At 42.2% G+C, this 115,000-nt stretch overlaps 2 protein-coding genes across 2 annotated transcripts; both read right to left on the reverse strand.

The window, feature by feature from the left end:
- Positions 1 to 22,751: 22,751 nt before the first annotated feature.
- On the reverse strand, positions 22,752 to 28,518 carry LOC307227866 (SKI family transcriptional corepressor 1 homolog-B-like; the record flags this gene model as incomplete). The annotated part of the gene is made up of 7 exons (XM_079997310.1): positions 22,752 to 22,969; positions 24,270 to 24,344; positions 24,796 to 24,870; positions 25,889 to 25,951; positions 26,152 to 26,238; positions 26,409 to 26,493; positions 26,848 to 28,518. The coding sequence occupies 7 exons, from the start codon at positions 28,516 to 28,518 to the stop codon at positions 22,752 to 22,754; spliced, it is 2,274 nt and encodes a 757-aa protein (XP_079853436.1).
- Positions 28,519 to 35,492: 6,974 nt separating this feature from the next.
- map2k5 (mitogen-activated protein kinase kinase 5) lies at positions 35,493 to 100,211 on the reverse strand. Its single transcript, XM_079997071.1, has 22 exons — positions 100,013 to 100,211; positions 99,471 to 99,519; positions 98,111 to 98,178; positions 93,479 to 93,548; positions 92,678 to 92,718; positions 90,780 to 90,841; positions 90,618 to 90,666; positions 88,584 to 88,648; positions 78,508 to 78,547; positions 77,768 to 77,836; positions 76,583 to 76,664; positions 75,200 to 75,261; positions 73,436 to 73,484; positions 73,263 to 73,336; positions 72,106 to 72,156; positions 71,897 to 71,968; positions 69,969 to 69,998; positions 63,251 to 63,277; positions 62,878 to 62,910; positions 51,569 to 51,630; positions 50,214 to 50,259; positions 35,493 to 38,444 (listed from the first exon to the last, which is right to left on the reverse strand). The coding sequence occupies exons 1-22, from the start codon at positions 100,142 to 100,144 to the stop codon at positions 38,334 to 38,336; spliced, it is 1,344 nt and encodes a 447-aa protein (XP_079853197.1). The 5' UTR covers positions 100,145 to 100,211; the 3' UTR covers positions 35,493 to 38,333.
- Between the last annotated feature and the right edge of the window lie 14,789 nt (positions 100,212 to 115,000).

A 115,000-nucleotide genomic window follows, 5' to 3' on the forward strand; every position in this document is an offset into this window, starting at 1 on the left:
ACAGCGCTGCTTTATGAAATTCACTTTGGCTGCCTTTCACCTCTTGCGTGTTCCCAATCAGTTAATTCTTAATGGGAAAGGCAGACCCTGCCACCACCAAAGGAAACGGAATATAGAGGAGCACATGCATAACGCAAATACAGTGGGGCAAAAAAGTATTTAGTCAGCCACCAATTGTGCAAGTTCTCCCACTTAAAAAGATGAGAGAGGCCTGTAATTTTCATCATAGGTACACTTCGACTAAGAGACAGAATGGTGGGAAAGAATCCAGGAAATCACATTGTAGGATTTTTAATGAATTAATTGGTAAATTCCTCGGTAAAATAAGAATTTGGTCACCTACAAACAAGCAAGATTTCTGACTTTCACAGACCTGTAACTTTTTCTTTAAGAGGCTCCTCTGTCCTCCACTCGTTACCTGTATTAATGGCACCTGTTTGAAGTCGTTATCAGTATAAAAGACACCTGTCCACAACCTCAAACAGTCACACTCCAAACTCCACTATGGCCAAGACCAAAGAGCTGTCAAAGGAAAAGAAACCAGAAACAAAATTGTAGACCTGCACCAGGCTGGGAAGACTGAATCTGCAATAGGTAAGCAGCTTGTTGTGAAGAAATCAACTGTGGGAGCAATTATTCGAAAATGGAAGACATACAAGACCACTGATAATCTCCCTCGATCTGGGGCTCCACGCAAGATCTCACCCTGTGGGGTCAAAATGATCACAAGAATGGTGAGCAAACATCCCAGAACCACACGGGGGGACCTAGTGAATGACCTGCAGAGAGCTGGGACCAAAGTAACAAAGGCTACTTTTTACCATCAGTAACACACTACGCCGCCAGGGACTCAAATCCTGCAGTGCCAGACGTGTCCCCCTGCTTAAGCCAGTACATGTCCAGGCCCGTCTGAAGTTTGCTAGAGAGCATTTGGAGGATCCAGAAGAGGATTGGGAGAATGTCATTTGGTCAGATGAAACCAAAATAGAACTTTTTGGTAAAAACTCAACTTGTCGTGTTTGGAGGAGAAAGAAAGCTGAGTTGCATCCAAAGAACACCATACCTACTGTGAAGCATGGGGGTGGAAACATCATGCTTTGGGGCTGTTTTAATGCAAAGGGACCAGGACGACTGATCCGTGTAAAGGAAAGAATGAATGGGGCCATGTATCGTGAGATTTTGAGTGAAAACCTCCTTCCATCAGCAAGGGCATTGAAGATGAAACGTGGCTGGGTCTTTCAGCATGACAATGATCCCAAACACACTGCCCGGGCAACGAAGGAGTGGCTTCGTAAGAAGCATTTCAAGGTCCTAGAGTGGCCTAGCCAGTCTCCAGATCTCAACCCCATAGAAAATCTTTGGAGTGAGTTGAAAGTCTGTGTTGCCCAGCGACAGCCCCAAAACACCACTGCTCTAGAGAAGATCTGCATGGAGGAATGGGCCAAAATACCAGCAACAGTGTGTGAAAACCTTGTGAAGACTTACAGAAAACGTTTGACCTCTGTCATTGCAAACAAAGTGTATATAACAAAGCATTGAGATGAACTTTTGTTATTGACCAAATACTTATTTTCCACCATAATTTGCAAATAAATTCTTTAAAAATCAGACAATGTGATTTTCTGGATATTTTTTTTCTTATTTTGTCTCTCATAGTTGATCTTCATCTTTTTAAGTGGGAGAACTTGCACAATTGGTGGCTGACTAAATACTTTTTTGCCCCACTGTACATTGAATGGTTGTTTCTTTAGTCCCTTTCCCACTTGCACTGAAAGCCATAAATCCACTGGCAATGTTCCATATTGGTGTCAGGGGCGCAAATTACAGGTGGGGCAGGGGAAACCTGACCCCCCCTACTTGGGAAAAAACAATGTGTTGTCCCCCTCAATAATAATATATGATGAACAGTCGGGGGCACGGAGAGGGAGCGATCGGGGCACAATTTGCACACCTGTTTCCCTCTCAAAAGGTATGCCAATGATGCGCAGGCCAGCGATGGGGGGCCACAATAGGCGCGGCAAAACAGTATGGGGCCAATTAAAAGAGCTATTGTGCGGCTTTTGCCACCGCTGAACCGGCGCAAATAAGAGAAGGCAAGCATCTAATTCATAAACTAAAACGGTGAAATGCACAGCTAAAGACGCAGCCACACAAATAGTGTCTTGGTGCGCCAGTGCTATTTCCGTTCATACAATTTGGGCATGCATTTGGTGCAAAATTGGCCCCTTTTCCATGCAAATGACCCTTTTTGCAAATAGCGTCCAATTCATAAACACTGGTCCTAATAGCAACACGCAGTTAGAGCAAAATAATTACCTTCTGCAGAGACCTGATGGTAGCTATGCAAGACCAAACAAAAAAAGACAAAAAAAAAGCAGCGCTGCATGATCGTCTTCAGAGAGCATACCCAGACTTTCCAGTAATCTGTAAATAATATTTTGACATTATCATTATAACTCTAATTACTGTCACTGCAACTTGTTGAAGCTGTGAATAATGTTTTGTACAAATAAGGTGTTACAAACGCTGACAAAAACGGTTCCATGATTCCTTTTAAACTTAAAAGATATCGAAAAAAACAAGTAAAAGCTATAGTGACAAGGTCAAAATTGGCATTGAACCACACATGGCATCGAATCATTAGAACCATGGACAGATCCGCAGGCCAAGGTCTTTCCTGTGCAGCGACCCGAGGAACCCTAAACCTTTGAAGTCGAGCAAAATATGTTAAAATAACTGTCATAATTTTTACATTGTAATATTAAAATTCAGTGAATTTCATGAGTAAAATCTAAAATATATACACATTTCAACAGTGTGGGAAGAATACGTTTTAGTAAAGATTTACTCATACTATTTAAATGTTTTATAGTCACTGCACATGAAGCTAAAAATACTAAGTAAAACTTATTACCACCCCAAGGGGTCTCCCTGTGCATAGGGTGTGGGGGACCACGGGGTCACAATTTCCTCGCTGGACAATTTCCATTATTTTCAAATCCCCCATCGGGATTTGGCATAGCACCAGCGCAGCCACTCTAAGGATTTCCTTACAATTTTACCTTTTCATTAATCACTTTAAATCAAAATAAATACTGTTCGTCAATTATTTAAAGTTCAATGTTTATTTAACACTGAGAACTCGTTATTGTGGCCCCCCCCCACTTCTCGAACCAAAGTTACACTCTTGATTGGCGTCATGTGGGAAAAAGAGCCCGTGTCTATGTTCCGTAAATTTCCCCACTCTCCACCTTGTATCATTTCCAGGAAAATTCTGATACGACTGTGAATGGAAGTGTGTGGAAATGGATGCAGTAACAAGCACATAAGGTAAGGGTAGAGCCAAATTCAAATTCCAGAAAAGGACAAATGATGGGTTTTACAAAGTCTTTTAGTTTTCTGGAAAAAAAAAACATCCAGATAAACCGGCGAGCGCAGTCCGTGGCGCTCGCTGCAAAGACGGAAAACTGAAACACGTCTATGGAGACAGGTCTTTATGTTCTCAAATTGTATTTGTTTTCTTCTTAAAAATCGCCGCTCAGACCCTTAACCGGTCTTTAAGAGTTAGGGGTGCGGTTTATGAAGAGAAGCCGGGTGGGACAGTGTAAGAAGACCACAGGACATTTAACATGTAAGCTGCTAACATAGTTAAAGTTATAAGTACATTGGATAAAAGCCCCAGCTCATCATTGCATTAATGAACAAAACATGGTACCAGGAGTGAAACTACAGTGAGGTGAATTGTGATAAGCGACACGGATTCTTTAAAGCCACCGGAGAGTTTGAAACTGATGGGGAATGTCGACAGCAATTGGCACACTGTTAAGCTGCATAAGCACGACACCAAAACGATCAGGTAAGAAGTGAAAGTCCACAAGGTTTATTCCAGAAAACAGGCAGGTGTCAAAAGAAGGAGATCAGTCAGAGAAGGCAAGCCTATTCGGCAGGGAACAGCCAGAGAATCAGCATCCAGGTAAACAGAAGCGGCTGTCCTCAAGCGGCTTGAGTCGAGGGACGTGGAAGGTGGGATGGATGAGAGAGACCAGGGCAGACGCAGACAAACTTCTGCCAGGGTGATGATCTTGGATATGGGGAAAGGCCCTACGACGCTTTCTGGACTGAGCCCGGAGGGGTAAGTCCCGCGCAGAGAGCCAGACCTTCCGTCTCAGAGTGAAAGCGTTGGCCGGGGTGCGGCGAAGGTTGGCTGATCTCTGATAGCGGTCGGAGGTGCGGAGTAGAGTCGCACGGGCCAGCCGCCAGGTACGCTGACAGCACCGGATGAAGGCTTGAACAGATGGGACACTGGCCTCGCGTTCTTGCTCAGGAAACAGAGGAGGCTGATATCCCCGGGAACACTGGAATGGGGAGAGGCTAGTTGGAGAGCTGGACAAGGTGCTCCTCCTCTCCTGGCACAATTGGGCCTTACAGCACTCTGGACTAGCCCTCCTTCTAAAGGGTAAGATATTTATGAACTAAACAGGATTCTAAAAATACTCAGGCTAGTTGTCTCAAGAAGATTTGCCAAGCTGCTAACTGTCTACATCCCAAAGCCTCCCCTGTTTCAGCTTCGGCTATATACCATAAGCAACCTACAATAGGATACAACTCAAAAGCCACTCCAGCTAATGACAGCGCTTTTCTAATCGAGAATTTATTTAGAGGCAAGTTAACTTTTTCCACAAGGAGAAAATTTTAATGAGAGGCTAGACTAACCATTTTGATCCTATCATGCACAGTTTAAAAACTTTTTACAGTAAACAAGCAGGATTATCAATACTTAAGTGACTGTGTTCTGTTCTCAAAAATACTATAAAGCTGTTACTCTAAATGCAGGTATAATCTTTATTTTTGCATAAGCGTTACAGAAATTTTTGATTACAATTAATCAAAATCATACAGAGGGGTTAGAATAAGAATAAAACATAAGAACAGGAAAAGCAAAATAGAACTGAAAATAATAATAGTCAACTAATAATGACGAAAAAAATACTCTTTTCCTCTCCCTGGCGGTCTGACTCAATCTAATTTAGCGAGAACGTACTGAGTCCTGGCCAAGGACGCTCCATTCCTTTATCAGCTTCTGTTGGCAACGTTCCCAGGATAGTCTGTTATCTCCATCCAGAGTAGACAGGGTTCGGCACGTGACCCCGCTGTACAGCTCCATCGATATCACAGCCGGTCATAGCAGGTGACCGTACAGTCCCTCTGTGGAGTCACCCCACAGACTATCACCAAAATATTTCCAGAACCTAACAGCCTCCAAGCTGGGGGATTCGATCCCCATCCATCTACTGAGCCAAATGCCCGATAAATGCAGCAGGTCAGTTGCTTTTATATGGCTCTATTCATGTTTCCTCCCTTGGACCACCCCTCAGAGACTTAAACCTCTCCACCTATCAAGAAGTCCTTCCTCAGCTCATTTATGGGCATAGGAAATGACTCCGAAATTAGTTATTTCTGAGTCGACCATAAAATGGCTGGCTATGTTACAGACATTACAACTTGACATTACATGTAATTAATTGCATTACATACAAAATTACTTTGTTCACTCTTTCCCCCACAAATCAGTTAACGCAATACAGCTAACGGTTTCATCGTTATCATTTCAACCATGAAATGACATTTCTAACCATCAGATTATTATGTACATAGGTCATAACCATTATCTCATTATTTTTCAACTGTCATGGGCATATTCTACCGAGAACAGTTGTCTGGACCATGAGGTCGGATTCTGTGAAACTATACAGAAATTTGTGCGGTGCCGCAGTGCGGTTTCCATCTCCTGGTTCATCCTCTCAATCTGGGCATTGGACTGGGGGTGGAAACCTGAAGAGAGACTGACTGTGGCCCTCAGCAGACCGGAAAACTCAGTCCAGGAACGAAAAGTGAATTGAGGCCGCCTATCCCCTGATAGGGAGGCAGTGCACTCTAAACATTGGATTTGACATGACTTCGGCCGTTTCTCTGGCTGTGGGCAATTTAGGCAGTGGAATAAAGTGAGCAGCCTTGGAGAATCTATCTACCACAGTGAGGATAGTAGTGTAACCTTCCGATGCGGAGAGCTCAGTGACGAAGTCTAGAGAGATGTGGGACCACGGACGCCTGGGAATGGGCAGAGGCTGGAGGAGACAAGCTTGGGCTTGACGGGAGTTCTTGTTCTGTGAGCATACAAGCCACACACTCCTGGGTGTCCCGATCCATAGATTCACACCGGAAATGTTGTCAGAGAAGGGAGAGAGTCCTGGCTACTCCAGGATAGCAAGCTAACCAGGAGGAGTGTCCCCACTGCAGAACCCGAGAGCCTATATTGGCTGGCACAAAAAGGAAAGTGCTGGGAGATGGGTGGTTAGAATGAGAGTCTTTTACGTTCTGCTCCACCTCCCAGGTAGCCACACCTACTATGCAGGATCAGGGCAGAATCTCCTCTGGCTGTGAAGGATGACTGTGGTAGTGGGGATGGTGTGGTTTGAGCAGCCACACCTGTCCTGGGTCTAGGTAATTGGGGCCCAGGTTCAGTGTGGCTGCATACCTGTTGCTCGTTGGTTGGTCTAACAAGCGGCAGGTAAAACCACCATCCACACACGCACACTCAGGATAGGAGCCATTGTCATGACACGTGTCCATCTGCTCCTGGGCTTATTTCAGATAGCCCACTCTCTTCAATAAACTGTGTGTCTGAAACCCCATAGTCTGTGTCTCCCTGCCATAGAGCCCTGAAAACAGCAATTGAGTGGTGTGTCGTAGGCGAGACTGCCACAATGACCCTCAGCTTGGTGACGTGAAAAAAGGCATTGGGTTTGGTGTTCTTTGATCCCAGGCAGTATGAAAGGGAAAAATCTAACCGATTAAAAAAACAGCGCAAACCTGGCCTGTCTGTGACTCTGGCTGACCGCATGTACTCTAGTTTCTTGTGGTCAGTCCAGATAATGAAGGCTCCACTCCCGCCAACCAGTGCCTCCACTCCTCCAACGCCATCTTGACTGCCAACAGCTCCCAGTTCCCAATGTCATAAACTTGTGAGAGAAGATGGCACAGGGGTGAAGTTTATGGTCGACAGCAGCTTTCTGGGAGAGTACGGGCCCTAAGTCCAAATCGAAGCATCCACCTCCACCACAAACAGATGGTAGGGATCAGGCAGGTTGTGAATGGGTAAGTAGGTGAACTGTCTTTGTCCTTGTCCACTGCAGGTGACCAGAGGAAAGGAGAACTTGGGGAGGTCAAATCATTTTGGCAAGCCAGCCAGGAGGTGGCGATCACCGCAGACCATCGTCTGACCCACGACTCGGCGAGTCAACAGGGCCCTAGGAACTAGGTGAGCAGAGCCATTTTTGGAAAAATCTGTATTAGCGTTGACTCTCTGAGACGTGGTAGGCAGTTGTGTGTTCACTCCTCTTAAAGAATCAAAAGTAATTTTGGCCATGTTTGTGAGTGAAAACTATGATATAGAGCGAGAAATATCACGCTAAATAAAAGCGCCGCGGTCCAAAACAGCCACAGTGGGCTGATAATTATAAAAGTTGTTATAAGGCATAAGACCACGGTGGGTCACAATTGGACATATAGTAACGATAAAAGTTAAATAGAGTTGCAATTCTTAAACTGGCCACGCTGGGGCAATAATCTGGTGATATAGTCAAGTGTGTGATATAGTCTGGCACCAGCTGCGGTTGGGCAGACAAAGGGCTCGGTTGTGATCGTCCCAGTGAATGGGCTGCAGTCTGGGAAAAGATCTTGGTTGTCAAGCTGCGGTTTGAAATATAAATTGTGTGTACAGGCTGCGGTTCGGATTTGTGATAACTTTGTCATCAAGCTGCGATTTGAAAGATGTGTGTGTGAACTGCGGTCCGGATTTGAGTTAACTTTGTCATCAAGCTGCGGTTTCAAAACTGTGTGTGCGAACTGCGGTCCGGATTTGTGTTCAATTAGTTATAATAAATGTTGTTGTGAAATTGTGTATTTAAAAAAATGTCTAAGGATTGCTATTGAGAGGAGTATAATGGCAATCGAGAAGTGGATGAGATACGGACTATTAGCACTCACAGAGAGCTATAGGAGGAAGTGAATGGCTAGAGGGGATCCTTGTACAAGTAAAAACCAGCATCTGTCTGCCTCTTTATTAAAACCACCGACTGACAAACTACAGATTAAAGCGACCTTTTAATTTCTGCAACATAATCTGGCGTCACGGAACAGGATCAGCTGTGTCCAGGGGGACCATCGACGACAGCGCCGGCATAGACTAAAACCCTCGTTTGGAGGATCATCCTTCTGTGGGACTCCGGGGCGCCTCCTCGATCTATGTTCCTGAGAGCGGGGTAAGACAGCTGTTGTGCGAAAATTTTCAATTCAGGATTTATTTTATTATCCAAATACCGACGGATTTTCCTGAAGTGAAGACATGGGTTGTCTTATTCTCAAAATTTTAACCGAGGTATAGAAGAAATCTGGAAATATAGTGACGACTATGTTTACTTCTATTAAGACCGTAAAGTACGTGAAATTAAATGTGGTTTCCACAGTTTTATTGAGAACGTAAAGTACGTGAAATAGAATTTGATTTATCTATTGAGATGGTAAATAAGTACATGAAATAGATTTAAAAAAAAAGGGAGAATAAGGAAACACCAATTACACAAAATAAAACCCCAGGTTAAAAGGCAAACATGAAAAAGAATAAATAAATAAATAAATAATAATAAAATAAATAAAATAATTTGAAGTAGCCTTGAAAGCTACAGGAATTGTGAAATCGCCCTCACGGGTCCAATAGCACCATGGGTACCAGAAAAAAGTTAAGCACTACAGAAGGATCAACAAGTTAGAGAATCGAAGGAATGATACAAATGTATGAATGGACAGAGAGACAGGGATCAGGGGAAGAGACAGTGCCTAGAAAAGGGACAAAGAAAGCAGAAAGCATCAGCACCATCACCGTATAATGCTGATCAATGTACTTCTTTGTATCCTCTGTTACCGGAAAAAATACTGGATCTGGACCTGGACTCCCATCCTCCTGTATGGCGTCAGCCTCCAAATCCACCCAACCTCGTCCTTAACGACGGGCCTAACATCATCAACGGAGAGATACCAGTGGTCAACTCGTGAGCGACGACGACGACGGAGCCGCCGCCCACACATACGGCCACCTCCTCCTCCACCCAACCCGCCTAAAAACGGCAAGAAAAGAATCACCATGAACTTCAGGAAAAACAAAAAAGAAGGCCGAGGAGGTCGCCGAGGCCGAGGAGGTCCCAACATAGGCTGCAACATCTGCTATCGCTGCAGCCAGGCAGGACACTGGGCACGCGACTGTTCAATGCAGCGACAGAGACGACCACAGGCCAACTGGGGTCAAACAGGGGAATCTGGACACTATCAGAGTTGACGCCGGGAGGAGGGGACCCCAGGGAATGACCCAAGCCATGGCTCTGCACGCCCAGATCAGGTGACACATACACATACACACACAAATGTGAATATTGTGAATCACACTTACACCCGATGATAAAAGTAATGAAGAAATACACACGCCCGTGTATAAGAATGTCGTTGTTGAGTTCCCAACCCTTGATTTACATATAGGAAGTCACAAATTAACCTTTCTCGTTGATTCGGGAGCCTCACGCTCGCTAATATCCTCCACCGAAACACCTGTTAAACCTTTGTCCACTAAAACATGTACCGTCACCCAGCTGTAGCAATATTAGAAAATAATGACAGTACACTACACTACTCATCTTTGGTGCAAAGGCTCAGAGACAGAAAATTGCAGCTCATTTTCGTTCTCTGTCCCTGGAGCGCAAGAATGAAGCCAGAAATCTGGGTGTAATCATAGACGGCGGTCTAAATTGTAAGAGCCATATCAATCACATCACAAAATCAGCCTTCTACCATCTAAAATAAAAATATGATAAAAAAAAAACAAAAAAACATTTCAAAATGAAGAGGCTCCCTGTCAAAAGCAGACTCTGAAGAATTGATCCATGCATTCATAACGAGTAGATTGGACTACTGTCTTCTTTTTCTTTCGGCTGCTCCCATTAGGGGTCGCCACAGCGGACCATCTGCCTCTTATACCTTCTGTTCTGAGCATCTTCCTCCCTCAAAGGAGTAGTTCTCATAGTACTGTAATGGCCTAAAAAAAAAATGTGTGAACACATCACACCCGTTCTTAGATCATTGAGATCTTCGATCTCTACATCCCTATTAAAACTAGGATTGAATTTAATTTGATTCTGCTACTTGTTTATAAAGCTATAAATGGCCTTGCACCTCAGTATATAAAAAAAGATGCTCATTATACACGAACCAGCAAGAACTCTCAGGTCCACAGTCCACAGTCTTTTAACTATCCCTCGTACCAACTCAAATGCAGGGGAGGCTGTCTTATCTATGCCCAAAATAAATGGAACACCCTGCCTGAGGACCCAAGAGAGGCCCCCAAAGTGAACACTTTTAAAAGCAGGTTAAAAACCTTGCTGTTCACTACAGTCTATGACTGACTTCTGTATGTGTGTGTTCTCTATGTTGTGAGATTTGTGTGTATGCTCTGTATGCTGTGAGATCTGTTTATTTTGCACTGACTGTTCTTATGATTGCACAGACATTTGATATATTCTCTTTGATTGCATTTCTTTGTAAAGCGCATTGTGTTGCCCTGGTATGAAATGCGCTTTATAGATAAGGTGTGACTTGACTTGACATGACACATCGTTGTTACACCAACCATATTTGCATCTTTATTTTGTCATAATTTATAGTATTTCATAACGTTGTATCTTTTATTAATTTCTTTATCTTACATGTTTCCTTGCTGCTCCGGAGCCATCTTGCACGCACTGATGGAGGCCTGCAATCTTCTGATTCAAAGACATACATCCCTGCCGGCTCTCCACCTAATAAAGACTCTTAATGACTGAGAAGGGTTGGCGTAAGTACATACGAGCTTCTCCAGTAACTTCATCCAAGCACTATTTAATGGTGGATACCAATAACACATGCAGGGCCATTTAGTGACTGTGGTATCGAGAAGTGCGGCGTTCTGTTGTGCTGTGTGTTAGAATGCGCGTGTTGTATGATTCATTGTTGTGTTTGTGTGTAAGCGGAATATGTGAGTATGAAGTTTGTTGTATGGTCTGAACCGCCGACCATCGTCTGACCCACGACTAGGCCAGCCAACAGGGCCCATGGAAACGAAGGTGGGCAGAGCCATTTTGAAAATCTGTATTAGTGTTGACTGTCCGGGATGTGGTAATACTTTGGTAGTTGTAGGATGTGTGTTTCCTCCTCGTGTGCACTGCATTTTGTGCAGCATTATTGCTGAAATTAATGTTGTTTGACAGCTGTTTGGATAAAGATGATGGAAATATTATTGTATTGTGAGGGAAAAAGAACGACATGGAAAAGTGGATGAGAAATGAGAACAGCTAGAGGGTTGGAGTGTACTGAGAGAGGTTTCTGGAAGAAATTATAATAGCGACGACAATAGCACTAATTATTGACTGATACCCATATATAACCACGACTGAACCCAACTGACCCCAACGGAACCAACGGACCCAACTGAACCACCAGAACTGTCTCCCCTGCTCACCAACATCCCTGCCAACCTGTGGACAAAATGACACCAAGGGCATCAGCGCTGCATCCACCAAGGAAGCCAACACCACTGCTAAAAGCTAAGTACTCACACCCAGTGATTACACCCAGCAGAAACCATGAGCCAGCAAAGCACATGGCCCCCATTTAACCCTTAAAACTACTCTGCAGGGTCAGAGGGACCCCAGTATTCATACTAATCACAACATTATTAATAGGCTCCCAATACTGTGGCATTATGCTCAACCACTAAAAGATAATGGGGTCCTCAAACCTATGACCCCACAACCAATGGAGTACACATGGCCACATCCCTATACGTCTGGGACTGCATGATACACTGCACCCATGTCAACTGAAAAATAACACAATCTGTAAACACCCCCGGTGTCTATGTAGATGCCTTCAGAGTTCCAAGGGGGGTCCCTTCACAAATTCAAGGCACAAAACCAAATTTCAGGTGGATTTGCCTCTATACTTTGTCCCTGGTGAACAATTGACAAAAAAGTTGATTGGGTGAACTACATCTATTATAACCAACAACGCTTTGCCAATTACACGTTTCAATTGTTTGAGGCCTTCAGTGAGCAGCTAGACGCAACTTCCCGAGTGGCCTGGCAAAATCGTTTGGCCCTAGACATGATCCTAGCCGAACAGCAAGGCGTATGTGCTATATTTGGTGTGAAATGTTGTATGTGCTCCCTAACAACACGGCCCCAGATGGAAAATTCACCGTTGCATTGACCAAACTTCAAAACCTCAGGAAAGAGATAAAGGACAATGCCGGCCATGGGCAGCGGAATACTGCCTGGCTGGAGAAAATGTTCAGCAAATGGGGAGTCCTACTATCCAAAGCCAGTGTTATAATGCTCGTTATTTGTTTCATTCTGATGTTCATTGGATGTTTTGTGGTTTTGGGATGTGTTTTTCATTTTGATATGCATTTCTACATTTCGTTGTTACTCGTTTTGTTCTGCGTTTCTTTGAAGCCTCTTTTATTCAGTACCTTATGTGGAGATGTTCAATCTCCAAGGGGGGGGTGTGATGGTGAGTCTCAGAATGGTTGAACAAAGAACCCCTTCATAGAGCTTGTTAGGAGCTTCGAACATCTGGAATCGGCAAAGATAAAAATATGCTCTTATCATAAGAGCCTCTACCCTCTCGCTATGCACATTTACTCGCCCTTTAGAATATATTACCAGCTTTCTCCGAGGATCGGGACTCTCTTGATGAACAGACTCCTGTGTACATGTATGTGGCGGACCAAGGGGCGTGGTCAAGCACCGGCTGCAGACGACAGCATGGTTCCCTTTCCCGCAGCCGCCAAGCTGCCTCGAATCGGCCTAATCAGTGCCTGCGTCGCGCTGATTGGTCCGACTTGTGTGTGTGTGTGTGTATATATATATATATATATATATATACATACACACACACACACACACACACACACACACACGACCCACTGCAGCCAAACCTGTCATTTAGCGCATTTCTAAAATCGCCAGGAGCAGCCAAATAAGTTGAAAAAACCTTTCTTGAAGGAAAATGAGATTTTTCCAGATTTGTGTTCCCTTGTGTTTTTTTTATCTCACAACTGAGTTTGATTTCTAAATAGTAGAAAAATTTTAAACCGTGGAGTTAAATATTCCGGTGAGATTCAATGGGGAAACGCAGTTCACTTACCGAGACGCTGAACAGCGCTGAACAACGCCGATCGATCGTTTCCTTTAAAGCGAGCGTCCAGGTGAAGATCATTCCTCCATATTCCATGTGATGTGAAGTTACAATGTGAAACCGTTTTGATAGAGTTCAACCTTTAAATCGTACAACTTTTATACACACACACACACGGAGTCATTGTTGTGGAGGGGGCGCGTCACAGACGTCACTTCCGTAAACAAGTCGAGGATCCGGTTTCACTTATCTGTGAAAACCCTGTGCTGTTATGGATTAAAGTACGTGGTGGGGTCACATATGTGGTGGATGGGATGGCTTGAGCAGCCACACCTGATGCTCGTTGGTTGGGCTAAGCATAGGAGCCCTGTCATGACATGTTCCATCTGCGACTGGGTAATTACACCTAGCCTCACCTCTACAACAAACTGACGTTAACAACCCCCCATCGTCTGTGCCAGAGGTCCCTGAAAACGCTACTTGGTGGCGAAGCTGCCACAATATACATATATTCCCACTCCTATTTGTCTCAAATCGGGGTGGGAATCGCCTTGGACCTCACAATACCATGCAGAGTTTTCGCAACGAACAGTTGTGGGGACTCCCTGAGGGGAACTAGGACCTGGGGGAGCTCCCCGAGAACTACACACTGGCACTAGTGACGCGGTTGTAGGAGCTAAATAAGTTGCTCAAAACAGAGTTCAAAGTCCTCAGAACTATGAAAAAGTTCCTGCGGTGCAAAAACGCACGATATGCGGAGTTTCGCGATACATTAAGTATTGTGATTATATTTTTTGCGATATTTCACATTTATTGTATGTAAAATAAAACACCTGTTAAGCAGTGTTTTCATTAGTTTCATTCAATTAAATACATCTACAATTAAAAAAAGAAAAAAGTAATTAATTCTTTCAAACCATTCGTCCTTGAAAAACAGAGATGTATTATTGATTCTATTAGATTTACAGAACATATGTTCCATTCCAAAGCATGTATATTTTTCATTAAACACACGCAAGATTATCCAGTACAGTACGTGATTTGCGTTAGGTTTTGAACCACTGCTTCCCCCGGTGGACAGATAAAGCATTGCAAATGTTTTTTCCACAAATGCAGCCTGGGGGCGGATTGGTATTTAAACAGAGGGAGTATCGAGGGAACGAGCTGCAGGGAGGGAAAACCAGGTGAAGGGGAAGGAGTGACTGCCAGGCAAAAGGGAGCGGGAGGATCTGAAATGACATGGGCGTTAGTGACATGGCATGAGGAAGCAATCAGACGAAAGGAAACCACAAAAACAAATGAGTGTACTGAATGAAATGATAAAAACCTAGAAATCAGGAAGGATTCATGACACAGCGGTTCCAACTGTACACCACAGCCATGGGACTGGAAACAAACACCACCCAAATGTGAGCAGAAAAAACTTGAGACAGCGTGTTCCCAGATAAAACTGCAAGTGTCAGAGAACCAGCTACGAGATTTATTTGATTAATCTTCATCGCTATGCCCAGGACGGAAAACTGATTTGCATCCCTACAGTGGCATAGGTTTAGTTTGAACATAGGGCGCACATTAAGTGGGGGGTCTGGGGGTCGTCCCCCAGGTAATTTTGAGCGTCAAACACTTCATTTCCTGGATTCTGGTGAATTTTTAGGTACAAATTTGTGCCTTTTCTGCATCAATTTATGGTGGAAAATGTCTTTATTTCAGTACAGGAAAGCTTCTTTCAAAATAACACTACACTGTGTGCCTGACTGCACAGCACGAATCGTGTGTGACGGTGCGGACACACAGCACCACTGACAAGTTGTGATCGCTGTCACAGTGATCATGTAATTTTGGAACCCACTTCTACTAATCAGCATCAGGGGCAGGTAGGCTACCTACAGCAAATGATCAATAGCTAGAATGTTTTTCGAAAAATTGGCACGCCGGCCTATCAGTTCATCAAGTACTAACCACTATTTGAAGGGGTCACGGCGAGTCTTGCGCTCCGCAAAGTCATCCACAGCGCGCCCGTTGTAGCATTGTAGCATGGCTAACCCACTCAGTCTATCCTGACCCATTTTGCTCCTCAGATAGGTTTTAATTTATTTGAGTTTGCAGAATGCGCGCTCGGCAGTCGCAACGGTGACGAGAGGAGTCACAAACTGTTGACAAGTTTTGGCAGTTGTTCATGACGCAACGCAGCATGTATAACCCGGCATCCATATGGAGGCGATTCACTCATACGTCTGCATGTTGTTATAATAACTGTGAGCTTGCAAATTCAACAACTATGCACTCATGCAATGCAACATTTGAAAATTATTTAATGGTTTTATTTGAGTCATGACTCAAATTGTGGTCAGTTTACTACCAACAATAGTTCCTATGTGACTTGGGTGGTATGTATACAGTTGAGTGCACCGATTGAAGGTATGGTAATGCTTTAAAGGCAACATTGTATCAGTGCTCTAACTGACCCCCTTCCCCACAGACAACTTCCTCAAACTTCTACAGAAGATTGCAGTGCTGGAAACTAAAATTCCCCAGTAAGAAGGGAACTATGTGGGAACAACGCCATTTCACCACAGACTCCAATCAGTGGACAGGATAATGCTAACACAGAGCTAATTTGCGCCAACAAGATGACCAAGAAACAGGAGGGCTGTGTACTGGTTAATAAATCTCCTCCTGGGACCCTCTCGATGCTAAGCCTCAGAGTAAATCATTACGCTGGGAAATGAGAGGACGACTAACAGGCAGAGCCCAGCGCCCTGAGATCTGCGATGCGAGCGGCTGGCCTGCATTATCATCCAGGCCAGGCCTCTTCAATCCCTGTCCTTGGTAGAGGACTCAACCGTGGACAGCTGCGAAAGGGAGAACTAGCCAAAAAACTCCCCATCAACTAAGTGTGCAACTGGAGAACAGATTTGCTCCACTGTTGCAGGACCCTGGATCTCCGTCTGACGACGTGGATAACCTCTCTCTCCCTCTTCGCACAGGGAGGTCGGAGTAAGTCAGAAAGTAAACTACAGGGAAAGCTAACGACTTTGGCCCCAAACTCTGATTCTGGGCGACTTTGCTGTAAAAGATGGAAGAAGCATGTGCAGTGAGAACACCGCAATACTCCGCTTTCCCAAAGATATGGTCTCTGACATGACAGAAAGCATATCGTGGCTGCACATCCGACGGTGAGAACCGTCATCGTGCACATGGGCACCAATGATGTCGAGAAACAACACTCTGAAGTACTGAAACGAGGCTTCATTGATCCGCTGAACACAGTCAGCTCCTTGAACGCTGAGGTGTTTATCCGCGGCCCCTCTACCACCGATCACAAGAGGAGTTGAGAGATTCAGCAGATTGTTGGCACTGCATTCAGCGCAATTTATTGCCAATTTCAACTTTTTCTGGTAGCGCAGACATCTTTTTAAGGCAGAAGGACTTTGCCTTGACAACTCAGAAGGAAAACTTTTTTTTTTTAAATCTCGAACCCACTTTTACTTCATGCGTAATCCATCCGTTCGCTCGACCAAGGACAAGAGACAAGAGGAATCCAATCAAGACGACATAACACAGCGTGGAAACTTTGAACGTGAGCCACCTAGAGCTCACCTTGGAGGTCACTGACCAGTTGAAAGGGTCGGTCACTGGGACCGAACGAAACCCCCCCCGGGCAGTTTCCCCTTCCTTTGCCCACGTTCTTTCCTCTACGCGCCCCCTCGGCGTCCACCTCCACCGTTGGTGCAACCGTCACGCGTTACGACGCCCACTACCTCCCCCCACTCCGCGACGCCATCAGAATCATCCTCCGCACCCCCACCCCCCCCATTCTGACAAAAGCACAGCACGTCCAGTTATTTGTTTACAAAATAAAGCAGAGCTCTAACCGATATCTGCTATAATAGATATCACTGAAAACACCAGCGAAACATTTGTTCAGGCTTTCTCTTCCACAGCCGCCCTCTCTGTGGTCTCAAGTCAATGCGCTTGTAGATCATTTCAATTCAAAAATGACAAATGTTATTGATGCCATTGCACCCGCTCAGGTGAAGGAGCTCTCTGGTAAGAAAAGATGTCCATGGAGAAATGCCACGCCGGTAAGAATAGTAAAAAAAAAAAGAAAAAAAAAAAAAGAGTGTCAAAAAGCTGAACGCAGGTGGCGAAAAGCAAATCTTCACGTTCATTATGACATCTATAAAGGGGGCGTTCGCATTTACAATTTGAAATGGAGAAATGCGAGGCGCCCCTTCTTCCCTGACATCATCGCCAAAAACAATTATAATGCACGAGGCCTTGGTCGCTGCCGTCGACGGGCTCACAAACCCTCCCGCGTCGGTAGCCTCTGAACTTCTATCCACCGGGGCACGGCAAGGAATTTGCCTCCTTCTTCACCGGCAAAATTCGGAAAATTGGACATGTGGTCAGTACCGCCGTATCAGGTACAGGATACAGTATGTGCCGTCCCTGTGTCCACTAAAAATCAATTCCAATACCATGACACAATTTGATCGGATCAACCATAACAACGTGGACGACATTATACAACATCTGAAATCTTCCTCCTGCTGCCTTGATATTCTGCCAACAGGCTTTTTCAAAAATGTTTTAAATTGCGCGGCTACAAATTGTCAACACGTCTTTTCTCCCACGTTTCTCCCCACAGGCCCTGAAGGCAGCCGTCATCAAGCCGCTCTGAAGAAATAACAACCTCGACACCTCACTAATGAACAATTGTAGGCCTATATCAGACCTCCCGTTTTGAAGTAAAATCATTAAAAAAGCTGTTTTTCAACAGTTGAACCAATTCTGGGGCACTACGCCACTGTTTTGATGTCTTCCAGTCAGGATTTTGACCACACCACAGCACTGAGACCGCTCTTGTCAAGGTCTTCAATGACGTCCATCTAAACACAGACGGTGGCAGAATTTCCGTCTTAGTATCACTGGATGTCAGTGCTGCATTTGACACGGTTGACGACAACATATTATTAGACTGACTGGAAAACTGGGTGGGACTTTCTGGCACAGTACTAAACTGGTTTAAATCCTACTGAAAGGACAGGGACTACTTTGTGTCTGTGGGCAATCACACATCTGAGCGGGGGAAAAAAAGGATGTGCGGAGTTCCCCAAGGCTCCATTCTGGGGCCTCTTTCTGTTTAACATCTACATGCTCCCACTGGCTCAGATTATGGAAAACAACAAAATATGTCACGATGATTACGCAGACGACACACAAATCTACATAAGCATATCACCAGGGGACTATGGTCCAATACGATCACTGAGCAAGTGCATTGAACAAATCAACGACCGGGTGAACCAGACTTTTCTCTAATTAAACAAACCAAAACTGAAGTTATTGTTTTTGGAGCCAAGGAAGAACAACTAAAAGTCAGAGCTCAGCTTCAATCAGTGATGTTAAAAAGCACAAACCAAGCCAGGATTCTGGTGTCGTCATTGGATTCAGACCTAAATTTCAACAGCCACATGAAAACAATTACAAAGTCAGCCTTCTGTCACCTTAAGAACATATCAAGGACTAAAGGACTTGCGTCTCAGCAGAATTTGGAAAAACTTGTCGGTACACTCATCCTTAGTAGACTACACTGCTGTTACGGTGTTTTTACTGGTCTTCCTAAAAGATCAATCAGCTGCAGTTGGTTCAGAATGCTGCTGCTCGAGTGCTCACTAAGACCAAGAAAGTGGATCATATCACTCCAGTTGTCAGATCTTTACACTGGCTTCCTGCCGGTCAAAGAATTGATTTCAAAATACCACTTTTGGCTTATAAAGCCCTGGATGGTTTAGGGCCAAAATACATTTCTGATCTTCTGCTACGTTATGAACCACCCAGACCTCTCAGGTCGTCTGGGACAGCTCTGCTTTCTGTCCCCGGAGTCAAAGCTAAACATGGAGAAGCATGGTTCAGTTTTTATGCACCACGTATCTGGAACAAATTCCCAGGAATCTGCAACTCTCACCTCTTATAAATCAAGGCTGAAGACTTTTATGTGTGCCTTTGCCTTTTTCTAAATCAAATATACATTTCTTGCACTGCACTGCCACTATTTACTTCCTTTTATGCATTCCATTGCTTCACTTTATAATGTGTTCTTCCCTTCGCAATGTGTTTCTTTTGCACCACACATTCTATGTACTCTCTTTTTAATTGTATGCACTCTATGAATTCTATTTTATAACTTTATGCATTCTATGTCCTTTCATAATGTGTTTCTTGAGACTTCAAGTCTTAATTATTTTTATGTTTTATGTAAAGCACTTTGAATTGCCTTGTTGTTGAAATGTGCTATACAAATAAACTTACCTTGCCTTGCCTGACAACTGCAGAGGATGTTCAACGCCATGTGAACATGGTGTCTGCTGTGCTTCCTGTATCGGACAAATAGCTGAAGAAACAAGCAAAAGACACAGATCCGCAACCTATCACTCAGGACATTAAAATGGACGGCCTGTACATTCCTGTCCACTGCTCTCCCACATCAGAGGTGAACCGAGTGTCGCTGACCGACTGTGGCCGAAGCCAAACAGAACTGTCATTCCACGAGAATCGAGGCAGGACGAGAGAAATGCAAAAGGACGGCGAGAGACAGTCTTATGGCCTGGAATCAACAAAGACGCGAAAAGCAGATGTGAAACACGGCAGAAACACAGGAACAAGCAAACAAAAGAGCCTATGACGATAGCCAGTGTGCCAACAACGCCGTGGCATAAGGTAGGAATGCACTTGTTTCATCTAAAGGGTAAAGACCATCTAGCGGTCACTTGACTATTACTCAAACTTCCCTGAAAGGGCATCGCTCTCAAACACTTCGTCAACCTGTCTCACAACACACGGCAAAATCTATCGACGCCGGACACACGGCACACCAAACACAGCGGGGAGAGACAACAGACCATGTTTCCGACAGCGGAGTGTGGCAGGAACTTGCAGAACAGTGCGACTTCAGGCACGTGACATCTGTCCCTGCCCGCCTCTCGAGTGCGGACCGCCACCTGCCGGGCCGCCGATGAATCGAAAACACGACGTCTCGAAACTGCCGGAACAAAAGCCACAACAACAGAAGATGAGGAAGGAGGCGGGACGTCTATGACATACAGTGACGACTGTCGAGCAACAACGCTGCCAGGACGGATGGAAGACAAAAAGCGACTGTTCTTTAAGAAGTAGCTCCACGGTCATTCACTACGAGGACGCAGGAAGGACGGATCCTCGACGCAGCCTTCTAAAAACACAAGGGACTGCTTGGTGACCCTCACAGCTCTCCACCTCCAATGGCCTGCAACACACACACACACACACACACACACACACTCCAGGTGACCATGTGGTAAGAAGAAAAACCTTAAAGGCTGAACTTGTGATGAAGCGACTGTTAAAAAAACAAGAAAAACGTAAGAATGTGTGGATATTATGTTTCGATTAATGTTTAGGTTAATGTTCTTACAGACAAATAAATAAAAAATATAAAAATAAACCGATTATGATGGTTATTAGATTAAGTACATGAGAAGGGTGCGTTGCAATGATATTCTTTAAAAAAGAAATAGTTAAGATAAATGACACCTGTTATTTGTTTGTCAACTTTTACAGTATTTGCCTCAAAGGAAGGGGATGTGAGGATGAGGTGGTATTACACCTTTGACCACAGGGTGTCAGTAGCAGTTGCTCATTAGAACTGACGACTATATGTTTGTTATGAACGGAAGTGTAAGAAGCATAAGGGAAGAAGGCCACAGGACGTACAACCTGCTAACATGGCCAATAAAGTTATAAGTGCATTGGCTAAGAGACCGACTTTATCATTGCGACAACAAACCAAATAACGGATTACCACTTTAAAAAAGTGTGGATCTTAATGAACAACATCAACCTATATCCACAATGTGTGTTATTCAGTCAGATTGTTTTCAGTTTATTACAAAATGCATGTATCATGTTAGGGCAGGGCTTTGCTCCCCCTCAGAAAAAGAAATCACTTTCACTTGGCACTACTGTCATGATGGGAGTATCTGTCTCACTACGGAGTACCGAGGGAGACAGAAGCAGAAAGCCCTGCAATCAATATCTATTAGTCCTCCCATCAGACGAATTAGATTTCACTATTAGGTCAGCTGGCTCCTGACCCAATGTCAAACATCATAAGTCGAATGGCCATGTCATGAACCAATGCAGCTGTCTAATGGAAGAGATCACGTTTGCCTCCCATGTTAGACAATGGAAACATTATCCTGTCCCGCCATGTGTTATGGCCTGCACTGACCGCAAGGGGTCGGTATGAAACTTAAAAACAACAGTCAATACAGGAGGTGGCTTCGAAAGTTTAATAATATCAACATGGGGACAGGTGAACCACATAAATCAGAATAACTTGTGGGTAAAAAGCATACGTGAGGAAATAAAACAAAGCAAAGACATAAAACGCTACTTTAAAGATATCTCGTCGGGGTGTCCTTTGCAACACTGAAAATAAAAAAACAAAACAATGCCATGCAACGATCACGAGGTCGGGCACGTTTGGTGTCTGTGAGCGTGGTACCATGACGTAACAGTTCAGCAAGAAAATGCATGTGAAAGCTCTGCATGGAAATGACGTGCCACAAAAAATAAATATATATATATATATATATAAACAGACTGACACAACCTGGGCCTTCTTTGTGCCGCACACATTTAGAAATGGCTCAATATATTTGTTTTGTCATTGACTACAAACTGTACACCGCAGAAAGTGAATGCGTCGCTTGAATGACACACACACCTTTGTGTAAGAAAATCTGCCTGGTTTTTTTATTTTCATTTTTTGGGTCTTTTCCGAGACCTGAAGGGATGTTTATCGCGTGGATAAGTGCTTGTCATGATGATAATGATAAAAAAAAAACAAAAAAACATTTTGATAAAAATAAATAAGTAAATAAATGAATTTAAATAAAATTAAATAAGGCATCCTAATAGCTCTTACATTTGAATGGATGTTATAATTTGGTATCGGGTTACAGCAGTGGTCAGATTCATAAGCTTTGTCCATTTAAAGTGCTTAATGTAAAAAAAAAAAACTAAAAGAAAAAACGTACAACGTTGCACACAATCTAAGCAATAAATCAAATAGGAGACGTCAGGATACAGATATAAAATTTAAAAAAAAATATATGTGTAAAACGAGAAACATGGACAACGACAAACAAAAGCTATATGAGATACATATTGACTTATCACAATTGTACAAGTCATTTCACATCATCACATTATATATACTGTATTTATTTATATAGTCTTTTTTTTTTTGTATTGTTTCATAATAGCTGGAGAGCAAGTCGTTGGTTTGGGGGCAGATCTGGGGAAAGCTCTGCAGCTCCAAAAATTAAAAATTTAAAAAAAAAAAAAAAAAATAAAGAACTCTTGCGCTGTACGTTTAATGTTGGTGTTGACATCCCAGCACTGGAGTTTCAGACGAGCGCTCGCTTTTAAGTGCTCCAATCAATGGTGTGTCCGAAGGTGGGCAGTCCTTGGGTCACGGGTGGGAGACGGACAAAGATGAACTCCTGGGGCGGGACCCTGGTCTTGGTGGTCTTGCAGGGCGCCGGGCCGGGCCCCGGTCCCGGTCCCGGCCCTAGTCCTCCCAGGGCGGCAGCAGGGGGGGCCTGAAGCTGCAGGCTCCGGTACAGAGGCGGGGGGTCAGCATCTTACAGGGGAAATGGTGAAGGGCATCGTGAGCTTCTAGGGCAGAGTGGGCGCCGTCAATCAGAAAACACGTGGCCACGTTTTATGTCTTTATTTTATTTTATTTTTTATTTTTTTAAACTTGGTCGCGCTTGAGAATAACTGTGAACAATGAGTTCATGCTGGATGGGATAACAACAACGGATTTGATTTGACACCAGAAATATTTGTCACCGAGGAGCACATCATAAGTGATAACGTCAGGATGATCAGGATGGACTGTTTATGTCTTGATTTTTTTTTTCCATAATCAACTTCAACTAGTACTGCTTATTTTATTAAATTATACAAATGAATTGCTTTATAGACACAAATTGTGTGAAATTTAGCAGTAACTGTATTACTAACAATGTACTCCTTGAATCCAAATATTAGATGAAGGTAAAGTATTCATTATTGTTGTCTAATCTATCATTGAATAAAAGCTTGTGAGCCATTCTGTTTCAACAAATGCGTCATCATGCATGAATTGAATCGAAGTATTCCACTTTCTACATTTAATTCGGCACCATATACTTTTTAAATGCTTGAACTTACTTATCCTACACTGCTCGATATTATTAGTAGTTTTTTTTTAAGTAGCACTTGCATATTAAGGAAGGGCAATGAGGACCTTTTACTCTTGTTTGGGCCTATATATGTGTTAAATTACCTTTTAGCTTCTGTTGTATTGCATAGCGAGCCTTTCTCTCTTGGTCCAACTCGCTGCACAATGTGTCTAGCAAAGTATAAATAAAGACAAAATGGAAAGGAAAAGCAGAGATGAGCCACCACATCACACTGGTCAGGTTTTCATGAGGCTGTTTACATGTGTGGACTCTGTGGACTTGAACTTACTTAAAACTACTGTGATGCTGTAACATTACACCAATCCTTTAAAGGCTGCCATTATTTGTTGTCTACTGCATGTAACTGATACAGCGCGACATAATGGGCTGTCTATCCAATTTTCCAGAGCATGGTTTGGGAGAAAATACCCTGTGCAAACAAAACTGTTAGGTTTCACCCCCCCCCCCCCCCTACTCAAACGCAGGGTAGAATATAACGCACAATTGCCAATACTTTAATATGCAAGTGTCACTTTTATCAAGAGAACTAAAAAAAAAAAAAGTGTAATCTGTCTTTCTTTTGTATGGTATTATGGTTGTCTTACCATTGCTATTGTCTTATAATTGTGCATATGGTTAAAAAAAAAAAAAAAAAAAAGGTGGACATTCAGTTATAAAAACGTTATTGACTGGAAACCTCTTCTTGAGACCCACCTCGAACAATCTGCAGCTGCTGGACCATCTCCTCTCTGTAGGACAGCTCCCGCTTCATTTGGTCCTGGAAATTATCTGGAGAGCGGTCGAGGACGCAGATTGGGGAGGGGGGGGGGGGGGGGGGTAGAAAGAAATTAGAAAAGAAAATCCGGTTGGAAACATCACACCTCGTTGAAATGAGATCAGATTAAATATTCACAGTGCATTTTTTTTTTTTTTTTTTTTGCAAAATGCGTCCGCAAACGCATTGTTTATACAGAATTAAACATTAATATATGTGCATTGAAATTACCCATTCAGGACTCATTATTAATGCGTAATTATGCTTGAAGTAAACAAAACGTACACACACACACACACACATATATATATATATATATTTTATTATAATTATTATTTTTTTAAATTGTATATAAATGTTATGGGTTTCAGAATTTACGACTGGATAGAGCTGGGTCCATTCAGAGTGAATGCCATATCGTGTTATCGATCTGTGTTTATTCGTCCAGACTTACATTTGTCCTACCTTTCAAATGTTGAAATTCTCGCTCCAGCTTTTTCCTGAGCTCCACTTGCTCCACCAGCTGCTTCTGGAGTTCCTCTGCAAAAAAACAAACAAACAAACAAACAAACAAACAAACAAACAAATAAATAAATAAAATGCAAAATAAATAAATAAATAAATAAGAAGAATAAGTAAAAGAAAACCAACAAACAAATCAAAATCAAAATAAAACAAAACAAACTAAACGAGGGGTCTCTCCGTCATTCCCGACGCTATTACCTCGGGTCCAACGAGAGACATTTTCATCTGCGCCGAGCAAAATTTAAATATCCATCCAAACACCACCCCCCACCCAAACAACCCCACCCACCCCCCACCCCCCGCGAAAGCCCTTTCTCAACCGGCACCAACTCATTGGTTTCAGTGGCGCAGCGCCGCAGTAATTGCTTCGCATCGCCCGAAGCCCGAACACTAATAGAGGAGCGCTTTGGTTTTTCCAAGCGCTGTAAAATAATTAGCTGCAAGCCCCGGGGTGAGAGAGGGGGAAAATATTAATAGCCTCTAAACGATTTTTGTGTTGCCATATTAAGTGAAACTCGTGTCTCTTGATGAAGTGGTTAACAACTAGAAGACTCGGGGCCTACAACGTGTAAATGTGACCGTCGTCTTTAACAAGAGGCCGTGGAAAGCTGGAAAGAAATCAAGCTCCGTTTTGTTATTTGTTGAAATTGCGGTTGAAGGTGGATATTGCAATGATTTTTGTTTCTATGAAATATGAAAGATGACTGGGTGGGTATTGAACCTCCACCAAGGCATGTTTCGTTTCTTTAAAGACAATGATAACAATATAGTACAATACGTTATGGACATGAATATCATTTATATCATATATTCCAATTCAATAATAAAATAACATGTATAAAACGAACACATAAAAAATATTTGAAAATGTGCACTCGGCCTCGGAAATAATAATTGACTCATCAATTAACACCAACTAATGCTCCAAGGCTGCCAAACGTAGACTCTGGACAGCAAAAGTGTTGGTAAAAATGAAGGGAACGGTATTGTCCACTGTAACTGACACTCTCTTTGTTCCCCGTGTCCTCCTCACCTTTAGCCATGCTTTCAATGTCCTTTCCGTGCACGGTGCCGTCAGCAGGCGGAGCTCCCTGGGCTGCACAGTTCAAACATGTTTTAAATTCACATTCGATGTTATTGTTGTTATGCAGGACAGCGTCCACCGCAGAAGTGCTCGGTAATAATACTTAAAAAAAAAAAATATATATATATATACATTTATAAATTAATGAAAAAAAGGGAGGGGTCGGCTGAATCAGAAAATGACGCGCGGGACACTGACACACACGGACGCACCTTGTCTGTTTTTCTGCTCCTGATAGGCTCTCAAAACGTGCTCCGCGGGCGTTCGTTGGCTGTGTGTATCGGGGACCTGATGAAGACCTGTGTCAAGTACAATTGAAAGTTAAAAAATAAAATTAGATGAGTAGAACGTTTCAATTCACACCGAGGCATATAACAAAGTACAATAAATAAACAATAACAATAATAATAATAATAATTATAACAATAACAATAACAATTATAATAATAACAATAATAATAATAATTACCATCAGAGTCGCTGCTCAGATGTTTGGATTCAAACGACGGATTGTCCTTCATAACGTCGTGTCCATCTTTTCCATTGACGTACACCTGCGAAATTAACCCGACAATTATGTGTAATAAGAGCCCCAATTACACGCAATTTTGCGGGCAATCCTCTTGCCGGGTAGGCCCGCGTTTTCGAATCCCAACAAGACTCCTTCAGATAATGAAACATGTCTGTGAGACCTGTAATTTATTTATATTGTTTAAAGGCTCCTCTTTCACGTTCATTCAATTCGGTTCCGTTATTGAGTGAAAGAGCCACCTCCGTAGGCCTAAAATAATAACTAATGGGCCTTGTTGTCATTTTACTGCGGTGAAGCAAGTACATGACAAGATTATTATGCTTATAATTTATTTACTGGACAATAAGAAGGTCACATTTCTTGAGGAGCATCTTACTTCTTGGAGGGGTGACGCGCTTCGCCTCTCCTCATCAGAGGACCCCGAATGTGGGTCTTCCGCTGATGGGGGTCTTGGACTCGAGGTGGCTTCATGGTGTCCCTCTGGCTCCGGGTGGCCCTGGTCCCGGACAGGAGAGCTCCGGAGGTCCCCCGTGGAGTCTTCATCCTCGGGGCCCCGGTTCGTCTCCACGTCCACATCCACGTCGGGGTCCTCCAGGCTGTCCCTGTCCGGAGACGCCGACCTGTAACTGGAGCTCTCGCTGATGAAGTCCGGGGACAGGTATCCGGAGCGCACCGCGCTATACGCGTCTCGGTTGCCATAGAGCTTGGCGATGGTCTCCGCGTCTTTCACCACCGGCCTGAAGGCCGAGATGTAGCTGACCTTCCGCTGGGTGGAGTGACCTCCGTCGGAGCGGGTCTCATCCCCGGACTTGTCCTCGTCGTTCCTGGCGGAGTGGGTGCTGGGGCAGCGCTCCGTGTCGTGGAAGGTGTCCTTGGGTGTGCCGGTGCACCGGTCGCTTGGGTCCCCGCCCTCCAGCTCCGCGGGGGGTTTGATGGGCGGCTGCTGGTAGGGCGGCATGGGCAGGCCGCTGGCTGCGGGCCAGAACATTGGGAAGGTGGGGTAGATGCTGTCCTTCGCGCCGGGCCAGAAGACACCCGAGACGTTGGCTTTGTTCGACTCGGTCACCCCGTCGTCCTTCTTTTGACACAAGCCGAACCCGGGGAAGCCGTACGGGTGAGGGAAGAGGGGTGGGGGGATCTTCTGGAGCATCCCAAAGCCCTTGCTGGGCACCGGGATGACCGGGTAGTTCCGGGGGACGCTCGCCAAACTCAGGCCGTTGCTTCTGTCCTCGTCGCAACGCAGAGTCTTGTGAGGGATCTCCGGGGAACTTCTTTGGGCGATGTTGGAGGGGGCCTGTGATTTTATGGAGGACATCTCCGAGCTACCCATAGGCAGTATCCTTTTTCGACTCCCCCCGTTGAACATGGCTTTGACGTCCTCCCAGGCGTGGTTGATCTCCTCCGAAGAGCCCTTGTCCGTCAGTTTCAAGTGTCGCCTCCACGAGTTGAAGTTCGCTGCGTCCGGCTGCGTGTACTTGGAATCGGGCGTGCGGTGGGAATGGAAGATGAATTTATTGGGGGAGAAATACATGCTGCAGAAGCTGCACTTGATGCACTTGGCCCTGGAGCTGTTGTATCGGGCGGGTATGAAGTTGCCCCTGCTGCCCCACGCGCACTCGTGGGAGACGTCGAACGCGAAGTTCTCCGGCAGCTTCGGGGGGTTGTGTGCGCCCAGGAAGGACTTGCACAGCCGCTCGGCCTCCCGCTTGGTGATCATGCCGCAGCGCCTGGAGGAGATGGGCATCGCTCCGGCGCGCCTCAGGATCTCCAGCTGGACGGGCGTGCACTGCACGCAGGTGATGCCGAGGGCGACGCGCCGGTTGTGGATCTCGTTGTAGCTGTAGTTCTTCAGCAGCGTGTTGGAGATCTGGGCCAGGCAGAGCCTCTCGTGGCCATCGATGACCAGGGACACGATGGGCACCCCGTACAGAGAGGCCTCGCTGACGTGGTTGGGCTTGGGGCTGGAGAAGCTCTGCACGTCCTGCTTCAGAGTCGGGGAAGAGCTGCTGTCTCGTCCCGCTGGTAGCTGGCTGGGGATTGAGTCCATTCCTGGAAGTCTGTGGATATAGGTGCAAAGTGTAATACATATAAGTGTGTATATATATATATATATATATATATATATATATATATATATATATATATATATATATATATATATATATATATATATATATATATATGAATGATACCCTACGATTTTACAAAGTTACAACCCCAAATTATTTTAATAACAGACACTAGAAATGAGGTCGAATAATAAATTAGGCGCAACTAACGACAACATTATACAGATACACACACACACACACACACACACACATATATATATATATCCATATACATATACATATATATATTTATATATATATATATATATATATATATATATATTTATATATATATATATATATGTGTGTGTGTGTGTGTGTGTGATAATCTTTTTATTGTTATGATAACAACAAAATCATTATTACAATAATAATAATAATAATAATAATTATTATTATTATTATTATTATTATTATTATAAAAAAATATATATCTGAAGACATCCAAGTAGGCTAAACATAGTGACCATTTTATATTAAGTGTGTTGAACGAAATACCACCATTTCTTCTTTTGTATAAATCGAATTGAACCAGTTTTAAACTCCTTGTGTTAACAGCAATCTATTGGATGTGGGCTGTCTCCTCGCCAGGATGATCCGTATCCCTGCTTGGATGGGACCTTAAAATCGGCTCAGTAGTTTTGGAGACTTCTTAAGATGAATTAAGAACCTTACACGCACAGAACAGAAGGGAAAAGCACCCTGAGCTGCAGACCAATGCGCTTATCAAGGAAGAAAACAACCACTAAGCCTCTTTGCTGGTAATTACACAGCTTCAACTGTGTGTCTCTGCGTTGTTAATAAAAGACCTGCGCTATATATAATTAAAGCTTCTACAAAGATTACGGTCGGTGCTTTACATGAAATTAGGTTCAACGCGGCTTATCTGACTTCCACTCGCATATTTACATCGTGCGCCTTTATTTTGTAGCTGTAGTGACACAATATCGGCCTGTTTCCACGAAACAACCGCCTTGATTAATAAGGTGTATGACTAACAAATCATGAAAGGCCGAAAATCTGTATAATTAAATACAATTAAATAATTGAATGAAATATGTTTTTTAATGTTAAAATCAAAATGACCTGATGAATTAAAATGAAATTTAACATTTTCGTTAAAAAAAAAAAAAAAAAAAGAATCACCATACCTTTCTCTTTCTCCCCCCAAAAAAAGGACGATATTCCAAGATTTTACGAGGCGAGTTTCATAAAATATAAAAATCAAAATTGAAGGAAAACAAAAAAAAAAAAAAACCCCACAGCGAGTAGTTAAAACAATAAACTAAATCAACCCGGGATCCAGTGCCAAATAAACGCAGGTGCATAGGCTCGCGGTAGAATCTCTCGAAACCTAAAACGTCTCTTGGTTCCTCAGCGCCCACGCAGGACCTCCATCCTCCACGGCAGTCTGAGGCTGAATGGCAGACGGCGTCCACATGGCAGATCTGTGCCTCCTCCTGTCTGGGGAGGAAGAGGAGGAAGGAGAGGCTCTTCCTCAGAGTGACCGCTGCGTTAAAGAGCAGGGCACTCCCACTTACTAACCATCCCTGCCTTTGACCGCCCTGTGTCCGGGAGCAAAAGTGACATTTTAGCGCGTTAAGAAAAACGTCCTCCCACCAACACTGTAAGAGGAAAAAAAAAAAAATATGAAACACATTTCTAATGCCTATTATTTCAATCGGGATAATTATATTATAGGGTTATAAGTGAAGCATAACAACATACATAAAAAATAAGCAAATAATAAACTGCTATTACTACTACTGCTAATAATAATAATAATAATAATAATAATTAATAACAATAATAAAAAATAAAACTTATATATACAATTTAAATAAATGAAAGCTATGAAAGCACTATATTGGGCATATAGAGGATACTTAAATGAATGAACACTCAACGAGAGGATATTATAGCAGGCTTTCGGGGCGCACCAAAATGATAGAGAAAATGTTTCCTTTATCAAGTTACACCGCCATCTGTTAAGTTTCTCGTGGACACGCAAATCAATTTCCAGGCCTCCGCGACGCGACTTGAGGGTTTTTCTTTACTTTTTTTTTTTTTCTCCCCCCCCCCCCCTTCGCCTTTGTGTGCGCGTTGAATAATTCGACACGTTTTTAAAAGCCCACACTGTGCGTTTCCCTTTCACACTCCGCAATGAAAACAGACTGCAATGAATCAAAAGACGAGCTGATAATGTGCCCCGGGCAAAGACTGTCAATTGCCACCCACACCCCCGACGTACGCTCACACGCCTGTGCGCGCACAGACGCGCTCGCAAACGCGCACGCTAGACACACACACAATGATCTCACCGTCAACTTATCTCTTAATGTTTGGAAAAAAAAAAAAAAATGTTTTAGGCCTCAGTGAAGTTAAAGTGTGAGTGGCTGAACAGCAATAAGGGATTCGAACCCAATCGGTGACGTTGAAGACAGTGTTGATTAACTATTCATGACCAGATCGATGACCACTATCAATAGCCAATGCCCCGAACACGCTGTTCGTGGGTAAATGCTGTCATTTGAAGGATCGCTTTGTTCATTCAGTGTTTATGCGTGTCATTACCTGGACGTCTGACGTGGTCGGAATCGAGTAAAGAAAGATTGGGCAGCGCCTGTTATTTAATTTGTGGAGAATTTGGAGAGGAATCGGACGGGCTCTAAATGGATACGAGCACGGTTTCGATTTGGATGATTAGATAATAATTTAGCATATGCGAGAAATATGTGTTTTAAGAAACTCGACAAAAAGAAAAAAAAAAAAAAAAAAAGCTGCAAAAAAAAAAATACATGAATGAAACCGAAGCGTCATAAAAACAACACAATCGCCCAAAAATATATCCCGATGAATAGAAAGCTTATAGACCCGGTCTGAACGGGGGGGAAAAAAACACTTGGAAAAATAAGAGCTGTAAATTAAAGGTGAACGATGAACTTAATCGATTCTGTTTTGTTATTTTGAAAATGAGATATGAACGGCGCGCGCGGCTTGTAGCTGAAGCCCGCCGCGCGCGGCAGGTCCCCGCCCCCCCCCCCCCGCGTCGAGCGCTCTGCCACGCGCACGCGCGCACCTGTCCGGCGCGGCGGCTCGCGCCACCCGCTCCACCCTCCACCCTCCACCCGCTCCACCCTCCACCCGCTCCACCCTCCACCCGCTCCACCCTCCACCCTCCACCCGCTCCACCCTCCACCCTCCACCCTCCACCCGCTCCACCCTCCACCCGCTCCACCCTCCCTGCAATATTGATGGGGGGGGGGGGGGGGGTCAGCGCCTCGCCACACCCGATACGCGGGCGCCGCTCTCCCGTTTCACAAGCCCGAGAAGAGGCTTTCCTCCAGCCCGACAATAATTACAATTTTACACTGTAATTATTCCGCTCCTCTTAATTATTTAGACCGCCGACTGAATGCGCGCCATTGTCACCGCTCCATTCCCGGGGAAACGCGAGCCGCACGCGGCACGCACCGCGCCTCCCGTCAAGAGGCGGGACCCGCCGCACACGGCACGAGTCTTTCAATGAGACGTTTGAGCGGTGATCTCAGGCCAGCTCTTCACCAGGCGATGGACGCACATCGCCGAGGCCCCTCTTCCTTTCCTTCTCCTTCCACGGAGTTCATTTTCCGGGGCAGCGCCGCGCAGGACAGCTGGAAACAACCCCCATTCCAGGGAATGTTTCAATTATCCAACAGAAACAAATAACGGCGCGGAGGCCTTCGAGGGCAGAGGTCAACGTTCGGTGAAGTTTATTAAAAACGCTTAAAAGGGCCTGAGCGAGCCCCGGGGCTGGGGGGGGGGGGGCGTGGAACACGGATCGAACCAAACTGAGCGACAACCGTCAGGACGTTTGGAGTTGGTATGCATTACAGTTTTCTTTTTCAAAAGCAATCAGCGGTGACAGCGTCTGAAGGCTTTTTTTTTTTTTTGCTTTCTTTCCTTCCAAGCAGCTCCCGGCAACTTGCATCCTATTATGTTTTATGGAACATAAATCAAACCTGCCCAAATTGGGGACGCGTTTAATGACAGCGGCAAATGGGAGACCCAAAATGTCTTATAATTAACAGTTGTATCAGCACCCTATAAAACCGTGACCCCAATAAATCCCGTTTTAGAGACCGATCAATCGTCGTGGGCGATGGGGCCTATTGATCCCGCGCCGCCTCCCCCTCCCGCTCGTACCCTTTCCGTTTCCCCGAGAAAGGAGCCCGTTTCGATTTGCCACTTTTTTGTTTTATCGAGGAAAGATGGCCACGACGAGAGGGGACCCGGGCCCCGGCTCCGAAATTAAACGGTGACATTTTAATTACCGGACATTGATAGAGGGATGTGGATAATGGCCGGGGTACGGGGCCAGGGCGCTCATCAGGCTGGACGGCCCCAAAAAGGTCACCCGATAAAATAGAAAACAAAACAAACAATAGAAAACAACACAATGGGCCGGCAGGAGCGTCCCCCCGCTGCCAAGTGGGAATAAGATGTATGATGTGATAAGGGATTAAGACGCATCTCTGGACAACACGTCAATACCTCCCTGGATGAGCCCCAAAGATGGCATTATGTTTCTGTAGGTCATATTAAGTACAGCAATATATCATTTGATTAGTGTGATTTTCCTGCCACTGTGAATGTGATATATACTGTATACCTTAAAATATCATTGATATCATTAAAAAAAATACAGCAGTTTGAAACGAGGGCTCACTGTATAAAATGCATTAACATCAATTATAGAAAATAAATATAAATATATAGTATATCACGCAGCAACAAAAAAAATTAATATTGATATTGCTGATTTTATTATTATTATTATTATTTTATTTTTTTCAAAGGCAGGCGAAACTAAAATACTGCCTCAACCAGAGGCCTAAGTGGCGACATAACTATCACTTATTACAATATTATGATAAATGAAGGACGTTTGAATGCTCAGCTAAGCGAAAGCAACACTGACCGGGGTCGGTCCAACCCAGACACGGGTGTTCTCCGTCCACCAATATTATAATTATGTTATCAACGACCGTGGAAAGACGGCAAATGATTCAGTGCGGCCCGAGTGTGCGACGCAGGCGTCCAAGGTCTTCAGGGTCTAATACGACATGTTAGACGGATGCCATTGTAGGGATGGTTAAAGATGATCTGGTATGTATTCCATCCAGTCATTCAATATCGTATGCATGTGGAAGCTGGACTCAGTCATGCACTTCACACCCAACGACTGCTCCTTTAATAAGTTGTGTTTCCAGCAGCTTATTGTGTCCTATGTATAATCATAATATAATATATATTGGTCTTAACGCTTTTATGATACCCATAGGTTGTTGGCATACATGTATTTTCTGAGCAGAAATAGCTACTCGAGGAGATTTGTTTTATGCGCCCGAATCTAACAAATACCGAAAACCACAAATTATCCTGGTGCATGGGTGTGTCTGTTTAACATACCTGTCCCAAAAGACCGGCGGGTCGGGGCTTTTCTGTGCAGAGAAAGGAACAAATAACAGTTAAGTGGGACACCTGCACTGTCAGTGAAGGTCAGCGCTGACACAGGGGTAGAGTCTTCCACGTACACAGGCTGGAAAGGGTAAATACAGCCAGGCCACCACACCACGCTGGGTATTAAATGACATTGGGGCTTTAAAATCACATTATTTCAGCACTTTTAGCTCTTTCCCGCTCGCTGACAGATGGTATTACACGCAATTAAATATAGCGCTCCGTGACATGCTCCACTTTTCTGTGTGAGCAGCACAGTTCCTGAAAACTCTTCGTGGCTCTGTGTAATGAAGACTCATTATCGACGTGAGGTATTTTGAATAATAATGGAATTGTATAGTGAGCTACACTGAGGGAAATACTGCAGAAAAGTAATGGTGTCTTTCAAAGTGGCTACAGTACGTTATTCATCATGCTTTGGGGGGGGGGGGGATCACCTTTCTGTCCCTCATGTAAAGGCTGGCAAACAAATATAAATTCAAATATGCAGCAGAAAAAGGCATATACTGTATGTATGTATATATTATATATATATATATATTTATGCACATATATACACACACTCACATATATATATATATATATATATGTATATATATATATATATATATATATACATATATATATATATGTGTATGCATATTAGTCCGAGGTACGTGTCTACCCAGAACTAGCAACAATGATAATTTGACTTAACTCTCCAGTAAACTTTGTCAGAGGTTAGTGTGATTGCCCATCATGACCAATACAAAACATTTCAACCTGTGAGTGGGATGGCATGGCTTGATTTGTAAGTTACTTTGTGAAGTTTGCTCTTCTAGTGTGTTAAAAAAAAAAAAAAAAAAAGGTCAAATAAATCGGGCTTTCGAGCGTCAAACGACTGCTGCATCTCTTCATGATAGTCACGGTTCACTTAAGTTCCTCCAAACGAAGTCCTTCTTACCCCCTGCAAGCTGAAATGGACGGAATGCATTTGGCAAAAAAAATTTTTTTTGTCCAGTTTCACTTTTTCCGTAAGTTGTTTTCATGTAACTGATGTAATGATGATCGAGAAAGACCCCTGCACAAAGCGAGCCTAAGTTACACAATGTGTTGAACCTTCGAGTGGCGCATGTGTCAGCTTTGGTATAATTAACAAATTCCCTGTAGTTTGCTCGCAAATTGGATGAGGTATGAGGACAAGTATTTGAATTGTTTCACTTCAGGGCACTTGGACACTTACCACTACATGGACAACTACAAATAAAGATTTGGTTGTGGGATTGTATAAAAAAAAAAAAAAAAAAAAAAATCAGTAAAAAAAAAAAATAAAAAATAAAAAATAAAAAAAAAAGAGCCAAAAGCTTAATATTCAAGTCGTAGAATGTGGTTGGTAAAACCTGGGAAATATAATGTCAAATGGGCAATAACCAGTAAAGCAGTTTAATGACAAAACAAAACAGTACATATAACATGAGTTATTTGCCATGAAGAATAACAGCTTTTGAAGAATAATGAATGATGTTTTTTTTATTCCTCTAACAGCGTTTTACATTATTACAAAACAAGCAGACTTAAAGGGAAGTGGGCAGAAGCCTCACAAGAACCCAACACATTAAATCAAATGATGTGACATATTGTGAAAATAATATATTTATCATCCCATACTTTCGGAAGTTCTACTGACCCCCCCGAATCCGATATTGAAAACATTGTTTGAAGTGCTTCCTAGCATTGATGTAACAGAACATAAATTAAAGTGGAAGGAGGAGCATCGTTGACAGGCGGCTGCAATTTTCTCGAAAATCCATTTCTGGATCGACAAATAATAAACGACACAAGTTTGGAATTAGCTATAATTTAGTCTATAATGAAATTCAATTCTGAGTAACATTCTTTGTGTTGAAGCTCACATTCTCTGTTGGAGAAAATTGAGGCAACCACTTGGAGGCGATGTGATGACTTTCCCCTTTATTGTAGCTTAGTTATGGTTTAATCCACATCTTACAAGACAAACACACCTATTGGAAATTTAGCATTTTTCCCCAAACCAGAGGAATTTCCTTTTTTGGGGAGTAGGGTTTAATGACACAGGGAAATAATTAATTTTAAAATCTATTTGGCATATTTCTAATGCATAACTGACACTAAGTGAAGAAGCAAGTTAAATGCATCTCCAGTTGGTGAACAATGTTTGGTGCATGGTAGCTAATAAGACATTGCATTTACAGTTATTTATATATATATAGGAGCAACTCATACCCTAGAGACTACTGCAGATTCACACAATTTGTCCCCATCTTTTTTTTTTTTTTGTTTGTTTTTATTGCACTTAAGCCCTGCACATTTCACCAGTTGCCACCGCTAATGAAACCTCTGGGTCATGAGGGTGATGTGAAAACTGAGAACCTGTTGAGCAAATTAGGTCAATCTCGGCTTTTACCCTTATTCACATTACCTACAAGTCTCAGCCTGTATCTAAGACCATTATGACATTTATAACCATCAACCTCTGGCTTGTCAATACTACCTTTGTTGTCAATAAAACGACCTATGGTATTTATATAACTATATATGGTTCTGTATAAAACATAGTAATTTAACTTGCATTCGCCTTTTATTAGCCATAAGTAGTAATAATAACCTTAGAAATGACTGGGAACATTCTTTCACTCATTGCCTTTCATTCTTGGCTGAAATACTTAAGTAACAATCTCATAAAGTGTCCATTTGTTTATTAAAGTGTTATCCTTAACCCATATCATCAGTTGCTTCATTGAATGGTACGGCCGGTGACGCCTCGTGGAAGTGTATATGCCCCCTCGGATTATTACAGGAATGGCGGAAATTTGGAATGAAGGCATTTTCCCAGAATCGCGTGGTCTCACCAATTTTTTTTTTTTTTTTCCTGGACAACTGTTAGAAGGACGCTGAATCAATCAGTTCAATGGAATTAACAGTAAAGTGGCAGCAGAAAGCTTCAGCTCTGGGAAAGTATGGATAATAACTGTCACCAACGCTGTCCTTGCTGATGCACGGCGACAGCTGTCGGGGACTGTATATTTACAGGGCAGAGCTCGGTGTTGCTCCCTGTGCAGCCCCCTTTAATAGCAATAACTCCAGCAACCTAATGCAGCGTTCACATTTGGGCATGAAGTCTGTGTGAGAGGACGACAGTAAGCACGGCAGGACGGGAAGTGACGTAAATATCGAAAGAAATCAAGATTAAGCCCGCACACTCACATGCTCCGACCCACCATCGAGTGGACCTTCGTCCAGGTCACACCGTTAGCGCTATAAAAAGAAAATGCAACCACACAACTTACAAAAGAGCAAAAAAAAAAAAAAAAAAAAAAGGTGATTTTGTCAATCAGTATTTTGTGTAAATGCTGTTTATATCACCTTTCCGCGACGTAAGACTGCACCCCAAGATATTTATTTATGAATTAAATTTCATATTAATATGCATCATGTCCGTTGCATATTCTGTTTACAGAGGTGGAAACATTGCCAAACCGCAAGCAGGTGTGTGCCCTGTGTGATATTCATTTTTCAGGGTTTGAGAGATCAGGCCCAGCAGGAGAGCACGTCTATTTCAGAACTTAAAGGCGATATAACAGAGCTTGATTATGATGGATATTCTACAAATATATTTGGGGAAAAAAAGGCACCTTGTCCTCCTTGCTTCTACCAAAACTATCCGCCTCTCAGAATTTTGGCGAGCTGTTTTTTTTTTTTTTTTTACCATTCGAGGAGACAACTTTCTGAAATTCCGCCTTGAATGTGAATGAAGCATTAGTTTGACGAGGTCAGACATGACTTTAAGAAACACTTCAAAAACAGGCCCAAAAACAGATTATACACAGGCAATAATATTCACGGAAGAGCTGCCAGCTGGAGGCAAAAGAAGGTTGTTTAGAATACAGCTCTGAAACAGAGCATTTAAATGTAAAGCTATTTTATATATTTTGTATGTGGGTATCTATAGCATCTATACATATTTATTAACTCAGATCCTTTAAATCAGATCTATAACCAATAATCAGATTTTTAATAATCTGAATAACTGTGGCAGATGGACAGGAACGAGTGTGTCAACAAAGGGCCCATCTTATCCCAGTTAAAATGACAAAGTGAAGTCTTACTGTAAGTGTCCAGGTCCATTTATGACTATATATGTTTTGGCCATCCACATAAAGTCAGTGGGACAGTGGCGCGACCCTTAAACACTCCAGGATTTGGTGGAAGGTGAGCATCTTGGGGAGGGGGATTACATGTGTTCATGGTCCTGCTTAGTTCTCCTCTCCTCCAGACAGCAGCACACCCACATTGACACCACTTCTGCGTTGCCGTCATTAAACTGCACGATGAATGGATGTTCCTATAAAAAAAAAATAATAATAATTAAGATCATCACACAATAACGCCGTAATGTTTGTACTCAGCTAATTTAAATGTTTCACTCGAGAAGTTAACTTCATTCCTTGGCAAAGATGACATATGGTCTGAAAATAATTCACGCATTATGAGATTGGCGATAAAACTGAGCACCTTATACCACCCAAATAACCTGCCTGCCTATAAATATAAATAATTTACGTCTGAAGACAGGTTCTAATATCAGGTTGCTGTAACGGTTAATACTGTGTAATTGATATGGCCATTAAACTTCTGGGAAAGTTTTGGTTCTTAGTTCCATTTAAATTCTGCAAAATTGCTTGCCTAAAGCGAATGGTTTTGAAACAGGCACTTTGAGAACAAAGTCATTTGAGAGTGAAATCTTTGCAACATAAATTAGGTAGACATTCTTTTAATCACCACTCAGTTTGCACTGATGGATACAACAGTTATTCCTCGTGTTTGTGTGTGTAGTTATCCTAATTTTAACATGAATCATAATTTGGTGAATTATTAGCTTTTTCCATTAGAACCATATACAGCTAATCAATTGTCTAAACTGATTGGACACATGAGGTACACCTAACTAGTACCATATAAGACCCTATTTAGCTTGCCTGATCAGCCTGAATTCTTCTTGACAAATAATCCAAAAGGTTGCTGGAAAGGTTGCTCCCTTAGGGATTTCTCTCTATGCCGACTTGATAGCGTCGCGCAGTTACTGCAGATTTCCCCGCCAGACAATCATTCCGTGCACCCCCCGTTCCACCTCATCCCAACGTTGTATCATTGGGCTGAGTTCTGCCGACGGTTCAGGGCACTGGGGTAAACTGAAGTCACTGACCGTTACCAGAGCCAGCCTGAGGTGATGCATGCTTTGTGACATGGTGCATTATCCTGTTGGATCTTTCCATTTGAAAAAAGGACAGACTACGGCCATAAAGGGGTCACGTGGTCAGAAACGACGCTTCAGTCTGCTGTGGCTTTCAGATGATGTTAGATTGGTATTAAGGACCACAAGGTGTGCTAAGAAAACACCCCCCACCCACAAGCAGACTGTAGTATCTACACAATGCGGAGATGGATCAAGAGGGATCCGTAGTTTCGTGCTATATAGGCCAAGTTCTCAGGCTACAACAGCTAACACCTGTATGTTTCAAAGAAATAAAGACTTCTCAAACCAGTTAACCTTTTTCCAACCTTCAATTGACCAGTTCTGTTGCTCATGTTTGGATTTTTGTCTATACGTTTAGTCTTTCTGTTCTTACCTGGCAGAACTAGACCCAGGCATCATAAACATCTTCTGCTGTAGCCTATCTGTTTGGAGGTTCAACTTTGCAGGGTCTGATACCCCATGCCCACTGCACCAAAAACCTGGTAACACCCGCTAACATTCGGCATTTGTCATCGGTGGGAAAGGAAAAACCTGGGTTTCAGTCCCGGGTCAGATGACCCTGCAATAGATACGGGTTTTGATCGGCTCTGATGTGAACAGGACACCCGGGTCGACCCGTTCATTTTGGCCTCTTTACCTGCGTGATGCGACGCGCGTTAAAGTTCCGTACATTGGCGCATAAATAGACAGGAATATCCATGTATCATTCCATCATTATATATCCCATTAAGAATCCAAAACCAAAATCAGAAGTTACTTTTTTCCCGCTTGGGGCACCATGAAATGGTGTGAATGTGGGGACCGCACCATCAGTGGCACAGCAGAGAACCCCACGCTTCCCGCCAGCCTCGGAGTCACACCAGCATCGCCTCCAGCGATGGGGTGTCCCTGGCACCCCATCGCTGAGGGACCGGTGCGCGCACCGGCAGCATGGATACTCCATGCTGCTTCCACTGTAGTGTTTGGTCGTTCATGAATGATCAATTCTTTTGAACGGCTCAAAATACTTAATTTCCCCAAGTTTTACAGTTTTATGTCGTTGTTTGTTTAAGTTGCTGTCTCCTCTACTGTTTTGTTCCCAATCACACTGGAACCATGACACGCCCTTTTTCCGACGCGTTCGTGACGTCGACGGCATTTCTGCTGGCGATGGGAAAGGTGTCAATCACCTATAATTCTGGTGTGAAAAATGGTATGAGATGCCATCCTGCAAAGCACTGTAAAGAGCGGTTATCTAAATATTGCCATTCTCCTCTGACCTCCCTCATCCAGGTATTTTTAACCACACCGCTGCTGCTGATCAGGCTGTTTTTGTTTATTGCGCCATTCTCTGTAAACCCAACACTGTAGTGTGTGAAAATGCTACCTAGCTATCCTACCTAACAATCACACCAAGATCAGAGTGTATCTCGCCCATTTCAAAGCTCAGTTTAACGACAAATTAACCTGGCCACCATTTTGTACCGTACTGACTCGCAGCCAAGTGATTGCCTGTTTGGAGGAAGCCTTTTGTGTTGACGAGCAGGTGCAGCCAATTCAGTGGTCGGCGAGTGTCTCATAACTTCCTAGAAAGTGAAGTAAAAGGATTTGATGTTTTTTAAGGCGGTCGGAGTGGAGGGAGAGTGTGAATTCAGAACCCTTTCACAGGTGCCATAAAAAGTGCCATATTTTAAAGTGCTGGTGAAGGAAGAAAAGGAGTCTCCGGTTAAAGAGAACCAGTGAAGTAAGGGGAGCGGTGAGGACTAAAAGGGTGGGCGGTATGAGAATTTTGAGAATCGATAAAATGGGAGACACAATTGGTCCTTCAATGGATAATAACTTTTCCGGTTTGCAAGAGCCAAGAAAGTCTTTCACCGACCTAAGAGATTGGCAAAGAACCATTTGGAAAGAATTAAAAGCATTTACAATTGAGTTAAATTGAGAATTGTAAAAGTGGTAAAATCCACCCTGACATTCTTATTCTTGACGGTACCCGTTTGTGACAATTTCAAGCCGAGCTACATAAAGTGTACACCGTGTGCCTTCAAGAGAGACGTCGAATGACATGTCAATGACAAGGGTCCCAATACACAACCTCATCCCTGAGCGTACGCTCCACTCTTGACCCGGCTCCCAAAGGTCAAGGATCGGAGGTCAAGAGTGAAAGTGCGAGAGGCTGTAAATGAGACATGCCAAACTGAGAGTGACCCATGAATTCCATTTGTCGCATCTCGAGGTACAATTAGATAAACAACACTGCGCCCGGCCTGTGTAAATGGACTTGTCAGTACTGATTTGGATGATGCCACTTCTTTGAGATGAAGAACCACCCGGGTAGGAGACTGTTAACAGGAGGCTCAGCCCTAACTACAAAATTAAGTAGGAGAAGAGGACATCAAGGACAAAGACATTTTCCGAACGGTAGAGAAATGGGGAATAAATTAAATTCGATGAAAGCCAGCAAGGGCATACGTGGGGGGTGGTCCGGTTGTGGTGGGGGGTGGGGCATATCAAGTCACGCAATAATTTATAATACTTTGATATTAGATATTGTAGCTACATATAAATACAAACTCTGCATAGCTACAGTATTCTATATCCTGCTTGGAAAATCATTTGCTGACAGATAAGCCAAATGTATGTTGTCAATATATACAACATCAAGCATACATATTTAGCTTCAGCTGAATGACATTCTTTTGCGGGATCATTTAATCAGACCCTGTAGCAATGGCCAAATGTGTAGCGTACACGACAAAATTAGGTGGAAAGTAGGACAGAAGTGTCCACTATAAATTATCCTAAGGTGCTTCTTGTCCGTGCGCTGCCAGGCAGGCAACTATGTACTGTGACATGGTTAATACTGTATGGTGATTTGCCAAGGTTAAACTTTTTATAAATCATTTTACAAATGATTCGTGCAACAGAAACGCGGGTGTGTCGAGTAACGCTACTGTATAAACGTGATTTCTACCTCCATGTCATACTTGATAAACCAAAATGATTTGATCAAACACGAGGGGGTCAATAAACCACTACAAACCTACACTGTGGCAGGATTTGACTTGCAGCGGTGACCATTTTTTTGTGATTAGCCAACTGTAGCTTACGCTGTATTTAGAGGATGCTAATACATTGCAGCGTGCTCTAATCCTGTCCAGACTGTGGAAACTGTGAAGGACTGTGGGGAAGACCATCAATCCTAGTGTCCTTCTAACAGGCAGCTGGGCTTAACACAGTCTGAGGTTAATTACTCTCATATTAGTGAGCGCGTGGATGTGTGTATGTGTGTCAGGACGAGAGGGGTAGGGAGGAAGCTCCTGGGTGCCTCTATGTTCTGGATACCCATCTCATCAATCATCCCCCCTTGCCTCTACAGAGGTGGTGGTGGAGGGCGACAAGGGGCCAGAGGAGTCCAGAGTGATGTCTTTAATATCCAGCTCTGCACCTCCGCTCCAGAAACTAACCCTGACAGACAATACACATCTGATGGCATCTGACCTGGTTAAGAGTGCACGGCTTTGGTTTGTCTGATCACTTGACACACGTTAAGCCTATGCGACCACACCGCACACGCGCGCGCACACGCACACGCACACACACACACACACACACACACACACACACACACACACACACACAATCTTCAGAATGTACACAAACACAAAACAAGCATAATTCTCAAATGATTAAACAAACATCTGATACCTAGTCATCTAGGTGACCTCCCCCCGCAGACTCCAAGGAAAGTTGCCAGGAATTAATAGTGTACTGGTTAGGTCACTTAAAGGTACTCTGGCTTCAGGTTACTTCCATGTGTGGGTAAAGGTGAGGAGGGGGAGGGTCTCGTACTTAAAAGTACTGCTACATTAATCACCGTCTGGCCACATCAGAATGGGATAATCACCTGAATCCAGCGCTCAAATAAAAAAAGGCTCAAAACCCAGGGGAAATTCCACCTAACTCTTTAATTGTTTGGAGCTTTTGATGGGTCTTTTTAATCGAAGATTAATTTGTGATTTTAAATAACTCTACATATGATTAATAACCTCAGAAGAAATTAAAAGGACTTTGAGGCAATTACAACAAGAGACTGGTCATCACCTCATTAGAGAAAATGTTGGAAGGTTTCTCTGCCTGCGTGTGGGAGGAGAGTGAGGCAAAGAAAGATCTAGACAAAGAGAGAGAGAGAGAGAGAGAGAGAGAGAGAGAGAGTTGGTGAGAGAGAAGGTGAAGAGGTAGGCAGCAAAACTCGGTCTTAAACAGATTTGCATGTTAATCACCAGCTCCCCCTGGAAACCATCCTTGGCCGCTGTCAGGAGGCATGTGTGTGTGCGTGTGAGTTTGAACTTCAGCCAGTCTTATTGCATGGGAAATAAATGGAACTTTCTGAAAGTCACGCAGCTGTTTTTTTTTTGTTTTTTTTTTAAGAAATGTGACATCGCAACTACTTTTCCAACTATACAATTCATTGCCGGACTTCTTGCACTGAAAGACCGAAAAAGTGCAAAAAGCATCAAGACATGAAAGCAGCACTAGTCCAAGGTCTTTAATCCATAGAGCAGGTGTACGGATGTCCTCTCATACTGAGGACTAATAACAATGGACATTTTTTCTGCTGCACCTTAACCTCCTTCCCGCATGGGGGAAGAGGTTAATGGCAATTTGGCAATTTTATGGCCCCTTGGCAGACTAAGTTTTGGCTTTAAGGACGGGGCTTTATTTGTTTATGGAAACCTTGAATAAGGAAACGGAGTACAATAAAATACATGTGAAATAAAATGCAAACCATAGAAATAGGTTTTAGAGGTTATAACACCTGAAAGTGGGGAGACAAAAAATCCTGGTGTCCCCCTCTTTCCGGCGCCCATGTGACACAGAGATCGACGCTCCAGATAACTGTCCGCTGTTATCAAGCTCCCATCTGTATTGCGCACGTCCATTGTCTGTGTACTGTTGCTGCGAGGGGACGTGTGTGTGTCTGTGTGTGTGTGTGTGTGTGTGTGTGTGTGTGTGTGTGTGTGTGTGTGTGTGGTGTAGGGAAGAGGGGGGAGTTGTGAGACTGAGTAACAGTCAAACAGAGAGGGGGGGGGGTTCCTTTGTGAGAGACCGTGGGACTCATCTGGCACCTCTGGGGCAGGAGGGGGCTTAGGGGTGTGTGTAGTGTGTGCATATGATTAGAAGAAGGGCATGGTGTGGGGGCGGTGGGGGGCACATTGACAAAGGTGCTAAAAGGATGTGCTGAAGGCCGCCGGATGGGGAATAGGGGACCAAAGGGGAGAGTTAAAATGTCCATCAAATCACAATCAAAAAATGGTGGGGGGGGCGGGGGGGGGGGTAAGTGCACGTGGACACACACACACACACACACACACCGCACACACACACACACACACACACACACACACACCGCACACACACACACACACACACACGGACAAACACAGACATGTTCTTCTGTGCAGGCATGGACACAAACACACAGTACATTATTGAGCTGTAATGGTGTCCAATTCAAAAGTTACTAAATTTAAACAAGTATGTTCCCTCAAAAATAAACTGACTTGCTCAGACATGATCTATGGACAGGAATGGCTTCATACCTAAGATCCCTGACAAAGCGACTAGCCAGAATCAGAGTAGGGAACCTCAACCGGCGCGGGTCACTGGCCGGCGGCTGCAGCTCCGGTCCTGGGAACGGGCCAATGGAAAGTCTCCCGTGCCGACCGACTGACGTCACATTAGCTTATGATGACAGGATAGGGTGTCCGCGATCAAAGATGCATCAGAAGTACGGTGAGAGAAAAACACACCATCACTTTCCTATGATCACCGTGTCACTCTTTTCAAGAGGAGAGAAGACTGGCATGGATGAGAAGAAGAGCGGCAGATGGTTTGTCAATAATACCCGACTGATACCGTAGTGATTGACAGCTGTCATGAGTCACAGCTGTAATCCATCTAAGACCAGATCGCTGCTTTGCATAGAAATAGAGCGATAGTAATATAGTACAGTGGTACCTCGACTTACGACTGTAATTCGTTCTATAAGAACGGTCGTATGTTAAAACAGTCGAAGCAATTTTTCCCATATAAATTATGAAAGCATGAAGGGTGAAAATAAACAAAATACACAGCACAAACACAGTAAATATGAAAAAAATATCGATAAGCCACGAACTACGCGCACACACCATGTAGGTCTCCGCTGACTGACTGCTGACTGGCCGCCGACGCGCCAACTGCAAATTTCCACGGCCGTATCTTGGAGCAGTCGGTCGCAAATCAATACAAATTTTCGCGACTATCGCTACTCGTATCTTGGATTAGTCGTAAGTCGAAGTACCAGGAGGTAGAGTGGGTTGTCCAGTAATCAGAGGGTTGCTGGTTCGATCCCCGTTCCTCCTGGCAGCACGTCGAAGTGTCCTTGAGCAAGACACTGAACCCTAAAGTGCTCTCGATGAGCTGGTGTGCACCTTGAATGTATGAATGTGAGGCGTAAAGTGCTTTGAGCGGTTGCAAGACTGGAAAAGCGCTATATAAAATGCAGTCCATTTAAATGACCTATTTTAAATAGTAAAAAATACCCTTTCAATTATTTTGAATAATTGTAAAACATTTCTCTATTGTACAACGTTTAGTCATATTTGAAATGGTATCGAATGCGTCCACGCTACTTTCTTCCCTCTGAACTTGATGCCAGCGCTACAACACAATCCAAGCCCCAAACGGGCCTAAAAAGTGGCATTTTGGCATTGCAGGTACCGGTTACATCAGGCGCAGAAGGCTGCTCTAGTGTCATCCCGTTTGCTTCCCCTCAGTAATTAAACGTATTAACATTATTAACAAAACATTCACCGTAAGTGCTTGTAACCCTTATTGTGTCAAGCTTCAGAGACGGAACCTATCAACAGAAGACATGTAATCAAATAGTCATTTGGGATTGTGGCAGCCCTGAAAGCGCGTCTAAAAAGGATCAGACCATGTCGACAATAATGGCTTCAATAAAAGCCGTACCAATGATTAGGGGAACCGTACGCAGAAACCTGATGTGCTAACCAGTGGGATGGCGTGTGTGTGTGCGTGTGTGTGTTTGTGTGTCAGGGTGGTAAGCTCGTAAAATAACTTCATTTGCCCGACGCCTACGTGAGTGTGTTTCCCAGCATTGCTATTCGGGAGTAGGGATGAACAGCAAAGATAAAAACCATCAGCGAACGGTGGCAATTTAAGAGCTGCAAAGGGAGAGCAGAAGATCCAGCTGCGTCTAGGTGCATTACCATACAGATAGAATAGGTACAGACTTTTAATATGTACGCAGAGGGCTGGGAGAACAGTTGGGTGGAGAGAGAGAGAGAGTGAGAGAGAAAGAGAGACGGAGAGAGAGAGAGAGAGAGCGACAGACAAAGAGTAAGAAGGGAAGGGAAAGACAATCAAGAGTCTGGAGCCAGAAAGGCAGGCGTCCATGACCTTATATCCCAGCTCAGCACGGGGAACGAAAGGAAACAGAGGAAGAGGAAGAAAAGGAAGAATGGGAAATAGAAGAAGAGAAGCAAAAGGAAAAGATGCCCGCAGGGAGGTTGGTCAAAGACAAAGATGCAGGCGGACACATAACAGGGAGCAGAGACAGGAGAGATGGTAGAGCAATGTTCCAGACAGTCCCTGCTTTGACTCTTTGCTGGAGACGTGTCAGGGTGGAGTTTTATAGTTTTATATTGTGTGGAATCCGGGACGTCAAGTGGCACAGCATTGAAAAATTGACCCCCCTTACAAAAATTTGTTTTACGATCATCAGGACGGCATGGCACCTGCTGGTGGCGATAACTTTATCTTAAGTTTTCAGCTATTTTCCATAACCTTTCACTCCCAGTGTGAGACTGAGAACATACAGACTGTCAGCAGCCCTGCATTTACAACAACTCTCCCATCTCGTTCGCTTGCTCGCTCGCTCGCTCGCACGCACGCACGCACGCACGCACCTCCCTATGGATCTGACCAGTGCATTTCCTCGAGCTGAAACACTAGTCAGAGTGTGTGTCACATCTTTTAAAAGGCAAGTGGTGCAAATTGCCGTGGCCTTGTGTGCCAACAGGAGATCAGAGAAAGCCATCAAGTGCACGTTGGGAATGAGGCACGTAGCGCCAACATGAGCCACATGTGCCGAAAAGACGACTTTGATTGTAGCCTCTCCCTTATCTATAGATCAGACTGTCTGACATGAGAAAGCTACGTTTTTTTACGGTGAAATCGCAGGGGCACACACATACACACACACACACAGTAACAATTTCCTCTGTCCTCAAATTGATTTGCTTTAAATACATAATTTGTGTGAACTTGACCTTTTTGACTCTTGAGTAGTTTGGCCTGGTTGATTTATTTGGTCTCAGATGCCTTGAATTAAACTACTGTTGTGCCCGCTCAAAACATACCTGTTCGGAATGAGCTGCATTCTAGGTGTGGGCGGATCGTTACCAAAAGTATCGATACTACATCTGGTTTTGAAGGTTGATTCTAGCGTCAAAAGGGATCAGTTTCTCCCAATACAGGTACATCTCATAAAATTAGATTATCATTTCAGAAAGTGAAACTCATATATTATATAGATTCATTACACATAGAGTGAAATATTTTAAGCCTTTATTTCTTGAAATGTTGATGATTGTGGCTGTAGATAATGAAAACCCAAAATTCAGTGTCTCAGAAAATTTAAATATTACTGAAGATCAATAAAAAAAAGGATATTTTAAACAGAAATGTCAGGCTTCTGAAAAGTATGTTCATTTCTATGCACTCAATACTTGGTTGGGCCTCCTTTTGCATGAATTACTGCATCAATGCGGCGTGGCATGGAGGTGATCAGCCTGTGGCACTGCTCAGGTGTAATGGAAGCCCAGGTTGCTTTGATCGCAGCCTTCATGTCATCTGCATTGTTGGGTCTGGTGTCTCTCATCTTCCTCTTGACAGTACCCCATAGATTCTCTATGCGGTTCAGATCAGGTGAGTTTGCTGGCCAATCAAGCACAGTTACGCCATGGTCAATGAACCAGCTTTTGGTAGCTTTTGCAATGTGGGCAGGTGCCAAGTCCTGCTGGAAAATGAAATCAGCATCTCCATAAAGCTTGCCAGCAGAAGGAAGCATGGAGTGCTCTAAAATGTCCTGGTAGATGGCTGTTGACTGCGGACTTCAGAAAACACAGTGGACCAACACCAGCAGATGTGACAGGCAGATGACATGGCAGCTCAAATCATCACTGACTGTGGAAACTTCACACTGGACTTGGCAATGTGGATTCTGTCTCTCTCCACCTTTCCTCAAGACTCTGGGACCTTGATTTCTAAATGACATGCAAAATTTACTTTCATCTGAAAAGAGGACTTTGGACCACTGAGCAAAAGTCCAGTTCTTTTTCTCCACAGCCCAGGTAAGATGCTTCTGACGTTGTCTCTGGTTCAGGAGTGGCTTGACACGAGGAATGTGACATTTGTAGCCCATGCCTAGGATTTGTCTGTGCGTAGTGGCTCTTGATGCGCTGACTCCAGCCTCAGTCCACTCCTTGTGAAGCTCCCCCAAATTCTTGAATGGATTTTGCTTGACAATCCTCTCAAGGCTGCGGTTATCCTTTTTGCTGGTGCACCTTTTCCTACCACACTTTTTCCTTCCACTCAACTTTCTATGAATATGCTTGGATACAGCTCTCTGTGAACAACCAGCTTCTTTAGCAATGACACTTTGTAGGCTTACCCTCCTTGTGGAGAGCGTCAATGACTGCGTTCTGGACATCTGTCAAGTCAGCAGTCTTCCCCATGATTGTGTAGCCTACTGACACAGAACATTTAAGAGAGACCATTTAAAGGCTCAGGAAACCTTTGCAGGTGTTTAGAGTTCATTAGCTGATTAGGGTGTGACACCATGACTTTCCAATATTGCACTTTTTCACAATATTATAATTTTCTGAGACACTGAATTTGGGGTTTTCATTATCTACAGCCACAAACATCAAAATTTCAAGAAATAAAGGCTTGAGATATTTCGCTCTACTGAATAAGTAATGGATCTATATAATATATGGGTTTCACTTTCTGAAAAGAGTGACAAAAATTCAGTTTCTCCAAACAAAACCAATAATAACAATTTGTTTTGGCTGATTCTGGCCTTCGCGTTTCTTTGTATCAGATCCAAACCAAATTTTGCGGTATCGCCCGCCAACCCTACTGCACTGTTCGGAACGAGCTGCACTATGGATGTGAAGTGACTCAGTCGCAGAGCCCTGAAGCCCCGGCCCACTGCTGCTGCAAAGAGCTGAGAGCCTCGCTGCTTGCAAAGCCCCGTCCCACTGCTGCACAGAGTAGAGTGGCTCGCTGTTAACTTGTTTTGCTCAAAGTTTATTGATATTACACGTGTCGCGTGTCCAAATCGCTCCAAATTCGAGAATGCACGTCCTTGGGTCCCCAGCAATACACCCACCAAGTGTGAAGTAGATCAGATGAACGGTTGTTGAGCTAATCGGAGGACATACATACAGAGGTTCCTTCCTTTATTAGTTAGCTGAATTGGAGAGTTGAAGTATGTCTCAATCCTACCTCAAGGTCTCCCTTAGACCCTTCCGCATCTTTCAGCGGCAAAGGAACATTTTTCACTGTTGTTTCCGAACTGCGGTAGCGGCTTTGAGGGCACATGACCCCAAAAAAGGGCCCCAAAAAACCTCAATCATTTTCAACAAATACAATCACGTGTGCCAAAAGGCTACAGAGACAATACATTTATGTTTAACTGGAATGTGTGAATATGATCATCCACTGTGCACAGATATTCAAAGGCCTTTCTTTTTTGTGTGTGGGCCTTGGAAACGTTTGAAATGAAGGTTTGGTTTAACTTACCATGAGGTTATTGGGGGCAGGCCGCACTTTGGGGTGCCGCCTCATACTGGAAGAAACGGGAGATAAGCGTTTTTTTTTTAAATTTCAAACAGGGCTTTTGCATGCACATGACACGCTTTTGTCATAAACGTCCATTTTAGGAGTAATTTTCATTTGAGAGAAAAAAAAAAATAAAAACAACCTTCACTTAGAGGCATCTAACAGGGGAGAGAAGCCTTGAACGCCGCCACAAAGGAAGCTAATCATAGCAACCTTGTATACAACAGCCCAGCTTATAGTCAACTTTGTATAGAAACATTTCTCTAATGGTGCCCTCTTCTCTCTATAAAGATGAAATGTATCAGTTGCCTCAAACATTCTCCTGGTAAACTTATGAGCCCGTGTCTGTGTGTGTGTGTGTGTGTGTGTGTGTGTGTGTGTGTGTGTGTGTGTGTGTGTGTCAGAACAACTACATATGGGGACTTTGAGGGATTAGTGTTTGGACCGTTCAGGGGTGACTGGTTACTGGGGTGACTTTAGTCATGTTACTGGGTGATGTATCACAGTGAGTGGGGGCAATGACCCTCGAAGAATAGCTTGGGAGATGGCACTGCCAGCCCTGTGCTGGGCCATGCAAGGCTAGGCTGGGCACCCAACACTGCTGTCCTGAGAGAGAGATGCCCTGCCTGAGTAAATAAGGCTGGGATGAAGAGTAAACAACAGCTGGCTCATCTAGGCTAGTGAGCTGCACCAGAAACACACACACACATACATAGAAACTCTCATCTGATTTGTTTGTGCGTATATGGCATTGTTTGTTACTGTGTAAGTTAGAAGAGACGAACCAATTATGGCCAAAGCCAAGGTAAACATGTATTTTTTCCCCATCAAGAAAACAGTGAGTAAATAGCTTTTGAATCCACTCACGGCAGCACTGAATATTACAGCCATTATAAAAAGGACCATGATAGCAAACCACAGTTCCATTAACACATGGCATGCAGTCACACCCGTGCGTGAATACAAAACCATACACATGCAAACAAACACACACACACACACACACACACACACACACACACACACACACACACACACACACACACACACACACACACACACACACACACACACACACACACACACACACACACACACACACACACACAAAGAACAGGGTATATGGCGCTTCATCTAATTCACTTTTATCATTTGGCAAGTCTATGTAAACTACCGTTGAAATACAACAGAGAGCAAAAAGATGTAGAAAGTCGACACTACGGATAAAACACTGTGTTTAAATGTGATTATTTCCCCCCTCCACCAAATTATTCCCCAGCCAGATTCTCTGAAAAATAAAGCTAAAATAAACTTACCACTGAGTTATGAAGTGTACAAACTTCTCACTGAATTGGTCCACGGGAAGTACGGGAGGTTCCTGCAAAAAAAGCGAGCGACGAGGACAAGATGAGACGGCCAGACTTAACTCCGCAAAGACTTAAACCGCTGACATAGGAATTGTAAAACCTAATTACACATTATTAAAAATGCTAAAAATCCTACAAGTCTATTCAACTGCAGGCTGACAAAGAATCTTTAGAAAATATAACCAGTGAATAATGACGGACATAACCACAAAAAAATAAAATAAAAAATTTAATCGGTCATTCAAGCATGTATTTGCTAAGAAAAGCTGACCTTGATGAAGGGATTAAAGATACGCAAAATAGCAAGTCTCCTTGGTTAAGGAAGTGCACCTGAACCTATTGTTGAAGGAACACGAGACAGGACAAAATAATTGCTAGTTTCAATATCTGTGTGTGTGTGTGTGTGTGTGTGTGTGCGTGCGTGCGTGCTGCGTGTTTGTGTGTGCTGTGTGTGTGTGTGTGTGTGTCTGTGTGTGTGTGTGTGTGTGTGGGAAGGACATGGTCAAGGAAGGGGCAAGTGGAAATTTGCTGTCGTCGTTCGGGAAAAAAGTGGAAAAAAAACAAAATGTAGCTATAGAGTGAATTGTGACTGTAATTGAAATGTTCCTGGATTGAAGCGGTGCTTTGGCATTAACCTTCTTTATCTCCCTGAAAAGACACTGTCAGAGCGAGAAGACAATGCTGGCGGTCCGGAGTTCTGTGCAAAACTTTTTTATGCTGAACTTTGCTCTTGGTGGGTCCTGCTTTTTGAGTGAAATCAAAAAGAATTAATTAAGAATTTGTGATGACGAAAGATGTAATAGATTGTGTTTAGTCCGAGGAGCAGGGGGGGTCAGGGAACAGTCAAAAGAATGTTGGAGACAGACAACAAGAACAAGTATGCATTTATCCTGGGATACATTTTTATAAAAAATATTTTCCTTTTTTCTTTTAACATATTGGTATCCTACAGCCTTTACACCATTTATGAATAGTAGTAGTGCTTTGTGCTAGTAGCTGCTCTACTAGCAGATGTGTGTACACGCAATTTTATACTGTGTGGCCTGCAGAATCCTATTAATACACAACTGCCAAACAGCTTATTAAAAAAACAAATATCAAGGAAAATAAATATCAAGTTTAGGAAACCAAGGTTATAAGCTATGACGAAAGTCAACGTCAGTTTGTAAATAAACTCTATTTAGGGTAACTCTGATTAGGTCTTAAGAACTACAAAACCGCTACAAGAGAAAATATTTATACTACTACAAGGCCATAGAGCCAAACTATACAGCTTATAGTACATTTTCAGTATTTATTATAAATCAAGCTCAATACCAAACCACTTGCAATCAGAGTTGTGGAAAATCTATTGTAGAAAATCTATACTTTCACATTTAGAAGACAAGGACATATTGCAACTTTTTATCAACTTGGCCACTACTATAATACATAAAGATTATTACACATTATAGCAATCCGTACAACTGGAGTACAAAGAGGACATTGATTGGCAAGAAAAGAAAAACTGGATTCTCACAGAGACCGTGGTTAAGCACTTTTCTTTTCTGAAGACTTAAAGGTCTGCACATTCACCCCAAGGTAAAATGCTGTACACGCCAGCTAGCCTGCCACGGCAGCTGGTTGCCTAAAGTCTGTCTCTTTGGGTCAAGAAGTCTAGGCATTCAAAAGCGGAGTGAGGGAGTGAATGGGAGAAGAATTGTCTCCGATTCAAGGGAAACCTAACAAAGGCATTGCGTACCACTCAATAGCTATAATTATATTGTGTTCAATAAGGAAATCTGTTGGAAGGCTCTTTCTGCAGTCCCTGACTCAGGTGAAGACAACTACAGTGCGCTGCTACCACAGCGCTGCAGAGGAACATTGTACATCAGGTGCAACAATGTGTCTCAACAGCAGCATGTCTACCATTAATCCAGAAATGAATCGGGACACATTACTGACTGTCGTGTGCTTGCCTATACAGTACAGTCATTATTATGAATTGGTTATTGACATTACGGTACCATGTCCTTGAAGGAGACATATACTTATGGTTCAGGGTTTACGTTGGATGTTCACCGTTAACGCGGAGGTACAGTATTGTGCGTACAATGGGACTTTCTGTTGGCAACGCAGCCCTGTAGGTACGAGCTGCAGGTGAATGGCAGTGTTTGCACATCGCTAGCATGCACACCCTCGGGGAAAGAGGAGACAATAGTTCACGTTGACAAAGATGTAGATTAAAAGCAGCGTGTTAAGTGTTTCTAAACAATTATTAGTCTGATGGCGACTCCAGTGTTTTGTCCTTGTCTGTAAATGTGTGATCATATTTCGATGGATTTTGCCATTGCCTGTGTGAGCAAATGTGTGTGTGATCATGGTCGGATTGAGTGTATATACACTGTTTAAAAAATAAAATTAAATAAAAAAAGTATTTTTATAGTTTTTCCCAATATGTTTTACAAAATTTCCCTGTATTTCAAAATGACAGGAAAATTTTATTAAAATTACAGGAATAAGCTGTTTCTTGAAATGTGTCATGTGATTTGACAAACAAAAATCTGTATAAATGGAATACATTAAATATATATTTTTTAACAGCTTTTAAATGGAAATGTAAACAAAACTAACTGTTAAAATAAAGTGTTCTTTATTCACAAAAGTAACAGCATTTTCTGTAATTTTACAAAATAAATTATTTTGTTATGGCGATTTATCACTGTCAAATACATAAAATTGCTGTGAATAACACATTTTAAAATTGCAAGAAAATATTTGACTAAAGAAAAAAAATACTTTGTAATTTTGCATAACTTAACCAATGAGTGGTGGTGTAAATTTTAATTCATATTGTGAAACATTTTCAAAATCTTGATACAGGTGTAAAGTTTTAATTCTACAGCGTAACTTTTATGAAAAAGAAAATGTAGGTCAACTGCTGCAAAATTTTTCTATATTTCACACTGGTTTTAACGTGTTATGCAGATAAATTTGATCCTACTTCAATAAGATAATCCTCTTTTTTGTTCAGTTTATAATTTTTAAATGAAGAATTACAACGTTAAAGTACAGTTAAGCTAAGAAATGAAACACGGATGTTGTTTGCATTACTTAATTATTTTTGACAATAAACAAGAGTGTTTCAGTGCAATAATATAATAGACAAAGGTGAACTGAATAAAGATAGTACCAAAGCATTTTCCATACTTTCTTGGCACATGGGCAGTACGGCCAAGGAAGCAGTTTTCCAGGACTAACCTCCGAAATACTTTCCCTTCAATCCATTATAATCCTTGGGTTTTCTGGTAAGTACATGAATTATTAAATGATATGAATCAAAACGGTCCACCCAATACTACATCAGATCCAATACTACATCAGACCGTGAGTATTTTTGACATTTGTCCAGCCAGTAGTATACTTTGATGTTAGATTTGAAAAGCTGTGTATCGCTAGCTTGACTCACACACAAGTGATCTGCCATTATGTTTGTCTTGAAAGTCGAATCTGTCACAAAATAAGTACAATTTTAGTTCTGTTCTGTTCTAGTTCGTAATGTTAGATTGGCCAAAAGTAAGTAGACACCTGGAAAAGTACATTTCCTCAGTACTGTATTAAAGTACTAATTTGAGGTATTTGTCCTTCACTTGAATGTTTCTATTTCATGTAACTTTGTACTTCTACTCCTCTACATGTCAGAGGCAAATACTGTACCTTTAACTCCACTTATTATTACTTGTTACTTTTCAGATTATACTTATTCATACCCTTCCTGTCCAGTAAAAAACATGTATATTCATATTTGGAAAATGTGAATTCTTCTGATAAACTGTAGTGTTGAGTTCCTTTATGGGTTGAGAACATTTTATTTAAGATATTTTTATTGCAATTATTTATATTTTATATTTGATTCTTGACTTTTGTGGATCTTGCTTTTTCTTTTTTGTTGTTTGTTGTTATGCACCAAAACACCAAGGCAAATTCTCGTTTGAGAAAACCTACTTGGCAATAAAACTGATTCTGAATTCTCCTATTTCCTTAAAGATGGCGGCCTCCGCGGAAGAGACGGTGGCCGGGAAGCTCACGAAAAATGTGAAAGTCCCTCTCTCGAGGCAGTGTTTGGTTTGTCCCTTCTGGGGTACTGTAGAAACATTGCCATGCAACATGGCGGCCTACGTGAATTGTACGCATGAAGATAAAAACGGCTCATTCTAACGTAACAAAAACAACAATTCTTATTTTCCTGGGATTATACACTAATAAAGACGCACCCATGAATATTATATTCCATTTCTGCTAAGTCTGTTTCCGTAAATTCTACACACTGCACCTTTAAACCCCCCTGGATGACGTGGAAAATGCATAGTCACAAAGCTGAAAACAGGGCTGTTTTTCTGAGCTCATGAAAAGCTGACTTTTTAGAGATGCGTTGCTCTCGCAGCACAGCGACACTACAAACATATGATGATCTTATAGAATATGATGCACCGTTGTAGAATAAACAAACCAACAGTATTATTAAAGTACAGGTACTCCTCACTTAAAGACCTACCTGCTTAACCGCTGGCACTTACGACCAGCTCTCTGACCAGTCTGTATTGTACGCTGCGGACAATAACGCGGCGTGTGCTCTGCGTGTGCAGCGTCTCAGCATCAAGCATCTCATCGCGCATCACCCTATATACTATATATACTTTATACACTATATATACTATATGCACTATATATACATTATATACACTATATATACACTATACAGTATATATACTATATATACAGTATACAGTATATACACTATATACATCTCATCAGCGTTCTCAGTCTCGTTCCCGCAGTCTGTCAGTATTCACTACACTAGCGTTCGCAATGGCCACGCCCCCTTACCGTGAAATACCACGGGTCCGCTTATCGTCCAATTCGCTTAAAGACCTGGTCCTAGGAACGGAACTCGGTCGTTGAGTGAGGAGTACCTGTAGTCAAAATTAGCACAACCATAAACATCTACAGCAGTAAAATGCAACATACACATTAATGCAGCAGCAATATTAATCCAAAAACATCTTATATAATAGTAAAACATTGACAGAGACCATTTTACTGCACAATGAGTACATAACTTCTCATACTTTCAACACATTTTGCTGATAATACTTAAATACTTTTACTTAAGTAAGGTTTTGAATGCATGACTTCTACCTGTACTGGGGTATTAGTAATTTAAGAGAAATTGCATTTTTCATTACTGTCAATGTGTTTCGGGTAAATGCAGATTTCCCTCACATCACCACTATTCCACTGCTGTCCACATGTGCCAAATGGATTACTACTGGAACCATTTACTGGTTCCAGTAGTAGTGGAAGGCGCTGGGGAAGAAAGGGGGAACAGCAGGACGCAGTAAAAGCCTGATCATGCTCTCAGTTCTGCCCCTGCCTCTGTCTGCTTTACCTCCCTAATCCTGTTTCTTGCCCTCGCCTAAACTTGTGTACGGGTAATGGGAACATGGCATATTCTGTATTGAAGGTTTGTCTGTCTCCCACAGGATCCCGCTGTGGAAACACGATGATAATGTGTCCTCAAAGCACTTTGTGTCTACTTCAATGAAAACCCTGAAAGTTTCAAAAAGGAAGGACACTTTTTTAGGTCAGGGTCAGGTCAGAACTGTTATCACTTAACATCAGCTTAATTTGCATGTTGTGCTGATTTGATTTGGCCAACGATTACAATGCAAGTTGAAATCTTCCAATTTTCTAATTAAGAGCTGAAATAATTACTTAATTCATGAAGTAATGTGTAACCATTTTGATTATAATGTTTAAGTCATTTTTGAACCAAAACGCCAAACAATTATTTCGGTCCAGCTTCTCAAATATAAGGATTTTTAACGTGATTTTTTAATATCACGTTAATTACAAACAAAACACCTCAAGAAAACGCTTTGGGAATTTTTACGAGTATTTTTGACTATTGTGTGACAATTAATAGACAATTGATAAAATTAGATGAATTCAGAATAAGATTAATTGATACTGAAAATGAATGATAGTTCAAAGAGATTTTCATTAAATACCATGTTCTAATCCCATTTTGAGGATGTTGGTCCTGACGCAAGGAGAGAATAAAGGAAATGGTCTTGGGAATCAACCTTATCCGACGTGAAGGAGCAGAGCCACGGGGAGATTCTACCCTTCCCGTCTCTCCCCCAGGAGATGACTGAGGTATGCATGGACTGCAGTTAAACACTTGGAAGCTGTTGATGACTCACTGTGAATTAATTTTGAAACAAGTGTTTTATATATTAATGGTATTAGATTTATGGTACCATTTTGTAATAACAATAGTAATTATCTGTACTACGCTTTTCTTTCTCATTTTTAAAGATAATTATTCTGTTTTTGAGAGGTGTATGACTCTATGAGAGGTGCATGACTCTACTATGATTCTAACAATTAATAGATGTTAAAAAGAAGATTTCAGGAAATTTTAGGGAGATGTCTTGTTAAATTACAGTAATAGATTATGGTAAAGATAATAACTGTTTTGTTACAGTTAATCTATGTTTTTGAATTGACGGCAATTTACTGTTTTTTAAACAGACATTTTGTGATGCCTCTGCTGCCAGAAAATTACATGTTTTTCTTTTACACTTTTTTTACACTGTATGGACAAGTTGGCTTTTGCATGCCGGGTCATGCAGAGCAGCTGCACCAAAGTGACCTTCATTGACCAACCTTTTCCTACCACCCATCTTCCCCTTGTTTCTTGTTTAAACCCTCCTTTCTCTCCAAGCCGGACTGTCTCTAAAACTGCCAAATAAATTAAGAATTATAATAATTATATAAATAATAATATTAATAGAAATATATTTTTTGACCTCCATTTCTGACAAAGTTAAGTTCTCAACCAGCAGATTTAAATCTACGCCTCCATTCTCTCTCTTTTCTCATGTGGTTGTCGTCAAAAATGAAGGGTCAACATTCTGAGGAATTTTATTTTTTTCACACTGAGATAATGGAGAAGAATCCATGATGACGGCACAGATGAACATCAAAGCCCCGCCCGGGGAAATTACAGATTTGGTCCACAAGGAAGCGATAGCTGTTGTTTCTTCAGAAGAGAGGGATTAGAGGGTGTCTACTCTATCTACCTCCACTCTGGAGGGAAGTGTCGAGGGAATCCACAATTATTTGTCAATTTCTTGATCAAAATATATGACATGATTCGATATACCCCTTTCCCACTGCGCCAAAAACCCAGTAACACCCCACATTTGTCATCCGGGGGAAAGGAAAAACCCGGGTCTTAGTCCAGTGTCAAATGATCCGGCAATAGACACAGGTTTTAATCGGCTCCACCTCCCATTGGCTCTGATATGAACAGGACAACCCAAGTTGCCCTGCTAATTTTGGCCCCTTCACCGGCGCAATGCAACACGTGTTGAAGTTCCATACCTTGGCGTATAAATAGATAGGAAAATGTGTGTATCATTCGATCATTTCATGTCCGATTTAGAATCCAAAATCAAAATCAGAAGTTATTAACTTTTTTCCCGCATGGGGGACCATAAAATGTTGTGAGTGTGGGGATCACACCGTGGGGAGCACAGCGGAGAACCCCCACACTCACTGCCCGTCTCCGTGTCACTCCAGCATTGCCCCAAGCTGGTCCCCGCTCCCCGCCGCCCAAGGACCTGTGCACGCTCCGGCTAATGCCGGCAGTATGGCATTGAGGCTTTTTCTTTTTTTTTTTCTTGTCCATGATAAGGAAGGTTAAACAGTGGGGATGTTATCCTGTAATTGTGGTCATTTGAATGGTATTTAGACTGCATCAGCGATAAATAGCTATGAGATCAACTTGACCAAGTATGGAATAATGTCAGGAGAACTGAGATAATGTCTACATTTGAAAACGTTAGAAAAAAAATAACACATGCATTCAACACAAAGACAGTGTACGCACAGGTGGTGATATGACCAAAGAAACATGCTAAAATACAAGAAGAGAAACACGCCCATGCCTAAGAGGAGAGCAGCACAATGGGTCCAGAAACAGCCTATCAGTCAAACTCGGGGGGATTAAACCTCTTTACATTAGGAGCCCTGCTGAGCCATTAAAAATACCTCTGGGCAGTGTTCCCCGTTCCTTAATGCTCCGATCAGCGGGCTCCCGCAAAGCCTGATGCATGCACCTATTTAAATTAACAAAGGGGAATGGGCTCCCTCTAATCTAGAGTGCTGCCGCTGCTTAGATGAGCAATATATCATAGCACATGCACGTGCACACACACACACACACACACAGACAGACAGGCGCACACGCAATAGCCCTCGAGCAGTGCGAACCACACGCATGAGTGTACACTCCGTTTAGGGGGAGAGCACCAAACAATTTTCACCCACTGGGAGACTGCGTGCGACACACACACACACACACGCACACGCACACGCACACGCACACGCACACGCACACGCACACGCACACGCACACGCACACGCACACACACGCACACGCACACACACGCACACACACACAGTGGGAAACGCAGGTCAATTCTGACACAGACATCTCCGTCTGCCAAGTTTGACCGTGCATGGATGTTTTGCAGGTGTTATGTTGAGGCACACACACACACACACACACACACACACACACACACACACACACACACACACACACACACACACACACACACACACACACACACACACACACACACACACACACACACACACACACACACACACACACGTATTCATATCTCTAACTGAGAGGAACGCTGCCGATGCTTTGATGTTGCAGCAGGCAACAGTGCAAAGAGACAAGCAGACGGATGAAAGCCTCTAGTTCGGGAGCGTTGCTCCTCTCACCATCAATGCCATCCATTTTGTGGCCCATGCTACGAGGCTACAAGTAAATATACATGTAATTGGCACAAGGCAATTATTAGGCAAAATTAGATCCGTAATTACAGGCTTGAAAATGAAGCGGGAGTTCTTTATTAGCGGAGGCACTTGCTATTCAACAAGTAGAAGAGAGTGGCACACTAATGAGGATGGTCGATGGGAAGCACCGCGGCACGGTGATTCTAGGTTCAAGCCCAAAGGAAAATGAGGTACTAACGTTATCATCGACTACGATCCAGTATTAAATAACATTTAAAAGGAAGCTGTTAAAATGAAGATATAAAAATAGCGAGACAATGAAACAGAGGTAGCAGACAGAGTAAACCAAGAGGTACTATTAATAATTGCGCCCTGAATGTACACAAATGTATATGCATGGTTCCTTATTGTGCCACTTATTTTCCTTCCAGACTCGGCCTCAGCGGGGACCCATTGTTTTTATCTCTGAAACCCCAAAAGAGGGAGAGAGAGAAAATGATCCAGCCCCTATCCAAAAACACACCTCTAGCTACAATAATGTTAATGATCCACTTACGATGGTAATTTTTCCAAATGAATGTGAAATGCAACTCCATTGCTTTAGCTCACGCAGAACGGAACTGCGCCTTCCTTTGCAAAATGACTATGAGCCATTTATTATTCCACGCAACTGTGTTGACAGTGCTCCTTTCCACCTCACTCAAACGACATCTCAGCAAAAGTACTTGCTCGAGCCCAATCCAACAAAAAAATATGAAAATAATTTTCTGCTGCGATCTTTTCCAGTGTTTTATCCTTGGAGGGAGAGCAGAACAGGAAGCTCGTCAATTGGGTTTCTGAGCCGCTGAGCGGACTGTTCCAAGTGAAGAAGGTCACTATCCCATTAGCCGACTGTTGATGAAACCAACAGGATGATGTTAACAATTATGCTTCATCTCATCGCAAATGGGCTTTTGAAGTTAGGATACAAATGGGTCAATGTTGCCAGCCTGCTTTAAAGGAAATTCAGGGAAACTTCATCTAAAATGGTTCAAAATTAACAGGGTACTGAAGGTATACGCTATAATTATGTATTATAGTTGAGAAAAATTTTTTTTTGTATTAATTGGTTTTAGATCCAGCAAACATTGCTGGCAGCACAAAGGTCGTTCTTATCATTTTGGGGAAATAAGGTTTTTTTTGTCATGAAAATTCTGTTCCCAATGATTTTTTTTTTTTTCACGTTTACACTCAGGGTCGCATTCTATATTGATTCTGTGCCAACAGCATGAGGAACAGTTAGAACACACTACAATGCACTTTTAAAGCCAACTGGATTATTTGGGTGGGGGTGATAGCAGCTGATATTGTACACAGAACCATGTTAATATATTGTCTTCTTGAGCTTATATTGAAAAGCAGTATGCTCAGAAGCGTGTGTTCTATGGATCTCTCTATATTATTCTGCTAACCGTGCAGGCCTTCACCCTAAACGGTGTCCCTCCCCCTCCTCCCCCAGTCCCCGGCTTTGATGGCAAGGGGGGTCCTCGCTCAGCCTGGCCGACAGAGAATGCTTGCTCCCCTCGAGGGGAGACTGCAAAGGGTGCGGGAAAAATGCGAGTTTGAGTGATGCGTCCGTCTTACTGACTAATGAACAGTTCAGCCTGGGTCAACCCATTACAACCAAAAGCGTTTAATTATTAATTACGGCCAATCTATAGGCACTTAAGGACAAGCGACAGGCTATGTTTAATGTGCAGCACGGCTGACGTGTGTGTGTGTGTGTGTGGGGGGGGGGGGGGGGGGGGGGCTAGTGAGATGTGGCATTTTGCTATTAGTGCAGAAGACAAACAGGAGAAAGTTATCATTAATGATTATTAAAATAGTATAAGGATAAGTATAAAGGTTAAAAGGATTATAAGCTTACTATGTTTTATTAGACTGTTCATGTGTGTTTGATTAGTAACAGTAATAATAACAATAACAATAATAACAACACTTATGATTGTTGTTATAATAAAAATAATTGTTGTTATTATTGTATTGTTGTTATTATTATAACAACAATAATTATTATTATTATGATTATAACAACAACATCAATAATCCTGCTAACTCCCTGTTTTACCATGGCTTGCCGAGTGGTACTAGGCATTGATGTGTGTGTGTGTGTGTGTGTGTGTGTGTGTGTGTGTGTGTGGTTGCATGTGCGTGCCAGCCATGCTCGGTGTAACCTCCAGAGTAATGTGCAAGTGCATATATGTATAGCTTGAGGCGGTTGCACGGGGTGGTTGGTAGCAGGAGTGTGCGGGGAGCAAAGCCGCCTGAGTGTCTTGCTTCATTAGGAAACAAAATATAAGCTTTCCGGGCCATTAGGGCTGACTTTAGATGCAAAAGCACATAAGACGACGACTCACCTCATCAACGATGCATTGCAGTAACTGAAGAGGCTAGGGGAGGACAGTCAGAGGGATGGAGATAGAAAAAAAAAAAGAAGTATTAGCTTACGTGCGACATCTTGGCAATAGGGAAAATGGTGTAATAAAAAACGTCTCTACTTAGATTAATCAAATGCAGCGAGCTCAGGCAGAGCTATCATTCAGCTCCTGAATGTTTTTATTATTCCATAACGCCACCTAATGTAATACCAGCACTTAAAGCCTGGGCTAATATTTCATTTCAAAGAGGCAATTTGAGTGAGTTTACAAATGAGAGAGCCAATCAAGAGTGAAACACTAGAGAGAGTAAAGGGGCTTCTAGTTCGTTGTTTTATGATCGCATGAGGCTCACCATTAAAGAACCTTGGTTTTTCTGAATCTGTGAGGAAAGACAGACAGGGATAGAGGAGATGAAAGAATATGTAATTAGTGTGTCATAATCAAAATGATGCACTTGGACACATTATGAGCACTGGGGGAAAATTATTGCATTCTTAGTGGCAATTTGTGGGCATGCGTTAACACCATTTACATAATGAAAACACACAAATGCTAATAGCCTCGGTCTCATTTGTAGACAGTGGGGGGAAAAAAACGGATTCAATAACATTTATTTTCAGAGCGGCATTTTATTTCTGCCCTCCAGGTCGTCAAGAAATGCTGGGACGCAAAATAATTTGTGCAGACTGCATTACTGGGCTTTGTGGTAGGTGTCTTTTTCACAGGTGGATAGGAGAGAACAGAGGCCAAGCATGATGAGGGGAACGCACAATGATTCCTTTACTCCACACCACACTGAGAAAAACCAAACTAAAACTGGACAGATAGATGAAATCAATTTGAACGTGAACCGGAGATTAAGGAAGGCAGTAGTAACATTGGATCAAAACCGTCCGTCTGATGCTCTCTCAATGGCAATCTCCTAGTATGTAAATATACTGGATTCTACAGAGGAGCAAAGAGCTCTTTCTCCTGACGGACCGTGCTGCTACAATTTAAAGAAATCCATTGCTTTCAAGAGCAATGACACAAAATGTCCAACGCTTCATTTGCCTCTCACAAGAGCCATTTAGTATTGCACTCCGAGACACACACACACACACACACACACACACACACACACACAGATTATTAAAAAGACTGTTTATACACAGAAATGAATAATCCAAGGTCTTTTCATTGTGGATTAACGCCTGAATATGTTCAGTAAATGAACTGCTCATTTTCGCCGGGTCTTTTGACTGCGTTGGAGCACTTCTCCCTTGACTCAATTAAATACAGGTTTTCACGCTCCGTAAATATCAAGAGACTTTTCGACTATCACTCCGCGCAGTTTTGTCCGATTCGGACGCATTAAAAAGCCACTATGGAAAACAAATTTATTCTGAAATAATCAATGCAACGCGATTGCGTGGCGCTCGAGGGGGTTGAAATTGGAGAGTAAAAAAAACAACTCATTCAAGCTTGTTTCAGCTACTATTGTTTTTGCACGTGTTAGCTTGACGAGACATTTACAAATTGAGACGTAATGATCAGTCCCGTCTCGTCTTTTCATCTTAGCAGTTGCCGGACATGCGGCTAATTGTCTGATTAACATATTGCGGTGGATGTTTGTCCGGAGGGTAATACTGGTACGACGATCATGCTTCAACAAGGCCGTCGTTAACCTTCGGATGGACAAACTATAACTTAGTAGGTCGAAGCAATGACTTTTTTTTATTTTCCTTTTTTTAGAGACACCAGCATGAAAAGAGTGGCAAACAGATTTTTACTTTTGTCAAATGATTTTTGTTCACTTGAAAAGCAGCTTGATTAAAAAAAAAAAAAAACATGCCACGGATCCCTCTGCCTCATGCCCAAGCCATTTTCAAATAAAATTCTTCAAGGGTTAATAAAGAGGCAGCTCAGTGGAGGGAAGAGAAAAACCTTTTCAACAATGACAGCAGGGAGGTGTGTGTTTTGGTGGCAGTCCTTCTCCGTCACCATGGTGATCCCTCTCTGAAGGAAATAGGACTAGAAACTCTTTTTCCCTTTTAATTTTCTTCAATGTCTGGCCAACAGCAATTAAAGCAAATACAAAAGATCGAAACATGTTTATATATTTTTTTTAATTTATTATTATTATTATTATTATTATTATCACCTTGACCCCAGAATTGGTTCTTTTTTTTTTTTTGGTCTGGCCTCCATGCTAAAGCTGTCTCTGGGTCTCTGAGGTTGAGTTTTGGAAGAGTATAAAAGTGCAGTGTTTTGGGGGGGAAGCAGTCTGATCTAACAGAGACGGAGGCTAGGAATGGGAGTCTGTTATGGGACGAATTCTTGCAATTATTTGTTGGACACTGGACTTTGGATGTCTAGCTCTGTCACAAACACTGAACTGCATTGGATTTGAACACGGGTGTAAGAACTTTAGATTCAGCGTCATTCAGTCATTCAGGCTAAGTTACTTTGGCCCTTACATCATCTGTAGTCTTATAGTATCTTAACATTAAAAGAAAAATGAATATTTAGGATTGAGGTAATTATACTAAATTGATAACACAAAAAGGTCAAAGACGGACAGACATGGGCAAAAATGAAAAGTAATTGAAACCTCGGTCCTTAGATCCAATGGACTTGATTCAAACTGGTTCAATCTTATTCACTTAAATTGTGAAATGTCTGTGTCCTACATTATGCAGGCACCCCAGAAATTCCAATTCCGGGATCATCACAGTAGTTAAGCTAGCAGGTAAATTTAGCTAAAGAAAATGTTAAAATAAGGTTCAAACGGGTCTTGAAATGTATTCAGGATCAGAGTAAAAGGTAGAGTTCAGCAGAGTTTCCAAGAGCTGGCTCAGGGAACCAAACTATTAGAACACAGTTGCTCGGGCAGCTTATATTGGCTCTATAAACGGGTCTTATATCCAATCAGAGAACGCAACCAAGCAAGAACAAAACAGAAAGAAATGCAGAAACTATGTGCCATAATCACCGCCTTTACACCTACTCTGCTGTGTAATCAAACCTATTCAAAGAAAACACAGATAAAATCAACCAACTTGACTTTCATGTTTTTTTCCCCACCTAGAAATCCATTTCAATCCAGAGAAAATAGAAATAAAAACAAGGGCAAACAAAAGGGGGCACAAATCATGCCACAGCAACAGGGCTGGCGGCTGCACGCACGCACGCACGCACACACACACACACACACACACACACCAGCTTTGGTGTCTTCAAAGTCTTCCAGAGCGAGCCGAGGGAAAACTCCATTAACTCCTGACAAAAAATGCAAATGAGTCAGCACCCGGTGAAGCCAGATTCGAGAGACCGACTCTTATCAATGATGAAAACACCCAGACGATGACTACATTCTGTGCACAGGTACAGGCAAATAAGGGCTGCGAGATGACCCACTGACTAAACAACCACCTCGGTTAGAAAGCAACCAAGAAGCATGTGTGTGCCTGCCCTGGCCGACCCGGGGGTTAGGTCATGCTGCAAGGGCTCAATACCGGGTGTAACACGGAGAAAAGCTGGCACCATCCTCAACTTCCGAAATCTTCATGAAAACATCATAGTTTGACCCTTTTTGTAGTTTACGGTCAACGATCAACTCTGGTGTAACCGAGGCCCCTCCCACCCAATCATTTCTGTCCTTGAGTGGTTTCCGTTCAACACCCTGATCCCCTCCTGCCTGGCCACTCTCTCCCTTTCGCCCAAAAGTGTTTCGCATCGGGTGTAGCAGGGGGCGCTGGCGCAGACAGCTGTGCCAGGAGTCTGCCGGAATGACAGCTAAGGCCTGGGGAGTCGGGGGCCGGCTGTGCCTGGCGAGCTGGAGCCGAGCGCTATCGAAACACCGTTCTGACAGAGCCTGCAGGTGAACTGTCTGCAGCGCCATATGGAGGCGGGCGGAAAATTAACACTGAGATGCAGAGAGCAGAGGCAGCGGGGCGTCTCTCTCTCCCCCTCTCCCTCTCTCCCTCTCTCTCTCTCCGATTCTATAAAGCGATTTTAGAGTGGATAGCGCAACAGAATGTTAAACGTACCTGTAGCGCACTGTCTTTTTATCACTCTTTTTATTTTAAGTGAAAAAAAATTTATATTGAATAAAAAGAAAACTGTGACATTAATTCAAGAAAGTAATGAACAAAAACAGCACCGAATGGAAATGTCCTTTTTGAAGAACCCACGTCTGAATCGAGAAACAGTCAATCAATGGATTCAAAATCCATTAATTTAGTGCTTTCAATTTAAATCCATTTTACGAACCAAGGATGATGAAAGTGATGGTAATGATATTGGCCCAGCACAATTGACTTAGTCTCCACATATTGTGGAACAAAGAACATATTGGTGAATAACATCCTACGTGCTTGAACATATTCCTGCAGTTGTCGACCTTCACTTGGGCGCTCGCTAAAATTGTACATGCTGGTAATAATGGCAGCAGGGTAAAACAGTCAATTAAGCACCAGAATGACTTTCAAATTCCTAAAGAGACAATTGAGTGTCTTGGAAATCTCTCCAATTTATCTGACCCCATTACTACTCAAAGGAAATGCCTGAGAATTGCAGCCGCCTGTACAGTACAGTACAGTATGCACCAATGGCTTTTTAGACTCAAGTTTTAAACGTATCTTACAGAAATATGGTTTATTGGTATATAAACCTTTTAGTCCCAGATTAACTTCCAGTAAGTCACTATGGAAAGAGTAGTATATATTAATATCTCAGCTCTTCTACAGTCTGGAGAACCTCTGCAGCCCAGTCGTCCTATTACTGGTACTCATCTCTGTGTTTAATATAAGCATGTTAACCTTTCATTTAATTTCTGGTACATTTTTTTTTTCCCCATCTTGTGAATTATCTATAAAGTGTTATGCATATTTCTTGTAAAAGACAGCCGGTCTCTTATGTGTGTGAAATGTGTCGTGTAAACAAAGTTTACCGTAACTGCCTAATTGAAACTAAAAGAAGACACCCTGACCATCCATGATGAGTGAGCTAATTTAGTCAGGTGTGACCAGAGGTGGAAAATCTTTAGCGTGGAGTAAGTGGTGTCTTAAGGAAAATCACACACCATAGCAAACACAGTGAATGAACAGATTAACAAATTGATTGTACCTGTGGGTTTCCAACCCGCAGCCACAGGCGCTCTTTAGCGGCGTGACATAGTGAAGGTTTAACAACACACTTGACCCATCTGATAGATGCCGTCATAGCAAAGAGGGACAATAAGCCCTGAGCTGTAGCCCCACACACACACACACACACACACACACACACACACACACACACACACACACACACACACACACACACACACACACACACACACACACACACACACACACACACACACACACACACACACACACTGACCGTAGTGTGCCATCAGTATCACTGAACAAGGGACTTGTGCAGAGACACCAGCTTGCTTACATGAAAAAAGGGATTCCAATTATTCCTTGTCTCAAAGAGCACCAATCCATAATCATAATTACCAGAGGGCTTTATCATGATTGTAATTAGTTTGGAGACAGCTATTATTTGAGAAATCCCTTAGAAAGAGCAACCCACCCAAAGCGCTTTCATTAATCTCTGAATGAGATGCTATGAATATGTTTGCTTCAGAGATTCTTGGCCACCCCGTCAGATTCCTCTGAGGTTTTTGGAGGCACCCTGGCCCCTCTCATGCCCTCATTCTGTACTGGAATTGTGATACGTGATGAAAGGGGAGGTCTAGGATTTTGGCTATTAAGGTTGCATTATAGAAAAATAATACAGTTTTCTGAACTTCATAGACTCTAATTAATGCCCCTACCTGCTTGGTTATAATATCCACACGACTAATGATTGTTTGCCTTGTGTCTAATATATTTCAAAATCCCTGAAGTATCAAATTATCCAGAGGTACTTGTCAAAAAATATTGTGACATTTGATTTTTCTCAATATTGCCCAGCCTGAAAATTTGAGGGTTTTTTTTCATGACATTGGGGGAAGAGATTATTAGGCATAAGGGGCACTTAAGCAGCATGGCAAAATGAATATGAAACAAGAATTCATGCACACCTGCAAAGGACATTAATGCGGATGGATGGAGCACAACGGTGGGTAAAAAAAACAAAAATAAATGTGAGCGGACTGGTTGCTTTAGTCAATGTCCAGGAGCTAAACCAGATCAGAATTGTTCTACCATGGATTAGCGGGATTACCCGTCTTAAAGGCTTAATTAAGAGTTGATGGGATTGAGAAGATACTTTTGTAGTCAGCAATTACACTTGAGCAGCATTTTAACTTAAAGTAAACACGGACAATATGTTTAGTGCCATCAGAATAGTGACCAAGATGAAAAAAGGGGTTAAGCATCATTTTGTTCAATGACATCACTTGAAGTTCTTTGATACAGATTTTTTTGGTCCGTATTTTACAAACCAAGGTGAACGAAAATTGTATTCAAGTTTTATTCAAGCCTGCATCATTCTCACTGAATTGCAGTAATCATGTTCAGCATTTGGTTTTGAATAGTCAGAGTTTCAGTTGAAAAACGATGCTCAAAGTTTGACATCAATAATCTGAAAAAAATATATATATAATATCCACAACTACCATTGAATAATGCAAAACAAAAGCCATTCAGCACAAACGCCACGTTTTAGGGTTGAACAAAGGGAAGCTGATATTTGTAACATTACAGAGAACACCATCACAATTTAGAATGATGTGGAAAAAGTAGTTATTCTCTGCTTTGTTTTGTCTTTTTTCTGGTTAAAAACACTGGCTTTTATGCACACCGCATAGAGCTCGTGCAGGCCGCAGCTCCTTGAAGGACAAAACAGACCAAGGCAGAATGTGTTTTAAACAAGATTTTTCTTTGAGCACTTCATTCATCCCTTCAACTCAATAAAATCTACTCTGTGGTGCTTTGGGGGATTTATTTTCCCACAATGTTGGCACACATTTCAAGCTCAGGCTTTGTGTTTTCTCATCATAATCTATATGAACATTCAATACAAATGATGTCAATCGGGTCCAATATCTAGCATAAAAATGACTTTATAATGCAAAGTAAAAGATAACTTACCTGTGGATAGGGAAACATGCCTAGTGCCAGCTGTGGAGTGAGGAAGCATTAGGAATAACTTCATTATTATTATTAAGCGCCCGACCATAACAACTGACACAAATTATCACATTATTTTCACATCAATATCAGGTTTCAGTCAAAATAAGTCTAATTACAACTTACTACTGGTTAAATACTACTGGTTCCTGTGCCATAGAAAATATAAAAACACCAACAATGGCCTCCGTGAATGAACTTCATGAATGTCCATTTGCGGTAAAACACTTGACAACTGTGATTCTTTGTTTTTCAATATGATATAAATTCTCAGAATAACAACACAAATAGTTTAAATACTGATTATGAACAACCACCAATGCAGTGTATTGTATTACCGTATTGCAACAACAAATATTGTAACAAAGCTTTGTCTACGTTGTTTTGAATATTAGTTTGCATGGATCGGTCTTTGAGACATCTGAAATGTATGACAATAAAAAATATGAAAAATGTATCTACACGTAATATATTGCCGTATCTGATATATTGAATTGTGGCCTCTGTATCTTGTCAGCCCTAATATTGTTGTACATATGGAGCAATGTACATATTTTGCCACGCATTAACAAATGAATGATGCTGGGCACAATGGCATTGGCAGGATTTAGGACGTGTGTAGTCTTTGAGGGAAGCTCCGTGTCTGCTTGTGGAAACAAGCTAACTTCATCAAAGCACGGCTAATAGTTAGCTATTAGCTAATAACCCCACTGTGACTGCCCCTAGCTGAAAAGAATGAACTAAATTGTGGGACTTATGCGTGGTGTGTGTGTGTGTGTGTGTGTGTGTGTGTGTGTGTGTGTGTGTGTGTGTGTGTGTGTGTGTGTGTGTGTGTGTGTGTGTGTGTGTGTGTGTGTGTGTCTGTGTGTGTGTGTCTGTGTGTGTGGTGCTTTTTGAGGGACTGGCTGATAGCTTTCCCCTGACATTTGGCGGTACACAAGGGGTGTGCATCTTTCATCTTGGTCAAGGACAGCTTTTCGGCAGCATTACGTTATTAAAATGTCAAAACCCTCCCAGCGTTGCCTTGAACATAAATAGACTAACTGCTAGGCTGCGAGGATTAATCCACATTAAGGAGGATTCGAGAGCCATTTCATTTAGCTTAATGCACACCTCAATGGATGGAAATGGTGAGGGGAAAAAAAAAAAGTGGCGGTGGGTTCCGCCACAGGGGGCAGCTCCATCTATATCGCGCAAAGATCATGTCGATAAACGTTGACATGTCAATTATTTTCTGACCCGCCCATTATTGTTATATTTATAACAATATTCAACAATTATTGACATGAGTGACGAAGGCAGAAGCCTCAATCATTAGACTGGCGATGGAAGGGCGGCTGGGACAGGAACAGATGGAGAATCAATAATGTCAAGCAGGGTGGGGGTGGTGGGGAAGGGGGTGGGGGTGGGGCTAGAGACCTGGCAAGTCTTACGCCGAAATTAAAATGTTATCTGAAAATGTAAGCTGTCAGAGGTCCATTCTATTAACGCTCTAGGGAGTTGGGAAGGAGAGGAACCGCGCACAAAGACACGCAGGCACGCACACACACACACCTGAATCCGTATGTTGCTCGGTGAATGAGCGACACGCGGTTTGAGACGTTATAACAATTGAAACCATTTTAATCATCCGCCATGTTTGAAATGCATAAATAAAAACAGCAAACAGGTTGCCCCTAAATGACTCAATGAATGCACTCCGAACATTTTCTTCGCCTGCTGTGAAATTTTGAGCCCTGAGCTTAAAAAAAAAAGCCCTTTTTTGAACTTAAATGCACCTTTTAGGTTGTTGTGTCATGTGATAACCGTTTCATGTCAATTGTGCAATTAGACATAAGACATAAATGAACAACATATACATGGAACAGCAAAACATGTAGATGCTGTACCTCCATGAAGGAGATCCCCACACTCCAGACATCGGCATGGATGCCATACTGCTCCCCGGACAGCCTCTCTGGCTGTAAGATGCAAACAAACATGCACACAAACTTATCAGTGACATTAGACCCCGCTTTCCCAGGCCGCTCGCAACCTAACAAGCGCCAGCGTGTCCCGGTGACTTATAAATCCAGGCCGTGCACAGGGGATCGCTCACCGCCATGTACACGTTAGTTCCCACGTAGGTTTTGGCGATGGAGTTCACCAGCTGTGGACGCAGAGAGGAGATTAGGGAGTTGACCGACTCGCGGCTGACTGCTTTAACTAACAGAGGGAGCTAATGAGCGCGGCGGAGGGGGGCTTTGTTGTCCTACTTCCAGTCAAACTCTTGTCTTTTGTCCTTCCCCAACTTACCCCACCCCCCAACATCTATTGAAATGACACCGTTTATTTCTGGCTCAATTCTCACACAGGGGAACGGCAGTGAGATGAGAGGTCACTGGTATATGTGTGTGTGTGTGTGTGTGTGTGTGTGTGTTGTTTGTACAGTGGCCCATCAAAAACAGGGGTGTTATAATGAGTGTCTGTTCCCTGATGACTTTTTTTTTTTTTTTCTTCCTGGGAGAAGGCGGAGGCTCCCTACAGATGGAGCCTTGACAGCGGATGAGTCAGTGCTGCGGCGCTACTGGAACACGGGGAGCGCTTTATCATCATCATTAGTTGTTTTTGCTTTTTTTATATTTATACCTTTTAAAGATGCACACAATGAAAATGAATTACAATTGAGCGTCTGTGCATGTGCAAGATGGTGAGAAAGAGAACAAGAGAAAGAGAGAGAGAGAGAGAACAGGACAGTCCTTTGGGTTATTCTTTTTGAGGAAGGTTTGCCGTCTGTATGTGGAATTTCCAAACGTGGCTGTCGACGGGAGCACACACGCACGCACGCACGCACACACACGCACGCACGCACGCACGCACGCACACACACAGCTGAGGCCATTGTGCGTCCCCGCATGCATTCTTTCGATCCATTGAATAAAGACCAATTCTCTGGCATTGGCTGTGTGAATCATAATTATAAGGAGACTTTTTTTTTTCGGAGGCAGAGGTACAATGCGTGCTGTGGGCTCAGTTAATGCAAGAGGACGTCCCCGAGGAGAAGCTCCGCTGTCACACGATGCAGATTGACAAGAGGGGGATGCACGCACGCTGATGTGCACAACACAGCTACATGCACCAAATAGTAAAGACTTCCCATATCACACACACACACAAACTCTCACACACACACACACACACACACACACACACACACACACACACACACACACACACAGACACACACACACACACACACACACACACACAGCGTACCTGCGTGCTGACACCAAAGTCGCAGAGCTTGACTTGTCCTCGGGTGTTCACCAGCATATTGGAGGGCTTGACATCTGCGGAGACGGAACGTTTCTGAGAAACGCAACATCAGCATACCGTGGCGTGTCTTTGTCCACTCTGCCACTTATATATATATAAACACACAACCTCACCTCTGTGAAGTATCTTCAGGCTCCACAGATATGTCAGGCCCTTGACGACCTACAGGCACACAAGACGGATTGAGGACATTTAATGCAACATCAGACCAGCCCGAGTGGAAAATGGAGACAACGAACACTGATGACGCAGTGTAATACACGGTGTAGTACTCAGTGTCAGTTGTCAAGGAACACAAATGTCACATTAACGACTGACGTTAATTAAAAACTGTTTGAAATGCGCTTTTGTCACATACTTATAATTAATGGAGTCAAAAATGAGGAATACTGCAACCCCTCGAAGAACTGTTGTTTGCCATTGGATCAATATTTATACAAAGAGCTGCTTGACAAAATGTACAAGTACAATTCACGTGTCTGTGTTTCTAAATCGTTCCTGGAACAACCACAGGAAAAAATAGAAGTGACTCCGAGAGTCTTCTAAGGAACAATGTAACCCAGTTTAAATTGCTTTGCACAGTTCTGTGCACATATCTACTTTTAAGGATGAAGTGGCAACAGTGTTGAAGCGATTAAAGAAAAATAATGGCAAAATAAATAAGAAAGCTTTTCCCACTGGTAGCTGTGACTAAATGAATCCCTTGATTCTGATTCATCTCCGTTTCATTTCATGTGTTGTCGGAAAACATGTCGTTTTGTGCGCAAACAAATTTGGCGTAAAGAAACGAGCAAACAAAACAGAAAAATTTAATCGATTCCTGTCGTTCAGACAAAGCCTTCTGGTCTCCCGCTGCCTCCAAAGATGTGAGCCAAAGTGCAGTGGCTGGCGAGCGCAGCGTCATTCGCACTCTGTCGAGCGCATTTCCTTTCGTGATAATTAACGGCGGCGACAGTCGACTGAAAGGGGTAACTGTGAATTGGAATTAACGCTGAGTAAATAGCTGTCAACGTTTGATTATGGACAAACTTGGAGGAGGGAGGGGGGCCAAGTGTGGGGGAGAGTGCGTAATGAGGGTCAAAAAAGAAACAGGCATTTCTCAAATCCAAGGCCATCGGAATAATACAAAAAAAAAAAAAAAAAAAAAAAAAATCCTAGTTTGAATGGAAGACAAACATGGCTTCTGCCCGTCACTCTACCCAGCGGAGGCTAATTGAATGTTTCACACCTGTACTTTTGAAAACATTTAAATTGTTTTGGCTTTTTTTTGTAAACCCCTTAAGACTCGTCTGTTTCTAACAAACTACCAACAGGTCAATGTAAAAACTGTGACCGTGCCAGATGTGCATTAATAATTACAACAGTTTTCCACAGAGGGAATAAGAAACTGTGCATCAAAGGCGATAAACATTTTACCTTTTTACCCAACGTTACTTTACTACTTTTATCCCCACACAAAACTCTGGACAGGTAAGTCAAGGGATTTATTTGGATTTCTCTCCACAGGTACGTATGAAGTCAAGTTTGAAGTTAAGGTCGGTATGCTTTAGGTTTTTGACATAAATTAATATAGGGATAAATAAAATATTATTTAAAAGTTAAAAAGTTCAAATTAAGGCCTCATAAATTGAAATCTAGGGCCATTCTCTGACTTTTAAGGCCTAATATTTGTAGAACTGAATGCAAGATATATCATGATTTCATGGACCTGCAAATAACACGTACTATATGCATTTCCCATGCTTGGATTAATTTAATCCGCACAGTGAAACCAATGGACTCAGTTCAATACAGTTTCGCTACACAGGATGCAGATGTTATGAACAAAAAATGTGATGTTGTTGTTGTTGTTGTTGCTAGCTTGCTGTAAAACTTACTGCCACTGCAATCCGACCCAGCACATGCTCAGGAATTCTTCTGTACACATCCAGGGAGCCCCCTGTCGGGACAGATTTCTTAATCAATAATCAGCATGAGCGACTCAAGCTTGAAGGAAAGGCAACATTTGAATATTGTAACAGGATATTCAAGTTACGCTATTCCGGTTTAGTTTGTGTGTGTGTGTGTGTGTGTGTTGCTAGGCTTGTTTACGGTCCCTTGCTCCACGGGGGTGAAAAATTAAGGAAAATTGTTATTCTAAATGGATGAGCCACAGTCTTTCATGACAGTGAAGTGTTTTGCTAAAATACTAAATATTTTAGTAAATATTTCCTTTAAGTTCAATCAGACTTGTTCAGGGTTGGGGTATCTTACATCATATCAGATATAATGTCTATTACATATCAGGTATATTATATCATCAAGAACATAAATGCCATCGCATCCAAGGCAGAGGTGAATTGTGACTAAGAAAACAAATCTAAAAAGGATGCTCACAATTGCCAAACGTTTCACTAAATCTTGCTGAAAATAGTCAGTTTGATCCAGTTTTATTCTTCTATATCAAATTAAAGCCAACATTCGCATATAAGACATTGCGACAGCACAAGGTCACTACCAGGTTGATAATGTCTGCTGTGAAGGTAAGAAGTTCAGAAAAAAGACAAAAAAAATTTGAATGCAATATGTACATTTTTGTGGGTAGAGAAAAAAAAAAACCAGCAGAACATGCTACTTTCAAGCTCAGCCTGGCATAACACGCATCTAACACATACCACCTTCTGCAAGTTAGTACAGTGATTCTAATTTGATGTCAAAGTCCATATTTATCTATATCCAAAATGCCATGAAAGGCCTTTTGCATGGCAGCAGAAGGGCCTTTTGGAATGTGGTATCAAGCAGCATAATGGAGGACACAGCATAGCATATTTTCTAAAAAGATTAATCCTTAATTAGACTTAAAAAATAAATAAAAATAAAAATAATAATAATAATAATAATATACAGTATATATATATATATATATATATATATATTCTGGAAAGAGTGCCCTGCAGTAAGGACCTGTTGAGAAGTTTGACAGACTTTTCTGACAACTTGACCAGTGTGAACCAGAAGAATCAATGGATCTCATCGACTCGCATACCCACACTGATGCACGGGCACTTAAATCAAGCTCTATCACGCCCTTGTAGCTTTTAGCACAAGGACTTGTGAACCAGTTTGCCGTGATAGGACATTCTTTGGCTCTGCAGAGGTGTAAATGGCTACACGATGGCGAGATGGAGGACAGTTCCCCCTGGTCTGTTCTGTCAGGACGTGGCCAGCTATGAGTAAATGACCTGTGCCAGAAGCGGGAGTTTAGCCACAGCTTGACTCACCATCCATATATTCTGTGCATATGGATATCTTGTTTTCCACGAAAAAGGCACTGTAGAAAGTGATGATGTAGGGGGAGTCACACTGGAAGGAAGGAGAGAGATATGGTTCCAAAAATGACAAAAACATACAAGTTTATCATGCAATGTTTATCTTCTACTGCACAGGGAATTTCTTTTTACATAAATACAATATCAAACTTGTCATTCTGCAAAGTTTATTAATAGTGCCACCAGGCACCAATCATCCATACTGTGTAATTGTTCAGGGTTGTTCGTGATGCCGTATTGCTGCGCCGTACTGTTGTATACTGTGCTGTGTTATCCCAAACACTACCTCACTTTATTCACATGCCACTTTAAAGCACAAATCTGTATATACATAACTGCCTATTCCATATACATAAGCATATTCCTTCTATCTATTCCATTTTATCTCATTTTATTTTATTGTATTTTATTTTATTCTATATATTTTTACTTTATTCTATAAGTATTCGACCTACTGTATTACGTTTTAGGAGTCAGTTAGTTGGTCTATTAGAAATAAATTTTTCCGAGGACATATTGTGTGTTATCAGCAGGTGCGTTGCATTACATTTCACTGCATATATGTATGAAAGTATGTATATGTATGTGACGAATAAACCTCTTGAATCTTGAATCCATGACAGCTCTCTGAAAATACATTTCTATAATGTGAAAAAAGTTAAAATTACAGGCAAAACATCTTAAAAGTAAAAAGAAAAAATTGGTTTGTCTGAAAATATTACATATTATAACATAACTTTCTGAATCCAGTCTCTGCTGCCACTTGAAACTGAAACCAAAAAGTTAAAACATACTGTACTGTCAAGAGGGGTTAACCACCAAAGTTCCAGTGACACCAAATACTGTATGCGCAAACTGTATACCATAGTTTAAGATTTCTTATGTCATGTTAAGGTCACAAAGGCTTTGTCAATGAATTTGCTTCCCTTCAGAGAATGGAGGAGTTAACAAAGGCCATCAGCACATCCCCATGTCACCGATCCTTCACTCAACACAGAAGAAAAGACACAATAAATGGTAGCTCATTATCCAACCCTACAGTGCACTCGCTGGAGCCCATCGGATAAGAGCAGCACTTGGGGGAGAGAAATGGTTTGTTTATCACTAAGGGAAGAAGAGGAGTTGATTATTACAAACCTTGTAGAGGATCTCCAACTCTGACATGATTTGCTTCTGCAGCTCCACGGTGATGTCCAGAGGAATGACCTGGGATTAAAAAAAAAAAAAAGGAGCCAAATGGAGCATCCTCAGAAGAAAGTTTTCAACTTGACGTAGATTGAATAAGTTCAACTCATGACATGAAATGGCACCTCCAGACAATGTTGGTTGGTAACTGTACGTCACGTATTTGCAGCACAAGCTTTATTTGTCAACCAGTGACAAATAAAGCATATTCTGAACACTAGGATCAACGATGGAGAGCGGAAGGGAACATAGGGACCATGATGAGTGGGCATGCCAGCTTGTATAATGAAATGTCGCTTTTTGGTGAGTACCAAATTAACTTTGCCCATAATTAACAAAAAGAACAGTTTTGATCATAGTTTTTGGGCTAAATCATATCTAAAAACTCTTCTTAGATTGGGGTCTGCTCTAATAAATGGAGGGTCTAGGCAACTGGCATTCAGCTAAAGTTTGAATTGGCAAAATGTTTTTATAATTGAAAAGCAAAAAAATATATCATTCATCAAAAGTGGGAAAAGTATTTTATATTTTATTTTTATTATTTTATATATTTAATATATTATATGTACTAGTCAATTCTTTATAGATTTTTCTAACAAGATGGAAGACAAGATGTCAGAGCTAAGCCATTTAGTAGTGAGAAAAGATAGAAACAAAACCAAAGGATGACATCATACCAAAGGTTTTCTTACCTTCACCGCTAATACCCTCTTGCCCAAAAGATGGTATGCTCTGTGAGGAGAAAAGGGAAAATCAAGTCAAACAAAACCATCCAGTACAAGATGTTCAGACCTGATTATCAACGAGCTTAGTGAAGGACGAAATATATATATATTTTTAATGATGAACGCTTCAGCTGATAAGCAATGAGCACAAACAAAAGAAAAACAACAGTCGGAAAGATTCTGAGCACGCAGCATATTCCTCATTAGCATGACAAAATGTCTGCGCCGTTTCTCCTAAAGGTGAATGGTCACCACTGAAAAGCACACCGCTTGGCCTTATCTCTCGCTCTTCCAGACGGGGTTTAGGGTTGCAAGTAAACCTACAGTCACTGACCAGGCCTGTGATGATTAAATGATGAAACTGCTTTATCCCAAACGGCGGCTTTAGTTACAGCCTGTGAAGGTTAATTTTCGGCGGCGGTGACTATGACTCGGGACTTCTGAACATTCAATCCTCGAGGACGGAGGCGGTCCAACAGCTGTCGGGTGATGGGGAAGGAGAGGCCGTACGTCACACAGGCTGGTTTCGCTTGCGGGTCGGCCACGGTGAATGCGATACCTGGCATCTCACCTGTCGACGTGTCTCTCCGAGTGAATGTGTACAGTGCAAGGTGTGATTAATGTGTCTTAAAGTTAGGGTATCACCTTGCTCATAAGCCAGACACCTCTAAACTAGTCGGGGCCTTTAATTAATGACACCTGTTAGCGTCGCATCTGGGAACTGCCCATGTTAAAACCACGACTGGGGACTGACAGTGGCTCAGTGACTCAACACGTGTGGTGCAGCTGTGTTTCCTCGCCAAGGAATTCTTTCAAGGCCCTTCGGAGTCAACTTTATTTATATATATATATATATATATATATATTTTTTTTTTATAATTTTTTATTTACAATTTTAAATATTTGGGAAGTTACTATAGCAATTTATATGCTGTAATCTATGTTTACTTTGTAGGGATGTAGGGATTTATTTAGTCATTGCATATATATATATATATATATATATATATATATATATATATATATATATATATATATAGCCATTTCGATTTTACCCACTGAAAAATTTCATATACACAGCGCTGAGTGAGTGTAATTACAGGTAGTTTCAAGGGACACAACTGCCCATATAATTACAATTGTAGGTAACTGGAAGGAATGTGTAAAGTTCATATGTCTAAATAATAGCTGAATTGTGCATTAGCAAAATAGAACATGGATTCACTGATTTTGATTGAAGGTATGCTTTGCTGTTGAATCGCCAACTCAAAGGCTTTTTAAGCCGAAAAGAGATTTTGGGAACATGTTTCGCCACCTTTTTTTCCAAAAGGGCTCAGTGCACATACGGCTAATAGCCTTGTTTCCGTTTCGATGTCTCAGTCTTCCTTTAAGCCATAATCAATATCAGTTAAGCATGAGTGCTGCCTCTTAATTAAGATAAGATGAAGATGTTAATTGAGACAAGAGAGCCGGGGTAGACATGTTAAATACTGATTGGACAGGTTCTGTGTGTGTAAGAGAGGCTGGCAAGGAGATTAAACCAAGTCTCTGCCACCCTAAACAAGTTAGAGCTCATAATGAGAGGCCAAGACTAATCTAGCAAGATGTCTCACCCTCAAGCCTCTGTAAAGCAAAAATAAATGTGTTCTGAGTTTGTCACACCACACACCCACTCGTGGCGGGGGCTCATGAGTCAGTTCACTAGTGGGAGGAAAATGGAATGAACAGGGGTTCCCAAAAGATCACTCTGATCAGCGGCTTTATATAGTGTTAGGGGAGGGGCCATGCCAAGTATGACCCTTCCACGTCATAGAGTCATGGATTCAGGCCTGCCCAAAAAATCCGGAACATAAAAATGGTGATAAACAGCTTAACGGTCTCACTCCACAATTCAGGACCACAAAGGTGTAAGCAAATACTGCACAGGTAAATACTACAGGTACTCCTCATAAGTTTAAACGGTCGTAAGTCTGAACGGTCGTTAAGTATTTTGATGAGATTGTTTTTGTAATCAGCAACACAACATGAGAATCCATTAATATTCCAAACGATATATAATGAAATACACGTATTTGTTTTGTAACTCAGATTTTATTTTAAATATTTCTACTTTGCGAAACTAATTACATTTTCTAACATGTAGCGAGAGAAAATATATCTTTGGGACCAAAAATACAGTTCTGGAGACACAGGGTCACTGCTGCATGCTCCCGGCTCAATTCTCAGCCTGTCCTTGACCATGTCAGGACTGAGTCTCTGTGTATGAGTTACAGTGACAGGGGAGAGGGGGGCAAGGTTACACATCCACCCTCCCTGCGCACACTTCCCCCTGATCTGACCCCAGTAAATGTGCCTCATTGCCTGGCTCTTATTTACACTCCAGCTCTTGCTGTAATAAAAGCTCCATCATGCAGTATTCATAGGGCCGCTCTCCATGCCTCTAAAGTTGGGGCGTGTGTTAAGAGATGGTGGCCTTCTTGATCAGGGCCGCAGGGTTTAGGTTTACAGAGCCACGTGGGCGGCCGGGCCGCCTTACTCTCTCCCTGACACTCTCACCTGTGATGGCTGCGGCGACTCTCCTGACTGACATGGCGCGTAAACAAAGACACGTACGTACACCAGCACGGACACACAAAAGCTTGTGTAAGTTGCAATCCCATTAAACCAGGGACAACAGGAGGGCAAGACCATGTGACAATTTAGTGGCTGGAGATGTGTGGATTACATTTTGCTATTCTTCCATGTATTACACTACATGTGGTACAGGTTGTGAATAAAGCAAAGATTAATTTCTGCTTTATATTTTACAATATAAATGAACTCCTTTATGAACAAAACTTTGGTACCCATCTCTCGTAAAAAAAAAAAGAATAATTGTGGCAAATTTGAAGTGCCACACGCGATATGAGATAATCTATTTTCATCATATGTCCCAAAACTCTCAGAGCCTGCTGCACGATATGCTTGACTGCTGTTGACATGACAATTCAAGACTCTCCCTATTGGTCTCTGATAGTATAATGCCATAATTTTCTTCATTCTGGTACATACAAAGAGGCTTCATTACCTGTGGGGCAGAATAATGTGCTCCTCTTAAGTTAAATAAATAAAACCCAATAAATTTGCTAAGAACATTTACATATACCCACAGTGGCCACTTTATTATATACATCTGCAAATTTTCATAAACAGCCAATCATGTGGCTAGAACTTATAAAACAAAGCATGTGGACGTGGTAATGATGTTTAGCTGTACATAAAACCAGAAAAGGAGGCGTGATCTGAGGTACTTGGACTGTGGAGTGTTGGTGACATAGAATGGTGGGTCAAGCATCTCAGAAACCGCTGCCTTCATTGGATTTTCACACGACTACAGTCTCAAGAGTTTACAAAAAAATCAGACTATAAAAAATGATCTATCTAGTGTGGCAGTTCTGTGGACAGAAACACCTTGTAATGAGGCAGGTCAGAGAATGATCGTACCCATTCAAGCAACTGCTCAAAAACTGGTGCGCAGAAGGACACCTCTGAACACGGAAAATCTTGAATTGGCTACAATAGCAGGAGATTACTATGCCTTGTTCGGATACTATACACCAAGGATGGCAAGATAATGCTTCAGTGGATATGTTATCACCAAAACTAGACCAATGGGGATTGGAAAAATCTGACTCCGAATTTATGCTGTGATATGCAGGTGGTAGGCTGAGAACTTAAATACAGTAGCATGAAACTATGGATTCACCCTGCCTTGTGTCAACAGTCCAGTCTGCTGGTGGGGGTGTAATGATATGGGGAATTTTTGGCATGCATTGGGTTTCCTAACAGCAATTGGCATAATTTGAAAGCTACAGCCCACTGATGCATCATTTTGATCAACCAATGTCAACCATTTATGGCCACAGTCCAGCGGGATAATGCAGCATGTCACAAAGCACCATCTCAAGCTGGTTCCACTAACATGGCGGTGACTTTAGATTACTCCAATGGCCTGCACAGTGCACACATCTCGACCCAATAATTCCCCCAGGGAGTTGAGGGGGAAAAGCCGTTATGGCCCTAAAATCCGCATGATCTTTATGATACTATCAAGTCAACATAGACCAAAATTAAGTGGTTTCAAATGTGGGATTTACTGGGCTGCAGAGCTCATTTTATTTACACTGAATTGATATTTTTTTGCATATTATTAAAAAATCAGTTAAGTATATTGTCCTGAACTCATGAGAACTCAACACTGAACTCATTAGCCTATTAAATAACCAAAGTATTTTGGCAACAATTTATATACACAGTATAATCAATGAGGGGGAAAAAAAAAAATCAATGGAGAAAATGAGCTGATAGACTGGAGAAGAAGTAGTCATGGGGGTGTAACAGCATGTCAGCTGGGTCACTGCCATGTAAATGTGCTTGTTTCTATTGCATGGCTGGATCCATGATAGCCCGCCAAATATCCCTTTGTCCTTGTTAACGTATTTATAAGCCATAGAGTCATTAATTCTGGTGGACAGACCTCAGAGAGAGTGTGTAATAAAAACAAAAAGACAGACAATGATGGATTGCTGGGTCAGCGTGTGGCTATGGGAAGTTGAAGTATTGGTAACATCCAATTGAGTCTAAATGGCTCTGGATCATAAAAGGGGTAAGAGGTTAAAGGTGGGGGGCCTTTGTGGTGCTATTTACTCTAGATAAGCCATACCAAGGGAGGGATGCTGGATAGGACTGAGAATTGGCTCCCATGCAGCCGGTTATGTTCATCACACATTAGACAACAATGAAGGATTTCAAAGGTGGCTTTCAATGAGAGGGGATGTGCAAAACGTGTAGTGACCTTGGTCTTGCAGCATTCATGTTTGACTGAGAAAGGTAATTTTATGTGAGCGAGTGTGTGTGCGTGCGTGCGTGTGTGCGTGCGTGCGTGCGTGCGTGCGTGTCTAAACGAGGCGGTGGGTGTGTTTGGAAATTCCAGATACAGACGGCAAACCTTCCTCAAAAAGTATAACCCAAAGGACCGTGTGTGTGTAATGTTCCCTATAGCTATGTAAGTATGTTAGAATATGTATGTCATTGGGTTATCGAGTCTTGCAGCATATAATAACAGGAACAGGATGCAGAGCCCAACAGAACAGCTGACTGAATTACTTTTCTATATATTTTTTTGAATTAAGCAATTTATTGCAATACCCAAGGTGCCTTCACTGGCTGGTATGGTAAAAACCTTTCTGTGCACGTTTGGTGGTCAAAGGGACACGTGTTTCACATTTTGAAAAAGCAGTTTTAGGAAGCAGTGAGGTAGGATGTGGGAATAGGCTAGCTCCAAGGGAAGTGAGCGATGTGTCCCCACTTCCCTTGTCATGGCAGACCTCTGACTTTTTGACTCTGACCTCTGACTCTGAAAAATTTGACGCATTACCTTCGTAACCCACAGTAAAGCACATAAAAGGGAAACTCCCATAAGCCCAGCAAAACATTTTTTGACTTAAATTTACAATAATACAGTTCCTCAATAATGAATAAGAAAATGTAGTGAAGCCAATATGGTTTACTGTGTATAGTCCTTACGCTGATATAAGTCCATATGATGCCACTTATTTTTACTTTTTAGTAGCTTTTATAGGTATAGGTTTAATCTAAAAACATGTTTTAGAGCTTATTGTCAATTTTCACTGAGTTGTCATTTATAATGTGACATGCTACTTCCAAATAACAGTTGCTCAATGGGAGTTCCACAAAAAGTTCACAATATTGTGAGGCAGTGAGTCACACTATACAAGGTTGATTTGCATAAAGTAGTCTCAACAATTACTTCATGCACCTGGAGCCAGAATTCACTGATCTGCCATTTTCAAAATGATAGAATGTGTTAAATTGAGATCTTTTGGTGAAAATGTTCCAGAAGAATGCTGAAGGACGACTTCAACTATTAACAGGTGAGAGATCTTGCCATTTAAGTGGCTCTTGATTTATTGTGATTAAAATTTCACAAAGTTCCCCGAATGTCTGAGGAACAGCTGTGCTTTAACTGTGTCCTCAAAAAGTGATGGAGAAAGAGAAAATGTTAAGGTCCATGGGACTGTAGCCACCCTCCCTGGACGCATCCGCAAGAGGAAAATCGACCCCAGATTGAACAGAAGGATAGTGCAAATGGTAGAAAAAGAGCCAAGGACAACTTCCAAAGAGATACAAGCTGAACTCCAAGAGTACATCAGTGTCTGATCGCACCATCCGTCGCTTTTTCAGTGACAGTGGATGCCATGGAAGAAGACCCAGGAGGACTCCACTTTTGAAAGAAAAACATTAAAGCCCAGACTGGAATTTGCTAAAATGCATATTGACAAGCCACAATGCTTCTGGGAGAATGTCCTTTGGACAGATGAGTCAAAACTGGAGCTTTTTAGGAAGTCACATCAGCTCTATATTCACAGAAGAAAAAATTAAGCTTTCAAAGAAAAGAACACCATACCTACTGTGAAACATGGAGGAGACTCGGCTATGTCTGGGCAGCTTTGCTGTGTCTGGCACAGGGTGCCTTGAATCTGTGCAGGGCACAATAAAATCTCAAGACTATCAAGGTATTCTGGAGCGAAATGTACTGCCCAGTGTCATGTAGCTCTCTCTCAGTCGCATGTCATGGGTCCTCCAACAGGATATGACCCAAAACACACAGCTAAAAGCGCCCAAGAATGGATAAGAACAAAATGTTGGACTACCCGAAGTGGCCTTCTATGAGCCCTGATCTGAATCCTATCGAACATCTATGGAAATAGCTGAAACATGCAGTCTGGAAAAGGTTCCCTTCAAACCTGAGACAGCTGGAGCAGTTTGCTTAGGATGAGTGGACCAAACTACCTGTTGACAGGTGCAGAAGTCTCAGTGAGAGCTACAGAAATCACTTGATTGCAGTGATTGCCTCTAAAGGTTGTGCAACAAAATATTAGGTTATGGGTCCCATAATTTTTGTCCGTGTCATTTTCATTTGTTTTATTATGTTAAAAATTCTGTTGAATCAAAAATCTAAAGGAAAGTCTGATTTCTATTTAATATGAAATAAACAATGATGGATGCCAATTACTTTTGTGAGTTTCAATTTATTTCAGAGAAGATTGTGGGTTCTTCTTTTTTCGTCGAAGGGTACCAACAAGGGTCCAGGCCATTTTAGAACATAATCGATCGCTTGAGCAATAATTTATCTCATTTCACATTTTTTTTTGCTTTGCTCTATGACATACCAAAGGCATGCAGGTATACATGAGAAAATTGCTTTTAATTTCGTCACTTTTCAGGAGGATTTTGACCATGTCTGTATATCGTATGATAAGTCAATATAGTAATTATCGCGACAGGCCTACATGTATTGACAAAACATAATTAATCAAGTCCAACAAAATTGGTACAGCAATTTGCCAGAAAGCCTCTTCCTGTGATAGCTATAGCAGTAAAGGAGGGAGAAAAGGAGAAGGATGTAATCAGGAGAATGTTTGGGGGTATGAATGTGCCTGTGATGAGAGAGAGAGAGAGAGAGAGAGAGAGAGAGAGTGTGAGTGAGTGAGTGAGTGAGTGAGTGAGTGAGTGAGTGAGTGAGTGAGTGAGTGAGTGAGTGAGTGTGTGTGTGTGTGTTATATCCACTGGTGAGTGCACGGGACTTGTCCCAATTATTTCTGGTGTTTGAGGTGGGAATTATATCGTAGCGACTCCAAGCAGTTGAAAAGGCCCCACAGCCACCCCTGAGTCCCCACAGCCGTATAGACACTCCACGACTGCAGGAAAACTCAGAGTACCACAGAAGACCCCCCAGCACCCAGAGAACCCGGGAGCCCATGGAGCAACACCCACGCATGGCCCCAAGGGAAATAAACCAGTCCCAGAGAGTGCGGGGAGACCCTGCACCCCTGAAGTGCACACATCAAACCCACCTCTACATAAGACGCACCTGCAAGCACAAAAACCAGGCTGCAGGCACCAGGCACTCCAAGGGCCCCTGGAAAGCACCCAGTAGCGCTCCCCACAGCCCCGCCGGGTGGCAGCAGGCCAGAAACCACCTTGCACCAGGGGCAAGCTGCCAGGACCCGAACCCAGCCAGCAGGGGGGGCTCAATGGGCCACCCTCCGGCCAACCACCGACGCACCTACCCACACGCGCCGGGCCACCCTGAAAACCCCAGTGCTCAATGTGTGCTGTTGGTAAATGCAGTTAAAATGGCGGGTTGTGGGAGCGCGAGTCCTCTAAGCATGTCGAACCTGAATCACTCGCACCCCTCCTGCCCCGCAGACCCTGGTCTGATGGTGTGGTGTTTGGAGTAAGATTTATGTAGATGTGTATGTGTTCTAAGCTAATATGAGTGGTATTCAAATTGCAGGACAGACGTGGAGTTTGGTGAACTATTTCTGTAAGTGTATATCTTATACTTTTCCTTTCATATATTAGATTAGAAACATATTTTATGTTTGTGGTTTAGTGGCTTCAGTTGTCCATTAAGGTTGTCCACTATGTCCATTCATTCCTTTCCCAATTGAGTAATTATTTAAATCAAAAGCAACCATTGACAAGCCTATCTTACATGTGATGAGATGGAATCAGAATAAAACAATATATATTCCAAGAACAGCATAAACAACTGGGTAGAAAAGAAAGAAAACAAAATGGGGGAAAAAATAAAATACCACCTTCTCCCAACCATAAAAAAATCAGCACCAAAGCATATGGATTTTCTTCTGAGCTCAATTGACTGAGAAGTTGTTGGGGTTGCAATATCGGCCTCTCCCAGTGCTGTGGAACCATTTCCAGTGCCTGTCTGATCGGCAATCTTTTTCTCCCGCAACTGTGAGAGATATAGGCTGTTAATGAAACAACCTCATTGTGACAACAAACAATAAAAGGCAGCAGAGGGGAGTAAAACAGAGAGAAAAAGAGTGGCCTTACTAAAGAATAAAAGTGGATTTACTAGATAGAAAAATTGACTGGGGGGGCTGCTGGGGAGGGCGGGTAGACAGACCGATCCCTCTATGGAGTCAAGGTTAGTCTGAGCAGTGATCAATACTTCAATCTCAATAAAAAAGCTCAATGGTCATGGATTGATGGCAGGGAGGAAAACAATGGGTGGGGAATGCAGGGATAAAAGCGCAGACTCAAAATGCCAACCTTGTCATAATGTTAGCAGGGTGGCAATACATCAGTCTAGCTAGGGATGCGGAGTGGCCCCTCGCTATATATTGTGGTGCGATGCGTTGTCGCGCACGTCGATTAAGGCCACCGCTGTCAAACCTTACAGCTCCAAATCGATATCGTATATGTTGGCAACCTTCATATAGGAATAAATAAATAAAAGCCCGGACAAAAACCGCCCTGATAGATGACACGACAAACAAGAAGAGAATTATGGGTAGAAGATTGGGAAAGGGGGAGTCAGATGGAACATCCCCCACCAGCCTGACACAGTACAACTCTGTAGAGCCAAACTTTTAGCAGCACAATGTGAGTGTGGGTCAGATAGCATCTCTATCCAGCAGCCTATCTATTTGGGACAGCCGCCAACAAATATGTAGGAATCAATTTATTTGTATTATTTTAAATCATTTATTTATGTCCCAATGATTGAAACTGGACATTTTAAGGTGGAGTTAATTTTGAGTAACAATAACAGCTTTTTAGTGAATTCCAGAATGAAAGGATAATAAGTAATTGAAAGACCAAATAGACACAGTGGGCAATAGCACTAAAAATGTAGAAAATACACAAACCAAAGTGTGAGTCAAATAATCAAATTAAAGATAATAAAATAAATACTATTTTACAGTGGATGTTTGTGACACTGAACCATTTAGAAGGCTTCAGATGACTACCAAACTTAAAACTTCTCATCTTCTCTTCTATCCATCTTGCACAGCACGCATCACTGTTCAGTATCACTTGCCACTGCTGTGCTGCAACCTGTCCAATGTGTGTGTGTGTGTGTGTGTGTGTGTGTGTGTGTGTGTGTGTGTGTGTGTGTGTGTGTGTGTGTGTGTGTGTGTGTGTGTGTGTGTGTGTCAGAGGCAACTCACTTGTACACCGTCCCGCCGTTTCCATGGCCGAGCTGCTCTTGGCAGTGGATGTCATGGGCGCTGATCTGAGGAAAAAAACCACATTATGGTTTGGTGTAACATCAATCTGATCATAAATCTGAAAGCTACTTATCCTTCAATTTGAACTCAAACCTTCGGTTGCAGTACTGTTTACAAACTCCAGGTCCAACAGAGTTATCCAACAACCCACAGAAATATTAGCTTATTTTAGTAGTTGATCGTAGTTTGAATGTTGTATCCACCCATTCATGAACTGAATCGATGTATTGAGCAAAAACCGACGTGTCGTTACACCCCTAGTGGCCGTGTGCACGACTGCCTGGAAGCGAGAGGAGAGGCGGACGACGGCGAGAGACACGGGGTGAGCAAGAGAAAGAAAGAGAGCGAGAAAGACAGCAGGACAGACAGAGAGAAAGAGATACAGAGAAAGAGAGAGAGAGAGAGAGAGGGAGAGGGGTGAGCGCCGAACGTAACTGGAGGCTATAAACAAGATGGGCATCCAGGTCATTTCAAGTTCAGCGACAGAGAGGGAGAGCGAGAGAGCGAGAGCGAGAGAGAGGGAAAAGAAGAGAGAGGCCCAGGAGAAGGAGATCAATACAACATTTGCTGTCCAATTTATAAAACGACATTGCGCTGGAGTCAGGGTGAGGAGGGGGTGAGTGATGTAGAGTTTAATGACGATTTGTTTGCTGTCGCCATTCCATTCCGCTTTGATAAAAGGTGTCAGAGGGGGGTAATATAACCCTACCCCGGTTTACATCATGCCCCCCCCCCCATCCCTGTCTCTCCCTCTAGAGCGGTTCCCCCTCCAGACAACGACACAAGTCATACTTCGAAATTCCTTCCACACGGTGACAGATGGGGGGGGTTGCCTTCGATTAAATCTTTTGTTTGCTTGTGCCTAAAGAAGCAACTGATGAAAAACCACTGTACTGTACCGTAATGGAACAACACTTGGAACAACGTGTGTGCCACTCGAAGGCGACCACTTTAAGTTCAGGGATTCTGTCGAGGTTCGAAAAACGGGGCAGATGAAAAATACTGTATGTGAATGAAGGAGCTTCTCCCAGAGATTCTGCATTTTGTATATAGAGCAACACCGAGTATCTCCAGTATTTATTATATGCAATCGTATCCCTTGATGAGACATCAGCACCTCACTGCCAAAACTCATTTTGTACAGCCAACACTAGGGGATAAGTTACACACACACACACACACACACACACACACACACACACACACACACACACACACACACACACACACACACACACACACACACACACACACACACACACACACACACACACACACACACACGACCTGAGGGCCACTGGCCACGTTGTCTTCTCCTAGGAGGACCGCGTTGAACACCAAGGGAGAAACAAACAGCCCAACGTTTTTTTTTAACTGCGCATTGGTGAATTGCTTATTAACATGTCTGATAAAAATAGACAGATAATTTAAAAAGTTGTTATATTCTATTTTATTCTGAAAACATTGGTCGTACAATAACAAACAGTAGTCCAGGAAAAATTGTGTGGACTATTTATGCATTGCGATTTAAAAATAAATCTGCAGGACAGATTTAACCTTCTATTATAAACATGTAGCAGGTCAACATGGTCACATGGTTTGAGACCCCTGATGTACATGTAAACAACACATACACACACACACACACACACACACACACAGACACAGACACAGACACAGACACAGAGACAGACACAGAGACAGACACACACACACACACACACCGAATGGAGAGGGAGGGGTACAATAGCACCATTAGCCCAATGCCTCTACATGTGAAACTAAACTTAATTGTCTTCCTGACTCATGTGGTGCTGAGGAAAGTCAGAAACACACACACCCCCAAACCCCCCAACCCACAAACGCACGCACGCACACACACACACAGAGGACAGGGAATGGAGGGGACAGTAAGAAGGACGTGTATGTGGTTGTTTTAGTCTACTAGGAAGTGCAAAACAAGTGACAGCTCACCTGCCCGTTTGTCAAGATCTTTTTCAGCTCAGCTGATGACTTCTTGAGGCTGAACCAGGGGAAAACAACAACAAACATTAACAATTTTGCATTTACGTAGTCACAATCCTTTTCCAAAAATCAAATATCAGTCAAACAGGTTACAAAGCCTGGGCTGCTCACCTGTTATTGGCCTCTGGGGTGACAGGGGAGCAGTCATTGGCCGGGTTAGGCCTTGTATTCACCTGAGGGGGGACACACACACACACACACACACACACACACACACACACACACACACACACACACACACACACACACACACACACACACACACACACACACACACACACACACACACACACACACACACACACACGTTAAGGTGAAAACAGACGGACAGAGACATAGGTATGCAGACACACTGACAGATAAACAGACAGGGACATACACAGACAGGTAGACAGACAGATAGAGACAGACAGACAGGAAGAAAGACAGACAGACATACATACAGAGTCAGACAAGTAGATAGACAAAGACAGACCGACAGATCAACAGGCCAGGACAGACAGACAGATAGACATGCAGAAAAACAGACGGACAGACAGATAGAGAAAGACAGACCTATGGGTAGTCACCCCCTAATGAACAAGCAGCAGAACACAGGCTGTCAGTTCATTCCGGAGGTTAATTGTCTCTTGTAAAGGGAGAGAGAGGAAGGGGATGAGGGGTGAGAGGTAGAGGAGAGGAAGAGCTGACAGACAAGATGGAGGGGGGGGGACTGAAAATGGCATTGCCGTTCGCCAGGAGGCAAAACGATACATACCGATAGCCTGACAGATAAACTGATGGAGGAAAGATTAGGTGGAAAAGAACATCAGCAACATGCTGTTATTCTCTTTTCTGCGTCTTTGTCCGCATTCACGCCGACGTCTTTGCTCAACCCAGATATTAAACAAAAGAAGTCAAGCTAAGGAGGAGACTTAAAATAGCTCTTTTAATTGAGGCCAAAGGGCCGGCGTGTTGGGTCCACTGAAGGCAACGGGTATCCTCTCTTTAATTAGTGCCCAAGAAGACCTCGTTTAAACGGAGAACCGAGACTCCCCCTCAGCCAATTACTGCTGCATTCAAACGGGAGGAAAGAAGGGGGAAAGATGAGTGATAGGCTTTGGAAAAACATCATCTTCTCACAAAACAGACCTTTGACCTGAAAACGGGGGGGGGAGAGAAAGACGCCTCAGAGAATATATACGTAAAATGAATCAGTTTCAATATTCAAGGGGGAGTGGGCTTTTAGTGTGGAACGGAGGCACACTTAAAATGGATCATCTGGAAAGGCACAGGAAGGTGTCAGGCCACTTAACCCATTGTAATTAGCGCTGGCTTTGAGAGCAACATATGCCCGACGTAAAGAAGGAGGGCCCTGGGGAGCGGAGGTTTTTTTTTGGGGGGGGGGGGGGGGCTTGTAATGACAATTTCATGGTTGAGAAACGACGCGTCCTCTCTGCGCTCGGCTTTGCCCTGATCGGCAGTGTTCTGCCGATCAGACGTATGGAATTAAGAGGGCAGTGATACCGTACTTCAGGGAGGATAAGAGTACAACACCCTCGTCTTAAATGACTGTCCCAGTGAAACTGAGAGAGACAGCGAGAGAGAGCGAGAGCGAGAGAGAGCAGGAGAGAGCGAGAGAGAGCGAGAGCGAGAGAGAGCGAGAGACAGCATGAGAGGGCAAGAGAGAGCGAGAGAGAGAGAGAGAGACCAAGAGAGAGCGCGAGAGAGGGCGAGAGAGAGGGCAAGAGAGATAGAGAACAACCTCTATCCACAGTTAGCCATCTACATATATAAATATAGACAAGGGCAGTCAGAGGAAAGGGTTACAGCTTGACTTCAATTGACATTTCAATAAGTGGAGCACACAGTTACCAATCCATTTGCCTTAAGTTTTTTTTGCCTGACCCCCCCATCTCTCTCTCTCTCTCTCTCTCTCTCTCCCCCTCTCTCCCTCTCCCTCTCTCTCTCTCCCTCTCCCTCTCTGTCTCTTTCTCAGAGGCAGCCGAAACAATTACTGAGCCACGTACCTTGAGGCCATGTATGTTCCGTATCCCCGGGGTCTTGCCGGCTGAAACAGTAATTGACTAGATTGTAGAACACATCGCGGAGCCCTTTACAAATGTACTGAAAAAAGGAATCAGCTCTTGAAAGAAATAAAATGAAATGAAATGAGGGTGACTATGAAATTAGTCGCAGAGCAGAGAGTGATTGAGATGTAGGGCTCTTGAGACCGCAGAGGAGGAGAGGAGAGAGAAGGAGGAGAAAGATAGAGAGGGGGGGGGGGGGGATTATGGGCAGTTGCCTTGCTTGTCATCTTCTTTCAGAGCTTTAAGAAAATTCCTAAAAAAAAGTCTTAAGAGGCTAATATCTTAAGAATTTCCAACTACATAAGTACTCAATAGCCTGTTTTCTGAACAGCAAATTTGGTTTCGGAAAAGCCGACATTTATGTAATTTGTTGTAATATTTTTATTCAAATGGAATTTGCACAAATGCCATATGGTTGGCCAGTTGTATTAGCTGTAAATACAATATTAATATTTGTCCCGACACTTTGGGTAAGTGAGTTAACCACTGATGTACATATTCATAAAGTCAAGGTCCATATCCCACAGAGCAAGCAATTAAGAATATAACCTACAATATACTGTAAGAAGAAATATATACAGTATAATCTAAATATAGCTACAGAATCACCCACGAATAGGCACACACACACACACACACACACACACACACACACACACACACACACACACACACACACACACACACACACACACACACACACACACACACACACACACACACACACACACACACACCTACCCCGTGGAAATATCTGCAGTGGCTCTGGCAGGAGTCCATTGATCCGCTGTTCATTCACTGTGTTGCAGTACTAAAGGGGAAAAAAATAGAAAGAGCCCAGTGTAATGGATTCAGTAAACACAAGAAGGGAGAGTAATGAAGAATTCAAGAACATAGAATGGGGGCTGTAATCCATTTTAGAAATACACAAGTTCTGTGTGACTGGGATCTTTCATTAAGTGATACGCAAACCATACAATAATATTAAACATAATAAAAATAATAACAATTAAAAATAATAATAATAATAATAATAATAAAATAAATAAATAATGCAGCAATAATACAGCGGAAACCGCTCATAGTCATCACTTCTGTATGGGTCAAATTCATCACTATAAATGGATAATTATTATAATCAATTTTTCTTTCCTTTTTCTTTTTTCTCATGCATATTACCATCTAAAGGTATCAATGGCTCTGTGAAGCCTGACAAGGGACGCACAGGGCTTTTCATGTTTCGTTCAATTAGGAAACGTTGGAAAATAAATTCATGTAAAATAAAAACAGTTTTTATTTTTTATTTTTTTGGAGAAACAGGAAACGGGGATGTGCAGAGGGGCAGAGATCGCTCCCTCTCCATTACACACGCCATTGCTCTACACCTACCTGTTTTACGATTTATCAGTCTAAAATACCTTTTAAACTTAAAATAATTGTTGGACAGGATTTAAAGTGTTTAATGAAAATGTTAAATTGTAAGGACATCCTTGGGGGGGCTGCGCCGGTGCAATGCAAAATCCTGACGCGGCTATAGCACCGACGTAGCGCCACCACTGCAGATGGGTAACCACGAGGCAAAGTATCATGGGAGTTAAGTTTGAAAAAAAAAAAAATATATATATATATATATATATATAGAATTACCATAGTTACAAGAAAATGTTTTTCCATATGTTGTCATGTATGAAAAGACCCAAAATTAACACTGTAAGCGGACTACTATGAATGAATTATTTAAACAGCATTTGTATAGGAATGATTCTGTCCCAAGCTGTTTGATCCATACAAGCGGTTGATCACTGTAACCGTGATCATTATAAGCAGTTTCCATTGTAATAAACTAAATCATAAAAAAAGCAAACCAACTCTTAATAGCAGTTGCATCGATTTTGGTAGGGTAAATTTGTGGTGAATTTTGTTCATGTTTGCATCTCAAAAGTCATAAGATGAAATAAAATAAATTAATAAACAGGAGAGTGTGAGGTGATGAAATCTGTTGCTGTTGAGAATGATTGCCTTGTGGGTTTGTTGTGTCAAGAGTGTAACATTAACCCTTATTCCTCCAGGTCAACAATCTACCAAACGTCCATACCCTGTAGGGCTAACATGCACATGCCTGCCAAGGCAAAACAACAATTGATGTTTCAGTTAACCAAACCATCTGTTAAATTGTGTGCGCATGTGTGTGTGTGTGTGTGTGTGTGTGTGTGTGTGTGTGTGTGTGTGTGTGTGTGTGTGTGTGTGTGTACGTCACCCCCTTTGTTAGCTAGAGACCCCGGTCGCAGATGGACTCTTGCTAAGGTGTTATTGTGCGAGCTAGCTTGGACGCCTGCGTGTGCTCAGTGTTAGAGGGCGTCCCTGGTCGGGTCTCGGCCTTTGTCGTTTGGGATAATCACTATAATCATACCAGATCACACAGATATGTAAATATAAACTGGCTCTTGTTTCGGGGGCAGCAGAGTCGTGTGTGTGTGTGGGTGTGTGTGTGTGTGTGGGGGGGGGGGGGGGGGGGACCAGCTTGGACGGAAACGGATCAAAATGGCTACCCAAGTGGCACAGCTGCTATTAAGAGGTCTATTTATCACTGTCAAGTCCTGCCTTGCTCCCAGCCTTCTGCCGCTACCCTCCGGCATACTCACAAGGGCCGCATATGAACAATGGGGCAAAACCCCCAAAAAAGTGTGTATGTATGTTTGGTGGTGGTGGTGGTGGGGGGCTTCACATAACTTTAATTTTCCGCTCAGCGAGTTTATTGATTAAGGTTGCAATTACCACCTAATCTGTTGAGGGCGTATCGTTAAGACATTCTACTTTGTTGGCCAATAACTAAACAGTCTCCGATCCCAAATACCATCGCTCAGCCTTGAGGGACAAGTTGTGCAGGGAGAGGGGGTGACGGGGAGAATGGGAGGGGGTCTCATCATTAGCAGACGGAGGAGAAACGGGAGTAAGGGCAGTGGAATTAGGAACGCTACCTCCAGAGGGAGCTGAGCGAGAGAGGAATGAGGCCACATCTCTCTCTCTCTGCATGTGTATATATATGCATGTGTTGTAGTGCAGTGTGTCATGTGACGAATAAAGCTCTCTCTCTCTATCTCTCTCTATCTTTCGGTGGGTCCGACTGTCTTTCAAGGGTGCCGACCAATGATTAGAGATGGCTGGCAGAGCGCTGGGTCTCACAGGAGCGTGTAACAATCAATGTTCTGTGAGGACTAAGGGGAGCTGTTACAGTAGATGCCCTGTTACAGACGGATGGTAATTAAGTGATGAATCTGACCGTTGATTTTCTTTCCCAATGAGTCTTTTGCCGGGCAACATTATCTCTCATGCCCTCGCACACAAACACACACACGCACACGCACACACACACACACACACACACACGCACACACACACACTGAGTCAAATGATTCGTCCTGTTTTCACTGAACATGCTGGCTTCCCTTAATTCCTAGTAATTTCATGTCATCACAGTCTACTCACCTGGAATTAATGACTTTGTGGCAAAAATGCCCACTGAGGTCTCAGCGGAGGCCAAATGCCGACCACAGCACACCAACGAAAATACCAATGCAAATTCTCGCAGAAATGCAGAAAATAAAAATAAAAAATAAAAACACCACCCCTCCCCCGCATAACACATCCCGATATGGCTGCCGGTGTGGAATTTCCTTCAGTGAGCCTGGTGTAATTTCTAGGAAATCAGCAGATTTTAGTACACCTGGCTAGGAATGGGGTCCCATGAGGGGCAGAAAATCATTATAGGGTTTCGCGATTTGTCTTAAATGGATGGATGGATTCCCCATTTACAAGAACAAAATGAAAGCAAGCGTCACGTGAACGTACTCTTACATTAGCGTGGTATGTTAAAGTGCACTTTTTCCAATTAACTCATAAATTAGAGTAATATTTTTCACAATTACGACTTGAATCATATATTTTTTTTAATGACACATAAATGCTTTCATGTAGATTATCATAATGTCCATTGGCCAGTTTAGAATATTTGCAAAGTGTGTGAAGTGGCATCAACAAAGCAGAGCAAGTCTGGCTCATAACATGAAGGTACTTTGAAGCTGCATGTGTGTCACTGGTTTAAATCACAGCAAAAATCGGATTTGCCGAAAGCAGCGCTGGGATTGCTGTGAACGTGTCCAAGAATGCAGCTGCGTGACCATAAAACACTACAGCGGGAAGAGCCAAGTCACAACTGGCTTCAGAACAGGTTGCATCTGCATACATGCACTGCTATAGTCAGTGCATGTAAGGGCGTGTGTGAGTATTTCTCTTTAGCAATTAATCAATAAGTCATTAGTAATTTTTTTAATTTAAATTTTTTATTGTTGAATAAACGAATCAAACCTTTCCGTGCCCTGTTTAAAAGCAGAGGTTAAGGGAGCTCTAATTATGTTTTGAATTTTAAAACATGAAACACACCGAAGTAGCTTGGATAACAGTTTTAGTTCCATGTCTTAACATAAACAAATGCAGTAATTAATTTAATCTGAAGTAATGGATTTAAATTGTGACCGTCACCATGTGTGACGACCTCTTTCATCTATCTATCTCTCTTTCTCTCCCTCCCCCCTCTCTCGCTACCACCCTCCCTCTCCTTCTCCCTCTCCTTCACCCTCTACTTAATGATCAAAAGCCGCACAGAATTTAACATGAAGATGGACACAAAAAAAAGGAAAACAGAAGAGCAAATTGAGCCTGTGGGTTTAGCGGCATCACTGTTAGCTGATGGGGGGTAAAAGACATCCAGAGACAAAAGTAGATTTGGAACAATTCTGCCACCCGAGGGGGGGGGGGGGGGGGTGCTCCCCTTTAATGAGGCAAAACTTTAAGTACTGAACAATAAATAACAAAAATTGACAGTCCATTTAGCTTTCACTGTACCTCGTACAGAAAGCCATTACAAGACATTACTCTTCGTGTCCACCGCATGAACATTAAGTATGGCAGAATACGGCACCGTGCCTGGCTGGGAGGGGAACGCTGTGCACTGGAAAGGACTTAAAAAAAACAGCTACCACAATAACAAAAAGCTGTTAATATATGGTTTTAGACTCGACCATATTGCTCAACAGGTGATGATGTTTCCATGCAATCTGTTGTTTTTTTGTTATCCTTTATTTTGTTCTTTTTTTTTTTACTGTTATTTTATTTTAAACATGGTACTTATCGTTTATTAACTCGACAGTTGCTATCAAACTTACAGTTAACACAATTACATTTTTCGGCTTTGTCTGTATATCTGTATCTTATATGTAAATACTGATACTAGTCTTGAAGTAAGCAGTAACAGTAAAGGTAAAATGTTGGCAGTCAGGGAAAAGTTGAGGCACATTTATGATGATTTCTACTCACATAGGACAACATGGCTTTGAGCTCTTCATCGCTTCTTACAGTGATTCTGTCCCCGACTTCATCTTCATCTGCAAAACAGAGAGAAGCATCTTGTTTAGGCTAAGTATAAAAAACAACAATTAAAAACCAAGGTAAAATAACTACAAAACTATAATAAACTAAATACAAAATCTTCTTTTTTATGTGTTGTATATTTTGCATGTATGTTTCATTTTGGCTAAAAGCATAGAATGATTATGTTACTGTAAATTATATTATATAATATGATTATAAAGCACGGAGATAGAAATCGAACTCTACTGAATCAAAAAGGGGTCATTACATTAAATGAACTTTTTTTTTGTAATGTAGTATGTTGGTCTATAAGTATAATATCGTAATAATATATTAAGTCCAAGACATAAATGTATATGTAAAAATGTATTAAAAAAAACAACAAGCTTTGATGTTTTAATGTGTAAAAGACGTAAAAGATAATTTGTAAATGTGCTAAAATGGGATCTGATTGGCCAATAGAAATGAACAAATTAACATATTATTTGACTATATCCATCCAATCAGGTAGTAGTACTGGGATTAGGTAGGTAGCAGGTAGTAGTGCTTAATCAAAAAGTCATTTAGATTACCATTTTATTTCCAACTTTCTCTACTATTCAAAGAAAGCAGCTGCTTTTGCCAAAAAAAAAGAAAAATATGAGGTAAGGCCCTTTCTAAACACCATTTTCTAATAACTTGAATCTTGCTCGTAAGACTCCAAAAAGGTATACGGAATGTGGATATTTTCCGATTTTTAGTCCTTGAGATGGGTGTGGATTACAACTGACCGTCTGTGTCTGTGACTGAATGCGATCATTATAGACGGGTTTCTCCGCAACACTGTTTTGAGATGCATGTGCAGTCAGGGGACAAAAACATAAAATAAAAATGCCAACAGGGAAACATCTCAAATGGCTATCATCACAGCAGAAAATGCACATATTTGGGGATAGCCACCATACAACACTATACACATTGACTTCAAAGAAAGTTATTTTATTTAATAGAGTGATATGACAGCGCCACCAAATCAATTACTTTTCTATAAAGGTGCTTGCCAAAAAAATATTTATAGACTCAAAAAAGTCCAATAATGAGCTAAGACAGCAATTTCCCAGAGTCAACTGCAACAAGTGTACCATTTACGAAATAAAAGTTATTTATTATGAACTTTTTGAAGCAATAACCAAGTGACTGTCTCCCTCTTATGGAAGTTTTTTCATGTGTTTTTCTTGTCTATCCAGCATCTTGCAATATTTGTATATGTCCAAAACATCCTTAAACCTTATGATGACCCCCAAAGTGAAACTAGAAACAAACTCACATTCGAAAGCAGTGACTGTGGCTTCGGGCATGACGTCTCTGATGGCGACCTGAAAAAGACCCAGTGAGTCACTGTTTCAAACAAGCGCTGCTGCAACAAGGTTTTTTAAAGATGATGAATACATCACTACAGTCTAACACAGCGATACTCAACCGTTTCCACGTCAAGGACCCCACGTGTGATACGCATTAGTCCATGGACTCTATTTGATCGGATTTTGTCTCTGAGGGACAAGATTTTTTTTTTTTTATTGTTAGATATAATTTCATCCAAACTCTCATACCTGTGTATGCTATAGTTAGGGAGATGACAGTGAAATTATGATTAAAAAAACAACAACTCTCTAACGGCGCTGACATCTTATGAATGAAAGAACTGAAGTTTAACTGTTAATCACTTTGCCGGGGACCCCCTGGAAACTTTTGAGATGACATTATATCTATCTATACATTATACATCGAACAATATTTCCAGGCTTTCACTGAGAGATAACGTTAGAGGAGAGCAGCTGGCTCACTCCCACTCCCACTTTGAAGTCTCACCAGCAGGTCATTGAAGTTTAACAGAGACGGACAGTCCACGGAGGAGTCCATGTCCCCCGCCGGGGTTTTGATGCGGATCACTATTCCCTGGGTGTCCATAGCGCAGAGGTTATTTAAATCAAGCAGAAGCATAACAGAGTCATAGTCCCACTGGGCTGGACGTGCGAGCTAGGCGGCTAACTTCCTGCCGTACCATGCTACGACTAGCTGCTAGTCACAATAGTAGACTTTTGGTGCAGACACGGACTCTGAGGTAAACGTTTGCGTTCAGAATGATGTCATTAAAGACGCGTTGGCGTCTACCGACTGGCTGGCGTGACCTTTTCGTTCAGCTATGACACAAAACGCCCTGAAACCCAAAGTCTCAGTCACTGTCAACCAGCAGTCTGAGGGGTCCGGCTAATTCTACTGACAACATATCAACATCCGGCAAGCTTCCCTTCAAAATAAAAGCTCCTTATTGTAAAGTTATTTGTATAGTATTTCATACACAAGGGCAATTCAAAGTGCTTTACACGAGGCATAAAATACATAATATAGAAGTGAGGAGGAATATAAAATGTAACTAATAAGAATATCAACGAGAAATAAAGAGCTAAAAACATTAAAAGGATAAAATAATAAATACACACGCGCACGCACACACACACACACACACACACACACACACACACACACACACACACACACATATATATATTTATATATATATATACATATATATAGCTTAGAAGTGAAGGCCCACACGTGAAATCATTTTGTATTCCTTCATATCGTCAGACACGATCTTGTCTTTCTCCAGTTTCTCAACTCGTGCTCTCGAGCTCGCTGACTCTTTCTCGTAGTTTCCAGTGAGGCAAGTTGGCTGGTTCATCCAATCTTTGAAAACAAATAACTTTTCTATTCCTTTGAATAACCCTCCTGCCAACAAAAAGAGACATTTTCCCCTCATCGTACATCTTTTATCTGATTTGATCAATGCATCATTTTATCACTGAAGTTGCCAGGATAGAATGAGCAAGAGCTACATCAGTTTAAAAGGCCAAGAAATAAAAAAATAAAGAATATACTAAAATCTAGTCTCTATCAAAGCAATATTTTAGTAATTATAGCTCAACTCATCTATTATATTGAATTTAATTGAATCAAGTTATTGATTTCTCTGTCAAAAGAGATGATGTTGTAGCCTTGTAATTCCTTTCCTTTGAATGGGGCAAGTAACACTAAAAGGAGATAAAAAAGCAAATTAAATATATTTAAGGTGTACAAAAGCTCATGGTCATGTTTAATATATGTTTAAATATTATAATGTTAAATATATGTGTATATATTGTGTAAGTGTTTCTTTGTTATTGCCAGCATAACCATGACCTTTAAGGCATTTGAGGCCGTTCTGTAACTCATCGTAGATTAACACAGCATTAGTGCCCAAAGATTTCCACCAGACATGACTCATTAGTGTGTAATTGAACCAGAGGACATTCAAAACTGTTGTTGATTACAGCCTTGTCATTGAGAACCCAAATGCGTCTCTCCACCCTCTCACCAAAAAGCTCTGATTGCAGTTCCAAGAGCAAGACATTGATCCCTGGCTAAGGCGAAGTCTCGTTTTCTGTTCATTTAGAGACCCGCGTTCACAGAGGCCGATATCCAGGTCTGTTGACCGGGCTTATCAGAATCAGAATCAGAATGGGTTATATATGTCATGACAAGCAGCTGTTAAAGCGCCTTTCGATCTCCCCGTCGCCCAGACTTGGCAGAACAAGCAGCCCTGGAAAACAATAGCAACAAGATGTCGCTGTAGTGGCCATTACTAAAGGTAGGGTTTCACTAACGCTCCGTCCCTAGAATGGCTGAAATAAAGGTCTCTACAGCTGACTGGCCTTAGGATGAACTCCTTTACCGATTTTCTTTTTAACTAGGCACTGCAAGGCCAAATAAGATGTTGAAATACACAAAGGGGAAAAGCTTTCATTCGGGTGCATTTGGGGTGCCTGTATCCCAAATTACTGGAGGAGGCTTAATGAAACAAAACATCACTCAAAGTATCACAACTAGATGCATTATAGGGAGTCTTTTGTTAATGACAAGCTTGTTCATTTTTACCTGTCTATTTCTCCCCCAGTAAACTCTCCCTTCTGCATATCCCAGACACACAAACACACAGGTTAAGGTTCAACGCACCGAAATCAGTCACGCGACCTTTCAAGCCCATTGTAACGACCCAAACTGAACCTTTGACAGCAGTTACACCTCTGCCAACAGCTGGAGGGTAAAAGGCCTATTGATTTCCATGTAATGCCTGAAATTATTACTTTACCTAATTGTTGCAGGAGAGTAAAGGTGAAAACAAAGCAAGGCTATCAAGCACTCTGATTAGTGCCTCCACCAGCACGGCCATGTGATGAGAAGCAGGAGATCTATATGGCACTTTGTCAAACACAGTCTCTGAGGATTTGATGCTTGGGCGTTCTGCTTCGGGAGCAACTTGGGCGAAGCCAACTCAGCAATCCACATTATCAGAAATCAAACTCCTGACTTAGCGGGTTGGAGAAAGTGGAAAAGGAAGGCCAGCATGTACTGTCTGGTAATTAAAAGCCATTTCATCAGGATTCTTCGCCTCTTTTCTCGCTATTGGCAAGCGGCTTAGTGCAGAGTGAGTTCAGTTTGACTCTAAATATATGAGGCACACTTATTTAACTTTCAACGCGAGGAGGGAAAATGAGTAAATAAGACATCGACAAGCCTGACCAGGACAGACGGCAAGAAAAAAAACTGTGATCTATTACTTACTGTGTTTTGGGTGTATATTCTGTTTGTAACTTTTGTTTGTTTTTAACTCCTCTTTATTTTTTAGTAGTTTTGTAACCTAAACAATAGATATTTGATATTGGCTGATACTAATACTTTACTTCTTCTTTGTGCTGCTGCTAACACCAGTGGTACAGTTGATATTACCACTAGTCAAAATACAAGATAGTAAAAATATTGATGCGTTTCAAATGAACATATTTTGTATTGTCTATAAACTCTCAACAAAGAGGATTGTTGATTAGTTTGACATGGCCAGGGGTGCAGTTACACTGATCAGCCACAACATTAAAACCACCACTAATCATCACTAATATTGTGTAGCTCCCCCCCATGCTGCCAAAACAGCTCTGACCCGTGGAGGCATGGACTCCACAAGACCTCTGAAGGTGTCCTGTGGTATCTGGCACCAAGACGTTAGCAGCAGATCCTTTAAGTCCTGGAAGTTGTGAGGTGGGGCCCCAATGGATCGGGCTTGTTGTTCCAGCACATCCCACAGATGCTCAATCAGATCGGACCCTAACCCCGGCCATCCACATGATGTAGAAGAAAACGTGATTCATCAGACCAGGCAACCTTCTTCCATTGCTCCATGGTCCAGTTCTGACGCTCACATCCCAATTGTAGGTTCATTGTAGGTGCATGGGCCCTCTGACCGGTCTGTGGCTCCCATGAACAGCAAGTGGGATCCGACCAGACCGACTAGTGTTCGCTCCCCACGACCATCAATGAGCGTTGGCGTCAATGACCCTGTCCCCAGTTCACCGGTTGTCCTTCCTTGGACCACTCTTGGTAGGTACTAACCACTCCATACCGGTAACACCCCACAGGACCTGTCTTTTTGGAGATGCTCTGACCCAGTCGTCTAGCCATCACAATTTGGCCGTTATCAAAGTCTCTCGGATCCTTGCGCCTGCCCGTTTTTCCTGCTTCCAACACATCAACTCAGGAACTGCCTGTTCACTTGCTGCACTCACTTTATTCCCCGGTCTTCTATCCACTCATCTCCAGATCTTCAGCTTTTCTCACCGAGTTAGTACAGCTCGTGGCTCCTCCATATTTTTAGATTATAGATTATAGATTTTGTTTATGCAAGTCATTGTGGTAGCCTTGCCTTTCTCCCTCCCATGTCCAAGCTGTTCCTGTCCTGCCTCGTCAAGCCTGGCTCCCTGTCCATCCGTCCGGAACCTGGATCCCTCCTTCCTCGTCCACGCCGTCCCTCCTGTCTTGCCTCGTCCCGTCCGGTAGTCCCGCCTTCCCGGACCCGTCCGCCTGATCCAGCCCAACCGGGTCTCACCCAATATATCACGCCCGTGTCTCTCAATAAAACTCTGTTGTTGAACCCCATCAGCCAGCAGTCTCTGTGTCGTGCATTTGAGTCCCCCTAGTCCTGGTCATATTACCATTTGATAACCTCCACCATGTATGACGGCACTGCCTCAGCCATTCCCCTTAGGTGTAAGGACAGGTGTGTAAAGGGATTTATTGTCAGATCCTGCATATCATTGTATCTAGCCAGACAAAATTATAAACAGAATTCGGTTTCCCTCAGAGCCATTCTTTTTTGTAGCAATTTTAGAGCTCACTCACATAGATGGCTGTTTTTCGCACAAATTAACCAACTATCTACAGCTATCAGGAGCTTTACCCCCCACAAAGGAACTGGTATGTCTATAACTCAAACAGAATATATTTTTTTTCCATTTCCCACAACACTTTTGGGGTGAGCGGATTCCAAGTCAGGTATCTGGATAAGAATCCTCCAGTTGACATACATATCTCCTCAACCTTGAGGCCTGAAGTCTGTTGTTTATTGACGCTGCCAAAGTCTCAGCTCAGATCGATACCGTCTTTGTCAGATGCGGCCTTCAACACGCAGAGTGCAAATTGAGGTCAGGATATGTAGAGGCTAAACGCTCCTCAGCATGATATGAATTGCCTCACAAGCTACTGTCCTTTGTGACGCCTTCCTTTAAAGTCTGCAAGTTCATCTCCAAGTTGATGAAAAAGGGTAGCGCTTGTGAATCAGTGGTAGAGCACTTTAATATGGACGGCCATTGATTGTGTGACAGCCTCTCCCCTCTCTCAGACTAGTATGCTTTCCTTACAGGAGCTCATGTTGGAGATTCACCTAGAGCACCTCTACATGATGGTGTATAGTGTCTCTTGTTTCTAATTTAGTGGAAATATTGGTACCTCTCTCACCAATTCTTGGCGACCAAAGAAAAATTTACGGTGAGAAAATTTTACGATTTAATTTATCTCAGCGGAGGCAGCAATAGAACTGAGCTCAACGTAAATAACGCTTTGCGAGTCTACAGTTCTATGGCCCACTTGATGCTATAGTCAGTTACCTGATTAAATAATAGATGTTTTAAATGGAAGCATGGGGATGAGACAGTGTACAGTGTTTTTATGTACTCAGCAAAAGCTCAAGGAAGTTCCATAATTGCCAGAAATCAATGAATATCCGAACAAAAGTTAAGGGCATCAATCACAAGTAAGAAATTTACTGTCAATTCAACAAGCAAATAACGTTCATGTTCAACTGAAAGGTTAAAAATTATTGAGTGATTTTCACTCTTTACTTTTGGCAGATGACGAAAACAAATATGTCTAACTCTTGAGTGTAACACTGTATACCTAGACTTTATACAATATTAAAAGCTCAACTTATCATTATTATTTTGTATTATGTATTATGTGTCTTGTATTATAATAATTATTATAATTATTATAATTATTATAATTATTATTATTATTATTTCCAAGATGTCCCTAATTGAAATAGTTTTCAATTTTAATAACAAACCCCCAATTGAGTGGTCAATGACCCCACGTGATAGATCACGCCTCATTTTAAATCACAAGTTGTTTTCATCCCAACCTTTTCGGACTCGCAGCCCACTTGAAAATCTCAAAAGTGTTTGCGGCCCACATCCGACCAGAAGTAATACAGGAGCCAAACAGTTAGTTCTCAGAGGACATACTGTATATTTTAACAATCATATACATTGTCATACATACAGTGCAGTATGGTAAGACAAAATAAGAGGTGGGTTAAAAATAACCTTATATCTATGGACCTTTTGCATTTATGTTTGTAACGTAAAACCAACAATAACAGGAGCACATTAATATTAACTCACCTCATGAGAAGGCTGATGTTACCTGGCAGACACCAAATGCTTGATGTCTGGTTTAAGGGACGACAGTCTCAGGCGGAGATCTGGAGCAACATTCAGTTTATTCCTGTATTTCGTCTTTAATGCCACAAGCGCTGAAAAGCCAGTCTCACAGAGATATGTCGTCGGGAAAGGCATCAGAAATCGTACAGCTCTGTTGGACCGATCGGGATTTGCATTCTCGGTGCCCAGACATTTGGATGACTTTCTTCTTGCCTTGGCTGCATGATTATGGCTGAAATGATAATCACGATTATTTTAGTCAATATTGTGAGCAAGATTATTTATCACAATTATTAATCCATTTCATTGTATTTCCAATAATAATGTTTTTTATAGACCTATACATTTATAAATTAAGGTAAGTGGTTTAACTGACTGCAATTGTAGAGTGTATATAATGAAATTAATTGTGTGTAGGGGCTACACTAAAAACACAAATAGAATTAAATATTTCAAAACACATACACACTAAATACATGTTCCTTGTAGTATGTAATTTCTAATGGTTATTGTTACCAGTAATTTTAATTAGGGAAGTTTGCAAACATTGATATCTCTTGAATCTCTATGAATCCTGACAGTGATGTTATTCGGTTTTAATTTTGTAGAACTTACTCTGATGCGTATCAATTGTCCACATATTTATGATGTTTAATACGTTCTGCCTTGTTGAATCTAATTGTCTTCCGGTAATACTTTAACTTTTTCAAACATAATAAAGTTGTAGTACTAAAATTATAACTCCCTTTGTAACTTTGTATGATTAAAAGTTTATATCTTATATTCCTTTAGTTAAAGTCCAATCACGACTATAACTGTGTGTCACTAGACTGCAGTGCTGTCACATGATTCGTGTACTCCATCAACTTGTGCATGCGTGCTGTGCGAGACGCCATCTTGGTGAGGTTCCGATTGGACATGTTGGACCTACCAGGAATACAAATCTTATTCACATTGTCTGTTGGTTCCTCAGATCCATGACATCCATAAAGGTTTGACGTCAGTTACATCTGCACATGGAGCCCATCTTGGTGAGGACCCGGTTGTTGACCAATCACTAGACTGCAATGCTATCATGTGACCTATGTGAGCTGTCATTTGTGCATGTGTTGTGGCAATGATAAAATACATTTTTTTATTAAATTATCCCACGATAATGGACCAATCTGGATCAAACTTGGACGACGGCATGTCGGGACTGCCCCAAATACACAGTGCAGCGGATCCATAACCTCTATAGACTACTAACGTCAGTTTTTCATTATCAAAAGCATAATAAATAAAATCAACAAAGACAAAAACCACATTGCATGAACAAGTCTATTGCTACATGTGCGTTTGGGCTGAAGGCTGCCCTCCCTCTGACCACACGGTGCTTTGAGTCGTGTCGGGTTGCCAGTTTGTCAGCTGAAATATTCATCAAACAGATCAACGGAAAGTCTGGCTTTCTTTTCAGCTGACAACTGCTGGTCAATAATTGATACAGAACAGGGCAATACAAACAAATGTCTGGGGTCCTACTGTGTCCCGATGGGATTCCTGCACGAGCTTTGGTATATGATCGATGTCTACGCTTATAAAATGATGTGTTGGATATTCAAAGAGAGGAGATTCAATAGACATCAATCTATTATTGTTCTATTACGGCTGTGTCGGTATCACATAACTTGGGCTTTTGAAATTATATTCTTAAAAAATTGGTTGCAAGGTTCATACTGATTAAGGAGCTATCTTTAATGTATGAGGCCATTAATGTGCATTTGATGGAGTAGGCACTGGCGGTCAAGCCCTCAATTTGAATGGGCATGTAAGATGCAAAACCTAGAGCGTGGCTAATGCACAACCAACCCTAAAGTCATCTTTCCAAATGTAGGGATTAAGAGAAACCAGGTATAATTTCATTACAGACAAAAAACTAAGGATGTTATCCTTGACAACAGCTACTGGGTATAAGGTTGAGTAAGAGCTTTCTGTGTCAAACATGCAGTCCAAGAAGCCTATTGCATCAGGATTACAGTAAACTCAATTGTTGTTAGTATAATAATTTGTCCTGACGAATAAACATCTTGAATCATGAATCGGTCAACATGGAAGCCTGTAAAGAAGCTGTAAATAAAGCCCCATTTTCACATGGAATCCATAACATTGCTGGGTAAAAAAAAATTCCGGCAAAAGCAGTAGATAGTCGTTCAAACATTAAGCTCCTTTACGGAAAACTTCTGTATGCAACCCGGTACTATGCATTTTTGTACTCATAGTCACAAAAATGTAACTATTCAACCATGTCCTGGAGCACGATTGTCCAACTATTGTCGTGCTACACATAACAAAATTTAAACCAGTTCATTTGAAACCGGAGATTTTTTTTTGTGCTACACTAAACAAAATTTTAACCTATTAATTTGAATGGGGAGATTTTCTTAGGGGGGGGGCATGGGAAGGGAGGGGGTACGAGATACATTCACAAAACCAAAACTAACCTGACGAAAGTATGCCACCGCGGGGAGGTGGGGGCATGGATGTATTAACATTTAAAATGCATGGGTTTTTAAATTGCGTTCTATCACAAAATGAAAGTCGGATACTGGTTTCACTTTTTCTCTATTGAATGGTCTATTAAATTCAAGGTTGGGCAAGAATAGGGATATATGGTCATACCCTTAGTATGAATTTATTCATAGATACAATTTAACTGGATATAAATGTCAGCATTTGCGTGCCTGCCGCAATGTACCCATCAGCCAGTGCAGTAATCATTTACATGGTAACAGCGAGCTCAACCAATCAGAGACGTCGCTGTTACACTTAGGATTATGGGTAGTGTTGTACTTCACCATGATATCGCAAATAAAACATGTTTTTCTTAAAACAAGGTTCATATCATATGGACTGGTGGCATCTATAGGAGAAAAAACTAATTATTATATACATTGCAAAATATTTACGCAATTATTTATAAACTTTTGAAATCCTAATGGTATCCCTAACCCTAGCCAACTACAAAAACCAATATTCTGCGCCGTTTCTCATCTTTGCCTTTTGCAATTGCCTCATGGATAAGGTAATGATATTATGATAAACCTCATGTGGGTGGGTCCTATGGGTGAAAAATGACACTGATTTTCAACAATGCTATTATGGATTCATTAAGTCGGGGAATAGCCGCGTTGTTAGAATTTATATTTGCAAAGCCCTAAATTATTTGTTCGGCCATTTTAACTGGTGCCCCATATTGACACTACCACCCCTCTTAAAGTGGGCTTACTCTAAAAGTACATGTCCAGAGCTGTCCAGGGTTCAAAGGTTAATATCTCTGTTTAGGGTCAATTGATCTCTCGAACTTACATATGTTCTACCTACATAATGAGACTTTTCCAAAAATGTGTTAGTTCTATGACAAGGCAAAACAAATGTCTGATTTATTTCATTTAGATTGTGAATGGTCTTGGAATCCACAGTTGGTAACCAATTTCGGAGGCAGGGTCGGATTTTTTTTACTTTGTCATCCGATCCGAACCGGATTCTGCATTTTTCCGAATGTTTTATTATGAACTGTTATTTATTTTTTATATTTGTACGAAATAAATTTTCGTAAAAAAACAATATTTGTGCATTACCGATATTCGGATTTGGCTCCACCCCGACTTTACATGCTTACATTGTATATTGTCCCGACAATGTACTGCTTCCATTTGCACACTCTTCCATTCACAGCCGTACTGGCATTTTCCCATAAATTGGGTTATGCTGGACGTTATCAAAATAGGTAGAAAGTGGGGAACTTTACGGAATTACTTTTATGGAACACCGAAACCAGCTCCTTTACCCACATTACGCCAATATTGAATATTGCCAGTGGTTTTACGGCTTTCATTCCATGTGGGAAAGGGGCTTAAGAAACAGCTATTCATTGCCATTCAACTCCTACAGAGGTCACTCACTAATGCTAACAAATCTGCAGAGCGCGGCTTTGTTCACTGTTGGTTTTGGAAAAGAAAATACAGTAGTTCCGTTCTTGTGGAAAAACGTAAGCACTTGAAACACAGAAAGAAACCTTGAAGGAGACCTGGAAAGCAACTGCAGCTTTATTTACTCAAGCCTTGACTGCGAAAGCATATAGAAAAATGTGCCCCGGTCTTTTGATGCTCCAGTTCGACTTTCTTTTTTTCTGGGCTGCAGCTGCAGGATTCCAGTGTCTGCCACCTTTAGCGGCTTTGTACCGTAGTACAATAATACATTTGTAATATGAAACTGCAACACTTCCCGCTGTACAATTTACTGTCCCAGCAGTACAATTTGCGACCAGCGTACTAACCAGTATACAGACCATGCCTGTGCAAAGATAGGGGGCAGTTGCTCAAATGGGGAAATGAAGCGGCAGGGCAGTGCACAGACCAGGTGGGCGCATTGTGATGCCCGTGATCTGCGCTCCGCTGTGCGCACACAAGGACACGTTCCTCATGAATAAGCATATCTTGCCCAGACAAACAACGAAACGCGCCTGATAAGAAGGGCACCATGGGGCAAAGGGCCAGGTGCTCAGGCACCCTCCGCCCCCCCTCTGCATATGCCTGATACAGACATACACTCATACAGCAAATTCAACAGTTCTCACAATTTAATGTAATGTTAATCTCTAATTTCTGTAATTCACCTTCGCAGCACTGAAAGAAATGTAAAGGGGACCTACTATGCTCCTTTTTACACATGTTAATATAGGTCTCTGAGGTCCCCAAAAATATATTTTAAATTTTTTTACTGAAAATACCACTCAAATTATGCATTGTTAACATGCCTCCAAATCCATTGTGTTCCTAATGCTCTGTTTAAATGTCAGGAGCCACCCTCCTGAGGCCCTGAGTTATGTCTTTCACTAATTTCACTCTATTAGTACACCAAAACGGAACAAATTTCAGACGAAAAAAGCAACCCAGTTGCTGAATCTTCACTCAGATTAGATCTACAAGGCTTAATTTAAAAGTCTGTTCTGACTTTCACTGTGGTGTCCAGAGCAGCGCAGAGCTTGGGACATAAAAATAAAATATATGAAATTTTTTATTATTGTGTTATTCATGGAGAAAAAAAATGTAAACCTATCACTGCTCTAATGATCAGGTTGAAGAAATAAATGTAAAAGTCATGAAGATGGCATCGACAACAAAAATAGGCAATATCCCTGAAGAATCCCTTGTTGTATGTATTCGCTTCTGGAGTCTCAGTGACGGTGGGTGACGTTGTGTCTCGTATATGTCAATTATGACGTATTCACATAGATATACCATAGCAGTCAAATTTACGTAATTTAATTGTTGACTTTTTTAATTGGATTACATTTTCAATAAGTTAAGTTTCCATGAAATACCAAAAACGTTGTGGCATTTGAGTAATAACCATTGCACGGCTTCTATTTTTCCCAAAACTGCTGGATCTTGAACATCACTCAGTCGCACATTATAGTGGATTCGATTCTACGTGGTCACAAGTTTTTGTGGATTACTTTTTTTCATATTTTTCATTAATCCGGCAAAGTAATGGGGACTATGGAGATAAAATATCAATTGAACAGATCTACTGACATCTACCAGGTAAGAAAGTACATAAATACACACGTAAATCAACAGTTGATAACGTTGTACCACCATAGAGTGACGGAGAATACACCACACACTGGACACGGTCCGAATGGACATTATCAATCAGAATCTGGACATTTATAATAAATAGTATGATGAAGTCAAAAAGCGTTTTACTGTAAATCTCATGTCATCATTTCATTTTATTTATAAATAGTGACATGTCAGTCAAGCAGGACCAGCTGAATATTAGGGATCAAAGTAGTTCGGTTTTTCACTTATATACACCATGCATGCTCCATATGCGGATGGATTTGGATGAAATTTAAACCACGCGATCCTTGTGACATACCAGTTTTAACGACACCTTAACTGTGTTTGTAGATTCTGCCATTATTTTGTTCCAGATACTTTCAGCCGGGTTGGACATATTGGCATGAAATGCATTGGACCGCGTCTGTGCAAATTTGGTCAGTTTTTCGTTAATTTCTACTCCGTAGGTGGATAGATTTGGATGAAACTTCAACCACGAGGTGTTTGTGACATACCAGTTTAAACAAGATGTGAACCGTGTTCATAGCTTCTGCCAATGTTGTGTTCCAGATACATATTTTCCCAGAACAAAAACGATTGGGTCCTATGGGCTGGACCCCTAATAAAAATAATAATAATACAGGTACTCCTCACTTAACGACCAAGTTCCGTTCCTACAACCAGGTCGATAAGTGAATTGGTCGATAATAGAGGGCACATGTATTTCACGGTAAGGGGAGGTGGCGAGTGCGAACGTAAGTGTTGTGAATACTGACAGACTGCAGGAACGAGACTGAGAACGGTGATGAGATGCGATGTATACAGCGTATATAGTATATATAGTATATATAGTATAAATTGTATATATAGTGTATATAGTGTATAGTATATAGTGTATATAGTGTATATAGTGTATATAGTATATATATAGTGTATATAGTGTATACAGTGTAAATAGTGTATATAGTATTTATTGTGTATATAGTATCTATAGTATAAATTGTACATATAGTGTGTATAGTGCATATAGTGTATATAGTGTATATAGTGTATATAGTATATTAAGGGATGATGTGTGATGAGATGCTTGGCGCTGAGATGCACACACACTGCAGTATTGTTACGCAGCGTACAATACAGACTGGTCAGAGAGCTGGTCATAAGTCCAAACAGTCGTTAAACAGGTAGGTTGTTAAGGTGGTTAAGTCCTTTCTTCAAGGAGTTACGTGAGTTATGTGAATGCAATAAGTGGGGCAGCACTAGATTACTGCAAGACATGGTCAACCACGTGAACAAGTAGGATTCCAAAGTGTTGCTTAATTCATGAGAGGAATGGTCTGTTTATCTGTCACTTAGGGACAAGGTGCTCGTGGGTTTGACTGTGTTGATCTGTCCCCAAAATCAATTGAGACGCCACTGTCCATCCAGACACTGTAATCTTTACACCTCTGCCTCCTGATCTCTGCCCCGCACCCCCAATAGCAGATAAACAGCTTAGAGATACAGGTACAGCAGCGCGAGCGCTCTAAACCAAACAATAAAATCACAATGGAAACCAGGATGAAATGGATTTATACCAAAGCCGTGGCTTGGTCTTATCCACTCTTGAAGCGTAGAGCAAGAACCTGGACTGAAAAGCCACACCTGCAGTACGAGTAGATTCAGGATTCACAATTCGCGAGGTCTATTTGTCACATATGTTTATACATATATGCAGTGAAATGTCATTGCAACGCACCCGGAGATTATACATAGTAAGTTCTAAACTGAACACCTAACCTAATTTCTATCGAGTTAACTAACTGAAACATACTGATTCCTAAAATGTAATGCAGTTAGTGAATAAAATAAAATAAAATAAAATAAAATAAAATAAAATAAGACTCAAAAAGGTAATACAGAGTAGGGGTACAACATAGAAGTAAAGAGAATAGACTTATGTATATGGGATAGGCTATTAGTATAAACAGATATGTGCAGTAAAGTGGCATGTGAATAAAGTGAGGTAGTGTGTGTTGAGATATACAGTACAGTATGCAACAGTATGACACAGCAATACAGTAACACATAGCAGAACAGCAATACAGCACAGTATGCAGTAACCCAGTGCAGTGATACATTATGCAGTACAGTATGCAACATACAGTACAGTAATGCAGTGGGGCCTATGTGATTGTCTCAGTGAGGGCCCCTGGTGAGGTCAGCGTTGACAGTCCTTATGGCTTGCGGGAGGAAACTCTGTCTCCGTCTCTCTGTTCTCACTGTGTGACTGCGGAGGCGCTTGCCCGACCGCAGCAGCTGGAACAATCCGTTGTTGGGGTGGTGAGGATTCTTCATGATGCTGCGGGATCTGCTACTACACCTCCTGGTATATAAGTCCTGCAGGGAGAGGAGGGTAGTTCCAGTGGTACGTTTGGCTGAACACACCACCCTCTAAGGGCCCGCCTGTCCTTAGCAGTACAGTTCCCAGTCTAGGCAGTGGTGTTGCCTGTCAGGATGCTCACCACTGCTCCAGATATGAGGATGCTCATGGAGACCCTGAATTTCTTCAGCTGCCTGAGGTGGTAAAGACGCTGCCTCGCCTTTCTCACCAGAGTGTCTGTGTGTATAGTCCATATTAAGTCCTCCATGATGTGGACTCCCAGGTACTTGAAGCTGCTCACCCTGTCGACAGAAGTCCCATTAATCACCAATGTCCTCGGTTTTAATCCCTTCCGAAAGTCTACAATCAGCTCCTTCGTTTTGCTGACGTTCAGGAGAAGGCTGTTGACCTGTTGACAGGTCAGCCACCTCCTCATCGTTGCCGTTGATCAGGCCCACCACGAGGGTGTTGGGGCCAGGCTGTGAGGAAGTCCAGGATCCAGGCACGGAGCGGAGTGTTCCGTCCTAGCTCCCGTTGCTTGACAGCCAGTCTGGTGGGGACTGTGGCATTGAAAGCTGAACTGAAGTCGATCAACAGCAATCACAAAGGCCCCCTTCCGGCCATCAAGGTGCGTGAGTGTGGTGTGCAGTACCTGGGGGACCACGTCATCCGTGGTTCTGTTTGGCCGGTATGTAAACTGCAGCGGGTCCGAGGTGCAGGGGAGGGCGGCGCAGATGTAATAACCCATTTGTAAATATTGTAGACAAACACATTATTTAATCAGAAATTAATCAGAATTAATAAGTGAACGTATTAATAATTCATGGCAATTGCACACACTGTTAACCAGTTAACCAAACAACAGCAGGTAATCACAAACAGAAATTCTTTGCTTTGATTGGCTTTAGAAATGAATGAATCTCTTAAAATGTTTTCCCTCTACAAAATGCTTACTTTGTAACTGTTATCAAAATTGGAAATCGCAAAGTACTTTGTATACTTTGTTAGAAAATTACTCAAA

This window comes from Zeus faber (genome assembly GCF_960531495.2).
Source record: "Zeus faber genome assembly, chromosome: 3".
Lineage (NCBI taxonomy): Eukaryota > Metazoa > Chordata > Actinopteri > Zeiformes > Zeidae > Zeus > Zeus faber.

Excerpts from the sequence above, each read along its gene's own strand:
- map2k5 (XM_079997071.1), bottom strand. The coding sequence starts at position 100,144 with ATGCTTCTGCTTGATTTAAATAACCTCTGCGCTATGGACACCCAGGGA. Across the intron at positions 99,520-100,012 it reads TAAACTTCAATGACCTGCTG|GTCGCCATCAGAGACGTCAT; the intron begins GTGAGACTTCAA and ends GGTCTTTTTCAG. Across the intron at positions 51,631-62,877 it reads TGCAATGCATCGTTGATGAG|GAACCTCCCGTACTTCCCGT; the intron begins GTGAGTCGTCGT and ends CTTTTTTTGCAG.